Source organism: Enhydra lutris, unplaced genomic scaffold (genome assembly GCF_002288905.1).
Source record: "Enhydra lutris kenyoni isolate GAN:26980312 unplaced genomic scaffold, ASM228890v2 scaffoldscaffold4, whole genome shotgun sequence".
NCBI lineage: Eukaryota > Metazoa > Chordata > Mammalia > Carnivora > Mustelidae > Enhydra > Enhydra lutris.
Genome location: NW_019154088.1, coordinates 20,272,700 through 20,416,878, shown reverse-complemented (window position 1 = coordinate 20,416,878; position 144,179 = coordinate 20,272,700). Strand labels below are relative to the sequence as shown.

General features: G+C 38.2%; 3 protein-coding genes across 4 annotated transcripts in view; 2 read left to right on the top strand and 1 right to left on the bottom strand.

The window, feature by feature from the left end:
- Positions 1 to 33,498: 33,498 nt before the first annotated feature.
- Positions 33,499 to 34,876, bottom strand: LOC111159860 (basic proline-rich protein-like). The gene is made up of 3 exons (XM_022522513.1): positions 34,845 to 34,876; positions 33,591 to 34,301; positions 33,499 to 33,544 (listed from the first exon to the last, which is right to left on the bottom strand). The coding sequence occupies exons 1-3, from the start codon at positions 34,874 to 34,876 to the stop codon at positions 33,499 to 33,501; spliced, it is 789 nt and encodes a 262-aa protein (XP_022378221.1).
- Positions 34,355 to 126,819, top strand: LOC111158858 (family with sequence similarity 214 member A). The gene is made up of 13 exons (XM_022521159.1): positions 34,355 to 34,546; positions 34,874 to 34,987; positions 96,799 to 96,983; positions 98,720 to 98,922; positions 99,192 to 99,317; positions 100,496 to 102,341; positions 103,971 to 104,090; positions 107,012 to 107,091; positions 108,070 to 108,178; positions 114,747 to 114,905; positions 120,047 to 120,115; positions 122,387 to 122,586; positions 125,849 to 126,819. Exons 2-13 carry the CDS (start codon positions 34,972 to 34,974, stop codon positions 126,000 to 126,002), a joined length of 3,267 nt encoding a protein of 1,088 aa, XP_022376867.1. The 5' UTR covers positions 34,355 to 34,546; positions 34,874 to 34,971; the 3' UTR covers positions 126,003 to 126,819.
- A 7,032-nt stretch (positions 126,820 to 133,851) lies between these two features.
- The window catches only part of LOC111160981 (cAMP regulated phosphoprotein 19), a 22,233-nt gene continuing 11,905 nt past the window's right edge, over positions 133,852 to 144,179 (top strand). Inside the window, exons 1-2 of one of the 2 annotated variants that reach the window (XM_022524401.1) lie at positions 133,852 to 134,006; positions 134,216 to 134,270. In XM_022524401.1, coding sequence (XP_022380109.1) covers positions 134,226 to 134,270 — 45 coding nt within the window. In that variant the 5' untranslated portion in view covers positions 133,852 to 134,006; positions 134,216 to 134,225. Of the gene's footprint in view, positions 134,007 to 134,137; positions 134,271 to 144,179 lie in introns of those variants that run through there. The other variant, XM_022524410.1, reaches the window with a different exon arrangement.

The window sequence follows — 144,179 nt, the reverse complement described above, 5'->3', positions numbered from 1 at the left end:
ACTCATGCTACGTTTTCACAGAAGGCTGTATTGTCCACTTGGTGCTGGGAACAATTCTGTCCCTGATTCCCAGGCAAATAGCTTCAGAATTCTGCCTGAAATTTAAACCACTGAGATATTTATACCTGTAAACCAGTCTTTCCTTTCAAAACACAAATACATCCAAGATGGCTAAGGAGGGCTGAGACTCACACTTCACTGTTAATGATTTTAATAAATTAATTTTCTTCCCACCATCTATCTTCGAGCTGTGCTGAAGGAATGAAGGAATGGTTACTTGATGAGTTCAGGTGGAAGGAAAGGTCATCTGGAAGATGAGGAAATCATGCAGGAGGGCTTTGGTCAAGTGAAAAGCAGAATGAAGATATCCGAGATCAGCCTAATTTTCAGACTTCTGCCAAAACTCGACCTTACCCATGTACACATACCTAGGGTCCCCTTCCCGCCCCTCACACCCACCCCAGACTTTTCTTTCCCTGACAGCCCCAGAATGCAGAAGGGAGACACCTTTCTTTCCTCAGAGCAGCTCCAAATAAGAATAAGTATACATTATTTTCTTCCCTCCGAACAAGACCACAGGGTTCTCAGAAGGCAATCCTTGGCTCCTTTTCAGGACTGATCTCAGAGTTTTAGTTGCAAATGCTTAACTGCAACTTACATCTGCCTCCCCTGACTCCCCAGCCAGGAGCCACAGGGAGTGAATGTTACCTAGCTATGCCCTGATTAAAACTTGGGTTCATGTAAAAATCTAACTTCCCGGACCCAGCTGTACTGGAATGTTCTTCTGCTGGGATAAGACTGAATCACATGAGAGCTGGGAGAACACTTCTCTCCTTCTTCTCATGTTCCATCATTGACCCATAGAATAGTAACTTCTGCCCAGACTTTGTCCTCTCTAGGAAAGTGAGAAAGCACTCCCAGCTCTGCCTTTTGGGGAGGAGTGACTGATATGACCGGGGAGAAGAGTAAAGGTCACATTGCTTGCTCACTCTCTCTGGCTCAGACCTGCTGCGCTTTCTCCTCTCTGATTTTGTTCCTATGAAGCAAGTGGATCTGGATGGGGGTGAAGGCCTACTTTCTGGAGGCTGATGTCTCTCTAGGTCTCCTCCCTGAGTCTGATAGGTAATAAGGGTGGAAACTTCCTTCCCTGCAGAGGCAGGTCAAGTATGCTCTGCAGAACAGCTTTTCCTATCCACAGGTAGAGCTGAAGTCCTACATCGGCCTGGGTAGTAGTGGAGTTGTCTAGTTCAGCTTTACCATTAATTTAAAAACGTGGTTTTGTTCCCACTAGTTTGGCATGTGTATTTCTCAATTGATTCCAAATGAAAGGGGAGGAAGCATGTGATTGATTGGGTCCCTAAGATTTCAGTGGTGTTTTAGGGAGACTTGCTTAGCAAAGCCTTCTACCCCCTTGCTTCTCAGTGCTCTCTGAAGAGCAAGAACCTATTCTGATATTCCTTCTTTTTTTTTAAGATTTTATTTATTTGACAGAGAGAGAGAGAAAGAGAGCAATAAGTAGGCAGAGCAGCAGAGGGAGAGGGAGAAGCAGGCTCCCCACTGAGTAAGGAGGCAGACATGGGGCTCAATCCCAGGATGCTGGGATCACGACCTGAGCCAAAGGCAGACACCAAACCTACTGAGGCCCCCAGGTGCCCTTGAGATATCTTCTTAGAGATCTAGCCCCCACCTTCACCTCTATCCTAGTTGTCACCTCCCTCCATCCCCATTTGAGACCTGGGGTTTGTCAAATGTGCTTGGTGGGCTGGTGCTGGTGATGAGGACCCAGTCACCTTCCAGTTACATCGTCTCCTGCTCCCTGTTCCTCAGGCTCTGATTTGGGGCACACTGGATTACCAAGGTATTTGCAAATGCTCTAAGGGCCTGCAACCCAAGATACACTTAAGTCTACCTGGTTTCCCTGCATAGTTATCAATATTAAGAAATAGTGAGCCATTTTAAAAATTTACCATTTACTATTCACTCTTTTTTAGGAAAAAAAACACTGTGGGAATTCTATAATTTATTATTTATCAATAGGACCTTTCATAAGAGTAAATATTTTTATCTTTCAATCAAACCTCTGATGGATTACCTTTGAAGAAAGACACATTCTTATATTACAAATGTTTCTTATATTACAAGTTTAGAACAGTAACTCTAGAATTCAATTACATTGTCAGAGTTATTTGGCACAAACCATTATTGCAATGTCTCATAAAAAGCAATGAGACGAAAAAATAACCATAGTTTTTATCACTGGAATATTGGCTGGCTGGTGTCATGGCCATATTCCAATTAGAATAATTATATTCCATCTATATATTTCTATCTATGAATCAGCTGGAGTGATTTGTAATCGGAAAATTCATGTCTCGGACTTTTGAGGTCTCAGGCTTAGTAAAATCCCACCCCATTCCACTCCAGAAGGGTATTTTAAAAATTAATGATAAAACATTTTTAATAGCCCTATTTTGCAGCTGACCAAATTCTCTATCTTAAAGGCTACAGAATGACATTTATTTGCATGACTTGAGATAATATAATATTCGAAAAGGTATTACACATTTTTCTAAGCTATGTTGCTAGAAGATATTACTATTAACATTTCTAAGCAAATATGTTCTTATATGTGATGCTTAGAGCAAATGCTTCAGTACCTGTACTATCCTGAACACATATGAATAGGTGACAATACTGTCTGAAAATATCTGAGAGTGTTGCTCCGTCATGAAAAGTCATACATGCTAACAGAAATCCGAGATTAACTATGTCAGAAGTTTCCCTCCTGGCCCCACCAATAACCCAGGAGTGAAAATTTTCTTATCTTCTGTTGCCTCCTTTCTTTTTTGTTCTCCCCTATCTCAGTAGTTTCTAAGTACCACAGAAACTTCTCTATGTGACCTTCCCAGTTGCTGTCTCCTTTTCATTCCTTTGGTCACAACCTTGTCACCCTTCACTGAATTTTTGTGAGAGACTTCTAATAACCTCAGTGCCCGTTAGACCCAGGCATGAGGGGCACATGTCCTTGTCCTCTTCTGGCTATGCCTTTCTCCACAAAGTGAGCATACTGTAGGGCTGAGGGACAGAGAGTGTATGGGCCTCTGTTTTCCCTCTTGCCTGAGCCCTATTAGCATTAGCAAAAGGCCTGTCTAACTGGCCTCCCTACGCCCAGAATTTTTCAAGATGAACATTAGAGCCTCTGGCTCCTCAAGCAGAGAGGAGAGACATCAGTTGTATCTTACTTGGGCTTTATTTCTCAGGCTCTTTGGAAATGTGCTTCCAGGTTTTGCCCTCAATTTTGTGGGCAATGTTGTGTCATTCTCAAAGAGGTAAAAAAAAGAGAGCAGCTAGTTTAAATGACTAACTACATGGGTGAGTATATCAACATTCCAAACCAATCAGATTACTGAGGAGTCCAGAGTCACACTTCTAGGAATGCAGAGAACTGCATCCCAGCAGAGAGCAAGCAAACCAAACACCACAGACATTTGCGTAAGCCTCCCGTAGTACCTGACCTCTCTTGACCCTCACAACTCCCCTGGTAAGGCAGTCAGGAACAGTATCATTCACATTGACAGAGGAGATAACATGCTTGGAGAAGGGGAGTTAGTAAGTTGCCTAAAATTAGACAGCTAATAAATGGCAGGGTATCCCAAGGCCTGACTCCAAATTTTTGCATCTAGGAGGTGCAGGATCCAGACTTACTCTGAGATCATCTAGATGTGCTTTTTATACTTGCAAAAACACCTCTAGGAAAGTACATTTGGCTTCCAGCTCTGGTCTGGCACTGACGAGTGTTTCTTGGGGAAGTTGTTCCAGTAGAAGTAGGCCTAACTTTCCATCTTTAAGATAAAGGAGTTAAAGTAGATGATCTCTAGGACTTCTTCCAGCTCTGTGGTTCTTTTAGTCTGTACCACAGATTGCATTGCACGTTTGTGAAAGTGGCCCTGGAGCCTGCACCGTAACACTATGTTCTATGAATGAGTCTTTATCAAGTGGCCTCTGGTGTCCTCCATCCTTCTTGGTTCATCAGATCCTGGGGCACCAATTCAATCAGAAGTTAGACATGAACACTGGGGATGCAATGGCAAATCAACAGTCCCTTTTTTGTTGCTATTCCCAAACATTAAAAAAAAAAAAGATTTTATTTATTTATTTGACAGAGACTCAGAGAGAGAGGGGAACACAAGCAGGGGGATCGGGAAAGGAGAAGCAGGCTTCCCACTGAGGAGGGAGCCTGTTGTGGGGCTCAATTCCAGGACCCTGGTATCATGACCTGAGCCAAAGGCAGACACTTAATGACTGAGCCACCCAGTCGCCCTATTCCCAAATATTTTTAGCGGCAAGACCACAGACAGTACTTCCCATAGGATGCTTGTTCCAAGGGATATTAATAGGATCTCCTTGAAAAGGGAATCTTTTTGTCACTTGGCTAAAGAATATAAAACAGGTTTCCTTTGTAGATACCCTCTAATACTTACAGGGATTATTAATTATTAATCTTCAGGAGGAAGATTTCTCACCTCCAAAAGCTAATGCTTAGAACCTAGCTTTAGAAGACATTTGGGGGAGCACATTTGGGATCTGCTGATTGTTGCTAGCCCCTCAGAATTTATACAGACCCAAAGCAAAATGTAGCTTTTGGTGATGGCTAAATGAGATGTAAGATGATGAGGTTATCTGTTTGTTCCCTAATAAACCCAAAGGCATGAATTTACCTGTCTACATGTCAGTTCTTTAAATACACCCCTAGGAGATGATATACTTAATGCAATGCCTAATCAGATCCGTCATGGTAATTGGGGGGAATGATGCCGGTTGTTGTAAGAGCTCCACGAGAGGTCTGTTGAAATCGAATTCTGGACTGGATGAGATCCACAGAAGGAAGTGTTCTTACTATTTAATGTTCTTATTATTTACTCCTCATCTTTTGAATCTAAAACAGCTTCACTCATTTACATTTTTTTTTTTTTTTTTTAATTTTATTTGACAGAGAGAGACAGAGAACAAGCAGGGGAACTGCAGGCAGAAAGAGAGAGAGAGAAGCAAGCTCCTGCTGAGCTAGGAGCTCAATGCAGGGCTGGATCCCAAGGCAGAGGCTTAAGCAATTGGGCCACCCAGGCACCCCTTATTTAGTTTTTTATTTTTTAAAGTAGGCTCCAGGCCCAACATGGGGCTTGACCTCACAGTCCTGAAATCAAGAGTCTTATGGTCTACTGACTGAGCCAGCCGGGGGGCCCTCATTTACATTTTTCAACAAACGTGACACCTAAGCACTTCAGCTATTTTTGAAAGTCAACTCTATCCCTGTGGCAGATTGCATTTTCTGAAGATGCCTGCAATAATTCCATCCCACATACTCTTCTTACAATGACCCCTTGAGCCAGATTATAAAGATGTTGTGCACCCTTGCTCTCTTGTTTTGTGTTGCTCTCTTGTGACCCTCACTTGTGGAATCCGGCTACCTTGCTGGAAGGACGTCTAGATGTCTCTCTCTGCAGAGAGACCACACTGAGAGATCACGTGCATGTGTGCCTAGTCAGTTACCCACATCGTCCGCCAGACCTGTGAGTGAAGATGTCTCCATGGAATTCCAGCCTTCAACCATTGACCCACTCCCCCTTCTTCCCAGTGGCAAACCTGGAATCACAGAGCGGAGACAAGCTGCCCCCTCTCTGCGCAGTCAGAATTCCCGATGCACAGAATCCATGAGCATTAAAAAATGGTTATTTTTAAAACATTTCAGGGTGGTTTGTTAGGCAGTCATAGTAACTAAACAACCACCAAAGGATAAAATGTGTTCCTGCTGAGGAAATTTGAAAGAACGTGTCGAAAAAGTTTTATTTCATGAATCTTTAGAATTTGAGATTTATCATCCTTGTGTCTTGGACCTCTTTGTATTAGAGATGTTTGGATTCGGTACCAAATCACCAGCATTTTAGCATTTGAGTTTCTCCAAACCAGAATTTGTTTGTCCAAAAATGCCCAGGAATCCTAAAATTGTTAGTATATGCAACCCGATGTCTGGAAGCAGGGCTCATGAAATCAAATGCCTTCAGGGGCCTAACAAGTGAAAGAAATAAACCAAGTAGAGACTTGGCCAAATGGAAACAGGAGGGTTCCAACCAAATTACTATGGTGTAATTTGTGATTTCCACCAGCAAGTAACCTCGTCCCAACTTCCCTTCTGAAACTTTTGAGGAAGCCCTATTGGCCTATTGCAATCCCTGACTTACGCCAGATCTCTTTTACAAGCTCCAAAGGACACTGAGAGTCCTGGGACACCCCCAAAATCTGAATTCTTTTGATGTTGAAACATGGATTCAAAGGTCATTCTCGAATTAAACTCATTGAGCGTGATAAATATGCTAGTGCCACAGGGTAGTCTTGATTAAACTTCTCAGCAAAAAAATTAGTCTGAAGGGACGCCTGGGTGGCTCAGTGGGTTAAGCCACTGCCTTCAGCTCAGGTCATGATCCCGGGGTCCTGGGATCGAGTCCTGCATCGGGCTCCTTGCTCGGCGGGGAGCCTGCCTCTCTATCCACCTCTGCCTGCCTCTCTGCCCACTTGTGTGCTTTCTCTCTCTCTCTTTCTGACAAATAAATAAAAAATCTTTAAAAAAAAAAAAAATTGGTCTGAGAACTAGAAATGGGTCATTTGCTCCAAGGGATCCCATCAAGTTTCTAGGAATAAATCATTTTATCAATTTATAAATGTGGCTTGGATTCTTGAGAACTCTGGGCTCTGTGACTGACAGTTTATCTCCCCCACCAACATTTCTGAAATGCACATTTATAGCCAAACTGTGAAAAACAACAATTTTTTATGTGTTTATTCTTTTAAGATGTATTTTCAATCAAGTGAATGTGACTTTAATGACTGTCTTCCCTTCTAGACAGGAAGCCTCCTTGGGGGAGGCTTTGCCTGTCTTGTTTGTCATATCGCCCTCATTCAGCACAGTGCCTGGCACATGTCAGCTACACAATAATACATAGTCAATGATTGAACTGTATCCCATTTATTTAGTCCATGCACATACAGTAAGCACCCACTGTGTGTAAGGTATTAATCTTGGAGGTGGGGGAATATTATGAGCAATACAGGCCCAACTCTGCCTTGGGACACAGAATTTAGTGAGGGGAGGGGACTGGAGAAATACCCAAGTAAACAAATAAACTCAATAATTTCAGGTACTGCTAATAGTTATGAAGAAGACAAAACAGTGTCTGGTGATTGAGGGGGAAGTCAGGGCTATCCCTTAGGAAGACTCTTTTTTTTTTTTTTTTTAAAGATTTTATTTATTTATTTATTTGAGAGAGAGAAAGAGAATGAGCAATGGGGAGGGCAAGGAATGAGAGAAGCAGACTCCCCGCTGAGCAGGAAGCCGAATGAATGCCGGGGCTTGATTCCAGGACCTGGAAACTGAGCTGAAGGCAGACAGACACCCAGTGGACTAAGCCATCCAGGCACCCCCACCCCCACCCCCGCCACTAACACCCTTAGAAAGGCTCTTATCAGTGAGCTGACTCATGGATAATGGGGAGTCAGATATTTATATAAGGGAAGAGCAGTAACAGTGGGATGAGTGTTCCAGTAGCAGATATAACCAGTGCAAATGTCCTGGGGTGGAATTTGTTTGGCTTTTTTAAAGGATATGTTACATTGAAAACACAGTATAGCTGGACCATAGTGGACAAGGGTCACATGGTAGAGGATAAGGTGAAGATGCTGGCAGGGGCCGAGCAGGGAGGGCCTTAGAAACAACAATAGAGAGGGATTCCAGAGGGTGCAAAGCAGCAGGCTGTAACAAGAGCCAAAGGAGCCTGTCTGTAGTGGACCTAAAGGAACATGTAAATACACCTACCTCAGGAACAGAAACCTCACTAGCTACAGCTGCAATCTTACAGGTGCTCTTCTCAGCCCAGGACTCTGAACTTGAGGACACGGGACCTCACTGCTGCCCTTCTTTGGGATCAGCTGCCAGCTAGCACACCGGAGCCTGGTGGGCCACTCACTAGCTCTAGAAATTTGGAGTTCTGAGTCCTTGTGCGCCAAATATCACCCTGATTCAACATCATTATCATGATCACAATAATAAACAGCCCCAAATGCTTTACTCCAGATTGAATGAATCAGACCACAGTATCAGGAACCAGCCTTAACAACAAAACTATTTGGGGTCGGCCAGGTTGGGACAGTCCAAGGGACCCCTCCTTCAGCACACCAGTCCTCAGGCATCCCCCCTTTAAGGACTCCCCTCTTGGCTACTCCTCCCACAGACTCCTCCCTCTGCTTATTTATGCCAGAAGCAGCAACCCCTGCGGGTCCTCACTGCTGTCTCCAGACCCAGACCCTCATTTGGTCTTCATGGCAGAGAATGCTTCTGGCCCCGTGGGACGGACTTAGGAGGTATGTGTCTGGAGGAAACGGGGCGTGGAAGGGGGATGAATGAGTATGGGGGCACGCAGTGGGGTGAAGAGGTTGAAGAGATTAAGCAGGACAGAGGGCTCAGATAGTTTTGTAATCGGATGAGGTAAGAGAGCTCTGGAATATTCAAGGGAGAGAAAGCAGAAATCGGGTACAACCTTGGGAGAGGTGAACCGGGCCTGTCTACATTGTGATGTGAAAAGGTCACATAAAAAATAATCCATACCTTGTCATTTTGTAATCAGTAGTTTGGTCCTTTAAGAGAGACAAGAGAATTTGAGCCTTGGGGCAAAGTTCAGCAAATATGTGAAAATGTTATGTGAACTTTTCAATTCAAGTAGTAACTGCTTGGCTACGTAAAGTCTGATGATTTTGCAACGATAGGAGACCAGCAAGAGGCGTGCAGGTTAATAAATACTGGAAAAGGAGCTTCAAGCGAGTTCCCATGCCAGGTGTGAAATTTCAAAATAATCAATCACAGGGTTTGGGAGCTCAAAGGGGAATTTAGACATCCTCTAATCTAGAGGAGGCAAAACTGACCCACTTGCCTAGACAGGTTTTGTGTCATGAAGGCCAACAGGTAGGACGTGCTGTCTCTGCTGACCCAGTCCTCTCTACTCCTGAACGCTCACGTCCTGTCAACCAGCTCCGTGGGATTGTGTGACATGGTTGGGCCTTGGAGAACTTGAGGTTGTAACATCTGTGAACTAACAAACCTCATTTTGCCAGGGAGAAAAGGAGAAGACTCCTCTATGATATATTTTTTTAAAGATTTAATTTTTTATTTAATGGAGTGAGCGAGGCGGGGAGAGTATAGAGGAAGAGAGAGAAAGAAGCAGACTCCTCACTTAGCAGAGAGCCCCACATGGGGCTTGATCCCAGGACCCTGAGATCATGACCTGAGCCAAAGCTAGAGGCTTAACCAACTGAGCCACCCAGACGCCCCCCTCTATGATACGTTAACACAACTGGATAATACTAGGGTGAGGGGCCTAAGGTTTTAAAGTGACAGGCTCAAGCAGAATTTGCTCAGATGACTGGAATAGGGGGGAAAAACCTATCATTTTAAATTGGTGCTACATTATTTCTTTCCAAAACAGTTCAACAGAAACTGTCTCTTCAATCCCGACAATGCTGTGGGGTGGATTTTATAAATATAACTATTCCCACTTTACAGATTGAGAAACGGAGTCCATTTTAACACCCACACCTTGATTCAGAAAAATCCTCCAAGCCCTGAGCTGTGTTATGAAGTTAGTGTGATAAGCTAACATCACAAATCCTGAACTGCAAGCACGGGTGTCCCTCTGATTAAAAACAAGATCTCCTAAGATCTCCTAGTGGCGCCTGGGTGGCTCAGTTGTCAAGCATCTGCTTTTGGTCCCACTTTGGGCTCCCTGCTCGGCGGGAAGCCTGCTTCTCCCTTTCCCACTCCTCCTGCTTGTGTTCCCTCTCAGCTGTGTCTCTCTCTGTCAAATAAATAGATAAAATCTTAAAAACAACAACAACAACAAACCCCCCCCCCCAAAAAAAAACAAGATCTCCTCAAGTTCACCAGGAATCCGAGGTTTAACTTTCTGGCAAATGAGAAAAGTTCTAAGGACCTCTCTTCTCTCTCTTCCCTGTCTTTACATCCCAGGAATGTCTTCCTTTTTCTCAATTCCTCTTTTTTTTCAAAACAAGAAAATCAATTCTTTTTCTGTTTTTGATTTTGTTTGTCCTTTATAATTATAGATTGTACTGATTAGTTAACTGATTATACTTTAGCATAAATACATTTGCATGTTTCTGTGACGCCTGGCCAACTATTTGCATTTGAAGACTTTATCACAAATGAAATGCTTGGCTGTTTAAAGAATTAAAACTCTCGGCAAGGAATTTATTTTGGGTGGGAAGTGGGACTCTGCCGGCTTTGACTTCCAAGGCTAGATGGAAAGTATACTTGGTTTAGCTTTTGGAACCTAAAAGTCCTTCTCCCTTCTCCCCACCCATTTTCTGTTGAGGAAGAGGGGATTGGAATTCCCTCTCCTGTCAGTGAAAGGTGAAGGTTTTGGAAGGAGTCACAGTCCCCCAAGCTGCTGCGGAAAGCAGGATTGATCCCAGCTTCGCTCAGAGAGGTTGGAGTACCTTCATTTGTTCTTTTTTTTTTTTTTTTTTCTTTTTCTTTTACAATTATTTGTGAGAGAGCTTGAGCCTAGGCTCTGGGCTCCCAGCTGAGCAAGGAGCCCAACAGGAGACTCAATCCCAATACCCTGAGATAATGACCTGAGCCGAAGGCAGGCCCTTAACCCACTGAGCCACCCAGGTGCCCCCATCATTTGTTCTTTTTTCATTTGTCCTATTTACTACTCTTCTAATTTGATAGTCACTGCAATTTTCCCAGGGTAACTGCACTCCTTTCTTGAAGTCCCAGAAAACCTCTTTAAGCCTCCTGTGTTTCCACCTTCTGGTGGCAAGGTTTCTCTGGCACAGAAATAGTGTGGATTTGGGACTAAGATTTTCCTGGCTATCCTAAACCAAACTGCTCTCAGAGGCTCAAAGATGAAAGGCAAATGAACGTAACAATGCCATTTTTTGTCTTTAATGAGCACTTCTTACAAATATTCTATTACTAAACTTTTATTTACTGAAACATTGTGAGAAGAGTACAGAGAACTTCTGTATACCCTGTACTCAGATTCACCAGTTTTTCAATATTTGCCACATTTGCTTTATCATTTTCACTCCCTCACACCCCTCCTCACTATTTTATTTTTTTTCTGGATCATTTGAGAGTAGGTAGCAAGTATCATGCTCTTTAAGTATATATTTCCTAAGAACAAGGGCATTTTTTTACATAACCACACTATAATTAACAAATTCCAGAAATTCAATCTTGTTAAAATAGTTTAATCTACAGTCTGATTCTGATTTTTTGTCAGTCACCCAAATAATATTCTACTCTCCCTAAAAAAAGGTACCCTGTCTCTTTAGTCTTCTTTAATCTAGAATAGTTCCTCACTCTTTGTCTCTCACGACTTTGATGTTTATGAAGAATGTAGATGATTTATTTTTATGTTCTTCAAATGGTTCATCTGGTGTTTCCTCATAATTAAACTCAGATTATGCAGCTCTGGCTGGATTATTACATTGTGATTTTGTGTTCTTTCCAGACTCTCACATCTGGAGTCATGATATTTGTCTGTATCTACAAGGGGATAATCTTAACCACCCAGTCACTGTTTATTTTTTTCTCTGTGTATTTATTACTTGGACACTTGAAATCAGCAAAAAGCCTTTGGAAAGACAATGAGTTCATACAGATAACCTCCTCATCAGATTTAACATGCATTCTTGTTCATCTGCGGTTGCTCAAACCGGCTGCAAGATGTTCATTTTTCCAATTATACCACCACTGCTTCCACATTTATTAAATGACCTCTGTTGTGAGGAAGGGTCTTCCTTTTTTGGCCATTTTATGGGTGTTTACAGGTTTACTTCTAAAATTCACATACCATATAATTCACCCTTTCAAAATGTACAATTTGATGTGTTTCTTCCTCTTTTTATTATGGTAAAATACACGTAATATGAAATTAACCATCTGAACCATTTTTAAAAAATTTTTATTTATTTGACAGAGATCACAAGTAGGCAGAGAGGCAGGCAGAGAGAGAGGAGGAAGCAGGCTCCCTGCTGAGCAGAGAGCCCAATGTGGGGCTTGATCCCAGGATCCCGAGATCAAGACCTGACCCAAAGGCAGAGGCTTTAACCCACTGAGCCACCCAGGTGCCCCACATCAGAACCATTTTTAAGGATACAGTGAAGTGTAGTATTAGATGTCTTCACACTGTGCAACCATCACCATCATCCATTTTTCTAATTCTTTCATCTTGTAAATCTGAGACTCTAAACCCATTAAATAATAACCCTCTATCCCTCTACCCTTGGGCAACCAGCCCCTGGCAACCACCGCCATACTCTCCATCTAGTCCTGTTGGTCCTCCCCTCTAGTCCTATTCCTTCCATCTCTCTTCCATCTCAGACTCTTTTTTTTTTTTTAAGATTTTTTTTTTATTTATTTGACAGAGAGAGAGAAATCACAAGTAGGCAGAGAGGCGGGCAGAGAGAGAGGGGGAGGAAGCATGCTCCCTGCAGGGCAGAGAGCCCGACTCGGGGCTCCATCCCAGGACCCTGCTGGGATCATGACCTGAGCCTAAAGCAGAGGCTTTAACCCACTGAGCCACCCAGGCGCCCCCCATCTCAGACTCTTCATCCATTACTTCCCCTCTCCTCCTCAGGGAAATAGAGGAATCAATGAACCAACTACATGTAACAGACACACACAGAACGCTCTACTCCAAAACAATGAAGAACACATTCTTCACAAGTGCTCACAGGACGTTTTCCAGGACAGACTACATAATAGACCACAATTTAAATCTCTATAGGATTAAAAAATTTAGATAACCTCCATCTTCAGAGAAGATATCCTATCTCAAAAGTTAGAAATAAATAACAAAAGGAAAACTGTTTATATTCACATGATAATGGACACTTGGGTTTTTACAGTTTGAAACTAGTGCACTTAAAGTTGCACCCCGTAGTTTAGTTCTGAGCAAGTTTTAATTTGGCATGATGCCCGCTCCAAGATCATAGTGGTGTACCTATGAAAGTTGGAGAAAAGAGAATAGGTAAATACATTTCTCCCCTGGTCATTAATCTGATTTCATGCTAAAGATCTAACCTTCAGATTCTAAAGGATTTCTACTTTGAGAATAAAGTACTTAATGCCACACCCATACATATCCTCAACATTACTGTGTTGGGGGAAGCCCCATGTCTTGTGTTTAATGTCCTTCAGGTTTGGAAACCTAGAAACTGCAGAGCTGACAATTTAAGGAGACAAAAGTCAAGAAGGAAAATGACAGAATTGCTGTGGATGTCAGTAAGACACCCCTAGATTTCTGGTCCGGTGCGGGTGATCCTATGAAGGCTAACCTGGGGGGTTTCCTCTCCCTAACACATTCTGAGAACTTGTCCAGGATGCCTGCTGGGGAGATAAGGCTGCTTACCGCCAGTTTGGATTTTATACAGAAACAAAGGGAAGCACTTCAGTGGAAGGACCCTGATGGGAGCTGCTTTTTGGGTAGATCATTCTAGTTGCTGGAGAGTGGAATCAGCATGGAGAGATCTAAAGCAAGATGAATTAGGAAACTATATCGGAGCAACACTGAGGGCCTTACAAGGCAGTGGCAGGTGGTGATTGGGATTTAGGGATTCCTCTGGGAGGACCCACCTGGGATGACGAGGTACACTCTCAGGGATGTGGGAATGGCAGGGGTTGGAGACGGCACCCTGGGAGTCCCTTTCTCCTTGCCAAATGATCTTCCTCAAAGATACTTTTCCATCTCCTGCAGAAAGGAGTAAAATGTTCATCTCAAGTGCTACCAGTGTGAAGACACATGCAAAAAAAGAGGAGAGAACATAAGAAATAGACATGACAGAGGTGTCAGCGAGTGCTAAGGTGGTAATCACATTGCAATATATAAATATATCAAATCAACATGTTGTGCACCTTAAACTTACACAGTGTTATAATATCTGAGTAAAAATAGACTTAGGGTCACCTGGGTGGCTCAGTTGGTTAAGCATCTGCCTTCAGCTCAGGTCATGATCTCAGGGTCCTGGGATCGAGTCCCGCATCTGACTCCCTGCTCAGCCTACTTCTCCCTTTGCCTGCTGTTCCCCCTGTTTGTGCCCGCTCACTCCTTCTCTCTCACTCTGACAAATAACCTTTAAAAAAAAAAAAAAAGTAGACTTAAAAAGATGTACTGATGGTTAGGCCAATGTTATGCCTGTGTTCAGTGATTCTTGAGCCATTGGCTTAACTCAGGTTCTCATTGTTCCAAGACTGGACATGCTTGTTCTAACATGGTACATTTGTGCAGTGTGATTTTACTTTCAAAATATTTCAGTTTTCATTCTCCCTTTTACTCCTCCAGAATAACTTTATTCTTTCCACTGGGTCAACTGTTTTGGACCATATTAAAACCATTTTCTAAATGGTTGTGCCATGGTTTGAGTTTCCCAAAATACCACCCCTTCTGTAGATCTGATCAAGTTTCTTTATTATACTTAATAATACTACGTAAAGTGCATAAAATGCACTAATCTTAAGTATGTAGTTTGAATATTTACGTGTGTATATGTATGGATAACCACCATTGAGCTAAAACTATAGGATTAATTTCCTATACCCCATGAGATTCTCTTAGCTGCTTCTTAGTCTATGCCCTGAAGCATTAATTGCTATTTCAATTTTTATAAACATCTTTTACTTTTGCTTGTTCTTAACCTTTATATAAATGGAATTACATACTACAACTTTTTTGTGTTGGGCTTTCCTGCAACATAGTATCTGACCTTTCTCCATCTTGTTGTTGGAGACAATTATTTTTTTTTAATTGATGGGTAGTATTCCATTATATAAATGTGTGTCACAGTTTATTTGTTCATAAACATTTGGGTTGTTTCATCTTACGGATATTATGAATAAAGTTGTTCTGGATGTAGGGTACAAATGCTACAATATTTGCATTCATTTCTGTTAGACATAAAAAAATAGAATTGCTGTATCATAAACAAATGCGTATTTAATCCTAGTGGAAACTAACAAATGATTTTCCAAAGAGATTGTCACTTTGCGCGCCCCCCCCACCCCATTTGCAATATAGGGCATCTACATCCTTAAAAACATTTGATATTGGGGCACCTGGGTGGCTCAGTCAGTCAAGGGTCTGCCTTTCACTCAGGTCATGATCCCAGAGGCCCCACATGGGGGGGTTCCCCTGCTCAGTGGGGAGTCTGCTTCTCCCTCAGACCCTCCCCCCTCTTGTGCTCTTGCTCTCCCTCTCTCTCAAATAAATAAATAAATAAAATCTTAAAAAAAAAACAAAAACACTTGATATTTTCAGTCTTCTAAGTCTTAGTCTTTCTGGGGTGAGAATAATAGTCTCCTGTTGTGGTCTTAATTTGCATTTCCCTGATGAGTCATCTAAAGCCCTGTTGAAGTTTGCCTTGATATTTATCGCATATCTGGATATCCTCCTTTTCGAAGTTGCTGTTCAAGTCTTTTGCCCAATTTTTTACTGGACTGTTTGTTTTTTTTTTCCTTCAGATTTTATTTATTTATTTGACAGACAGCATAAGTAGGGGAGTGGCAGAGGGAGAAGCGGGTTCCCGGCTGAGCAGGGAGCCTGACTCAGGACTCTATCCCAGGACCCGAGGATCATGTCCTGAGATGAAGGCAGACGCTTAACCGACCAAGCCACCCAGGTGCCCTAGTTGTCTTTTTCTTACTGATTTATAGGAGTCTTTTAAAACAGTGGTTCTGAATCCTTTGCCAGATAAATGTATTGCAGGTATCTTCTACACTGTGACTTGCAAGCAAATTTATCTATAAGCAAATGGAATTCTATATTCTTAACCTAGGGTTAGAAGACTGAAGGAAAAATTCTTGAGGCGTATTTCATCATGTTCTTATGAATTAAAGAAGTAGCTCATAATCTCAGATCAATTTTCTTAAAAAGTATTTAGTTCAATTCACCTAGCCATTTATGAGGCATCTGTTAAAGCCTTCTAGAGATTCCAAGGTAATTAAGATGATTTCCTTCCATGAGGTGTTACTGTTGAGCAAGAGAAGCAAGCAAGTCAACTAAGAGTGCCATAGGATGTGAAGAGACATGTATGCTGTGCAGTGGAAGTGTGAATGAAGGGAAAACTAATCTGGCCTGAGAGGAGGCAATACTGGAAAAGGGTGAGTTTTGAAGATGGGGCAGCAGTTTTCCATGGTTGGGTAGGCCTTGAGACTTTTGGGTAGAGAATGTGACTCTTGATCTCAGGGTTGTGAGTTCAAGGCCCACACTGGGCATGGAGCCTACTTTAAAAAAAAAAAAAAAAAAAAGGATAGGGGGTATGTAAGGAGCAAATGCCCAGAGGAGTGAAAGGGCCAAGTACCAGAAGCAGCATGGGTCCGGATGGTTAGAATGCAGACTGCGGGAGAGGAGGCATGAATTGTCCTACAGCAGGAAATTTAGCTAAGTGAGGATGTGGAGAAGTTTGTAGCACTGTTATAGTTTGAGACTTCACCCTGTGTGCTGGCAAACCGCATGAGGATTTGGAAAGTATGGAAGTAGTAAGATCAGATCTAGATAGATTAGGTATAATTAGAATAGCAATTTTAATCTTTTCTGGCCTTGAACCCCTTTGGAAGTCTATAAATTTAAAAAACTATAAATTCCTAAAACTAATCATATTCAATGTATAAATTAAAACACATGGTAATTAAAAGGAAACCAGTCATGTCGAAATACAAATATTTCTTAATTATGACATTTGTTCTATTAGCATATTTTTAAAAAAGATCTAGTGATAGATCTAATAATTATCATAATTTCAAAGTAATGATTATAGATGATGAGATACTTGTTCCAACTGTAATGTGATAGGAAAATATCTGATTTCTACTGATGACCGTCGTGGGTTCTCCTAATACTATGGTTGGTTTCTTACATTCATAATCACAGGAAATGCTGAATTTCAGTTAGATGTTAGTGAAAATAGAAATGTGCTTTCTCGGTGTCAGATCCAATGAAGTCTGTGTATGCATCCCAGACTAAGGTTCCCTGTGATTAGGATACCTTGGCTGATACACTTAAAAGAAGGAGTAAGCCAGAGGCAGACCAGCTAGGACACCATTTCAGTGATCCAGATAAGCCTGTGGAGACTGTGGTAACGGGTGGTATTTAGTGGAGACTGTGGTAACGGGTGGTATTTAGAAATAGAATCCAGGTGCATGTGTTAAGAGCAGGTAGGGAGATGGTTTGGGAAGTGGGAGAGGGGAATGCCTAGGAGGAACTCCCTCAGGTTCCCAGCTTGGGTAAGAGAGTTGATGGCATTCCGAGCTATACTAGCTCTTAGCTGAATTGTTGTCATAGCCTGCTAACTAGCTAGGAGGGTCTGTTCTTGCCTCACTAAGGTCTAATTTCAACAGAGCAGTCAGTGAACTTTTTAAAGATAAGTGAGATTACATAACATTTCTGCTCAAAGCCACGCAATGGTTGAAGTCCTTCCAATAGTCCTTAAGGCCTCATGTGATCTGGACCTCCCATCCTCTCTCTCCCCTCATTGCCTACTCCCTTCACCCCTCCTAATCCCCTGCCTCCACTGTTTACTACCTTCCAGCCAGTTGCTCTTCTCAAATATAACGAGGGAATGTTCTTGCCTTGGGCCTCTATGCTGATTCCTCACTTAGTCTGAAACACCTTCTCTCTCTTTTCTTTCTTTCCTTCCTTCCTTCCTTCCTTCCAAGATTTTGAGAGAGAGTGAGTGAGAGAGAGAGAACGAGTGGGCAGGAAGGGGAGAGGGAGAAGCAGACTGTCCACTAAGCAGGGAGCCCAGTGCAGGACTCGATCCCAGGACCTGGGATCATGACCTGAGCCAAAGGCAGCTGCTTAACCACTTGAGCCACCCAGGTGCCCCTGAAACAGTCTTTCTTTAGACAGCCACATATGAATGTCCTTGACTCCTTCAGGTTACACCAGTGAGGTGTGAGTGACGACCCTACTTAAAATAGCCCCTCCTCAAGACTCACTCTGTTCTATTTTTTCCTGCCTTCTAATATACCATACCACTTGCTCTGTTTATTCTCTTTCTGCTCTCACTAGCACAGAAGCCTCTTGTAGACAGGGATCTTTGTTTTGGTCCCTGTGGGTCTCTCTCTCTGGAGAGAGCAGTGATTGGGCATAGCAGGTGCTCAGCAGATGTTGTGTGAATGACTAGGGGATGATGGTGTGTCTCCGAGAAAGGAAAGGCAGGAAAGTAGCAGAAGCTTTTAGGGAATGAAGTGGAATGTTGTTGATTTAATCAAGCTGTGGGTTATGCTGGTAGATGTAAACACCTGAGTTGGTCTGGAGTTCGGGTGATAGAGTGATTAGTAGAGAATTGTAGATTTGGAAGCTGTTTAGCTTGTGGGAAATACTGGAAACTTGGGCCTGTCCAGAGAGTACCTGTAGACTGATTGAAGAAGAAAACTGTCAAATCTGGGGGGAAAACTAACATTTAAAAGGAACCCCAAAAAAGAAGTGATAGCTTTTTCTACTATTCTTTCTTTGGCTATTGAGAGTACACACAGAAATTACTCAATTTAAAAGTGGAAAAGTATATGTGTTCGGGGAAATTGGTAAGATAAAAAATATTTTCAAATTAGATTTTAAAAATGTGCAGTGGGTTTTTCTAATTTTGGCGACTGTGCTCTGGAAAAACTGGGGTTTTGTGGTGTTATAAATGCTTTGTTTCATTATTTTGTATTTTGTATTATTTGTTTTGTATTTTCTACCTGATCTAACACAAAGGCACCAGGTCAGCTATGAATTCTTGAATGTCAAAGAAGACAGGGTAATTATCTGCTTTAATTCGAAGCAGTCATATATTAAAATGCACTTTGTTGGAAGCCCAAGTGTGAAGTGCAGAGACTGATGGGAAAAGTTGCAAAATTCTAGGGTCTATTTGAAGGAAATGTATCAAAGTACAAAATAGTCACATCATATAGTGCATTTAGAGAACTCCTTTATAGTTACTAGACAAAGGAAAGAGTGCTAGGTATCAGAGAGAAGGATTTAAATAGTATAGGCACTCTTCCATTCCCCTCACTACTATCTTTTTTCTTTTTCAGAAGACCTTTATTATTCACAGATTTTATCGGTAGATGAAATTTAGAATTTTTTGGTAAATTGCATTAATTATTTCTATTGAGTTACATTTGTGGATTAGGTTTCAGGCCCTTTTTAAAATTTTTTTTTATTTAAATCTAGTTAACATACAGTACAATATTGGTTTCAGAACTATCTTTTTTAAGATTTTATTTATTTATTGGACAGAGAGAGACACAACAAGAGAGAGAACACAGACAGCGGGAGTGGGAGAGGAAGAGGCAGGCTTCCCACAGAGCAGGGAGCCCAGTGTGGGGCTCAATCCCAGGAGGATCATGACCTGAGCCAAAGGCAGATAGATGCTCAACGACTGAGCCACCTCAGCGCCCTAGAGTTATATTTTTCTATGTGAGCATGGAAAGCAAGGCTTAAAGATGCGATTCATTAGTTGGTATTTTCATGTGCTACACTAAGAAGTGTAAGCATCTCACTGTGTTAAGTATAGTTCTAGTGTTTCATGTAAACCTTTGTAATCAGCTTGTCAAATTCCACTTAAAACATTTTTGTAAATTTCGATTGAGGATACATTGAATTTGTAGATTGAAAAAAATTTTCTTCAAAACATTGGGTTTTCCTATCCAGGAACACGGTTTATCTCTAGCTATTTGTCTTCTTTTATGTCCTTTTTTTTTTTTTTAAATAAGTCTTTAACATTTTTCATTGGATTCATTTGTAAGCAATATAATGGTTTTATTGCTATTGTGAATGGATTGTTCTCCCCTAACATATTCTAACTGGTTGTTGGAGTATTAGAAGCTGTTAATTTTCAAATATTAATCGTATATTGAATTTCCTCATTAAGTCTAGTTTAACCATCACCTCTGAAATAATTGTGTTTAAATAGAGATTTTATTTATTTATTTATTTGAGAGAGAGCACCCATATGAGCAGGAGGAGGGAAAGGGAAAGGGAAGGGGGTAGAGAATCTCAAGCAGACTCCACCCTGAGCATGGATTTGAGGCTTGATGATCTCCTGACCCTGAGATCATGACCTGAGCTGAAACCAAGAGTTAGATGCTCAACCAGCTAAGCCACCCAGGTGCCCCATCCTCTAAAATAGTTTTGTCTCAATCCTTCTTTTTTTTTTTTTTTTTTTAAGATTTTATTTATTTATTTGATAGAGGGCGAGAAAGGGAGAAGTAGGCTTCCCGCAGAGGAGGAAGCCCAATGCGGGGCTGGATCCCAAGACCCTGAGATCATGACCTGAGCCAAAGGCAGACGCTTAACAACTGAGCCACCCAGGTGCCCCGTCTCAATCTTTCTATTTACTTATATCTTCTGTTTCTTTTCCTTTTGAGTGTGTTGACTAAAACTTCAAATAGCAAATAGTACTGGTGGAAATTAGGTGGGGTTTTTTTGTTGTTGTTTTTAATGTTCAAGGGAATGCTTGCTTTGAATGTTTCACTATTAGGTATGATGCCTTCTGTAAGGTTGTGTTAAATCCTCTATAAGGAAGATTTCCTCTCTTCTTAGCTTTTAAAGGCATTTTAATAGGAATGTTATCAGATTTTGTCAAGTGTACTTTTCAGCCTAAGATAATAATTTGGTTTCTATTTCCTTTAAATGGAGGTTCTGCTGATTTGTATTCATAGACTTCATAATGTTGGAGCAGTTCTGTATTCCCACAATAAACTCTCTTAGTCATGATGGAATACTCCTTTACTTTATTACCATATTCATGCTAATACTGTATGTATTGGGGATTTTTGCGTCTAAGTTCATAAATGTTATTCTGGGTTTTTTTGGTGGGAGCAGTATTTCCCATTTGGGTTTGTTATCAGGATTATGTTGGTCTCAGAATGAAATGGGAAGGTTTTTATTCTTATCTTTTCAGTTTTTGTTTTGTTTTGTTTTGCTCTGGGTAGTTTGTATAACAAAGAAGTCCTCTGATGGTGTGGTAGAATTCTCATGTAAACCTGTGAAGTCTTCTGGGCCTGGTATCTCTTTGGGAGTCGCCATTCTGTTTCTTAGAAGATGATTAGTTTTTTAAAAAAAGATGATTAGTCTGGCTCTCTACCTGTTCTTGACTCCACTTTATGGTTTATATTTTCCAAAAGATTATCCATTTCATATTTTCAAATTTGTGTAAAATCACATAAATAAAATTTTGTGGTAATTAAATTATCTCTTCTAGCTATAGTTCGGTGCTCTTTCTAATGTCTAATGTTGCTTAAAGAGCTGCAAACATTTAAACTGCAACATAGTGAACTGAAGACAGCAAAAGATAATTTCCATGGCAGTACTGTAGCAATCAAACTCTCTCATACAGCAATTAGGAGTTCGGGTGCTTGGGTATTTGGGAATCTTGGAAAGAAAGCCTGAAAAGCATTTGAATGGTAGACTATATTAAACAAGACCATTAGTCCCTTGATGCTCCAAGTAAAACAATAGCTAGAGAGTCTGAGAAATTTTGAAGAGTTTAACAGTGTTCCCGAAAGAACTCTATTCTCACTGGACCATTTTATCTTCACTGGAAATACATTCACTCTTAATTTTAGTCAATTTAAGAAATACAGCATTAAAATTTTTTGCTTTGACTACTGAGTTAACAGCAGGATGCGTCAATGTCAATTCCTTGACATTTCAATTTCACCAAGCACTAGATTCCATCTTCTCCATTTTTCTTCAATCTGGCTTAATGAATTACCTATATCTTTATTTTCAGTCTTGTTATCTTGGGCAATCCAGGCCATTAATTTTCAGTTTATCTTTTACTGAGGACGAAGAAAAATGGCCTTTTTACGTCAGGACTCAGTTTCATTTGTAGGTGACACATTACCACTGGTGCAAAATGCTCGCATATAAATGTCATCACTTTATTCATTTCTGTTGACTTCTGCAAGCCTCATCTTGTTACTACACTTCTGGCTCTACTCAGCGGCCATGTTCTACTTAATAGTTTATAGTTCCGTTAACTCTGTTTTCTCTCATTTGCTTTTTTCCCAGATATAGTAAATCTTAGAAAGCTCTGAACTGAACTTATTCTAATATAAATGTAGGTGTCCCTAGATTAGAGGGTGAACACATGCCATACCCTTATTAATGCAGTATATTTGGAAAACCTTGAATATGTAAAACTGTAGATCACAAGCTTCTGAGACCTACTGAGTGTAGGTTTGTCCCTATAGTACATATTAAGACCCAAGCGGTCTAAGTATTTCAGGTTAGACCGTAACACCTTGCAGGCAGCAGGTATGTCACACTTACTCACTCCTGAATTCCTAATGTTAATACATGTCTGGCACATAGCAGGTAATCAGTCCATATTGTTAATTGAATAATGAATTGACATCTGTAGGGAGTCTAATTCATTAGTGCATCTCGACATTTTCACTCAGGATTTGAGAGTAATAGAAAATTGTGTTAGATGCTTCCAAGTTTCAACTCTCAGAGATATTCAGGTTGCCTTTGTTACAGAGGTTTATTGGAAGAATTCATGGTGCCATGAAAAGTAACAACAAAGAATCTCAGAAAAGCCTCAAAAGAGTCTTCACAGAAAAATGGACCATCATTCCCGTGACTGGGGACTGGCAATCCCTCCAGCAGCCTACTTGAAGTTCTTGACTTAAGAGCACATAACACTTGTTCAGAATTGGGTGTCTGTTACTCATTTTCCCATTGCTCACGGATAGGGAGGCTTCTGTGTCTTTTCTAGCTGTGACTCTGTGGGTGTAAAACACATCGCTCACTACCCTTCTACAATCATCATCATAAAGAGTGTGATTAGCTAATCACTAACCAATATGGTGTGTTCCTTCTGGGCTGAGTTCTAGAGGATTGCCTTCAGGTCATGTATTGATCCTTGATTCAATCAGCTGTGGCCCGAGGAGTAAGGTTACATGGAAAAAAAACAAAAGAGGGTGACAAAAGAGACAGGTACCCTGAGTCATCTTGCATGGCCCAGTGCTGCCTTACTATTAAAAGCAATAACCAGGATCTGTCTTATATCAATATCTAACCATCCAAACAGCCATACTGGTTTTATTTTATATTCATGTTGCCACATGTTTGCTGTATGGATTTCATGTGCTAGACAAACCATCAATCCCAGTCATTGTTCCTAGAATCAAACCATGTGCCCTGATGAAGAAACCATAATTCATTGAGAAGAAAATGTCATGTATTGAGCACACTGAAGAGAAATTCAATACATGGGCACTTATAGATAAGAACTCGGGAGGGTTTTTGTTTTGTTTTATTTATTTATTTATTTATTTATTTTGTTTGTTTGTTTGTTTTTCACATGTGACATTCCTGTAAATCAAAACATTCCGGAAGTACATTACTCTCAGAAAAACAATTTTGGTCAGATCTCTGCATGTTGGATTTTGCTGGTACACTTCATGAGATCGTTGATAATGGCCTTTCTGGGATTTGGTACAAATAGTGTTGAATTCCCAAAATAGGTCTTCAACTATTCTCAGAATTATGCTACACTGACCTGGTACAAAGTAGTGATCAGATTCCAAGCAATCGCACTGTGAATTTCCCGATTATGGGATATTTTCTGAATACACAGTTAGTTCAGCTGGGCCCAGGCTACCTCTGTCCATTTGTGAAGAGTTTTGAAATTGTTTCTTCTCTTATGGGTGACATGATTGCCAAATCAGAAGAATATTTCTCAGTCCTTACGTTTTCGACTTTTCTGCAACAGGCAACGTTGCTGAGTGCCATTGCTGAGTATGGTTCCTTCTTGTATCCCCTGACATCTTCCTCTACTCCCATGCAATAGCCCCCATTTGTATGCTGACGTTTTCAGAGTAATCTAGATCTAAATAAGGTTTCATCCCCAAGCTCCAGAGCAGAATCTTCCTGTAACGTTCTGAGTGTTTGTCTAGATATTTACAGGTTTTTCAAACTTACTGTCTAAAACCAAATACTCCCATTCTCTACCCTTACTCCCACCCTCGGGGCCAATCTGATCTTTCTTTTGAGTTTTCTGCTAGTACATCGTGTTCTACCAACTATTCCAAGCCAGGTTAAGGTGGAGTGGTGGAGGCAAAAATGTTGTCTTCTCATTTTGTCTATGGCGAATCACCACCCAAATTCTAACAATTCTGCCTCCTAAACCTCTCTCCAGTCTATCTTCTCTGCTCCATCCCCACTGTCATTGCCTTAGTTCAGGTCTGTATACTCTTGGGGTTGGCCTGTTGAAATAGGTTTTTTTTTTCCACCAACTCTCCCACCATCCTGTTTCCATCTCCATACGCTGCTTTGTTGCTAAAGGCAATTGTTTCTGAAAAAATTTATTTATTAAAATTATTTCTAGTTTTCTGTCATCCTCCTGATGAAATCCAAATTCACTGCTATGGCAGTATTTGTTTGCTATTGGTACAATAATGTGACGTAACAAAGGATTCCAAAACTTGCTGACTTAAAATAACAATTTATAAGCAGGACGTATGGGTTTGGCTGTGGTGGTTCTGCTAATCAAGACTGGGTTGATCCTTGGGTCAGGAAAGGTGGTTAGAGTTCATTCCATTTGTCTTTCATCTTCTGGAGACCAGCATGTCAGCCCCAGCAAGTGGTTTTTCATGTTAACACAGGAGGCCAAACCTCTTAAGGTCTAGCTCAACACTGTCAATTTAGCCTTATTCTGTTCCTCAAAGCAAGGCACGTGACTGAACCAGATGCTGAACCAGGCAAAATTTTACTCAGACCTATTACTGAGAAAGACTGCAGTTATATGGGAAAGGCAGGGATATGGGGTTGCAGTGGGGGACAAAGAACTGAGGCGGAGGAGGGTGGCCTTTTTCTAATGCTCTACATCATTTGCATTTAACTTCCTTAAATGTGACTTTCTAATATAGCGTCTTGAACAGAGTATATTCTGTCACGCTTCAGTGACAAGCTGTTTCACGTGATAGGAACAACTTCTCCATCTCCATTGCACCCCATTTTGCCTGTTCAGTGAGCTCCTCTTCATCCTCCAAAACATAGCTGATATGTTCACCTTTCCTTCTTGAGCAACCCCTTCTCCTAGAAAGAAGTGATTTTTTTTTTCCCCTTTCTGGGCTGTTTTCCTTCTGAATGAACTTTTTTTTCCTGTTATAAAATGAAGTTGTTACTTATTCATATGGCTATCTCCTTTTAAAATTAATAAAGTTTTGGGGCGCCTGGGTGGCTCAGTGGGCTAAAGCCTCTGCCTTTGGCTCGGGTCATGATCCCAGAGTCCTGGGATCGAGCCCCACATCGGGCTCTCTGCTCGACGGGGAGCCTGCTTCCTCCTCTCTCTCTGCCTGCCTCTCTGCCTACTTATGATCTCTGTCTGTCAAATAAATAAATAAAAATCTTTAAAAAAAAATCTTTAAAATTAATAAAGTTTTTTGGGGGTAAGTACTAGTTTTTCTGGCCTTGGTCTCTCTCGGGCTCAGCAAAGTATTTGGCATACAAAGCTGAATGAATGCTGGCTTGAGTTAAACTTATGTTAGACAGAAATGACATTTTGGAAATAAAGACCAAATACAGCGAGTTGCAAGTATAGAGTTTTGCCTGGGCAATTTAGAGTAAAGAGGCTGCTAGTCTTCCTTTCTCTCTGAAGCATGGCAGTATGAAATTATTGAGATACACACAACAGGCCAATAAAAGAACTACTAGTAGAATTCTCTTTATGCATGTAAAAGGAAAAGAAAACTAGTAGAATTCTCTTTATGCTGAACTGAGCTTTTGGGTTCTGCTAGAAGCAGCAGAAGCTTGGTTTATTAAAAATATCTAACAGATGGGGTGCCTGGGTGGCTCAGCGGGTTAAACCTCTGCCTTCAGCTCAGGTCATGATCTCAGGGTCCTGGGATCAAGCACCGCATTGGGCTCTCTGCTCAGCGGGGAGCCTGCTTCCCCCTCTCTCTCTGCCTGCCTCTCTGCCTACTGTGATCTCTCTCTCTCTGTCAAATAGGTAAATAAAATCTTTTTAAAAAAATACATATATATATATATATATAAAACAGATTACTCTATCATGCTCTATCTAGTTTATGTGAAGAATTTAGTTTCAATTTTGTATTTTCCCATTTATAAAAAGGAGCTGGGATTTTCTGCATTATTCTTGTGTAGTCTTACAAAACTTTTGTGCTTTAAAACCTAAGGTGATGATACAAACTAAGAAAAGATTTTTCTTACAAACTTTTTTAGAGGATAAAACTCCACTTCCAAATTTTTTCCCTGAAGTATCTGATCATTTGGTTTACTATGTACGTTTTAAAATGGAGATTACTGTTGTTTACATCTACTTTCCTTTCTTTTTAAAATTTATTTTGTTTTTTCAGTGTTCCAAGGTACATCTACTTTTCAAGTTAAATAGTATGGGTCCATTCTTTCTTTCTTTCTTTCTTTCTTTTTTCTTTTTTTTTTTTTAGATTTTGAGACCAAGATCGTGAGCAGTGGGGAGGGGGAAGGGGAGAAGCAGGCTGCCCGCTGAGCAGGGATCCCAATGCCGGACTCCATACCAGAACCCTGGGATCATGACCCAAGCTGAAGGCAGACTCTTTATTGGACTGAGCCACCCAGGTGCGCTGCACACCCGCCCCCCCCCCCCCCCCCCCCCCCCCCCCGTTTTTTAACCATGAAAAGCAATATGGTAGAATTCTCCTTAGACTGCAACAAACTGTGGGGGCACCTGAGTGGCTTAGTCAGTTGGGCAGCTGACTCTTGGTTTTGGCTGGGGGGCATGATATCAGGGTGGTGGGATGGAGCCCCCTGTCTGGCTCTGCACTCAGCAGGGAGTCTTGAAGAGTTTCTCCCTCTGTCCACCCACACACTCTGTCTCTCTCAAATCTAAAAATAATGCAATGAACTAATATAGTTTGACGAGATGTAAAGGATCGGTAATTTGATTTATAAGAGACTTAATGGCTCTGCCCCCTCATGGAGAATTTAACTGTTTAGTGAAGTTCACCCATCACTACTTCTCAGAATAGCTTACATTGTTTGGGATAAGGCAGTTAGTTCTCTCTGTGATCCTCTAACAGGCATAAGAAAAGTAACTGCTGTGAAAACTCCAAATCAAACATGTGTTTTGAAGAGTCCTACACTGCTATGCTCACCAAATTTAAGGTGCTCTCACCATGTTGTGGTAGACTCTAGTCCCATTAGGATGTGTGGAACTTTTGATAGGACAAGAGCAAGTGGCAAGTTCCCTTATCTCAAAATTTGCACTGTTCAAAGGCTTCACTTGGTTGAGGAGAACAACTGATTTTCAAATGTCTTTTGTGTTGTTGCCAACCCGTGAAATCTGAAAGCAGTCCTAATAGAAATATTATGTGAGCTACATATGTAACTTTACATTGCCCAGTGTATTTTTAAAAATTTTAAATATCTAAATATGATCATATCTAAAATATCATTTCAATATGTAATCAATATATAAAGTATGTAAGTACTTTAAAAGTATTAATAGAGATGGTTATATTTTTTATTACTGTCTTTGAAATTTGGCGTATGTGTTATACTTTATAGCACATTTCAATTTGGGTGCTATATTTTCATTAGAAATAATTAGTCTATATTTAGATTTCCTGAAATTTGCAGTTGGAAAAAGTAGATTCACATACCAACAACATACCCAAGTTGTTCCGAACATACTTCTTTTTTTTTTTTTTTTTAAGATTTTATTTGTTTATTTAATAGACAGAGACTGCAACTAGTCAGAGAGGCAGGCAGGGAGAGAGAGGAGGAAGCAGGCTCCCTGCCGAGCAGAGAGAGCCCGATGTGGGGCTCTATCCCAGGACCCCAGGATCACGACCCAAGCAGAAGGCAGAGGCTTTAACCCACTGAGCCAACCAGGCGCCCCCATACTTCATTTTCTAATAATGAAACCAGAGCCCATCATTAAGTTTAAATTAATTAAAATTAAAAATTCAGTTTCTGACTTTCACTAGGCACATTTCAAGTGCTCAGTGGTCACATGTGACTAGTGACTACTGATTGGCTGGAGCCATTCTGGAGAACAGTGGTAGTTTCAGGTCTTCTTCAATAATTAAGTCTTTGTGCCAAGTCTGGTGCCCCTTATGAACTACAAAGGAACTTGAGGTCACAGTTCATCTCTGCCCTGTAAAAAGATAAAATGCATATGTGGTTTGAAGGCCATATATATGTGTTCAGGGAAAAGATTGGTGAGTGTGGCTCTAGAACACACGGTGAGGTAAGACCTTGGGCCCTGAAAGTCAAGAAAGGTGTAGGATTGGGGAGGTATCCATGCTGGGCGACAGACATGACTAAAAGCCCAGAGGCAGGAAAATACAGGATTTGGGTGGAAAACCAAACTAAATGGGACCAATAAGAGGTAGTGATTAAGAACTTATACTCCAAAGTCATGCTTCTTTTTTTTTTTTTTTTAAGATTTTATTTATTTATTTGACAGACAGAAATCACAAGTAGGCAGAGAGGCAGGCAGAGAGAGAGGAGGAAGCAGGCTCCCTGCTGAGCAGAGAGCTGGATGCGGGGCTCGATCCCAGGACCCTGAGATCATGACCTGAGCCGAAGGCAGAGGCTTTAACCCACTGAGCCACCCAGGTGCCCCCAAAGTCGTGCTTCTTGAGTGTGGATCCTGGTTGGACATTTTTTGACCTTGACCTAATTACTTGACCTTGGGCATGTTATTTGATTATAAAATAGGTATAATGTTTCACAGATGTTATGAGGATTAAACAAACTAATCCCAATAAAGCATTCAGAATAGTACTTACCATCCAAGTGTTCAAGAAATGTTAGCTACTGTTATTGTGTGGCTATTTGCTCTTTGGAGTTTATTTATTTTAAAAAACTTTTTTTTAAGATTTGTCAGAGCACACATGCAAGCACACACAAGCAGGGGAGCGGCAGGCAGAGGGAGAAGCAGGCTCCCCGCTGAGGAAGGAGCCCAATGTTGGGCCTCAACGCTAGGACCCCAGGACTCTGGGATCATGACCTGAGTGAAGGGCAGACCCTTAACCAATTGAGCCACCCACGCATCCCTGGAGTTTATATATAATAAAACAGCCAGAACCACTCTATTTGGAACTTGTATCTCAAAGCATTGAGCACAAGTCTATCTAAACCAATTTACATTCTAAAATGTACAACCATTTTCAATGTTTCTGAGCCTTGTTTTCCCCTCTTGAAAATTTTGGAATAGTTTATCCTATTTCATGATATTACAGACATTAAATGAGACCATCAAGGAAGACTCCTTCCAGTTATTAACTCTAGCCTTGGGAAAGTTATCCTTCTAAGCCTCAATTTCCTAATCCACAAGATAAGAAGGTGGTATCAGGATCAAGTGTATAATATATGTGAAGTGCTGAGCACAGTTACTATCACAAAAATGAGCAATTAACTTTTGAAAAGATCTTAAATCTTGATGACTCAGAGACTTCTAGCAACTCAGCAAATCTGATTGTTTCCATGGCTTGTAGTTTAGAGGCTTTTGTATTTCTAAGTACTGTAGTCACTTCTGCAGACAGGAACCAGAAGAATCACTTTTCATTTCCTTATACTTGTGGTTATAGAAGGTAGACAAAGAGGAGCCTCAAAAAAAAAAAAAAAAAAAAAAAGAAAAGAAAAGAAAAGAAAGAAAGAAAAAACAGCCAACCAATTTAAGGGAAGGTGGAGGACTGTTTCTGGTAAACAGTACCTTAGCAACAACTCCACAATCTTTCTCCCTTAGAAACAAGTGAACTGCAATGAATTTAATGAACCACTGGAAACAGGTTAGCTTGGGAAAAGATAGCTTGCCTTTCCTCTTGTTTCAAGAACTAAAAGTACACAAATTTTTTTTTTGTTTTTTTTTTTTACTCTCTATGCAAGACTAGCATTATCGACACATTTTAATTCTACTATTCTTTATTTCCCCAAAACTTTATGATGAAACAGATTTACCAATCGCCGTATTTAAAATAGCATATTTTCATGCGATGATTCTCAGCCACTTACTCATGATCATCCTTTAGCTGTAGGTCACAAAGTTGTTCTTTCGTGATACTTGAGTGATTTCCTTCACATTTACCATTGATTTACCGTAGTTTTTACAGAATTAAGATCTCCATGTTTAGGTGATCATTCAGAGCCTGGAACTTTAGAACACTTGCAGTATCAGCAATACAACTTAGAGGCCAAGAAAAAATTATGTCAATGTTCTTTGCTAGAGTTCTAGATTAGTTTCCAAAGGCTACAGTAATAAAATACAACAAACTCGAGTGGCTTAAAACAAATGAAATGTATTCTCTCACGGTTCTGAAAGTGAAAAGGGGGGAATCAAGGTACTGGCAGGGCCATGCTCCCCATGACGTTTCTGGGGGCAGGGGGGAATCCTTCCTTGCCTCTTACTAGATTCGGGTGGCTCCTGGCAATTTTTTGCATTCTTTTGGCTTGCAGCTGCATCATTCCAGTCTCTGTCACATGGCCATCTTCCCTGTGTCTCTTCTGTCTTCAAGTAGCTCTCTCTTTGTAAGGAAACTAGTAGTCGGATTTAGGGCCCACCTCCATCCAGTATGACTTCATTTTTATTATATCTGCAGAGACCCTATTTCCAAATAAGGTCACATTCACAAGTACAGGAATTAGGACTTCAACATAATATTTTGGGGGGCACACTTCAGCCCACAACACATTCCTACTATTATGAGAGAATACCACAAGGACAGTGAAAACGTATCCTTTACATATGAAGTTTGTGCCACCCACTGATTTCCCAGCTCTCTAACTTTAACTCACTAGGGAGAAAATGCCAGTCAGTATTAGAGGTACAGTTTAGGACATGTACAAGAAAACTTTATTGGTCAATATAAAGTTTGAGATGTATTGAACTCCTGCTCTGTGCCAGGTCCTTTGGTGCTAGAGATAGAAGAAAAGGGCACTCATCTCTACTTGGGTGCAGCTAACTCTGGTAGGCTGGCCTGGTTCCATGACCTTGGTAACAGTAGTTAATAAAGTGTGCAAGCCAGTTATCCTCAACACCTCAGCCAGTAAAAGAACTTAGAGAGACCTCCATTAAATACAGTTTTGTTATATACTGCCTATTTCAACAAAAGTTGAAAAAGAAAGTTAAAGATGAGGGGATTATGTCCTTGCTGAAGATGAATCTTTTTTGAAGTGAATTATAAGTCTTTGGAACACTAGGGGAAAGCAAAATGGAGAGCAAATCAGATGGAAAAAGGGTAAGGTTCCTGTCAGCTATTTTGACTTCCTTGCTTCACTGACCCTTAACCCTTCACCAAGTAGCAACCAGTGATGTTTGTTTTGCTTGGGTGCCCCAAAGTGCAAACACATTTATCACCAACACTTACGAGTTGCCATTGTGGGAAGGTCTTTATTTTCAACCCACTCTAGATATGTTTTATGCAATTATAGAATTGTTTTAGAATTAAAAAGGTAAGAAATTATGTTTAGTGAGATTCAAAATACTTTATTTTTATAGGTGAAAGAAAGCTATAGAATGTGACTTGACCAAAGCTATGCAACTTTACTAGTCAGGACTTCAAGCTTTATAAGAGAACTGACCCTGTTTCTCCTCACTTTGTATTATGAAATTAGTGTGTGCTTAGCAAATAGTGAGTGCTCAGTAAGTGTGTGCTAAGTGAATGAAACAATTAGAATAATGAATGGGTAAAAAATACCTCTTTTAAGTACTTTATTTTGCCATAATGATCTCCAATTATTAAACAGATTTAAGATTCTAATAAGAAGCTTCACGTTAGTCTAACAAATGTTCAGACATCATCATTTATCCATGTGCTGTTAAATCTTAATTATTTAAAAATTATTATTCTTTAATTTGTGTTCTATATTATCCAATATTCTCAGCTTCTGCTCTTAGCATTTTTCTGGTCTTTATACTTTCTGTGAGTTAGGCAGAGGAAAAGGAACTAAATCACAGAGATCTAGCTCCCAGATCTGTTCACCCACTAAGCCTTTTACAATAGCTGTTATCTGGTCCCAGCTGTTGTGCTAAATTTAGGATTTTGGATTATCTGGAAGTGTTCTTTCTGTCTCCCATTACCAGGGTTAATTGAGAAGTGATTGTAGAACAAATAAAATTTCATAAAGGAAACTACATAATCTAGTATTCAATAATATCAAAGTCAGATCCATGGGGAGTTGACATTTGTAGCAATTACATAGATTATGGAACTGTTGCCATTTGTCAGAAGTCTCATCTTCATGATACCAGAACATTTTCCTGAAAATGAATTGTTACCTTCCTGCATGTTTTGCCCTATTTGGGTTAGATATAGTCCTAATCACGGCAGTTGTCAATGTAATTTTACTGTACATATCAAAACCTCTGGAAAATTAGTATTTTTCAGAATTGAAATTTCATGTATTTGATAGAGACAACAAAAATGCAATTTCCAATCTTGTACTTCACAAAAATTTTTTCTGATGTAAAAGTAATACTGTAAGGCTTTGGAAACTACAGAAGAGTACAAAGACAAACATAAGTCACCTTCAGACCTACTCTAATATTTTCCTGTTTTGATTCTTGTATGCAAAATTATTTCTAAAAAAAACCACTTTTTCAGATGAAACCAAAGAGCACTGAAAATTTTGGACTTCTATTTGTCTCTGTTTGAAGCTCACAACCTATGTACTGTGTCTATAAACTGAGTAGCTAATAGCTTCAGCCCTTGTTAAGACTGCTTTTTTTAATTACAGCAGATCCTTGTCATCTGTTTGTGCTTAAGTGATGACACGAATCACAACATGAAATGTCATCATGTCACATTGTTATAGGACAACAAAATTACAGCTCCTCAACAATAACACGGTGTCAAAAGTGTCCTCCTGCCATGAGTCAGTGTTTTAGATGTTATAAAAGTTATTTTTAGCACAGCGAGTATCTCAGGAGCTTGGGTTCTGAATCCTACTAAAATTTGGGGGAAATCTAGGGTGAGAGGGGCTTCTTGTTCTTAAACTCCTGGCTCCTTGACGCGCATGGCTGCCCACTCTGCTGTCCCTGCCACATTAGACCCGGCTTCCACCATGTGCTGCAATCCACTCGGGCTCGGTCACAGCCCAAAGCCAACATCCCAAGTGGTGGAGGAGGAAACTATAATTATCCTTCTCGTCTGGGGCAGGCCCTGGATGCCATCTCCCCAGTTACCCTGCGCTCTAATAGCGCAGCTCCGATTCCTGGTACCAGACGCGCCAGGGCCGGCTCTCAGCGCGGGCAGGGCCCGAGGCACCGTCGCAGCGCCCGGAGCCTCTCCAGCCTGCGGGCCTCTGCCCAGCCCTCACAGCAGCCATCCCCACCCCCTCGCGCCCGTGCAGCCGCTGGGCACCTGCACCGAAACCCAGGCCCCGGGCTGCTGCCCCGGGGCGTGCGGCGTGTTACCATAACAACCGGGCGCTAGCCGCGGAGGCCGCCGGGGAGGAAGTGACGAGCGGTGGGTTGGCTGTTGTTGGGACACGTGACCCGGGCAGTGTTTTGACAGGGCAAACAGCAGAGAAAGAACTGGGCGAGCGAGGGGGCTCGGGAGCTGGGGCGCCAGAGCTAGAGACAGCGGGCGGGCGAGGAGCTGGCAGAGGCGCGGGGCGAGCGGGGCCGGCCGGGGCGACGGGCGGGCGAAGCCCGGGGGCCGCGGGGCTCGGGTGCGCGTCCGGCAGGGGGACGGGCTGAGCGCTGGGAGCGGAGCGAGGCGGCGGCTGAGGCGGGGGTGGATGGCCACAGGGGCGCCGGGGAGCCGCGTCGGGCTTGTGCTCTCGGGCCCCGATGGTCCTCTGACGCATCCCGGGGGGCCGCTGCGCGCCACACTCGGCTTTCGCCGGCCCTGCGCCTCTCGGAGCCTGGGGTCTGAGGTGGGAGTGTGATGTGAGCCGCTGGGTGAGCGGCGGAAAGAAGTGCCAGCAGGAGGAGGGTTTGGGACGGGAGAGGAGAGCGAGTTAGTCAGCAGAGGTCCGCGGAGGGAGCCATGAAAACAACTCTCCGGCGGGGAGAGGAGCCGGCGCTGCGCTCGGTGCGGCGGGACTGAAGGAAATCCGGGGCCGTGGGGGACGGAAGGGGCCCGCACGGGGCAGGCTGCGCCGAGCAGGGGCGAGCGCCCAGCTGTAAACACCCCTCCTGGGGCCGACCTCAGGCCGGGCCTCTTAGGGCCGGGGGCTTGGCCGGGGGCGACCCGGGACAGCCCAGTAGAGTTCGTTTGGGGCTGGGGGCTGGGCGCGAGGAGATGACTCGCGTTTCTTTCTGACCCTTTTATTGTGTAAACTTGGCCGCGGTGGCCACAGGAAGGCTAGCCGGAGGGTAATTACACAGGTGAGGCCCTGCGGGGCGGGCGGAGCTCCGGGGGAGGCGCTAGGGGGGTCCTGAAGACTTTGCTGCGCCCAGGCACCAGGACCGAGGATTTCTTCCCAGCCACTGCGGAGGTGCCACTGTTCCCAGCGGCGTTTTTTTCAAAGGGGTTAGTTAGCTTGTGTTGCTTGAACCTTTTTTTTTTTTTTTTTCCCTCCCCTTGCCTGTACCTCCAGGTTATAAATAGATCTTTCTTTGGTTCAGAGACGCTGTGTCAAGGAAGGACACTTTGGCCTGGAGAGCACACGGGCGGGGGAGAGGGGTGCTGGGGCCCGAGGAGATGGGGGAGGCGGTGCACAGAGTTTGGCTTTTTTCAGAGCAGCCGATGGTGCTGTCACCGCAGTTAGTGCCAGGAAGAGGCCTGTTAAGAGTAGGTTTCTTGCAAGGTCCGGGTGTCGGAGCAGGACTAGATTAATTTTATTTTGGTCCCTTTTAGCATTTTGAAAACGGGGCAATAGCCACAGAATCAGCAAGCCTGTTGAAGGAACCCACAAGTGTATTTCACAGCACCTTGAGTGGAAATTGGATGTGAAAATGAAGCCAGACCGAGGTAAATGACTTACTTAAGTGGATTTTTTTTTTCTGCGCCCCATTTTATAAGTCAACCTATTTTGTGGCCGGATCAATTCTTTGTGTATTACATATGACTACTTGTTTCTGTTACAGGTTCCAGCTGGTGAGATAGAAAAGGGATGTGGAGGGAAAGTTAGGGTCTAGATGGGAAGTTATATTCTTCAAAAGTGTAAAGTAGTAGTTTCAAGAGATACTCTAGTGTAAATCAAAATGAGATTATCAGGAACAGCATGTCTATCTGTTGCCACAGTAGTTGGCATCATTTTACATTTACATTATTCATTTTTAGGTAAAGTCAATCTAACTTGAACTTTAATGTTTACAAACTTTTTCACCTTGAGAATTTGAATTTGGAAAATTGAGGAAATTTAAGGTTGACAGATTTTATTATGATTATTGTTTTTATTAGCTGATTTTTGTGCTTTCGGCAAACTCTAAAAGTTTGCAAAGTACTCCATGGCCTTATTTAAATATCTCTGTAAGTAAATGGGTCATTTCCTTACTAAATCTGTATTTTCTGGATTTATGAGAATAATGTATACTCTGTTTTTCAAGGACTTCAAAGGAATTAAAAACAAATTTATCAATCTTCTTTTGATTAAGGACAGGGACCAAGTTGAGAAGATTATATAGTAGTAGTTAGGAGTGAAGGCTTTTCAGTTGTATGGGTGTTTGAGTCCAAGTAACATTGTTGGAAGAGGATTATTGTATTTGGTAGGGAGCTGGACTAAATGACAAAGAGTTGAGGCTTTACGATTAGAGATGTTAATTTATCTTCCTATGAATTAAATGATCATTTTAAAAAAGATACGTAATAAACTGGTAATTATTTCCATATGTTTTTCAAAGTGCATTAAAAGACAAATTTTCTATTCTAGTTAAAAATATGTCTTTGGTAACAGTGTCTTTTAAAACACTAGAAAGAAGTGGAGAAAGCCATACTTAAGTTAGTGGTTTAAATTAGTTTTAAGTGCTTGGCTCTTTCTTAAAATTGGCTATGTATGCATGAAATACTATCAAGTGTGTTGTTACTAAGGAAGTTGCTTGTGTAGAATGCCAGGGTGAGACTTTTAGATTACACTGGTGACTTTTGGAAAAAAGATCAGTAATTGCATGTCAGAATAAACAAGCAAATAAAACCAAAGTTACTATTTGTTTTGGATTTTTGGTTGTTGTTAAAGTTTGCTTTAAGATTGTAAACAGCTTAAAAAATAATATTTGCACATATCTCTATTTTAGCCCAAACTAGTACCAAACACAATATTATACACATACACACACAATGGTATATAATATGTATATATGCATATACATATATATATGTATACTACATAGTATATAGGATATGTATATATATACATGCATACATGTACATACTGATTACTAGGAAAAATAAATACATTTATTAAGACTCAAATAAGTGACTTTTTTTCTCTTTAAAATTATAGCTTTCTTTAGCATTATGATGTAAAGAATTGCAATTTTAATATTGAGACTGTATTTCATAATAATGCTATGGATCTTTAGGCCCATAAAGTAATATCTTTTAAAGTAATATCTTTTATTTTGCAAAATAGTGTAGATAAACAGAAAGAAGCTTTTCACAAAGCATAGTTACCTTCACTATGTGAGTGTGGTCTTGTATTTTTTGTTCTACTTTCTATTTTTAAAATTTGGTATAACAAACCACTGAGTTGATTTCTTGGCCTGCAGTTGGAAAGGCACAATGATGGCAATACTTAGCTAGATGACAGTAATATTTCTTTTTTTTTCTACATTGGTGTCTAAGAAGCTATGTGAATTTTTCTGTATAATTAAAACTTTACTTTTTAAATGCCAAAAAATGGATTTTCAATTGTAATCATGATATGTTGGCAGACATCTAAAATAGGGCTAGAAATGCCTATTAGATTTAAATTTATGAGGTGTTGTTTTGTTTTGTTTTACCTCTAGCTAAAATTACTTCAGTCTGGTTTTGTTTGTTTGTTTTGTTTTTTTGTTTTTTGGGTTTTGTTTTTTTTTTTTGTAAGATCTGGTTTTTAAATTTTTAGTTTTTGTTGTTAAAATGTTTATTCTTCCCTCCTTTTAATTTCACTGCTTTTAGTCTCTGGGCTAGAGAACTCAGTAACCATACTTAACACTGAGTTCTCTATAAAATAAGAGTAAATAGGAGAACCCTTCAGATTTCTTTCAGAATCTGAGTAAAGTACATGAATTCTGGTGTAGAGAGAGACAGATATTTGCTTAGCGGGATACAGCTGCGCTTCAGAGAGTTTCTAAATAAGTAGTTGGTTGGCTAGTTAAAAAAAGTCGGTTTAAGTTAGGAACCATAAAAATAACAGCTTTAATTATTTCACCCATCTATTTATCTATGCTCAAGCTTCTTTTGGAGGGTAAAAGGGGATCTGTTTCTCAAAGTTAATCTGATCTTTTTTGTAAAAATCACACCAGTAATATACGCCTAAAACTTCTAGTTCCCCCCCAACCTTCCCCTGAGATTTCTAGTTTTGATTTCTTAAAAATATAGTAAGACTTCACAGAGCAATATGAGGACAGTATCTTTTACATTTAAAAACATTTTAAAATTATTTGTTAATGTTTCATAGAATCTTATATGTGTCTTGTGTACACAGAAGTCAACAGGAAATTGTTTTGGAGGAAGAAGGAATATATGTTCATCAGATATGTTCTTTCCAAAGCGTTCAGCAGTTTTCACAGAAATAACTTTTTTGCACTCATTTCATGGGTTTATATAATATTTAAGTAAATTAACTATTATAAATAGGGTGGCATAAACAACTTTTGAGGACAAACACCGGGTTCTAGTTAAGCATACAACTCAACTAGTAGAAATAGAAATGTGCAGACAACTGGAAAGTACCCTATTCCCTTTTGTCTTCCAGTTTGTTTTATGGAGGCTATGGAAAGCATTGGTGGATCTTGCTAATTGATTAAGCAAAAATCACTTAGGAGAGCTCCTACTGTACTTTCAGATAACTAAGATGTTACTGTAGGATAATAGCTACATTTTACAGTAGTTAATGGTATTTTACCATAGTCTGAGGTTAAAAAAAAAAATTCTGGGGGGGAGGGGCAGAGAGAGAGAGGGAGAGAGAATATTAAACAGGTTCCATGTACAGCACCAAGCCACACTTGGGGCTGGATCTCACAACCCTGAGATCATGATGAGAGCTAAAATCAAGAGTCGGATATTTAACCGACTGAGCCACCCAGGCTTCCCTAAAAAAATTTTTTTTAAATTTCTAAGTAGTTACATAACATTACTTGGGCAATGCAGCCAAAGATGAGTCTTTGATGTTATCATTAGCACATCAGACCTATGTTTGTATCCTTGTTCCATTACCTGTTAGCGAGGTAATCTTCATCTAATTACTTAATCCTTGAGAGTCTTGGGTTCTGTGTATAATGGGAATAAGTCTAACTTATGCTTTATGCTTTGGTTAGAAACAGTTTTTCACCAGACAGTTCTAAGAATGTTGTGTGAGCTTATCAGCAATTACAAAAGACTAAGGCCTGTAAAATCTAGTAAATCATCAATAAATTAATAATTTAAACGTACTGTTTCAATTCAAATGTGAATGCATATTATAGGCCATTTATCATTCTTCAATAAACACTATTAGTGTAAAACCTGTTCCACAAACAAAATACCAAACAATTAGATGGTTTTTGAAGTTAAAACTAAGAGGAGTACTGTGTCTCTTCCCCCTTCCCTACCAAATTCATGTGTTGAAATCCTAACTCCACAAAGTGATGATGGTAGGAGGTGGAGCCTTTGAGAAGCGATTGGGTCATGAGGATGGAGACCTCATGAGTGGCATTAGTGCCCTTATAAAAGTGGTTCAAGAAAGCCCTTTCATCATCTGAAGTTATGGTGAAAAGACGTCATCTTTGAGCTCTCATCAGTATCTGAATCGGCTGGTGCTTGATTGTGGATTTCCCAGCCTCTGGAACTGTGAGAAAGACGTTTCTGTTGTTTATAAGCCACTTAGTTTATGGTATTTTGTTAAAGCAGCCTAATGAACTAGGACTTCCCCCTCTTCCTGTCTATTATAATACAAGTTTAGTTAGGCTTTAGCCTTAGTAATACAGCAGCTTCAGAAGTTACCTAGGGTGTACTGCAACCCTGTTAGCCTCAAGCAATTCCTTCCTAGGCAACTGAAATAGGAGGAAAGAACTGGTAAGACCTAAGAACAAAATAGCAAGGGAATTTGTTGCCTTGCTTATTTACTTAAAATAGATCATTGTTATCCAGTGTAAATCAAACAATAGAAATGACAGATGTCTGAGGAAAAGAAATGTTGACACAATTAAGTAGAACAGCTTTACATTAAATTCCCAGGTGGAGGTGGTGGTGGTAATAATAACAGCTAACTCTTGTGCATATTATGTGCCCCGCACTGTTCGAAGTTTACCTGTGCAATTCATGTAGTCTTCGCAGTTGCTCAAGGAAGTAGATGCTTTTGTCATCTCCATTTTATAGATGAATGAAACTGAGTCACAGAGATTTGGCAAGTTACCCAAGGTCACATAGCTAACAAGAGGGTTCACCCATATTTGAAGCAGGCTCAGTATATATACTTAACACTCTGATGGGTAGTAATGAGTTGTGTAAAAATATAAGATACTGAGACCAAACTGGCTTGCGGAAAACACAAAATAGATCTGCAACCTTGAAAACTTCTCTGCCTCACCTATTTTATCTTTATAGTGGGGGAAGTAATAGTATCTTGTTTTGGGTTATTTTCAGGATTAAATAAATATATTTAAGGTGCTGAGAACTATGGCTGGCACGTAGTAAACATTCAGATATGAACTGCTTTTGTTATTATGAGACATACTCTAAGAAGTCAGTTATTTAGAGAAAGATGGGGAGGACAAAAAGGGGCTAATTCAACTCTACATATTTTGTATACACACTGTGATCTCAAGTCGGAAGTTACTGTTATTGACACTGATTGATTCTGACACATCAGTAGCTGTGAAATAATTGCTAATTTGATATAACTTCTGAAATTAGACACTAACGGGTTTGACATAGACATTCCCTGTCTGTTTTTGCTAGTAAGAAGGAAATGATTCAGTGGATGGAACACTGTCATTTCTCTAAAGCATGAGAAAAAAAATAATTGGAAGGCAGACTTAAGAGGCTAACGTGTATATAGGGAGCATGATTTAAAAGGTGATTTCCTTTTCAAAAAGTGAAGAACCTGTGGAACCTGAGCATTCTACATTGTGAGCAAGTATAGAAAAAAATGAAAATTTTATTTACTTTTTTGTCTTCTCCACTTTGTATCTTGTTATGGGAATGTTTTCCCCCCATTTGAGACTGAGGATATTAAAAAACCACTATCAAACTTAGTAATATCAAACTTAGAATTCTAACTTAATATTGATTTTTTTTTTTTTTTTTTTTTTTTTTTTTTTGTAGTGAAAAAGCAGAATTGCAGACCCTGGGAACAGTACTTCTTTTTCAGTATGTAAACCAAAGTCAGTTGGTCAATAGTTAATTCTGTCTTTGCTCAAATGGATGAAAAATCAGAATAGTTCCTTCATTATATCAGACTTTGTATTAAACTGAAACAGGATAGACAGGGTAACAATGCCAGTACCAAATCAAAATATTAGACAATAATCAATGTGTAATACTAATGAAATTTAACAATAATCTGAGTTTAGTTTTTTCATAGTTTCCTTTTTATATGAAAGATAGTCATCCAGTAATAAGGACTTTTGCTTTTTTTTCTCCTTGTTCACCATGCCCAGCCCCATTGGCTACCTTGTAGGTTTTTGATTATCATTCAGGGCCTCGTATGGACTATATTCCCTTCTACCTAAAAAGCCTTTCTCTCCAGGCATCAGATGGATGGCTCCTTTTGATCTTGTCTTAAATGTCATTTTTCATAGAGGCTTTCTCTGACTACCCTGTCTAAAGTGTGCGATTAATGTTAGCTACTGTTATATTTATTAAATTAGATGTCCTTTGTTGTTGTGTCTCAGCAGTCTTTTTTTTTTTTTTTTTAAGATTTTATTCATTTATTCGATAGAGACACAGCAAGAGAGGAACACAAGCAGGGGAAGGGGAGAGGGAGAAGCAGGCTTCCAACCGAGCAGGGAGCCCGATGTGGGGCTCAGTCCCAGAACCCTGGGATCATGAAATGAACCAAAGGCAGATGCTTAACAAATGAGCCACCCAGGTGCCCCTGTCTCAGCAGTCTTATTTCCTTCATAGAATTGAACACATTTTGTAATGTTTATTGTCTCCGCAACTAGATTTTAAGTTCCCTGAGGCCAAGAACCTTGCCTTTTGTTCAGCTATATTCCCATCACCTAGCAGATACCCTTATATATGGTAGATTCAGTGTAGGCGCATGGGAGGTGCTTAACATAAATTTGTTGAATGAATGAATGATTAGTGTTTCTCAATGTTTGTGGAGCAAATAGGAGTAGAAGCAGAGGTCAGCAATCACTGATTGTTGTACTCACACCTGCTTAAATTCTGCCAGTTTAGGGATTTGTTTGAATTATTGACTATTAGGCTAGTATCACAAGTTTATGCACAATTAAAAAAATAGATTTTAAATACATTTGCTCATAAACTTAAAGGAAGGCTATATTTTAAAATTGATTAAATCTCATTGAACTAAAATACCATGTTGTAAAATAACAACGGAGTAGGTGAAAGCTATTTGGTATAGGTGGTCCCTGTTTATATACATCTGATTAACAAATGATCCACCCACAAACATTTGCTGCAAGCTCTTTGCCATCCACCTAGCATGCAGAATTTGTTCCTGTTGGCTATTTCTCTAGGGAGAGAGGTTAAATTGGTTGAAGAACTTCAGGTTTATGAGTACAAGAGGTAGGGTAGGTTAATAAGAAAAAGACTCAAAGGATTCAGGACCCATTCTATCACTTGGTTCCATGACTTGGGTCAAATCCCAGACCTGTTTTCTGTAAAATGTACTGGGCCCAAAGTGTTGCTTCTGAGCTTCAGGTGAGGTGTGTCAAAGAACTTTATAAGCCATGAAGTGCTGTGTATGTTGACTAGTTTACCCAGTGGGATAATCATTTGTGTAGATGAGCAAAGGGCCAGGTGCTTCTAAGTGCAGCTAACTGCATCTTACTTGGGGACACTCAGCCTAAACATCCATTCACATTGTGCCTGATTTTTTTTTTTAAAGATTTTATTTATTTATTTGACAGACAGAGATCACAAGTAGGCAGAGAGGCAGGCAGAGAGAGAGGAGGAAGCAGGCTCCCTGCTGAGCAGAGAGCCCGATGCGGGGCTCTATCCCAGGACACTGGGACCATGACCTGAGCCGAAGGCAGAGGCTTTAACCCACTGAGCCACCCAGGTGCTCCACATTGTGCCTGATTTTTACTATTTTTAAACGTACCGTACCGTCTCCTTACTGAAATGTAATTGGAATACACCAACTATTTCTAGGTGGTAATACACCGTAGTGAACATTTAGAGCAAGCATTAGGTAAAGAGATTGAAGCAGAGGTGGACACTGGAGGGATGTTGAAAATATTAAAATGGTGAGATGGCGCCCCAAATTGCTGTTTTCTTCATTTTAGATCATTACCCAGGATTGATTTAGTGCTTAGAGTATGGCCCTTCTACTTTGAATTCAGACTTCATGTTGCTGCAAGTAGTGGTCATTGTATGTTAAAAAACTTCGGTAGCCTAGCCTGGGAATCTAGTCATAATTCACACTATTAATAAGTAACATTTACTCCAAGTATGACCACTATTTGGACTTAAACTTAAAACCCTTTGAGGGGCACTTGGGTGACTCAGTCAGTCATCCAAGTCTTGATTTTGGCCCAGGTCATGATCTCAGGGTCCTGGGGTTGAGCCCCACTTTGGGCTCCGTGCTTAGTCGGAGTCTGCTTATCTTCCTCTCCTTCTACCCCTTGTCCCACTTGTGTGCTCTGTCTCTCTCTAAAATAAATATAAATCTTAAAAAAAAAAACCACAAAACTTATCCCTTTGGGAGCACAACTAATTTATCATTGGGGATTCACATTCTAAATTAATATGAAGTTCCCATTTTTTTATTTTCCTACTTAGCAAACTTATATATTCTTGAATTAAAATTTGTTATCAGTATCTGAAATCAGGCCATTTATAAAACTAATCCTCTCATCTACAAAATTAGAAATTTTCTTTTGTAAAGTGGTATCATATTTCTCTTTCTTTCTTTCCTTTCTTCTTTTTTTTTTTTTGAAACAGAGTGAAAAAGCATGAGAGGGGGGGGGGGGGCGGGGGCACAGGGAGAGAGATTATGACCTGAGCCGGAATTAAGAGTCAGACACTTATCAACTGAGCCACCCAGGTGCCCCTCTAGTGTGTTATTTCTATCTAAATTTATAATAGTAAAAATATGTAATTTTATCACATAATATTGGCAAATTGCTTTTCCCCCCCAAATTTTTATTTAAATTCCAGTTAGTTAACATATAGTATAATAATTGGTTTCAGGAATAGAATTTAGTGATTTATCACTTATAGTATAACACCCAGTGCCCATCATGACAAGTGCCCTCTGTAAGAGATGGTGTTCTTAAAAATAACTTTAGGTTAAAACTCCATATCATATTTGGTGTACTTGATGAAAGGATATTGATGCATAAAGTTCTGATTTGATCATTTTACAAAAGAATTAGCTATAGGAGAACTTCCTTAAACTTCTTACATTGCTTGCTCTATAATTTAGTTTATATCTAATTTTTAAAAAATTTAACCCACAGAAAAGTTGAATCACACAATTAAATACCTTTTCATTGGTTAATTGTGAACATCTTACCACTTTTGTTTTATCTCACAATAGATAGGTGGGTAAATTAGGTAGACAAAGGAGGGGGGTTTCATTTTTATTTTTCGTTTTTACAACTTGAGAGTAAGTTGTAGACATGACACTTCAACCCTGAGTACTTCAACATGGAACTGACTGGTATCAGGATGAGAAAGCTGATTGTGTACATTTCTTCCCATTTCTGTATCAAATTAGTTGCTTGTAATACCCAATAGTGGTGATTTACAACATGGAAATTGGTAATGCTGTAAACCAGGTTTTTTTTCCCGTCTCCAGACCAGCTGTTAGACATTTACCATCACACCACTGCATGTACCTCCTAAAAGTAAGAACATTCTCCTACATACCTGCAATGCATTTGTCATACTCAAGGAATCAAACAGTGGCACAATGCTAATATCTGATATACAGTTTGTATTCATATTTCCCAAGTTGGCCCAATATTGTCTTTAGGCATGTTGCCTTTTAAGGAAGTAAATTGCTTTCTGTGACAGAAAAGGAGTTAGACCCTGATATTGAACAACATTTAGGAAGGTTTTGGACTATACTTTAAGAATATGTAAAAGTAGGGGCGCCTGGATGGCTCAGTGCCTTCAGCTCGGGTCGTGGTCCCAGGGTTCTGGGATCGAGCCCCGCATTGGGCTCTCTGCTCAGCAGGGAGCCTGCTTCCTCCTCTCTCTCTCTCTCTGCCTGCCTCTCTGCCTACTTGTGATCTCTGTCAAATAGATAAATAAAATCTTAAAAAAAAAAAGAATATGTAAAGGTAGAAGTGAGTAAAAGTATTGGTGTTTGGGGGGAAAATTAGGTCACATATATAGGACAATTAAGATATTTGCAGGTTTTTCCTTATTTTATTTACCTTTAAAAGAAACATTCTTTGTACTAAATAGATTTAAGAGAATAATGAGTATTTATGAAATTCCAGGATTTTTTTTTATTGAAAAGAATTTTATTTGAATTGAGAAAAATTATGTTTTTCATTCTAAAGCCTCAGGTTACCTCTCTGACCTCATTTTTTTAGTATTCTAAGATCCCTGCACTCTTGGCACATTGATCATCTTCTTCAGTCACCACAAGCACATCGACATCATGGGGCCTTAACATTTGCTGTCTGCTTCTGGAGTACATGTCTCATGACCCTGTCCTTCAGTTGACTTTGTGCTTAGTTGTCACCTCCTCAAAGAAGCCTTCTTAGCCATCCTATGAAAAGTACAGCTCTTTTATTTTCTCTTTACATTGCATTACTTTTCTTTGTAGTCCTTATCACTGCTTGACCTGATGTTCTATATTTATTTATTTACTTTTTTTGTTTTTCTCCCCAATAGGAATGTAAGCTTCATAAGGGCAGGGACTTAGTGATATTTGTTCACTGCTGTGTTTCCCGATGTGTGGACTGATGCCTGACATTTAGTAGCTGCTCAATAAATATTTATTATTAAATGAATGTTTGCATGAATTTTAATCTTTGTAATGTACCATAGAATTCATTATTACTTGAAAATTTTATGCATTTTTTCCTGTGATTTGTTAGTTTTATAACCCTAAGAATTAACTCTCCTTTATCAGTTTTTGCTCCAAAATTTTTTTAAAAGGCTTTATTTATTTATTTGAGAGAGACAGAGAGTGACAGAGATAACAAGAGAGAGCACAAGTGGGGAGGAGAGGGAGAAGCAGGTTCCTGCTGAGAAGGGAGCCCAGCACGGGGCCCAATCTCAGGACCCTAGGATCATGACCCAAGCTAAAGGCAGATACCCAACCAACTGAGCCACCCAGGTGTTCCTCAGTTTTTGTTTCCAAATGGAAATTTATGCCCACTTCTCAAAGTTATTAGAGGATCAAATGAAATAACTACACAAATAAAATATAAGAATTTGATAACTGAATAAATGGTGAAAATGTCTACCATGAGAGTTTGTAGGAAATAATTTCAGCTGGGGTGATTAATTTCATTGCACAGACTCTTTGTCTGAGACACAGTATTGAGACTTAAATGATGGGTATGTTTGGGATAGGTAGAAGTTTACAGAGGTTGAGACAGGGAGGACTGGAAGAGATAACAATCTGAGCAATTAAGATGTTCAAGGGGTATCAGGTAGACTAACATGAATTGTAAAAGTTACTTAGGAATGAGGAAAATTAGGGTTTTGAATGTCACAATAAGAGATTTGACTGATAGTGAGGCACCGTTAAGTAGTTTGGTCTGATTAAAGAGAACTTTTTAGAAGAACAATTTGGCATTTTATATATATATATATATATATATATATATATATATATATATATATACACTTTTTTTTTTAAAGTTTTATTTATTTAATCTCTACACCCCATGTGGGGCTTGAACTCACAACCCTGACATCAAGAGTCATATGCTTCTCTGAGCCAGCCAGGTGTCCTTGACAGTAGATTTCTATTATTTAATTTCTTTGTAAACCAGCAAAGAATTATTATTGAATATATGGCAGTTTTAAAATCAGTTTTTAGCTCTCAAAATTACATTATGACCTGGTGTTATAAAAATTACCAAACACTCATCTCTAATGTTGGCTAATCTTTTTCTTGTCCATTTTTCCCCCTTTGCCACCATTCATTGTAATATATGAGGGATTATTGTTCCCTTCTATGAAAATTCTTGGCAATGTTAACATGTATACAATACTGACAATGCCATAGCTATTGTTTTATGATACTCTTTTGTCAGAATAGTTAAACTGCACTATTAAAGCAGCTGTGTATTATAAGAACTAGGAGAAAAAAAACAGGATAAAATTGGAAACTTTTCTCAGACATATTCTGGCAGAAATGTCATAAACTCTGGGAGTAGAGGCCTTTGTATCTTCTAACCACATGTGATCTATGGGAGTAAGGAGATCCCCCCCAACCAAGTACTAAATAAGCTTTCCTACCTGTGTTAGGAGGGAATGGACATGTCTCCTCCCTGCCATCCAACCAAATAAACATTTTCACACCAAAGCTTCAAGAAAAAAATTTTTTTGGCTATGGGAGGGATTTATTCAGTGTATTATGGTAGAAAGAACACAAAGCAGGAAATCTTAGATCCTCTTATCATAGCTCCTTAAAAATTGTCTGAAATGTGTGTTCTTAAGTTGGAATACTCATTCAGAAGTTGGGATAAGGAATATCCCTATGCCTTTGAAGAAGTGTATTCAAATCTTAGTAATTGTGGCAATTAACTGCTGGTCCTTAAGGTCTATTTCTACAGTCTAGCACATAACAACCCTGACTTGTGTTTTTTCTTGTAGCTTGTGTTGCAGAAAACTTGCAGGGAACTCTGAATAGCTAACAATGGGGAAAAAACACTCTCTGGTTACATAGTGGTACAGATTAAATTCCATTACCAAGAGCTCAGGACACTAAAATCCTTTTGTTACTCTGAAATTACTTTGGAAATCATGCTATTGCTTGAAATCAGAGTTGGAAAGGTCATTAGAAAGTGTGAGTCTCTTTCATTTTATAGTTAGGAAAACAAGACCCAGAGAAAAAGAAGTAACCTAATGATGAAAGTAAAACTCAAATTTCTTGCTAGCCCATTTAGTGTGTCTATACTTCTAGCAAGAGCTCAGCTGCCTCTAGGTTCTGCACCAGAAATGACATAATGATTAATCAGCCTTCCTCAAGGAACTTGGAAGAAACACAGACTAGGTGATTTTATCTTAACATTATTCTCCAAATAAAATATACCTACTTTCAGAAGAAAGTCAAATAGTCATAGACTTGAAGTGAAAGGCATATTTCATCCTTGAAGCAGGATGTTAAAAAGAAAAACCATATAATGAAATTTGAAACTAGATAATGTGAAATTTAAAAATCAAAAATTAGCAGTATAAGCTTATTATTTAGAAATATAGAGAAAACTCTTTAATTTTGTCATAAGAAAAACAGGGCTAGTTATAGTACTAAAAGGTCTATCGTAATGATTAAATGAGGTAATCCATATAAAGTGCTTAGAATAGTATTTGATTCTGAAGAAGTAAAGTGTTACCTAGAAATATAGCAACATTTCTTCAACAAGTAAGGTAAGTACATATTCATTTTTAAAAAAAAAAGATATTTATTTGGTAGGGGGAGAGAGAATCAACCAGACTCACACGCAGTGCAAAGCTCAACACTTTGCACTCATGACCCTGAGATCAATGACCTGAGCCAAAACCAAGTTGGATGCTTAACCCACTGAGTGCTCCAAGTGCCCCAATAGGTACATCTTGTAAGTGTTCTGAAAAGAACCTACAAAGGCTAAGAGAGTGACTGACCAAGGCCAGGAAAAGCACCTTTGGTTAGGATGATTAGGTAAGGCCTCTCTGAGAAAGTAAAGCAAGGATGTGAAGGAGCCAACTATATAAGTCCTGAGGGGAAGAACATTCCAGGCCGAGGGAGTGGTATGTGCAAGGGTCTTGAATTTAGAAAGAGTGGGCATGCTTTAGGATCTGAAAGAACAGAACATACACCATAATTTGTATTTCCTTCCTTTGCTCACATTAAATTATCTCCTTCCTAGAAGATTTGTTCTCCAGGAATTTGGGACACATCTAATTCCCTCACATCTGTGGTAGTGGTTAGTATGGAGTTGCCATTTATTAGACACTTGAAGAAACGTTTAACTGCCTATGCATACTTAATCACCATCAGTGCCTTGTGGGTGAGGACTTGATCTTTCTTTGTCCTTTCAGATAGAAGTATGCTAGGATGTAATGAATTGTGCATGGTTAGCTTTTTTTTAAAAGAGCATTTGAAAAGCTGATACACAGTTATAAATTATTTCAAATGTAAAATACAATTTTTTTTACTTACATCAGTGAGCTGCATGGAGTAAGAAAATTCTCATTAAAAAAATTTAAAATAATTTGAGTTAACCATTTTATATCTCTATTTAACTATACCACGAAGTTCAGATTTTCTTGGGGGATGGGATGGAAATACTACCTGGGATGGTCCTGGTTTACATCTGTTACCTCTGTCCAATCCTATTTCAAGATTGTCTTCCTTCACTCTAAATGTGTCATTGTTTAGACAAAGAATTTTATGGTCACCCTAATTATTAGCCATTTTGCTATCCTACTAGCACATTCTATAACTCATTTCATTCTGTATTAAAATAGCTTAAGTATAGCTTCAGGTAGACAATTTGCCCCAGCTGTGTTATGTAGGATATTGCATATAATATTTTATAATTTCTGTGGACTCTTATATAAGTCGGGATTGACAACATGGAATGCTTGTCTTGATTTTGACAAAACACTTGGACTTTGTTTCAGAAATGGTTGATTTCTAAGGTGTTTTTACCAAAATGCACCTATTTTGACAAAATGTTGTTTTTATTCAAAGTCCTCTGAAATCTTATGAACGGGGCGCCTGAGTGGCTCAGTGGGTTAAGTCTCTGCCTTCGGCTCAGGTCATTATCTCAGGGTCCTGGGATCAAGGCCCGCAATGGGCTCTGCTCCGTGGGGAGCCTGCTCTCCCCTCTCTCCTTCTCTCTGCCTGCCTCTCTGCCTATTTGTGATCTCTGTCTGTCAAATAAATAAATAAAATCTTTAAAAAAAATCTTATGAACAGTGCCTTCTGTGATATTAGCGATTACTTAATGTATCTGTAGAGTAACTTCCCATTTTTAGAATTTACTGTTAAATATTGTAAAACTTTAGATATTTGGATCCCTTTCCCTTTGTTCTCTTAAACAAATCTTCATTATGTGTTGTGCTGGAAATGTAATGATGAGCAAGAACTAACATGGCCTCTGGAACCTGTGGTCCTTTCTGACTTTTTTTCCTGAGTCAACAGACAAATCGAGACTGGAAGGTTACCCTGTGTTGTGTTGACAAAGGCTCAGGTGGGGAGTAGGGAAAGTGGTCCAGAGGAAGAGTGTATCAGATGGCCTGCACAGATCTGTAGAACTCCTACATTCCACTACCCTCTTCTATTTGTAGTAATCTAAAATATGTTTGGTTTGAATATAGGGGTGTGTGTGTGTGTGTGTGTGTGTGTGTGTGTGTGCGCGCGCGCGCATGTAGTGGAGAATGAGGAATGGAAATTTATTTCTCAGTAATTGGAAGTTTCAGTTGAGGTGCTCAGTTCATGAGGCCTTATTGATTTTGCCCTCTAGGCAATGTCGCTAAAATCTTCCTGGTCTGAAAGGTTAGAAACTTTTGAGGGTAGTCAGTGATAAGTACCCTCCACAAGCTTTCTGGGTGACATCATTGTATAAACTAAAATAATGTTGCAAATGAACAGCTTTGACCAATTGACTATAGCATTTAAATGAGGAAAAAGGAAACAACTGCCTCCCTCTCCAGAAAAAGGTATATGCAGTAAGTTACAGAATTTGTACATTCTGTATCTTTAAAGATCAACCTTTGTGTCTCTAGTAATGTAGTGTCACCCCTGGTAAAGATGGGTTTATGGTTGTGGCAGCATGTGAGGTATTTGAATTTTGGTTGTAAATCTCCAGCAACTTCTGCTTTTTTAAACTCTATTTAGTAAAATAAAACTTAACATCAGCCTTTAATATGTGCTTTCAAAGTCCATGTTGGTGAATGTGATAAGGTTGAACCAAATACCTGTTTGGGAACATGGCAGCGAATGGTGGTAATTGAGAGACAGTATCACATAGAGCATTGGCTTTAAAATTTGTCAGCCCACAGTTACAAAAACAATTGCTCCATCCCAACACTGTCCCCTCAAACACAAGTCATTACTAATCTTGCTCTGCAGTGGTAATTTATCTTTTCTTTTTTCTTATTTTACTTAAAGTAATATTTCCAACCCCTTAAATTAATTTGATAGCACATTTAAATCTACAGATTGTTTTAGCACTTGGAAGTAACTAGAAACACCTGGATTAAAGTTCTGGTTTTGTCACCTGCTATGTGTAACCTTGATCAAATTACCTAACTTCTCTGAGCTTTAGTTTCCTCATTGGTTGAAACTGAGGTAATAAAAATATTCATTTTGTAGGTTTGTTATAATGGCATAACCTGATTTTGTTATAATGGAATAACAACCTGAATAAAATGGTTGTGTCAGGCACTTAAAAGCACATAATTAATGGCTATTTTGATTGTCTCCAAAGTTTGTAAGCTTAGGGAATTGGGAGCAATAATAATGGTGAATCCTATTCAGAGGAAAATTAGTTCAGTTTCCGGTATGTTAGCATTTGAGGTGTTATAGGTAGCCAGAGTGTTTAGTCATATTTGGAAACTAGACTATATGAAATACGAAAATAAGACTATATGAATTTTTAAAAATGCAAGCAAATAGAGTATTAGTGTTTTGGGGACTTAACAATTCAGGCTCTCTTATAGCTACATGAGGTTTATTTAATTCTGTTATAGCTGTTTCACTTAACCAGCTTTCTGCTAACATTCTCCAAAATTTAAAATGCAGAATCTCATTTGTATGACTCTGGCATAATTAGTAGATGTTCTCTACTCAGTGATAGGTACTGGTGATAGGTAGTTGTGGGGAAAAAAACAACAACATAGGACTTGGAATTAAACCTGGGCTAGGTGATTCAGCTAGGTAATCTACCAGCTGCCTTAATCTTTATGGTTCAGTTTCTTCATCTACAAAATATTCTTATTTCACAAAGTTAGATTGTCAAAGGGACAAATGAGTGTAAGAAAGATATACTAATTTCCATGGAAATACTTTCAGTAAAATATCGTTACTAACAAGAATAAAAAAAATCGTGATAGCTCTAGATTTTAAGACTGAATCAAACATACCATTCTTTATAATATGATAGCAGATGATTAACAACATCCTAGAACTTGTCTTTAAAGAAGTAAGGGTATAGGTAAAAAGCAACCCATGTGCATCTTGGCACATGCTTTAGGTAATAATGATGATATTAATTTATAAAAAGTACTATAGGATATTAAAATGAATTCTTAAACCTGATCTTGATACTTAGTAAGTCTGACTAGTGTGTGTACAAGATATTATTAGATGAAGTGTTTGTCCAGTAGCTTAGATTATAAATAACTCGTGTTCTAGCTCATTTTAAACAATGTAGTATGAATGATGCCAAAAAACAGGCTAGAACATTTTCTTCTCTCCAAGATCTGAGATTTTGTAAACAAGGCTCTGCTCCTGGAGCTAATCTAGGTCATCATAACCCCAAATCTTTTGAAGGATGAGAAACCCAACTAAGTCTCTTAGGTACTTTTTAATATTTTAATTTTAAATGTTTTAGCTCTTAAAAACACAGTATTTTTGGATTGCTGTTTGGCCACTTAGCTTATTTGTACCATTTCATAATGAATACAGATCACTGGGTAATCATTTCAGCAATAGTGATGGCTGGGAATCTCCGTGTGAGTAACTTATCATGGCTTAATGTAACTAATTACGGCTTAATTTATCCCAGTACTGACCTAACAGTATAACATTTTGTTTTTGAATAAAAAGTGATCTAATGAGAAAAACCATAGATTTCTTAATTTCCAAAGCTATTAACAATGTTAAATTCTAGCTATTATTTAGTCTTTTTTTTTTTTTTTTTTAAGATTTTTATTTATTTATTTATTTATTGAGAAAGAAACAGTGAGAGAGAGCATGAGATGGGAGAAGGTCAGGGAGAAGCAGACTCCCCGTGGAGCTGGGAGCCCAATGTGGGACTTGATCCCGGGACTCCACGATCATGACCTGAGCCGAAGGTAGCTGCCCAACCACCTGAGCCACCCAGGCACCCTATTATTTGTCTTTATTGCAAATTTGTTATTGAACTGTGAAATGTGTTGTTAAATGTGACATTATTTAAGAACTTTTAAAATATCAATGTCATAAAGATTTAGTAGTGAAAATTTAAATTTTATCTTTGTTATTATTATGATACTATTCATTAATAGTAATTGCCCCTTATTGGTGTGTGTGTGTGTGTGTGTGTGTGTGTGTGTGGATGAACATTTGCCCTTTACTAACTAATATCCTATAGAAGTGATGTTTGCAAAGGAAAAGAGACAACTTGAGTTGCTTAAGACCCTAGTCCTGGGCTAGTTGATTTATAACTCTTAGAGAAATTATTATTCCCACTTTACATGTAAAGAAATAGACTCAGGTTAAATAATTTGATAGCACAGTTTGTTAAGTAAAGAGATCTTGAACTCCTAGACTACGGCTCTCCTCCGTTTTGTCTTGCTGCTTTATTTTTATTTATTTATTTATTTATTTTTTAAGATTTTATTTATTTATTTGACAGAGATCACAAGTAGGCATGAGGCAGGGAGAGAGAGAGGAAGGGAAGCAGGCTCCCTGCTGAGCAGAGAGCCCCATGTGGGGCTCGATCCCAGGACCCTGGGATCATGACCCGAGCTGAAGGCAGAGGCTTTAACCCGCTGAGCCACCCAGGCGCCCTGTCTTGCTGCTTTAAAGGATCATTCCAGTAATGAGGGTGACTTTTTTTTTTTTAAAATACTGACTTATTTATTTATTTATTTTTATTTATTTGACAGAGAGAGATCACAAGTAGACGAAGAGGCAGGCAGAGAGAGAGAGGGAAGCAGGCTCCCTGCTGAGCAGAGAGCCCGATGCGGGACTCGATCCCAGGACCCTGAGATCATGACCTGAGCTGAAGGCAGCGGCTTAACCCACTGAGCCACCCAGGCGCCCGAGGGTGACTTTTTTATGCAAACATGTTTACATTGCTATACCCTAGGAGACCACAGAAGAAGATGATATTCTGTTTGTGTGGAACATCGCTGTTTTCAAAATAATTTTATCCTATCCTATTTGGTCCTAACAACAAACCAATGTTACAGGCAAAAAAGAAAAGAAAAAGGGATTCCTGACTTAGAAATGAGCAATTTTTGGAGAAGTGCTTGAGATTATAAAGTTGATTAAAGGTGGAGTTTACACTAGAACCCAGATCTGTGGCTCCTGGTCCGTGTTCTTTTCCACTTCTTTTACTTTCTCCGGATTATGTATGTGATCTATGAATATGAAGTAGTTAAGTTTTACAGATTGAATCTTCTGTGTCTTCATGTAATGATCACTCTATTACTATGGCCTGGCTCCCTGTTTAGCAGTCAAATCCTGTTTTCCCATCCTGTGATCACAGTATCAGTGACAGATTTGAGGTATAATGGAGCTGTAATAGTGCTTATTGAATGAGTAATAAATGGAAAATGTTGAGATTTCTATAATTAAACTTTATTCTTATATGATGCCATATTTGCCTTATGGAAATGTATATAAGAAAGGAGTTGTTAAGGGAAGGATAGCATTGGTTAAGCGCATGCATGTTAGATTCAGGAAGACCAAAACTTGAATCCTGGCTTTTCCCATTTGGTTCTACTCTACTTGGTCAAGTAACAAGCCAGTTTCCTCATCTTTAAGAATGGTAACTGCTACAGCGGCAGAGGACATAGGTATATAAAGAGACTGACACTGGGCCTGGGCCATGGGCCTACCTACATAGAAGCTAGTATATCATTACCTGTTAAGGGTTCTTTTTTTTTTTTTTTTTCCTTCCCTTTTCTAGTAGCAGTGTATCTTTTTGTTTAGAAAGTACCCAGATTAGCATGGTTATCTCTAAAGTATCTTAAAAGTAGATAGTTTCCAATTATTTCTGCTAATGGAGGGCACAGCTGATCTGAAACAGTAGATATTTGAGACTTTTCCATTTTATATTTAGAATATGTGGTTTTAAAAAACTCATGGAAGAGCTCCTTTTTAAATTATTTCCTTATATGAGGATAATAGAAGTAATTTATATTTCTTGAGCTGTCCATTTGGAGAGCACAATTTTGACCATGCTATGTGAGTTGTAGGGGGAAAAGGGGCTTTTCATGGTTGGAGATTGAGAATTGAGAACCTGGGACTAACATTTAGTATAGAATTTCATATTATTCAGATTTTTAACTTGTAGGCTGTTGAGACCTACAGAGTAGATAACATGCCATTCTTTTATAGCATACCCATTTATAGCTTTGTGTACCAAGATAAAAGCAGGGAAAAGCAAGCATTCTTCAGAATTAAGTAAAGTGCCATTATGAAATTTTTTGGAAAACTGGCAGCACAGAAGAAACATTTCACTTAATCTCTTTGTTGGATTTTACTTTTTAAGGTGGCATGTCTCGTGTGCATTTTATTCATTTATAGTTACATGTTCCTGACTAAATTTAATTTTTTTAAGGGGGGGGCACAGAGGGAGAGGGAAAGAATCTTAACTGAGTTCCACACTCATCACAGAGCCCGATGCAAAGCTCAGTCTCATGACCCTGAGATCATGACCTGAGCTGAAATCAATATTTGGTCACTTACTGGCTGATCCACCCAGGCACTCCTGGCTAAATTTAATTTTTATAAGTTCTCTTTGTATGTTAATCATATTATAGATAGAGGCTATCATTAACCTTTAATTTAAAAGTTTGAGGATTATGGGGCACCTGGGTGGCTCAGTGGGTTAAAGCCTCTGCCTTCAGCTCAGGTCATGATCCCAGGGTCCTGGGATCGAGCCCCGCATCGGGATCTCTGCTCAGCAGGGAGCCTGCTTCCTTCTCTCTCTCTGCCTGCCTCTCTGACTACTTGTGATCTCTGTCTGTCAAATAAATAAATAAAATCTTTGAAAAAAATAAAATAAAAGTTTGAGGATTATAACTGAAAGGAAATATTCCAAAATAATTTAGGGATTGTATATTGTTTTTCTTTTTTGACAGTAGAAGAGATTAATTTTGAATTATAAACTTATTCATCAAAAAATTTTAAAAAATTTATTTCCTTTCAATTCTAGGTGTATGACTTGAGTAAATAAGTTTTTAGAGCTGATTTTCTTATTTGAACAGTACAGATAATGATACTTGTTCTGTTTACCTCCCATAATTGTGAAATTAAATTAACTATTATTTGGGACATAAATCAGGCGTGGTGCTAGGTTAGCAATAATGTAAACAAACATAGTACTTCTCTTTAAAGCACTTACAGGTGGTGGAGGAGAATGTCATTCAACCAAATTGTTTGCATTGATGTCATTCAATGCAAATAGTTATTTAAAGATTTTTTTTTTTTTTTATTTATTTGTTAGAGAGAGAGAGCACGTGGGAGCACAGGCAGACAGAGTGTCAGGCAGAGGCAGAGGGAGAAGCAGGCTCCCTGCTGAGCAAGGAGCCCGATGTGGGACTCGATCCCAGAACCCTGGGATCATGACCTGAGCCGAAGGCAGCTGCCCAACCAACTGAGCCACCCAGGCGTCCCAATGCAAATAGTTATTTAAACCTCTATGAAATAAGTCCTGAGCAGGAGGTATAGGGGGACTAAGATGAGTCTTGGATCAGGGAAGGCTGCCCTGGGGAAGAGGAATTTAAGCTGAGGCATTGTGGGAGGCATTGTGGGAGACCACTCCAGTAGAAGAGGAATAAATATTATTTGCAAAAACTCCGAAGTTTTGAAGAAGCTTAGGATCCTTAGTAACTAAAAGTCCAGTCTGGCTGACAGAGAGCACCTTTTAGCCTTCACAGGAGCCATGTGAGTTGATGCCATTTTACAGATAAGAAAACAAAGGCTCAGAGGAGTTTAGTAATTTGTATAGGGTCTTTTTGTTTGTAAATGGCAGTTTCAGGTTTTGAACCAAGGTTGGTTGGCCTGACTCCAAACTAAATGTTCTAGTATGCCCTTCTTTCTCTGAGCCACTTACCTCCCGGGCTTCTTGTGCTCCCAAACACATCTTCCCTCTTGTTATTTCTCAGAGGGCTTAGCAGCTCTCCCTCTGGTTAATTTTGGGGCCAGTGATCAGGTTCTTTCTTTACACTAAGGTGATAATGATGTTTAACTCTTACAGGTTCTGTACTTTGTACTCTTACTTTTGTATACTGTAAACTCCAGGGATCCTAGAAGCTTTTTCAGCGGCAGGAATCTTGCGGACTCGGGGGCTGATTTGAAACTGCAGTGTTGTTTGTGGCCTCTCATTTAAAAATAGCCTCATGTTGCTCATGGGGTGCCTAAATAGAGCCAACATTTTCATCAGCCTCTGCTCCCTACCCCCAAGACACTCCAGATAAACAAAGATCTGAGTAATAAACAGTGTGCTGCTCCTGTAGCCTCTGCCTACTCCCACAAACCTCGGTTGTATAGAAATCCTAAAGCCGCCACTAATAATGCATTTTATTGGAAAAAGGTAAATAAAAAGAGCTTAATTGCCTTAAAAGTTTAAAAAACACTATCCTAGTTTATGTGATATTCAGGGGAAATATTTCCTAAAAGGGAATTTTTCTGATTCTTCACATCTATTTATTTCACCACCAGCATTAACTCCCCCAAAACATCTTTGTAAGTTTGGGAGGGATTTTTGTTCTTCTTTAAGCTTCAGAGATAGTGTGGACTGGTACATTGAAGTCCAGTACTTGAAACCTGAAGAAAATCTCCTGTGCCTTCAACAGCTGCAGATAATTTTATGGTAAAGAGAGTAGATGAATTCAGGCTAAACATTGTTGTTTAATGTAAAAAGAGACATTTTAGAGCAAATACCTAGCTAAATCTTTATTGTTTTAAGAGTTTGCTAAGAAACTATTTTCCCTTTTTAGGTCTTTTTCTAGTCTGTTAACATCAATTTTTCTTATCCTTTAAAAGGCATTGCATAAATTTGAGGGGGGCTATTTTATGCCCTATCCCATTTTAACGAACAGGTTGTGCTTTTCTAGGAATTGTGAAGTTTGTTATAAAGTAATTCTTTGTTCTAGGTAGATGGGGGTTGATATTCAATTCTAATTGCTTTAAATTTTTAGATTTTTATGTTTCCAGAGGGTTTATCTTGGTAGAACCTGATTTACTGGAAATGTGAAATAATAAGCTGATTCCCTCCACCACCCCCTTTGTCCTGTTTCCTGTGAAATACTGAAATAAATGTTTGCCTTATGAATTTCTCTCGTTTAAAAAACATCCAGAGGCACACTTTTTTGGGGCTCAATGCTAGAATACTTTTGTCATGATCATTCTGCCGTTCTTTCAAGTTGCCTAAACACAGCTGAGTTGGTAAGAAGAGTGAAGACAACATGATAATGCTGCCAAGTAGACAGGAAGCCGTGGTGGACCTAGCAAGCAGGGGCGGCTGAGCACACCCTCGTCCAATCAGCTGTGAGTGCTGTTGCTATGTGCGCTCTTACTCTGCTGCCTTTGTGGAAAACCTTACACAGAGGGAAGCGGAATCAGCACCCACCGCTGAACATTTGTTTTAACCACTGCAGACATCTGGATCCCTCAGTTACTGACTGTGTAGCTATTGACAGCCAGAAGGCAACTTCTTTTATACAAGGATTCCAGTATGGTTTTCAGTGGAAACAAAGGGCTTCACAGAGAAGGTGTGTAATGAAGTGTTTTTAACGGCTTTATTTTTAAACTTCCAATTTTCTGTAGCTATTTAGCAGTTGCGGTGTTTGCTTTGCGTAGATTTTTTAATAAATAGGTCTAGAAAAATTATCTCACTTTGAAAAACCTGGAACTTAGGGAATTTTCTTTAGCTTCATATTTTCTTTGAATAGCCTTGCTTAAAAGATTATTAAAATGCTGATCTGAACAATGAGTAAGAAGAAAAGAAACCAAAATACAATGTGCTCACTTTAATAGGGGGAAAATGTGATAAAAATGGGACTACAGGGAAGAGAATTGGGGTTAGCCAGAAGCATAAACTGTATTTGGGAGCAGGCGTGTTTTTTTTTTTTTTGTTTTGTTTTTGTTTTTGTTTTTTAAATAAAAGCTGTTAAGAATAAGCTGTATTTAAAAGAAGTTACATATTTTTAACTGAATTCATTGTTTCTGAATTTGACAGATTGTCAGAATTTAGCTTAGTGAGAATTTTGGCATAGTTTAGGAAATTGATGTGCTATCTTTTTATAAAGGATTTCTGAAGATGCTGCCGCAAATTGTACAATCTTAAAATTATTTTGATCTGTTGACTAGTTCTGTGCAGTTCAGATAAAAGATGGTAGTATAATCCAGCCTCAAAGTCAGTGTCATGCTCTCTGCTCTGTTAAAAGTCCAAATGGAAAGTGGAAAAATAAAGGATGTTAAAGACAACATACCACAAATGGTTAATATAGTATTGTAAAATTAGAGGAAGTCTCTAAAATGTAGTAATTCTGTATCTGTCTTACTTAATACTGCAAGTATAGTAAAATCTTATTAAATTAAACCTTACTAATTAAATATTTGTAATAATTGAACAGAATATGGGTTACGATTTTGTTTTATGAGACCTGGAAAAACCAGCTTATCCAACTGATTGAAAGTGCGAAAGTTTTAAAATATCTTAAAAGTTTTCTACATATTCTCATAGAGAGTTGACATAGTCGGTTTAGCTAATGATTCTTTTAATTAATTAAAGCAGAACAGAAGACTAATAGCATATTGCCCATTTATGAACAGTTTTCTGTGGCTTATTCATTTTCACCTGGCTGTGTAACTGGCTCCTTTTTAATTCACTCAGTGATTTATGTTTAATGAACAAAATGAATATAATATAAATTTAAAATTGATATTAGAGCTTTATTTCTTATCTCTTTCAAGAAGTACCCGTCATTGGGGCACCTGGGTGGCTCAGTTGGTAAAGCAACTGCCTTCAGCTCAGGTCATGATCCTGGAGTCCCGGGATTGAGTCCCACATTGGGCTCCCAGCTTCATGGGGAGTCTGCTTCTCCCTCTGACCTTCTCCCCTCTCATGCTCTCTCTCACTGTCTCTCTCTCAAATAAATAAATAAAATCTTAAGAAAAAAATAAGAAGTTCCTGTCATTAAGTAGGCTTAGCAGTCAGTGGTTAAGTAGGCTTAGCAGTCAGTGGTAGCATAATTTGATAAGTGAGAAGAGATATTTCTTTTCATTGGAAAGAACTCAAAATATATCTCATGCTTTGGTGCCCATCACTGATTATTTTTAATGATACATATGTTTGTGTTAAGTTAAAGCCTTCAAAAAATAGAGTCAAGTTTATAAAGTAAATTGCCCCTAAACATTAAAGTGTTTCACATGAACCTGCATGTTGGATTTCTTAGTTTTTTCAGTTTGTGGGTATACCCCAAAACTTGAACTTGACAGGAGTTATCATAAAAATTGTAGCATAATAGGGGCACCTGGCTGCCTCAGTTGGAAGAGCAAGCAACTGTTGATCTCAGGATTGTGAGTTCAAGCCCCACATTGGCTGTAGAGATTACTTAAATAAAAACTTCAGAAAAATTATAGCAATATAAAGAAATCTTATATTCTTTGGACTTGATATCCTCCAGTGTAAAGCACTTGTGTACAAAAGAAGATCTGTGAGGGGCCATGGGTTTGGAGGCAGAAGATGATAGGAGGATCCAAGTTCATTAAATATAACTATCCACAGAGAAGTTATTTTAGTCATTTCCATTTTCTTGAGCTATCATTCTCATCAATCACTATTCTTATTTTTTACAATAGACCCACAAAAACCAAGTTGTACTTGATTTGATTTGCTACTTTTCTGTCTTGTTTCATTTCTTGAGAATTAATAGACTTCCCACGAGCAGGCTGGTTTCATTCGTATGCTGGAAAAGATAAAGGAACATAATAGTGGCAAGAAAGTGGAGTCTACTGCTGTGTTACACAAAAGCTTTGCCGTTGCGAGGCAGGAGGAATAGTCTTGGCAGAATCTCAGATTTTATTCTGGGCTCAGTAACTAAAAGATGTATTTTATACTGGAACATCTGAAAGTTCCTGTCCAGTATCAAAACCTCAGGATAATAACTGATGTTTATAGTCTGGTCAAATATAATAATATTGATAGCATAGTTCAACTTTAGAATTCATCTATTAGTAGACAGTACAATTTTTATTGTCTTATTCTATGTCAGATCTTTAAATTGGCTGTACTTTTATGAAGTAGAAAAATAGTTCGGTTCTCGAAAATAGTGGTTTCTGTTTTGTCTTGGCCACTTACTAATATTTATCAGATGCAATGATTGATATAACTGATTTTAAGTAATGTTGTTTCTCTTTATTTTGAAATCACTAGGCAATAATATGTAACATCTTATATGCAATTCTAAAGATTCTGTAACTTAAAACTTTAATAAGGGGTGACAACTTGAATTTTTCTTTTCTCTCCAGGTCTCCTGTAATCATTCCTACTTCAAATATTATCCCAAATGTTTGATTCCTGTATATGTGCTTAAGTGCTATATGATACAATGTTGTTATTGTTTTTTTCCTGTTTCTTTGTTTTGTTTATTGGGGGGGGCTCTCCCTCTTCCTTGAAGAAATTGCATTACTTATTTATATTCTGAATCCCAAAATGATTTGGCTGTCATAGCTGAGCAGGGAAGTTTAGTTTTGACAACTTTCTGTCAGGCATTTTCATTTAGCTACATGCTGTTGCATACACTGTATTGCTTGGAAGACTAGTAAATCTTACTATTTTTTTTTTAAATCTTCAGTTATTGCTATATCTAAAATCAAAAACCCAGGTTTTAAAAATGTAGTCAATGCAGTATTGCTTGAATCTGATTATATAATCCTTAGTGATAAGGCTAAGTTAAAAGTGGTAGCATGATGGCCATTATTTCTCTAGTTGAGAAACTAGAAATATCTTCTTGTCTTTTTGCTGTTCTTCTCAATTTTAATCATTCAAAGACTTCTGACCATCAAAGGATTTGAATTAGAAGCTTTATGGTAAACACATAGACATTATAAATTATGGAAGTAGTTGAGATGGAGTAGGACATATAAGGCTCATAGATAGTTGGGCTTCAGATTGTGCCCTAAGCTTCTTGTCACCCTGAATAGGAGAGGGAAAGCCAATCAGCTGTATATATCTCTGTTATTTAACATAACATTGCTAAATATTGGCCATTAAAATCTAAATTGATTTCTGTTTTCTTAATATTTTGAGATTTTGGTGGGGCGTTCAGATTTGGGGTATCTATTCTGTATGGTTTTTTTTAAAGGATTTTATTTATTATTTGAGGGAGAGAAAGAGAACAGGGGAAGTAGCAGAGGGAGAAGGACAACTAGACTCCACACTGAGCACAGAGCCAACGCAGGGCTCTCTCCCACAGCCCCAAGATCATGACCTGAGCCAAATCAAGAGTTACATCCTTAACCAACTGAGCCACCCAGGCACCCCTGATTTTTTTTATTATTTAGCAATATTAGGCACAATTTCACCTCTTTGAACAGTAGTTTTCCAGTCAATATAAGAAGACCTTAGGGTAATTGTGGAATTTAAATGAAATAGTTTAAGAAAAACTACTTAGGTTAGTGGCACTGAGTTAACACTCAATAAAATGAAATTTTTATAATAAACCCATTAAAATTTTTTTACATTTTGGAATTATGAGGATTTTAAGTGTAGTTTTTTAGACTTTTCCCCTGAGCTTCACATATGTTGATATAATTTTAGTTTTCTCAGTTTTCTAATACTTCGTGATCTGGAGAGTCATGGAAATAATGGGATTTGGGCAGAAGAAAGGGCACAGGGTTCATGGAGAAGTACATTTCTGAGTTTCTGGAGAAAGAGAATATCAAGAATAGTAAGGAAAAAATGGGTAATATAGAAAGGTAAATAAGGGAAGGCAGAAAAAAATATTGTTCAATGTAATATTATCTTAGGGGTGTATGTGTTTGTGTATGTGTGTGCATGTGCATGCACGTACACACAAGTAGCACAGACGCTGAGCTGACTGACTAGAGTTGCTGAATCCACTAGGGAGTGGTTTCCTAGGAAGTAACTTTTTTCTGATTTTTCTTTTGAGTCCCTCAGGATTAGGGTAAGGGTGACTTGGTATTTGACACCCTATTAATGACAAGGGACAAGCCAGCTGCCTGAGAGCCAAAAATTAAATATCATCACATACATTGGGGCGCCTGGGTGGTTCAGTGGGTTAAGCCTCTGCCTTCAGCTCAGGTCATGATCTCAGAGTCCTGGGATCGAGTCCTGCATTGGGCTCTCTGCTTGGCAGGGAACCTGCTTCTTCCTCTCTCTCTGCCTGCCTCTCTGCCTACTTGTGTTATTTCTCTGTCAAATAAATAAATAAAATCTTTAAAAAAAATAAATATCATCCATACATGATGAATGCAACTGTGTTGAAATATAAAAACTTCCAGAGAAAAAGTTGTTGATGCAGGACTAAATTTGAAAACTCAAACTTCCAAGCCAAAATGTTCAGAAAATGTTCTTCAGTCATTTTAATAAGTGCACAAAATTTCAACTGACTGCAGACTTTTCATTGCTTTGAGTGGTCATAATTTAACATTCTTTTAGGAGAGAGGTATAATTTGAGTTCCCATCCTGTTTTCCATATTTTCATCAAGTGCTAAGATTTTGTGATTCCTACATAAACTTCTGTTATTTAGCTCTCCAACTTGCTGATGATACAGTTTAGCTTGTTGAGAATTAGAGAATAAACAGATGTAAAGAAAAGGCCATTTTTTCCAAGTGTATTCCATTTTATCACTGTTAATATGTTCCTTAGTACTACCCAACTAGCTAGCTTCTGCTTTGGGTCCAGAGACTTTTTTGCAACTGACAAAAAGGATAGGAGGAGAACCATTTCAGAAATAAGTATCCTGGTTTTATCTGATTGCATTGCATTGATGTACTTGTGGGAGAAGGTGGTGGAATGGGGGAAACATACTTTTCCTTAAAAAAAAAAAAAATCCACACAGACAACAAAAAAGAGATTGCTCTATGCCAGTATTTTTCAGTTTGCAGTATTCTAGGAAAAAACCCCACATCTATGCTTATACACACCTGATTTGTGGAAAATATCCAGAGGTTCATAAATTCTCTTAGGTTATAAAATTTATTGAACATGTCTTGGTTTTAGACATTGGATAAAAGCAAATTTTTAAAAATTATTATTATTTTTTTTTAGCACAAGGTCACATATGGTTTTGAGAGACAGTACTTTGTTTCCTCTCTGACACTGTTTTCTCAGTTTTCCCCCCTCATGATTCTTTCTGAGGTGTGGAGTGATAATACTATATAATCAGGAATATTCCCACAAAGGACAACGAAGAGGAAAATATTTGCTACTTGAGCATTTTTCAGGCTCTAAAACAGTGATGAATTAGATCTAATGGTTTATGCAGAACACAGAAAATTTATATAGGGTTAGTGCAGGTAAGAACAAATGAATAAAATCTGTGTAGCTCTGTGCCATGATGTGGTATGGCTTAAAGCACGGTTCTGGCAGCCTGGACTTGAAGGAAGCAAGACAAATGGAAATTTCCGCAATAATGCTGACTAGTTTTAATTCTTAAATTTTAAATCTTAAGTCCTCTGGGAGCTTCCTCTGATTTCCAAGATTGAGTTTCTTCCTGAACATATGCTCATCTACCCCTGTTATCATTTATCATATCACCGTGAATTAGATGTACCTGTAGCATCCTCATCAGACTGTCTTCTACTTGAAGGCAGCACAGTAGCTTGAGCTCCACATTGCCTTTGGGAGAAGAAGTAGATTTCACTGATGTTTTATATTGGTAGATACTTCTTTTTTTCAACTCTTATCTTCTAAACTGTTTTCAAAATTACTTAAAATATAGCTTTCTTTTCTAGAGTTTAAGCTGTCCCCAACTTATCATGTAAGCAGCCAGTAGATTGTTATGATGAATTCGCTCTATAAATCCCTGAAAAAAAGGCAAAATTCCGGTAATCACTAGAGAAATTAGAAGTCAAAAGGCTCTCTGTCTCTTATTTTTGACAGTTTAAATGTTTTTGCTCTAGGCTAGAGATTTAGTGATTACCTAACCCAATTTCATTGTTTTATTTTTTTTTAATTTTTATTTTTTTAAAAGATTTTATTTATTTATTTGTCAGAGAGAGTGAGCACAGGCAGACAGAGTGGCAGGCAGAGGCAGAGGGAGAAGCAGGCTTCCCGCTGAGCAAGGAACCCGATGTGGGACTCGATCCCAGGATGCTGGGATCATGACCTGAGCCAAAGGCAGCCGCCCAACCAACTGAGCCACCCAGGCGTCCCTTTTTTTTTTTTTTTTTAAGATTTTATTTATTTATTCCAATTTCATTGTTTTAAAAACAAATATTTCCTTGTTCATTTAAGAGAATTATATTGAGGCACCTGCCTAACTCAGTAGGTAGAGTAACCCTTGACCTCAGGGTCATGAGTTTGAGCCCCATGTTGGGTGTAGAGTTTACTTAAAAATTTTTACTTTAAAAATTTTAAAAAGATTTATATTCATAAAGGTCATTAAAAACAAAAACAACAAAACTTTTTCAGTACAAAAGAGGGCAGAGACTAGGTCCCTGTTGACTAAATTAAGACCTGCTTTAGGAAGTAAAGAAAGTTGAGATTCTAAATAGGTTTAGGACAGTGTGTCAGCTGATACATTTGTAGAATTTTATTTCCAATTTCGACTTTTCAAATTTGAAAAACAAAACAAAACAAAACCAGAAAACTAGTTGGCAGTTAAAATATTAAACCCAGGCAAAGAACAAAATAATTATCTGAAAAGGGTAATAGCAAACTTTTACCACTTTATTTATTTTTTTTTTAAGATTTTATTCATTTGACAGAGAGAGAGAGAGAGAGATTACAAGTAGGCAGAGAGGCAGGCAGAGAGAGGAGGAAGCAGGCTCACTGCTGAGCAGAGAGCCCTATGTGGGCCTCGATCCCAGGACCCTGAGATCATGACCTGAGCCGAAGGCAGAGGCTTAACCCACTGAGCCACCCAGGCGCCCCAACTTTTACCACTTTAATCAGAAATAAGCTGAAATAAGAAGAAAACAAGATCTAATGGAACATTGATCATTCATTATTTCCACAAGTGTTGTAGTGCTTGTTCCTGCCAAGCAGCTAAGCTGGGCAACAGGACCAACTTGTTCTTGTGGAGCTTGATGGGTTAGAGGAGAGATGCAAATAATGATTTAATTTTGTTTGTGTTAAGTTTTAGGAAGGGAAAGCATAAGGTGCAATGAACTCTTGAAAAAAGAATAAAAAGCCCTGGGAGGGTGTAATGGGATCAAATGAGATGGATAAGCCCCAATGATGAATTATGTGTTTAAACTGAAATAGAGATAATCTCATTATTTTATGCCTCATTTATTTATTTAAAGGTTTATTTATTTATTTTGTCGGGGAGAACAGGAAGGGTAAAGGGAGGAGGAGAGAACCTTGAAGAGGACTCCCTGCTCAACACTCATCCTGACCTGGGGATTGATCCCAGGACCCTAAGATTATGACCTGAGCTGAAATCAAGAATGGCACACTTAACCAACTGAGCCACTCAGCCACCCCTCTTTTCTTTTTTTATTCCAATAAAATTAACGTACAGTGTTATATTAGTTTCAAGTGTACAATAGGGTGATTCAACACTCTACATTACTCAGTGCTCATCATAATAAGCCCTCCATCTCTTTCACCCATCCCCCCATCCTGTGTTCTAAATTTTTATCTGTAGAACTTTCTTTTTAAGTGGGGCTTGAATTTATGACCCTGAGTTGCATGCTGTGCCACCTCAGCCAGCAAGGTACCTCTAATCTGTAGAACTTTGATCAAGTGGTAAGGTTAAATTTTTAACTCCATATGAGTAGAAATTATGTTAGAAAATGCAATGGGGGGGGGGAGAATGTACAGAGAAAAATCCCATGCACAAGAGCAACAAACAAATCTAATCTTGGATGAACACAATAGAAATATTTAAGACCTTTATGAAGAAAATTTTAGAAGTCTGCCAAAGGATGTTTTAAAAGCAATACATAAGTGGTGAGATTTTAATCTTTAATAGGCAATTTTCAAAAAGTTGAAGTGATTTTTTGAGTCACTGGTTATAATTTGGGAGAATTATTGATAATTACCAAGATATCTGAAGACCAGAAAAGCAGTAGGAATGTTAGGAGAGTTGTAGTGCTCTCCTGATGCACAAACAGATGAACAGATGCATTACCTCTTTACTGCAAGATTTTTCTATGGCATGGCTTTAAGAATATTGGCATTGCTGGAGACAAGGATTAAAATGACTGAGTAGGGCTATGAGGCCTGCCAGGAGGGGACCGCTGGAAACAGGAGGAATTCTAAGTGATGCATTGGAATACAGAGGGTGGGATATCTTGAGGTGGCTCTAGGAGAGAATGAGTAGGTCAGTTTGGTTAGAGCATTGGATACATAAAGGCAGTAATGAGAGAAGTGAACAAAAGTAGATAGTGTTCTTTTTCAGCTCATCTCTCATTACTCTGTTTTATGTATCTGATGTACCAGCTAAACTAGGAATGGTGAGGGATCAGGTATAGGAGGTTGTTAATAGAAGTCAAACCTTATCACTGATGCTTTATTGGGAACAAAGGAAAAAGGGGGAGGCATATATGATTCTAAGTTTGAAAGTCAAAAAATGCAAAAATAGCTGGGCTTGGGACAAGTTTTGTACTCTCACCAGCAACCCCATGACTGTTTTTAATTTGTGGTTGCCTAGATGTACCAGGGTTAGTGCTTATGGCCAAAATGGGACTAGTAGTAAATGGGATAGTATTTTTTTTTTTAAGATTTTATTTATTTATTTGACAGACAGAGATCACAGGTAGGCAGAGAGGCAGGCAGAGAGAGAGGAGGAAGCAGGCTCCCTGCTGAGCAGAGAGCCCGATGCGGGGCTCGATCCCAGGACCCTGGGATTATGACGCGAGCCGAAGGCAGAGGCTTTAACCCACTGAGCCACCCAGGCGCCCTGGGATATTATTTTTTAACTCCAAAAATTGGCACAAGTAGAGTCAGGTACTGTTTAAATTGGGAGGGGACAACTAGTTTCAGACACCTTCATTTTACAAGTCAGTTTGTTGAGGGTCACAGAGTTTAATTGACCTTTCCCAAGGTCTTGGGGCTAGTTTATTACAAGCCAAAATTAGAATCAGGTCTTCTGGCTTCTAGTACATGGATTTTTCTTTCTTTTTTTTTTTTTTCCAAGTTGCTGTGACATTTTTTTCATTAGATTTTTGTTTTATTGAGAGATCTGTGAATTTCAAGATCTTTTATAAGTATAAATGTTATTAAGGTCTGTTATTTAGATATCAAAATTTAGGGAAAAGATCTAAGTGAAATGTGGAGTGAAAGCAGAGTAGTAAATTTATTTTCTAACCAGATGATTTTGGAAAAATACAACAACAAATAATTACTTGATCATAATAGTTATGTTCAGTTGGCTATAGTTCTAATTGTGTGCGAATTGGCTGAACTAAAACCAGTTTAATCTGGTTCTAGGAAGTATTCTATACTTGTCTGACTGAAGTTGACGATAATGACCACAGAGTCATCCAATAAAACATTAATTAAAAGCATTACATTAGCATTAAATCCTACTGCTTGATTATTATCTTTATCAAAGAATAGTGCCTTTGGCAGAGTTAACCATTTTAAAGGGGGAAATAAGGCAATATGAAACTGCTTTGAGGAAAAAATTATTGTTTCAGTTCTCACCACTTTTATAGTGAGGTGATATCCTTGCAATAGCCATTTACAATTAAACTGTAATTTTCCATTCTAAATAATTGATCTCCCCACATTTTTACAGAGGTTAATGAATGAATTCCACTTGCACAAATAAATGGTTACAAGGGTGGCATTGTCTGCCTGCTTCAACTGGTTGAATCACTAGAACTAGTGGGTATTCTTTCTTGGTGTTATTACATCATCTCATTTTTTTTTCTCTGGCAAACTATCATTCTCATAGACTTCTGGTCCTTTGCCCCCTTTTTAAGAATTGGACTTTTTCCACTTTTGTGAAACATGATCTCTACCCTTCCCTCCATTGCTCCCTCAAATGATAGATAAGCTTCTCAGACTGATTGAAGTAGATGCAGTAGAAAGGAAGGGGAAGGAACCCATCAGTTAGGCTCTTGGTTACTACTCACACAGACATTGAAGTCAGATAGCTTTTAGCTTACTACCTTGGTTCCCAAAGACTTTCCTCAGTCTAACATTAGCTTTTCATTTGTCCATGGCAAAGATGTCAGCCTTTCTCAAGAGGGACTGTCCTTTTCTGTGATCATGCTTTCCAATTTTTAGTTATTGAATGACTTTTTTCTTTTCTGAAATGATGCTGAAAGTAAAAGATAAGTAATACTTTCTCTAACTTGCTCTTATTTAAGAAGTGAAATATTAAAAATTAGCAAGGTTTTAAAAAAACTATTTATATTGTCATTGATACAGGTCATCTTTATACAAGTTTATATATTATTGAAAAAAATTATTAATATAAAATTGTGTATGTTGCTATTTAACTTGGACTTTATCATACATTTTCTCTATCAGTTATTTTAATGGCTGTAGGATATTTTACCATGTTGACATCACTCAAACCATTTTCCATTGGTAAAGTAAAAAAATTTTTTTAAAGTTTGCTCTTTTTTTAAAAAAGATTTTATTTACTTGAAAGAGAGCACAGTATCAGGGGGAGGGGCAGAAGGACAAGCAGACTGCCTGCTGCAAGGGGAGCCCCACACCAGGCTCCATCCTAGGACCTCAAGATCACAACTTGAGCCGAAGTAAGACACTCAGCCGACTGAGCCACTCAGGTACCCTTAAACTTCCTACTATAGTAACTATAACATGGATTTTCTTTTCTTTCTTTCTTTTTTTTTTTTTTTTAAAAGATTTTATTTACTCATTTGAGAGGGAGAGAGAGGCAGAGGGAGAGAAAGAAGCAGACTCCCCGCTGAGCTGGAAGCCCCATGTGGGGCTTGATCCCAGGACCTGGAGATCACGACCTGAGCCCAAGGCAGATGCTTAACGAACTGAGCCATCCAGGCACCCCTATAACATGGATTTTCAATATGATTTTAATTTTTATTCCTTTATTTAAACCTACTCTCTAGGAGAGTAAGCATTCTTCTCTTTATTCTTCTTATTTCACATTATGTGCCTTCTTTTTCTCTTTTCATTTAACTTTTGAAATAAGAATAGTTTAATTAAAATAGCATATAGAATAATGCAATAGAAATAAAAAAGACTTTGTCAACCATATATTATAGAAACATTTCCACTTCTATTTTTTTTTTCATTTTTTCAGGAATATTTAGGTTTTATGCAATTTAATCTGGCATTCTTTTCCTTTGTGTGTATTTTTCTATTTCCAAGCTGAGAAAATTCTCATTATTCCATAGGTCAAACAAATACATACTGAATATTCTGCTAGTTTCCATCTTAAAATTATAGGCAACCTTATGTTATTGTGCTTTACTTAATGAGCTTTGCAGATACTGTGTTTTTTACAGATTGAAAGTTTGTGGCAACCTTGCAGTGAGCAGTTCTCTTGGCACCATTTTTCCAACAGCATTTACTCACTTCATCTCTACATCACATTTTTGTGATTCTTGAAGTATTTCAAACTTTTTCATTATTATCATTTGAATTGCCGCAGTCTCGTGATAAAACTTTCATGTGGAGTTGCTTCTTATGGATGAGCAAAGAAAGTAGTTTCTTGAGATGGAATCTGTTCTTGTTGAAGATTGTTGAAATGACAAAAGAGGATTTGTAATACAACATAAACTTGGTCAATAAAGCAGCAGCAAGGTTAGAAAGGATTGACTCCCATTTAGAAGGAAGTACTACTGTGGGTAAAATGTTATCAGAACCATGTGCTACAGAGAACTCTCCCATGAAGGAAAGAGTCAATTGATGTGGCAAAGTTCACTGTCTTATTTTTTAAACAAATTGCCACAGCACCCCAACTTCAACCACCACCCCAATCAGTTGGTAGTCACCAACATCGAGGCAAGACCCTCCAACATCAAAAAGATGAATTCCCTAAAAGCTCAGGGGATGGTTTAGCATATTTTAGCAATAAAGTATTTTTTAAATTAAGGTATATACATTGCTTTTTTAGACATAAAATTGTTGCATGTTTAACAGACTACAGTATGGCATAAACATAACTTCTGAGAAGCCCAAAAGTTTAATTGACTTTATTGCAATATTTGCTTTATTGTGGCAGTCTGGAGGTGCAATATCTCTGAGGTATGCCTGCGTATTGTACATGTGGCTCTTTTTCAAGGTATTCATTTTAATGTATGTTCTAATGTGCCGTTTCTCACTGTATTTCAGAGATCACCTGTGTCAGAGGCATATAGAGCTTTCTTGTTAAATATGTAAGGCACGTGAGTCAGAATCTCTGGAAATATACGCAGGAGATGATACTTGTGTTAGGATCAGATTGCTGCTCTAAGAAATTACCACACCTTTATGGCTTAAAACAACACAAATTTCTCCTCTCACAGTTCTGTAGTTCAGAAGTTTAAAATGGGTCCAAAGTGCTGTGCTTCCTAGAGGACACACACCAAGCTCTGTCTCCTTGACTTTTCAAGTTTCTAGAGGCCTCCCATATTCCTTGGCTCATGGTCCCTTCCTCCATCTTCAGAGCTGGCAGTGTAGACCTTCTCTCCTTTCTGATCTGCAGCATTATAAACATCTAAATTCAGATGGTAGACATCTATTACATAGGTTTATTCAGCCGTGTTTCTAGCAAAATACAGAATGCCCAGTTACATTTGAATTTCAGATAAATGACTTAATTTTTAATGTAATTATGTTTTATACTGAAATTCAAATTTAACCAGCATCCTTTATTTTTATTTGCTAAATTGGAGAACCATAATCATAAGAAGTAAATGACTCCCCATAATTCTGTCTCACAGCCCCTGAGTTAACTATAAGGAGCAGTTTGGTATATGTCTGAGGTATTTTTCTGTAGATAATTAAGATTGGTGTATAACTGTCCCAGTATTATGCATTTTTATATAGCAGTGTTCTACAGCTTCTTTTTTCTTGATACATCTTAATAGCTTCTTATGTTCATTTCAGCAATATTTAAAAGTTTAACTACCACACTTAGTAGTATAATCTCTTAAAATTTTTTTATTTGAAAATAGTAAAATTGTGGAAAAGTAGACTTTTTAAAATATTACAATATTTTCAATGGTTTCAAATTATGATCAGATATAATAATGACATTTAGGATTAACCCATTTCTAGTTCTTTAAGACATCACAAAGGACTTACCCAGGAAATCTTTGTTTCAATTGTTAACCAAAAAAAGTTGAAGAAAAATTGGTAATAAGATCTGCAGTTGACTCAGCAGAGGCAGTGATTGAGCACTAGGGAAGTAAATACTGAAGTAGGACTAAGATACGTTGTTTCTGGAGATTTTCTGTATATTTTTGCTGCTGTCACATAATCTGTCTAGACTTTTTCTGATACTTCTTTAATGTTGCATCAGATAAGTTGTGAAAATAATTGAGGTGAGCTACATGAAAGTATTTATGACTCAGAAATTATAGTATAAACAAAATGCTGTATTGACTTCAATTAAAATGATTGATTCTAAAAATAGTAGACTTAAAATATTAAAATCTGCATAAACTTGACATTGAGATTGACTTTAAGGTGCAGGTGAAGAAAAAAATCGATGAACTGTCTCATCAGTGTCTCATCACATGTTCCATCATGATGGAACTTGTCTCAATTTTAGGATCTCTGTCGTATGTTTAGAAAGTACAAGACTTCGCTAACTTAAAGACAGTATCAGGGAGAGAGGGAGATTGAAGATTTATTATAAAAAGTTTAAAGCCTCTTCATTACATAATAGAGTTGATATTTGAATACATGTAGTTTCTCTTCTAAGACTCCCCACGAATGTTTAAGGAAAGAAAATTATGTTTGAATCAGCCAACATGTTTTTTATTACAATGTAGAAAAATGAACCTGGTGCAATTTCCTTATTCCTCTAGCTCCAATACAACCATAAAACCGAAACAGTTTAAAAAACTAAATGCAAATAAAACTGTAGAACCAGTAACTTTTTCTTTTTTTATTTATTTATTTGACAGAGAGAGAGAGAGAGATCACAAGTAGGCAGAGAGGCAGGCAGAGAGAGAGGGGGAAGCAGGCTTCCCGCTGAGCAGAGAGCCCAGTGCTGGGCTCAGTCCCAGGACCCTGAGATCAGACCTGGGATCAAACCCTGCATCCGGCTCCCTGCTCAGCAGGAAGCCTGTTTCTCCTTCTCTCACTGTGTCTATCAAATAAATAAAATCTTTAAAAAAAAAAAAAAAGGAAATGTGAATATAGTACTTGGTATTATAGGACAAATCTTTCTGAGTTGAGCATGCCTCTTGGTATTTGCTTGTTGTATAAACCTCTGTCAACTTCCATTGATACCGTAGGCCACAGAGACATTGTGCATGCAACATAAAAGTGTCATCTGTTTTTACTATTATAAATGAGCCCAGAGCTATTAAAGTCAGGATATTTAAAGACTAGCAAAACTATAAATGTAAGTTATAATTGCAAATATGAATAAGAAACTGAAATTATAAGGCAATCCTTGATTATCATTCACCACTCAGATAGATGATTCAGAGCAGGTTCGTGCTTATTCTTGGAAATCTTCACAGAGTCCCCAGAATGTCCATAGACCCCATATGACAACCACCTCTAACTCAGTTAGATATTACAAATGGGTATATGCAAATTCATGGTTATAACTGAAAACACAACTCCAGTCAGTGTACATATGTTGCAGTGTGTCTCTGCTTTGCTAGTATTACCAAACCTTTCTTTATATGGGCCCCCTTGCCTAATAATCCTCATTTTCTCCCTTTGTGTGGTATTAAGCTTCCAACTAGAATGGTAGTTCTCAATCCTGGTTACACATTAGAATTGCCTAGGGAGCTTTTAAAAGAATGTAACACCTAGCATTGGATGGGTACATGAATTTTGTTTCTGTTTTATTATTGTTGCTGCTGCTGTTTGTTTTTAAAGCTCTCCAGTTTGTTCAATGTGCAGCTAGGATTCAAAACCACAAGACTCCAGGCTGCTGAGAATTTCAAAGTCACTTTGGCTTATTAAGGATCAGTAGAATTATGTACTACATAATGATGTTTATTGTATGCCAGACACTGTATTCAATATAACATACTGTTATCTCAGGAAATTGGTGATACTATGAGATAGATATTACCTCCATTTTTCAGGAAACTGAAGTTTAGAGAGACTAAATAGGTTTCCTGGCCACATAGTTATTGGCAGCAGAACCAGGACTCAAATTGTCTGTTAACCATAAAACTATAAATATCCAGTCTTTTCACCCCATTCTTACACTATAGATTTGCCTTAACAAATCAGTACTAAACACATACTTTGATGGAAGTATTTTTACTTTGATTAAAAGTACATAAGCATTAGGGTGCCTGGGTGGCTCAGTGGGTGAAGCCTCTGCCTTCGGCTCAGGTCATGATCTCAGAGTCCTGGGATCGAGCCCCGCATCAGGCTCTCTGCTCTTGGGGAGCCTACTTCCCCCTCTCTCTGCCTGTCTCTCTGCCTACTTGTCATCTCTGTCTGTCAAATTTTAAAAAAAAATCTAAAAAATAAAAATATATAAGCATTGTGATGCTTGGATGGCTCAGTAGGTTAAGCATCTGCCTCTTGATTTTGGCTCAGGTCATGATCTCAGAGTCATGGGATCAAGCCCCGTGTCAGGCTCCTCACTGAGTGCCGAGCTTAAAAAGTATCAGCTGTAATTATAACTATTAGTGTTAAAACTGCGCGATGATCTACAACCACAGACTAGAGAGTGGTGTCCAGCAGTCTTTTTCCTTCAGTATAAATGAAATAATCTGCTCTGGGTATTGTCTATAGATAAGTCCTTTTATAAATAGAAATTCAACTGGCATTAAATTCATATTGCCCAAACTGCTGTATTTACAGAGTGCTGAAAGTCATCAGTGTACAACATATTTTACTGCTCCTTAGGGACTCTTATTTCAGCATATTCTCTAAAATTAGAATTTAATATAGGTACTAAACAGCCTAATCTAGGGGAATTTTGTCCAAGAAACATAGCACAGAAGTTATATGAGAAATAAGGTTATTGTCAATAAACTTTGAGAATGTCAGTTATTATAAAAACTGTGCTTCCTTCAGTCACATAACAATTTTTTACTTGTGATGCAAATCCAATAACAAATAATCTTACAGAGGCAACATTTCTCCCTTCTTTTAGTAACCTGTTTTTTCCAGGCCCTGAAGACTTCTAAGTAGTCTCATACTTGTCAGGCACTTAAATGCTTAATGTAAACATAAATTCTGTTAATTTAAGTTTGTGTAGAAGACAGTTTTGCTGTTGTTGTTGTTGTTGTCCTAGGATACTGAAGACTTATCTGAGCTTTGATACTTTTCCTTTTTTGCTTGTACAGTTGCCCTCTATAATTTTTTTTTCTTCATAATTCATGCTTCCTGAGGGAAACATCTTAAGTACAATTTTAGGATAAGTGAATACATTATTTTCATTATTGATTTTTTTTTTAAAGATTTATTTATTTGACAGAGAGCGAGAGAGATCACAAGTAGGCAGAGAGGCAGGCAGAGAGAGAGGGGGAGGCAGGCTCCTCGCTGAGCAGAGAGCCCAGTGCAGGCCTCCATCCCAAGACACTGAGATCATGACCCAAGCCAAAGGCAGAGGCTTAACCCACTGAGCCACCCAGGCACCCAATTTTTATTTTATTTTATTTATTTTTTAAAATTATTTTATTTATTTATTTATTTATTTACTTGACAGACTGATTGCAAGTAGGCAGAGAGGCAGGTGGGGGGCGAGGTGGGGGGGGAAGCAGACTCCCTGTCGAGCAGAGAGCCGGATGTAGGGCTCAATTCCAGGACCCTGGGATCACGACCCAAGCTGAAGGCAGAGGCTTTAACCTACTGAACCACCCAATCACCCCCAATGTTTATTTTTTAATGCAAAAAGTAAAAAATATTTTTCTGGCATTTTATAATAGGTAAATTTTTTTAAAAGAAATTTATTTATTTATTTGAGAGAGAGAGAGAGAGCATGAGAGAGGAGAGGTGAGAGGGAGAAGCAGAATCCCTGCTGTGCAGGAAGCCCGATGTGGGACTTGATCCAGGATCATGTCCTGAGCTGAAGGTAGTTGGTTTTTTTGTTTTTTTTTTTTAAGATTTTATTTATTTGACACAGAGAGAGAGATCACAAGTAGGCAGAGAGGCAGGCAGAGAGAGAGAGAGAGAAGCAGGCTCCCTGCTGAGCAGAGAGCCCGATGCGGGGCTCGATCCCAGGACCCTGAGATCATGACCTGAGCCGAAGGCAGAGGCTTTGAGCCACCCAGGCACCCCTGAAGGTAGTTTCTTAACCAATGGAGCCACCCCCTATGATAGGTAAAATTTTTAAAATAGATTTTATTTCTTTAGAACAGCTTCAGTTTCACAGCAAAACTGAGTACAAAGTATAAAATTCCCATATATATCCTGTCTGCACAGATACACAAACTATCCATATATCCCACTATCCATATCCAATGCCATAGTGGTACATTTATTATAATTGATAAACCTATGTTGACATATCATCACCCAAAGTCCACAGCTTACATTAGAGTTCACTCTTGGTGAATAAGAATATATATATTTTTTCTGGCATTTTATAGGAGGTAAATATTTTTTAACATATTTTTTTTTAACTAAAAATAAGTAATATACATTGAAAAATGGTATTTTGCGGGGGCAGTTCTTGTCCAGACAGTTTTTTGCTTTTTAAAAATTTTCCTTTGCACTCATTGGGCATTCTAAATTAAGTAAAAGATGGCATTTTTTCAAGGGATTTATTTTGCATGTTTATTTATCAAGTCAAAATGTCTTTATTATAAGCCTTCTAAACCTGATAAAGGATATCTATGAAAAATCTACACCTAATATCACTGAGGAAGTAGGGAGGTTTCCCCTATGCCTCAGTTATGTGATGTTTAAACTTGTTCTTTCATAAATAAGAGTTTGGGCTTTAAATTGTAAATAATGGGGACGCCTGGGTGGCTCAGTTGGTTAAGCAGCTGCCTTCGGCTCAGGTCATGATCCCAGCATCCTGGGATCGAGTCCCGCATCGGGCTCCTTGCTCGTCGGGGAGCCTGCTTCTCCCTCTGCCTCTGCCTGCCATTCTGTCTGCCTGTGCTTGCTCTCTCTCCCTCTCTCTCTGACAAATAAATAAATAAAATCTTTTAAAAAATAAATAAATTGTAAATAATGGAACCATTATGGAGTTTCAGGCCAAACTAATCACATTTATATTTTAGATAGAATTCTAACAAGGGAGATGGGGCTGGATGGGAAAGGTAAGAGACTAGATGCAGGGAGGTCAATCACAGAGCTGTTGTAATTATGCATGCAAGAGATCATGGCTTTAGTAGTTTTGACAGGGGTCACAGAGGGAGGAAGAAAGTAGCTTAGAGCCATTTATAGGACTCATAGTTACCAAGTTTTTTGCTTGGGCAATTGAGCATGGATAATATATTATATGGAGAACTCAAGAGGGAAGAGCAAATTTGGCATTGGAGGAGCATGGCTAGTAGGGAAAAGTAGTATGTAATATTGGACTTGGTGAATTCTAAATGTATTTATCATTATTTTTATTTTCACTTCCCCTTTATTCCTCACTTTTTTCTCTCAGTTTTCTCCACTTGCCCCCACCTTGACTTCATTAAGTAGTTATGCCACAGAACAGAAGGGTTTTCTTTTTCTTTTTCTTTTTGAGTGAGAGTAATTTAATGATTCAGTATTTGACATGCCACACTTCTGATCATCACAATTGTGTAAGGTGGTAAAATAGTTTCTATAATTGCTGAGGATTAGGGTAGTACCCACCTTTTCTCCTTCTGAGTTCCAACTAGGAGTATGTGCACATGATTGATAGTAGAACAAGAAAGTATCACTATTAAACTGGGCATGCACCCTATAATCCCCCAAGTGCAAGGCTTCTGGAAACCCACTTATGCCTGATAATTTCTCTCCCTCTTTTATTAATAGGGAACATGTGGCTCTAAGGAACGGGCTTTAAGCATGCCTTATCCAGAAATCTAGAGCTAAGTGCAAAAATATCTCCTTTGACTTTGAGGAAGGGACAACAAATATGGATCCAAATTCCTGGCTTTTAGTCTTTGTGTATAAGCTTGGGCTGCTATAACAATATGCCATAGACTCGGTGGCTTAATCAACAGGAAGTCCATTTTCTCACTGTTATGGAGGTTGAGGAGTCCAGGATCAAGGTGTGGGCTGATTTGGTTTTTGGTAAGGGTTTCCTGACTTTCAGACTAATGTCTTCTCATTGTGTGCCTGCATGGTCTTTCCTGGTCGCATGTGCCTGGAGAACGAGAGATATCACTTATTCTTTCTATTAAGGCCCCCATTCATGTTGGATTAGGATCTTACCCTAATGACTTTATTTGACCTTAATCACGTCCTCAAAGTGCTATCTAAATACAATCACATTGTGAATTAGGGCTTTAACATAGGAGTTTTAAGGGGACACAATTTCAGTCCATGGTGCTTGGTAACCACACTTTAGGGGTGGTCCAATAGTATGACTATTAAAATCGTACCAGTCATTTGGTTTTCAAATATTTGGAGATTTTCCAGATAACTTTCTATTACTGTTTTCTAATTTAATTTTGTTGTGGTTGGAGAATATACTCTGGTTGATTAAATCCTTTTAAATTTATAGAGACTTGTTTTATGACCTAGAATGTGGTCAGTTTATTTTGGTAAATGTTTTGGGTATCTAGTAAAAATGTTATTCTGCTTTTGTTTAGTGGAGTGTTCTGTAAATGCCAATTAGGGCAAGTTGTTCAAGTTTTTTATATTCTTACCAATTTTCTGTTACTTATTTTGTTGATTATTGTAAAGGGGGGTGTGTTGAAATTTCCATAATTGAGTACCTATTTCTCTTTATATGTAGTTCTATTGGTTTTTACTTTACACATTTTGAAGATATTTTATTAGGTACATAAATGTTTAGGGCTGTTATGCTCCTTTGATTGATTAGCCTCATAATCATTATGAAATAGCCATCATTGTCACCTGCAATGTCATTTGTTCTGGAATCTATTTTATCTGATATTAATATATCTACGCCAACTTTCTTTTGATTAATGTTAGCATGGTATATCTTTTTGTAATCTTTAACTTTTAGCTTATTTGTATCTTTATATTCAAAAGATATATATACAAGCTATCCATTTATCCCACTATCCATATCCAATGCCATAGTGGTACATTTAGGTAATATGTAGTTGTGTATTGCTTTTTTATCCAATTTGACAATCTCTGCTTCTTTAAACTATTTGCATTTAAGATTATTGTTGATATGGATCGGATTAAATCTACCATTTTACTATCTGTCCCATGTAGTCTTTTTTCCTATTTTCACTTTTCTTTTTGGTCTTTTTTTGGGATTTTTTTTAAAAGTCCACTTTATCTCTTTTGTTAACTTACTAATTATAGGGTGCCTGGGTGGCTCATTTGGTTGAGTGACTGCCTTTGGCTCGGGTCGTGATCCCTGAGTCCTGGGATTGAGTCCCACATCAGGCTCCCAGCTCCATGGGGAGTTCGCTTCTCCCTCTGGCCTCCCCTCTCATGCTCTCTCACTCTGTCTCTCTCTCTCTCTCAAATAAATAAATAAAATCTTTAAAAAAAAAAAAAAAGCTTACTAGTTATAATTAGGTTTGTGGTATTCTTTGGTTTTCAATTTGATTCCTTTTTCTTTGTTTTTGTTGTTTTACTGGTTACTTTAATGTATGTGATAATCATCTTTAATTTGTCACAGTTTACCTTCAAGGATATTATACCACTTTGTGTATAGTATAAGAACCTTATAATGATATAATTCCATTTCACCCTCTTCTGACTTTATACTATTATTATGATGTGTTTTACATTGTTATGAATCATAGAATGTCACTACTAATTTTCTTCTATATAGTCCATTCTATTTCTTTAAAGGTTTTATTTATTTATTAGAGAGACAAAGTGAGACAGAGCATGAGAAGGGAGGTCAGAGGGAGAAGCAGACTCCGCATGCAGCTGGGTGCCCAATGCGGGACTTGATCCCAGGACTCCGGGATCATTATCTGAGCCGAAGGCAGTCGCTTAACCACCTGAGCCACCCAGGCGCCCTAGTCCATTCTATTTTAAAATGGTTTAAGGGACGCCTGGGTGGCTCAGTTGGTTAAGCCGCTGCCTTCGGCTCAGGTCATGATCCCAGTGTCCTGGGATCGGGTCCCACATTGGGCTCCTTGCTCAGCGGGACCCTGCTTCTCTGTCTGCCCCTGCCTGCCACTCTGTCTGCCTCTGCTCACTCTGACAAATAAATAAATAAAATCTTAAATAAAATAAAATAAAATAAAATGGTTTGAAAACCATTTTATATTTTATTTACTTATTTGTTTATTTTTTAAAGATTTTATTTATTTGACAGAGAGAGGCCCAGCAAGAGAGGGAACACAAGCAGGGGGAGTGGGAGAGGAGAAGCAGGCTTCCCGCTGAACGGGGAGCCCGATGGTGAGCTCCATCAAGAACCCTGGGATCATGACCTGAGCTTAAGGCAGACACAACCACTGAGCCACCCAGGTGCCCCCATTTTATATTTGCCTACACTGATGATTTCCAGTGCTATCTGTGTAGACCCACATTTCCAAATGGTATCATTTTCCCTTTGATAGAGGAAGATATTTTTGGTAGTGCAGGTCTGTTGTTGATTAATTTTTTTCATCTTTTTTGTGTTTAAAGAAATATTCTGCTTGGTTTTTTTAAAGAATTCTAGTTTGACAGGTTTTTTTTTTCCCTTTCCTTTTAAAAAATTATTTATTTATTTATTAGAAAGAGAAAGACCCCAAGTAGGGGTAGTGGAAGGGAGAGGGAGAGGCTCCTCGCTGACCAGATGTCAGTTTTCCATTTGTGTGATGAAATTTTTAAAAGTTTATTTTTGTCACATAAATAAGAGAATATAGTAATTTTTTTTTAACTTATGAAGCACATGTACAGGCAAAAAGTATGTGCATTATAACTCCTCACAAAGTGATTACCCAAGAACATTATCAGTCTCTTGTGTAATGATTCCTGTGTGCCTTGCCTCAGTTAGAGGTCTACCAGTCATACTTGAAATATCCACCATTTTGAATTTTATATCAATTATTCCCTTGTATTTTTTTTTTAAAGATTTTATTTATTTATTTGTCAGAGAGAGAGAGGGAGAGAGAGCAAGCACACGCAGACAGAACGGCAGGCAGAGGCAGAAGGAGAAGCAGGCTCCCCGATGAGCAAGGAGCCCGATGCGGGACTTGATCCCAGGACGCTGGGATCATGACCTGAGCCGAAGGCAGCTGCTTAACCAACTGAGCCACCCAGGCGTCCCTCCCTTGTATTTTTTTTTTTAGATTTTATTTATTTATTTGACAGATCACAAGTAGGCAGAGAGGCAGGCAGAGAGGCGGGGGGGAAGCAGCTTCCTGCCGAGCAGAGAGCCCAATGTGGGGCTTGATCCCAGGGCGCTGAGATCATGACCTGAGCTGAAGGCAGAGGCTCAACCCAGTGAGCCACCCAGGCACCCCCCCTTGTATTTCTTTATAGTTTTACCACATATGTATGTAATCATCAAGTATCTCATTTAATTTTGCTTGTGTTTTAAGCTTTTATGTAAATGGAATCATCTTACAGTCTTATATAACCTGTGGGTAGCTATCACTTATTCTTGTATTTAAGTCCACTGTCATATTGTGTCCTCTTTTACGAATATGCCACAATTTATCCATTTCATAGATGATAGGATTTGTTCTGGTTTCCAGGATTTTTGTTACTACAGATACTGCTTCTTTGAATATTCCTATACTGGTCTCCTAGCGAACGGGCACAAAATTTTTTCCGTTTTTTTTTTTTTTTTTTACTGAGCAGAGTAATTTTTGAGCTGTAGGGCATGCACTTCTTTGCTAGATAATGCCAGGTTATTTTTCAAAGTGGTTGTACCTGAGTTTACTTTTACTAGCAGCATTTGAGTATTTCAGTTGCCCTACACATTTACTGACACTTATGGGGTCAGACTAATTTTTCCTCTTAAATCTGGTGATTTTGAAATGGTATGTCATTATAGATTTAATTTGTGTTTTATGATGATTAGGGATGGTTAGCATCATGTGTTAGTTTCTCAGGATTCTTAGGTAAACTATTCTGGATGTTCATCTTTTGTTGGTTACTTAGGTTACAGATTTTCGCTTTCTGTATTGGGCTTCTTTTCAGTCTCTGTGGTGCCTTTGGTGTAGCACTTTGCTCTGTTTCAACAAGAAGTTCTTATAGCCTACAATTAATAAAGACACTGTTCTGCTCAACAACCCATTTGGAAAATATAGATAATTCTTTTAGAAGCTGGGGCTCCTTTTATAGAGTTGTTAGTAGAACATGTATGAGGAAACAGGAAGGCCCCTTTTGGAATGTTTGAAAGATGGGACTTGGGGAAAAAAGTCTGAGGAACAATTAGGAAACAAAGTATTAGCTCTCCTTAGAGGTTTTTACTCCCTTTATTTGTTCAGTTTCCTCTAGCTTTACTGTTACTCTGTTTTCCTTATTTTTATATTTTTTCCCTTCTTATTCTGCTATTTGTTGTTTCCTCTTCATTCATTTTGTTTCTCTTCCTTTCCTCCTGTTTCTCTCTGTATTTTGATTCCTAATCTTAATTATTTTATTCTTTTCTTGTTGTTTTCTTTTAAAAATACCCTTATCTCCACACAAATGACTACAGTTGAGTTGGTAAGAAGCCAGGAGTGGAATATGGATGGCACTCACAGGCTAGAGACTTTGTGTAATTGGAAATTTGAATTGAAGAGGAAAAGGAAATGTCTGTTAGAACTGCCACGTATAGTCCTCTGGGAAGAGAATTGCTTTCAGAGTTGTGTGGTGTACAAGTTTTACCTTCCTTATCCTTGTGTAAACTCTATTTACTCTTGTGTGGGCTAGAAAATACCGTCTTCATTAACAATTAGGGGAAAAAATCCAACAATAAATAAGTTGCACAAATTACATTGAAATTTTTTTATGAACTCACTGATTGTTTTACTACTATAAAAAGAGTTGTTTATTTTGTGTTGGGCCTTTGTAGCATTTTTAGTTAAAATTATTCTAATGGAAATGCTTTTATGGTAAATTCAAATTCATAAGTAATTGCTTCTTTATATTATGCAATATTTGCAAAGTTGGAAAAGGAGTTGCTACTTATTTTATTACTTGGCTCTAAGTAACTTAGAGAACATAGAAACTTAGTGTGGCCTGAGTACTGAATACATAGGCCTGTCATATCTCACATCATACCTTTTATGCTTTCAGAAAAGGTAAATTTTAGTCTTAAAACTAGAAATATTCAGCTTTTAACATTATTTAGGTCCCGTTTGAAGAAGTTCAAAGTGCTTTATAAAAACTGTTAAACAGGGCACCTGGGTGGCTCAGTGGGTTAAAGCCTCTGCCTTTGGCTCAGGTCATGATCCCATGGTCCTGGGATTGAGCACTGCATCGGGCTCTCTGTTCAATGGGGAGCCTGCTTCCTCCTCTCTCTCTCTGCCTGCCTCTCTGCCTACTTGTGTTCTCTGTCTGTCAAATAAATAAATAAAATCTTTAAAAAAAAAAAACAACTATCACACATAAAATATCTAAGAATGATCTTATGTTGATTTTGTTCACTATTATCTTGAGCTTTTTTATGTACATAGAATTTGCAAAATAATAGTTCCTGTAAGTCAGAATTCTACAAGCATGAGCAGCAGCATTAGACAAATTTGAGAAACACTTTAAGGCACTGAAAATAATTAAAATACCTGATTTCCACATGTCAAATCACTAGGCCGGCCTTCTCTTCATTTCCATTGGTTATACTGGTTGTGCTAATTATTAAGTATAGAGTAGAGAATTAGTAATTAGAGAATTAGCCAAGGACTTTCCTTTGGTTTCTGTGAGATTTAGTGTGATGAAATCTATGAGACCTGCCTCTCAAAATTACCTACTCTTAGTATTTTAGAGAAGACACTATCAGATGGTAGAAGCGGCTATTAAGTTGGAATTGAGGAAATAAATTCTCTTGAAAAACTGATTACTAAGGCCCAGGAACATACCTGAGTATAGTAATTTTAGTGGTGGGAGGGGTGATTAACAACTCTTTATTACATTTATTACAAATGTGAATGAGTTACATTTTTGAGAAACATAAATAGTATGTAAAATAGAAGTTAAATAACTTCTTGTACATTGCTTGCTATCCCAACCACTTTCAAGCTGCCATTTGTTGTAAGGCTCATCATTTGAGTTTACCTGCCCTTTAAAATTCTTCAGAGCTGGTCATACTTCAGCATAGATCTTAAGATCATCTACAAATGCTAAAGCCTTTTAATTAGCTAAATAACTACTTAAATACTTTTTTACTTTGCTTATGCATTCATTGACCACCTTCTATATGCCAGGCATTGTCCTAAGCACTGATAATGGAATGATGACCCTACCTGGCTCCTACACGCATAAAGCCTATGGTCTAATTAGAGACATACAACCATTATAGTAGTGTGAGAATTGCAGTGGGAACACCTGAAGCTTATGAGAGGGTTTTTTTCTGTATATGCTTCCCACCTAAGTTGAAATTAACTGAAATCAGGGACTAAAAAAAAGTTGGCATGTTTTCAACTTCTCCATTGGAAAGTATGCTGTTTCGAACAGTGTACTCTTTTGTTAAGCCTTTAAATTCCTGCTTCTCTTCCCTCTTTGCTGTTTTCGCACTCATTCACAACTCTTCTTTTGCAACTTTTAAAGTGTCGGGTTTGGTTTGGGTAGCCATGGCTTATAGCAATTCATATCATATGATAGATACTGCAGAGACACACCTGGGTTGAAACATCTTATGTCTCACTGGCAAAAAATAGGATTCAGAGTGTTTGCATGGGCAGAGAAACAGACTATTCTGGGAAGAATGCAGAATAGTAGCCGTGTAAACTGGAAAGTCCAGTTAGAATTCACAGGAAAACACGGATTGGGCATTAGGTGTTTTTTTTTTGTTTGTTTGTTTGTTTGTTTAAGATTTTATTTATTTATTTGACAGAGAGAAATCACAAGCAGGCAGAGAGGCAGGCAGAGAGAGAGGAGGAAGCAGGCTCCCTGCTGAGCAGAAAGCCCGATGCGGGGCTTGAACCCAGGACCTGGGATCATGACCTGAGCCAAAGGCAGCGGCTTAACCCACTGAGCCACCCAGGCGCCCCCGAAGGTGTTTTATAGTAAAAGATCAGAATCTATATTCAGAGGTTGGATAACTGATACAGTATGGACAACAAAAATGACCTGAGTATGAAGCCAACTACCTAAGGCTGAGTTTCCATCCATGATTCTTCCCTGAACCAGAACTGGAATTGGACTAATAGGCCATTATATTGCCATGTGTGTCGGAGCAGTTCCTTTACATTTCTGAAGCCCAATTTCCTAAGGTACAAATGAATGAAAATATATGCTCTTGATGGGTTTTTTTGAGTTCTTTAATTTGTGACTCTTTTTTTTTTTTAAAGATATTATTTATTAGAGACAGAGAGAGAGCCCTAGCAGGGGCAGAGGGTAAAGGAGAAGCCTAATGCCAGCCAGCCTCAATCCTAGGACCTTGTGATTGTGGCCTGAGCCAAATGTAGACGCTTAACCAACTGAGCCACTCAGGCAACCCTAATTTGTGACTTCTATACAAAAGCCAAGAGTTGGCTTTTTAAAATTTACTTTATAAAAAAAACAACAAAAAACTTTTCCCTTGTCATTTAGCCCACAGAAGCTGCTTATTTTTCCTTGACAATAAAAGGACCACTCTTGGTTTTAATTAACTCTTACTGTTTTTAAATGCAGAAAATAGAACACTGAAACACTTTATTTATAAGCAGATGTAATTGTACAGTTTTGCTAAGCATTATAAGAATAATGTTTCGAGGTGGAATATCCCCTTGCTTTTTCTGGAAGTGCATAATCTAGACATTTCCATAATATCTAAAGTGAAAGAACTTTAAAAGGAAAGACATAAGGCAAGAAAGGAGTAGTTGTCCAAATTCATATAGTACCAGGAATCCTTGAAGATAGTCTCTCTGAGTTGAAAGGTTAGGTCTAAGTCACTTTTGTGTGAAATGAAAAATAAGTATGAGCTTCTGTGATTGAGAATTAAGAACTATTGGTGTTAGTAAGCAGGTTTATAGAGCTAATTCTCTACTTATAATATGTGTGTGACTTTGGGCAAATGATTTTACAGACTTAGTGTTCACATCTTCAAAATGAGAGGGAGACCTGTGTCATTGTATTTATATATATCTTAAATTTAACAAACACTTCCATAGTGATCACTATGTGTCATAATAGTCTAAAAATTTTTTATAAATAATCATTTAATTCTCTAACTACTCCCTGAAGGTTGATACTATTATTATCCCCATTTAATAGATACAAAAACTGAGGTAAAGAGAAGTTGTGTAACTTGTACAAAGTCAAACAACTAGCAAGTAGTAGAACTGGTTGCCTGACCTCAGAGTTCATGCTCTAAGCTATTAGTCAGTGTTACATCATGAGAATTAAAAGGAAGATGCACTTGACAAAATACTTCACAACTCATGGTGATTTGTTTAATTGGATGTTTGGATTATGTGACAATTGAAATTTATGGCCAACATTTGAAAAGATAGATTATAAAAACGTACATATGACTTGATATTGCAGATGACACCTCAGAATACTGCAATGCTTTAATTATAATTTTGCACTTCGGTGGTTATTGTATTATGTAGAGGTACAGCAAAAATATTTGATTGAATTCAAACTACATGCAATTCCAGAAAGTTGCTTTTAAAAGTAAGTCTTTGGGGCATCTAGGTGGCTCAGTCAGTTAAGCGTCTGCCTTCAGCTCAAGTCATGATCTCAGGACTCTGAGATCGAGCCCCACATTGGACTTTCCGCTCAGTGAGGAGCCTGCTTCTCCGTCTCTCCCCAGCTCTTTCTTGACTCAAATAAATAAAATCTTAAAAAAAAAAAAGTCCATGATAAGTTTGTTTATAGATCACTTGCCTCTTCCATAATAGAATACTGAGGACTTTTTTAAATTTCAGTTTATGTTTTGTTGTTGTTTAATAACAAAAAAAGAATATTTTTGTATATGAAGAAACTATAATTGAAAATATTAATGTGTAACTAATATTAATAAAACAATAGTGCACACGTGAAATGGCTCTTGTTCACAGCTGCAGCTGCTATTTTTTGCACTTACCATTTAAGTCAACTTTGCCTTTTATTCTGTGCTTAAAGACTTCTCATAGTATGAAAATCAAGTTGTACTTAATTGAAGAAAACTGGATTCTAATTCCAACAGTATACAACTCTGAACAAGAAAGCTGGAGTTTTTGTGCCTTATTTTCTTCATCTGGAAGTGAGATAGATTAGACTACATGATTTCTAGGAACCTTTACAATTCTCACTTAAAACAGAACCATACAACACATGCCTTTGAGATTGGAACATATAGATGAGAAACCAAAAGTTGTTGAACTTATGTAGAATTTAATCCATTAGGATATATACATCCATGAAATATTAGGAATATTATAAAGAAATAGATGGTTTGGGTTACCCGTGGAACTATAATAAAATGCTGAGTTTTTCCTGAAGTGATGGTTGATTTGCACTGCTCTATCCTTTCCTTTTTCATGGCCTCATTTGTGTTAAGTGCCTCATGTCTGGGCAAAGGTTGGCTGAAGTTAGCAGTACAGTCTGTTCATGGAGCACAGTGAAACTTACCCATGTGGAGATTAAATTCATGAACTCAGGACTGTGGCCAGCGCTCTGAAGTAACCATTCATAGCCTAGATGGATTATGTAAGTTCTAGGGAAGAGTATAAAGTCAGTGAAAGATCAGTGTGGAAGTGAGTTAGGAAAGAGCTCTTTTGTGAAAAAAAAACAGGGACTTGAGAAACTCTTCAGAAATCTCAGAAGTGTTAGAAAGAAGCAGCAGCCATGTTTAGTAGGTAGAAAAGAACAAGCAGTGGTACAAGGAAGGAAATGAGTAGAGCATAGGGAGCAGTTTGACTGGCACAGAGAAACTATGTGGGGAGAAGTGAAAGAGATGAAGAAGCAGCAGTGGAGACAGCTAAGACTCTGGGTCTTAGAGTCTTAAGAACTCCTGGGTGGAGTTTGAAGCAGGGTCACATCAGAGTGTATCTCCAAGAGGCAGCATTCCCATCAGAATCTGGCAGGGCGCAGCCAGGTGTGGTGGTCCTGGACCTAATATCAGGCTTAAGAGTGTTCATTGGGATCAACAGCAGTTAGAGAGCTATTAAAACAAACAAACACAGAAAACTTTGAGCCGAGAGGCATGTACTAGAATGGCTTCTCAGAAAGATTATTTGCACTAGGGTGCAAAATGAGTAAGAAGGGGCTTAGAGTCCTACACCACAGTTAATAGACTGTTGAAGTAATTCAGGTATAAAATAAGAGCCTAACTTACCTAGCTGTTTTGAGGTTAAAAAGGAACATTTAAATCCAAGAAGAATTTATTATTTAGTATTTATTCATCTGGGAGAGAGAGCGTGAGTGGGGTGAGGGGAAGAGGGAGAGGGAGAAGCAATGACAAGGAGGGAGCTCTACGATGCAGGGCTCAATCTCAGGACCCTGAGATTATGACCTAAGCTGAAGTCAGACACTTAACCCACTGAGCACCCAGGTGCCCCAAATCCACAAAAAATTTAAAAGAACAAGTTAGTAAGATTTAGTGGCTATATTTTACGATTATAAAGAGGGATAATTTCTACCTTTGTCTCATAGACTTAGAAGGGAAATTCTTTTATTCTTATTTTGAGATTTGGGAACAATTTTGAATGATGATATTGCCTATTTAATACTTGTTTTTATAGAAAGGGCTGTTGTGATGCATGAATGGCTATTGTGCCCAAGGAGGACTAGGAAAATAGGTTTTTGTATTTATCATCTATACTCTTCAGAATAACTGACAATGTATGTCACATCTGCCTAATCTTTCATCATCACTGTCTACTGAGATCACTGTTGTTAAATAAGGACACCAGTGACTTGCTTATTGTCAAATCCAGTGGTTACTTCTTTGTTTACATTTTGTTAAACCTCACCAGTGTTTGAAACCATTGGCTATTCCCTCCTTGATTTTTTTTTCCTTAGGCTTCCATGATACCATACTTGACAGCTCCTTCTGTTGGTTCATCATCCTCTCTTACATCACTGCTTGGTGGAGGGCCCCAGAGCTCTGTCATGAGTTCCCAACATATTCTTCTAGGTATCTCTTGATTCTAAATATTCTCCAAATGCCAGTGATTCCTTCAACTATATCCCCAAGCCTGGACAGCTATAGTAACCTCCTAAATAGTATATCCACTTGGTTCTTTTTCCTATTAACAGCATAGTAGCCAGGGTGATCATTTTATTTTTTTATTTTTTTTAAGATTTTATTTATTTATTTGTCAGAGAGAGAGAGAGAGCGAGAGTGAGCACAGGCAGATAGAGTGGCAGGCAGAGGCAGAGGGAGAAGCAGGTTCCCTGCTGAGCAAGGAGCCCGATGTGGGACTCGATCCCAGGACCCTGAGATCATGACCTGAGCCGAAAGCAGCCGCTTAACCAACTGAGCCACCCAGGTGTCCCCAGGGTGATCATTTTAAAATGTAAATCAGATCACATCATTTCCTTAAAGCCCTCCAATGACTTCACATTGATTTTATGACAGAATTGAAACTCCTTGCTCTAGCTTGAGAACTCTGTATAATCTCTGGTCCTTGACCATCGTTCTAAACTTCATCTTGTAGCAACACTTTCTCTCCCTGCTGCTGCCATTCCAGCCTCACTCCTCCAGCACATACCCACTCATTCTCACCTTGGACCCTCTGGTTAGAATGCTCTTTCCCGGGGCGCCTGGGTGGCTCAGTGGGTTAAAGCCTCTGCCTTCGGCTCAGGTCATGATCTCAGGGTCCTGGGATCAAGCCCCACATTGGGCTCTCTGCTCAGCAGGAAGCCTGCTTCCCCCTCTCTCTCTGCCTGTCTCTCTGCCTCCTTGTGATCTCTGTCAAATAAATAAATAAAATCTTAAAAAAAAAAAAAAAAAGGAATGCTCTTTCCCCAGGGCGCCTGGGTGGCACAGTTGGTTGAGAGGCCGACTCTTGGTTCTGGCTCAGGTCTTGCCTTCAGGATTGTGAGATTGAGCCCAGCACTGGGCTCCGCACTTAGTGCCAAGTCTGCTTGGGATTCTCTTTCCCTCTGATGCTTGTTCTTTCTTTCTCTCTCTCATAAATAAATCCTTTAAAAATGCTCTTTCCCCTCATTTTTTAATAACTAGCTCCTTGTTCAGGTCCAGCTTAAATATTGCCTGCTCAGAAAAGCCTTCCCTGAACACATGACATGAAAACATTCACATAATCATTCGCACATCACTCTTACACTTACAGCATAGCACTTAGCCCCATCTGATATTTTTCTAACCTTTTTTAAAAAAGATTTTATTTATTTATTTGACAGACAGAGATCACAAGTAGGCAGAGAGAAAGAGGAGGAAGCAGGCTCCCCGCAGAGCAAAGAGCCCAATGTAGGGCTCCATCCCAGGACCCTGGGATCATGACCTGAGCTGAAGGCAGAGGCTTTAAACAACACTGAGCCACCCAGGTGCCCCCTGATAATTTTCTTATTACTCTGTTCTTGTTTTTCTCTGCCACCACATGCTCCAATTCCCAGTGTTTAGGAAACTGCCTGGCACAAAGCAGGTATATAATACATAATTGTTGAATAAATCAAGTCTTAATACCTATGTACTGGTTTTGTCAACAGAGTCCAGTTCTTTGAGCATAACCTCTTCCACTAATTCTTTATTTTTTTTAAGATTTTTTTTTAAGATTTTATTTATTTATTTATTTGAGAGAGAGAGAGAGAGAGAGAGAAAACAAGCAGGGTGGAGGAACAGGGTGAGAGGAAGAAGCACATCCCCTGCTAAGCAGGGAGCCCCATGCAAGGCTCAATTCCAGGATCATGACCTGAGCTGGAGGCTCAGACTCAGCCACCCAGGTGCCCCTCTTCCACTAATTCTTAACACCCATTCTCAGTTCCCTACATATATGTTTCTCATATTATCAGTATGAAACTCTAGATCTCCATTTTTTTAAATTTATTTTTAAAAAAGCAGAAAGAAGAAAAAGGCATTTTAAACTGCCCAGTTCCAATATTTCAACCATAAGTATGCTGTTACCTATGTTTGTCTTTACAAATTCCTGTATTAAATAACTAAACTGGGGCGCCTGGGTGGCTTAGTGGGTTAAGCCTCTGCCTTTGGCTCAGGTCATGATCTCAGGATTGAGCCCCGCATCGGGCTCTCTGCACAGTGGGGAGCCTGCTTCCCCCTCTCTCTCTGCCTACTTGTGATCTCTCTCTTTCTCTGTTGAATAGGTAAATTAAAAAAAAAACTAAATACCTAAACTATGACCTACTAAGTAGGAATTTTATAGCACAACAACTAAATAAAATATGTGACATTAGGTAATGCTTTTATTTCATGTTATTTTTCAGTTAATAAGCCTTGTCATTTAATATCAACCAGAGAACATAGTTTATTTAAAATTTAGCTTATATGTTTTTATGTTCACTTTATGGGGCTGATAATATGTTGTTGTATGTGTCTTTCTATGCATGTGGCACATGTGATTCTACAAACATATGATCATAACATTCTTTCTTTTGAAATACTATGTTTTCACTTTGGAGATGTTTTGTAAATAACTTATCAAAAGTAGATCTATATCATTATTTTAGATATAACTGTACCACAGTATATTAATCAGTCCTATATTGTTGGATATTTAGATTTATTCCATTTTTTAAAAAAAGATATTTATTTATTTATTTATTTATTTGAGAGAGAGAAGGTGGAGGAGCAGAGGAAGAGGGAGAAACAAACTCCCGCTGAGCAGGGAACCATCCCAGGACCCTGAGATCATGACCTGAGACCTGGCACCCTGGTTTATTCCATTTGTTTTTTAAACTGTATAAACATTTTAATAAGTATCCTTTTTATTCAGCTTAGTATACATGTTATTTCCTTGATAAATTTGTAGAAGGAGAATTTTGATTGATATAACCAGATTAATTTCCATGAAGTAAAAATAAGGACATTGATTTTAGAGAAACTTTTTTTTTTATTAGCAACCCCCAGGTGGTTCTGCTTCTCTTGTCATTATATTCCACGTCATGAAAAGCGTGGGATCTTTCTACTACTTTCCCAGACTTTACAAGTAACCAGAATACTGTGTACAGCAGCCCCATGATGGGTAAGACATTATTCTTCCATTCCATCTAGACAGAGCTTTGAAGTAGCTCTGAGCTGCCCTGGCCTGGGTTTGTGTTCTAAATGACATGATGAGCACTGCTTCAGATGGGCTTCTACTTGGGGTCTCTGGAGAAGGAAGTAGTGGTTCTGGCCTCTCCCCTGGGTGTTTTTCTGAGCTACCTCTGAAGAACAGAGATTCTCAGGGTTGAAAGAACTCTTGCAAATCTAACTGAGCTACCATTTCATATCTAAATCCCTCCAACCACACCCCTGGCATGTGTCTCTCAGTCTGTCCTTGAATACCCTTCGTGATAAAGAATATACTTCCAGGAGAGTTAGTCCAGTTTATCTATGGATCACTCTCATCAGAGTTTTCCCAAGGGCCAAATTGTTCACCTCTTTTGTTAAGCTGAACGGATGGAGTGCCAGCCGGCGTACAAAAGCAGCCAGTTTGGTCAAGGCTCCCAGTCAGACTGCGGTGTAAACACAATCCTCATGACAGTCTTGGTGGTAGAGGGACTCTACAACTATGTTTTGATTCATTAGTCCCCAGTCTCCGAAGATCTGTCCTTCATAACCTGTGAAAATTTGTAACATCCTGTTTTCTTAATGTTATACTTTACATCAAAGAAATAATTTCTTCTAAAATATGTAACTACTAGGTAAGCCTAACAGTCCATTTTGTCTAGATACGAAACACCTTTTGTTTTTTGGAAGAACAAATTGCTTTCATAAGTCCTGAAATCATAATTTATTTCTGGAATAAGCTGTGTCCTCAAAATACCAAGTTATATCTATTGAATTTTCTTTTTTTTTTTTTAAGATTGTATTTTATTTTATTTGAGAGAGAGAGAGAGAATGAACAGGAGGATGGGGCAGAGAAGAGATAGAGAAGCAGACTGCCTGCTGAGCAGGAAGCCTGAATTTTCTTTAGCGTGGCATATTTCTCATTTACTATCCATATTCCTTATGTTAAACTCTGCTGTCTGGTATTTTAGAGGTCGACGTTATCAAAATTTTAACTATGCAACTTTTCTAATGGCTACTGTGATTTAGTATCCTCATTTCTTAAAATTCAAACACCCATAAATTTTTCCTAACAACTTAAAGGTTGTCATCACATAGTCACATGTACTTAAGTAGCATTTTAGTTTTCATGATACCACTGTATAACCCATGCTATTCCTTGTAATTCTTATGTAATGTTTACATAGATAACTAATAGATAACTACTGTCATCTCTAATTTTTGTTTCAAATTTTTCATTTAAATATTTAATACTCTGAGTATTCAATAAATCATCCAAAGGATTATAGACTCTAGCCATTGTTTGGGAGGGTTTTGGTGGGGGGTGTTTTGTTTTTTAAGTAAGCTCTACACCCATTGTAGGGCTTGAACTCATGACCTGAGATCAAGAGTTGCGTGCTCTACCAGCTGAGGCAGCCAGAATCCCCTGGAGTTTTTTAGCTTACAGTTGAGGAGATAATGACTAAATCAACTAAATTTTAGTAAATGCTCTATTCAAAAGTGCTTTTCATAATAGCTTAATTTTTATCACTTTAAACTTGATGATTCCTAGTGTGTAAGCAATGCTGTGCTAGGGCTTTAGAAATAAATTATAGTTTTTCAGACATAAGGATAACACTCTTAAACTCCCTACTCTGTGTGCACTTCCCCCTTTCTTAATCTGACCTGGTAGGTTTTTTAATTTTTCAAGTAGTAGCACATAAATATGAGACTTACTACTTAGGTTGTAGACCATCCTTGCAATTCACATGGAGTAATTGACGTCTTGGCATCACTCACCATTCTATAGATTAGGAGCCACTGCTCTGCCACAATTCTTAGCTTTCCAGGATTACCTGACAAGCTCAGGGCAAGGAACAGCATGAGCCCAGAGAAATCTCCCAGGAGCTGAAATCATGCCAGGTAGCCCATGGGAAGCCTGAAGTAACCTTGAAAACCCACAGAACCACCAGAAAAAGGGCTTGAGTGGAATCTTTTACATCTTTTGCTTCCCTCTGACGGACACCAGGATTTAATTCAGTGTGTCCCAGGAGACTAAAGGAGACCCTTATTTTTTTTTTTAATTTATTTTTTATATATTTGACAGAGCACAAGTAGGCAGAGAGGCAGGCAGAGAGAGAGAGGAGGAAGCAGGCTCCCCACTGAGCAGAGAGCCCGATTCGGGTCTCCATCCCAGGACCCTGGGATCATGACCTGAGCCGAAGGCAGAGGCTTTAACCCACTGAGCCACCCAGGTGCCCTGACCCTTAATTTTTTAATCTGATTGATTCCTGGAGGAAAGTTGAAAGCTGAGACTACTATCTTGTTGGCTTATTATTATAAATTAGGGTCTTATTCATGGAAACTACAGATCTTCCTTGACTTACAATGGGGTTATGTCCTGATAAACCCATTGTAAGTTGTAAATATCTTAAGTGAAAAAAGCATCTACCCCTCCTAACCTAGCAAACATCATAGCTTAGCTTAGCCTGCCTTGAACATGCCCAGAACACTAACATTACCTTCAGCTGGTCAAAATCATCTAACACAAAGCCTATTTTAATATAAAGTGTTGACTATGTTCTGTAATTTATTGGATACCATACTGAAAGTGAGCAATGGAATGGTTGTATGGGTATAGAATGGTCATAGTGTATTGGTCGTTTACCCTCTCCATCATGTGGCTGACCGGGAGCTGTAGCTCAATGCAGCTGCCCAGCATTGTGAGAGAGTCTCCTACCATATTGTTAGCCTGGGCAAAGATCAAAATTCAAAGTAAGGCTTCAGCTGAATACTAACCACTTTCACACCATTGTCAAGTCAAAAAATCATAAGTTGATCAGGGATTGTCTATAATTCTATATAATAAATGTTCCACAAAAAATGAAGTAAGTGTTCCAAAATGTATTATTAAAATATGCATTGCATATATGTTATTTTTACAATCATATACAAAAATATGTCATAGCGATATTTCTAGCTGCAATGAAAGAAAGCAGGTATGGAGCTGTTAAGGACCTAGATTCTGGAGACACACTGTAGATTCAAATTCCAACTTTGCCCTTGCTAGCTGGGTGATCTTGGGCAAGTTACTTTTCTATGCTTCAGTTATCTGTAAAATAGTGGTAACAGTTCTCACCTCTTAAAGGTGTTCTAAGGATTAAATGAGTTAATGTGTAGAAAGTACTTAGAACTAGCAGTGCCTGACAATGTTACTAAGTGTTGGCTGTTATTTTGTGTTGCACATGGTCATTTAAGGAAATTTTTCTGAATGATCTTAACATACCAGCTCAATAAAGTTGGCTTTTAAGGCTGTTTCTTTTCCTGATAAGCCTTCCTAAAGCTAGAAATAGGCATTCTTCATCATACCCTTCAAGGCTATTCATGATCTGACTTTCTTTTCCATGCTTTCTCTGTACAAATTCTTTACCTAAGTTGTGTTTTCTTGGGTTCTGTTCATTGCCTACCTCTTTTTTTTTTTAAGTTTTTTTATTTCAGTATAGGTGATGCACAGTGTTATATTATTTTCACATGTACAACGTAGTGATTCAGTTCTCTGTGCTATGCTTACCACAGGTGCAACTACCATTATTCACCATACAACGCTATTACAGTATCATTGACTATATTCCCTATGTTGAGCCTTTCCTATGACTTATTTCATAACTGGAAACTTGTATCTCCCAATCCCCTTTACCCATTTTGCCCATCTCCTACCCCCTTCCCTCTGACAACCATCAGTTTGTTCTCTGTATTTATAGGTCTGATTCTGCTTTTTATTTATTTCAATGCCTACCTCTTTTGCAAAATTTTACCACTGTTATCTGAATAACTTTGGAATTTATTGAATGCTATAGTGTTCTCTTTGCTTTTAAAGTCATTTCTGAATCATCAACCCTTTACGGACAGGAGCTATGTGCAATACAATTCTTTATTCCCTGTCACCTAGTACAGTGTATTAAGTACTTAAGTATGTGTTAACTGGATTGCACAACCAATTGAATATTGTGTATGTATATTTATTTGCACACATGTTCAACGTGTGTAGCAGGTTAACACTTTTGAAATTTAACTGTGTTTCACAAACTTGGAGCACTTAAGAGAAATTTAAAAATTACTACAAATAAGTGAAAACACCTGCAGATTAGATTTTTTTTGAACTGCATAGTAACCAAAAAACAGCACACTTTTTATGTTGTAATTTGGGCCTACATCAACTACTGGATAATTATAGCATTTCTCCTTTGAAACTAATACTGCACTGTAGCATAGGCAGAGAAAGACTTCATAGCTCTCAGTGTCCACAGCGCAGAATTAAGGTTGTGAGAATAAGGAACTAGATAAGAAAGGGACAAGGGAAAGAGGGGAGAAACATACAATTGAATTTGTATCTTCCACTAATATTTAATAATAATAATAAAGCATTTAGCTAAAAATGTATGACACAAGACTTTCAACCTTTTGGTTATTGGTGTAATTTTGTGTGTGAAAACTGTTGCACTTGACATCCAAAAATCTAAATATTTATAGAATTATCAGTGTATACCTGAATCTTGGACATTTTAGTTGAAGTTTAAATAAAAATAATTTTGTGCTATAATTTTAACCATCTTTGTCTTGACTGAAATTTGGAATTACCATCCTCTCCTTACCCTGTATAACTTGTGAATTAAGAGTTTACTATATTTTAATTGCCTAATTTTTATTCCTCTTTTACTCTTTGTTAGTGAATATACTTTAACATGAATTGTGACATTAGGTATTTTAGGTATAAAAAGTGAGCTCTTATCAAGAATACATTAAACTGAAGACTCTTCTTTCTTTTTTTTTTTTTTAATACCAGATACTCTAGATGAATATTTTGAATATGATGCAGAGGAGTTCTTGGTCTCTTTGGCCTTGTTAATAACAGAAGGTCGAACACCTGAATGTTCTGTAAAAGGTCGCACGGAAAGTTTCCATTGCCCTCCAGCACAGTCATGTTACCCAGTAACTAGCAAACATGAGTGCAGTGACAAGCTGGCTCAGGTGAGAATTGTGTGTTGAGTACTTTTTATTTATATTTATACAAACTAGTTTAAATTTTGTCATCATCTGTGTTACATCGTAATTCCAGTGTTCACATTTAAATATAAAATTAGTTAAAAAACCATAGTGAATGCAAGTTGGTGCAGCCAGTTTGGAGAACGGTGTGAAGATTCCTTAAGAAATTAAAAATAGAGCTTCCCTATGACCCTGCCATTGCACTACTGGGTATTTACCCCAAAGATATAGATGTAGTGAAAAGAAGAGCCATCTGTATCCCAATGTTCATAGCAGCAATGGCCATGGTCGCCAAACTGTGGAAAGAACCAAGATGCCCTTCAGTGTACGAATGGATAAGGAAGATGCGGTCCATATACACTATGGAGTATTATGCCTCCATCAGAAAGGACGAATACCCAACTTTTGTATCAACATGAACGGAACTGGAAGAGATTATGCTGAGTGAACTAAATCAAGCAGAGAGAGTCAATTATCGTATGGTTTCACTTATTTGTGGAGAATAACAAATAACACGGAGGACATGGGAAGATGGAGAGGAGAAGGGAGTTGAGGGAAATTGGAGGGGGAGACTATGGACTCTGAAAAACAATCTGAGGGTTTTGAAGGGGCAGGGGGCTGGGAGGTTGGGGGAGCCTGGTGGTGGGTATTATGGAGGGCACGTATTGCTTGGAGCACTGGGTGTGGTGCATAAACAATGAATCTGTTACACTGAAAAGAAATTAAATTTTTAAAAAATTAAAAAAAAGAAAAAGAGAGAGAGAGAGAGGCCAAGGGGCATCTGGGTGGCTCAATCGGGTAAGCATCTGCCTTCAGCTCAGGTTATGATCCCAGGGTCCTGGGATTGAGTCACAAGTCAGGCTCCCTGCTCAGCAGGGAATCTGCTCCATATCCTTCCCACTTGTGCTCTCTCTCACTATCTCTGTCTCTCTCAAATAAATAAATAAAATATTTAAAAAAATAAAAAAATAAACTATAGTGAAAAAAATCCTAATCCTGGACCATAGCTAATTACCTTGACTCTTGAAAGCACTGTAGGTAGCTTTGCAAATCAGCATACATGTTGACAGCCAATTTCATACCTGCTTTCTCACACACCAGAATTAAGATTATTACTACTGACTTTATGTTTATTTAGTGGAATTATCTTCATGATTATTTTCCTTGCATTAGTCAGTGTCCCTCTGATAATTTTTCCCCCCAAATTTTTGCTATCATATTAATGTTTAAAAATATTTAGTCTGGTAGGTAGTGTATAATTTGTTAAAAGGACTTTTCTCAACAGTTCCTTTCTTACTCTAAATTTATACTTTTAAAATCTTGTCTTTTTGAGCATTTAGTGAAAATGAATTTTTAATATTTAGCTTTTCACTTGGAATGAATCTTTCTTCTGTAACAATGATACAATTAATAAACTATGCTAGGCCACCTGAAGGCCTGTCAGATACTGTGTTATGGCAGTTATTTTTCCACAAAATAAAACAAAAATAACCCCCAAGAAAATTTGCATCATACCTGTTTAGTACTAATCCGCACTGTGGAACTCAGTAGCATCAATCCATTACTTAATGATGAACTCTAAATAGACGAGCCTAAGCAAAGCTCTGCCATTGGTGACTCATTTCTCATATAGATGTCTTTTTACAATTACAGTTTTAAAATTTAAATATAAAATTCCTTGAGCAATTGAGACCTTTTGCTTATATTCATTTCCCCTTAAGTGTCGTCAAGCCAGAAGAACTAGATCTGAGGTCTCGTTGTTGTGGAAGAATAACCTTCCAATCATGGTGGAAGTCATGCTACTCCCAGACTGCTGCTACAGTGATGATGGGCCCACCACAGAAGGAATTGATCTCAATGATCCTGCAATTAAGCAAGATGCATTATTATTAGAAAGATGGATTTTGGAGCCAGTTCCTCGACAGTAAGTTGTTGTACTGTTGAAGTTGTTGTTGGTAAATCAGGCTTTCCATTGCTTTCTATAAATTATTTTAGTAATATGTCATGTCTTTGAATTCTTCTATTTATGTGGTAAAATTTAGACATTTAGTACTTATATGACTTGCAGTGACACTAGTTAATGCATGTCTAGACTCTTGAAAACATACATCTGAATGTTTGTTTTAGCTCCTTTCTGCAATTCAGTCATTTCATACTTGCTGGCATTTAAATGATACTTTTTCCTTCCCTTAGGAGTGGAGATCGATTTATTGAAGAGAAGTCTCTTCTGTTGGCTGTCCGCTCATTTGTGTTTTTTTCCCAATTAAGTGCTTGGCTGAGTGTTTCTCATGGTGCTATTCCACGAAATATTCTTTACAGGTATGTCTTGGGCAAAATAAGAATAGTGTGTATTCAATTATGTTAACTACTGAATGATAGTTTACCTTTTAAACAGTTAATTTCCTTCATTTCTAAATGTAAGTAGATAAAATTTACTGAAGTTGTTCTCAAAACAAGTTAGGGAAATTTAAATGGGAATCACTATGAACTTTGCTTTTTGGGTTAAATTTGGTATAGAATAGTTTTCAGAGCATTTTTTAGCTTTCAAGAACCAACAATGGACTTAATGCTGCCATTATAAATACAGTAGAAAAACTTTCTGGGCTGCTGAATTTCCATAATGGTAGACTTAATTTTTGTATTGTGAAAACTGTAAATTTATAGGATGCTGAACAGCTCTCTAATTGACTCTGTAGGCAGGTGGCCATGAGATCACTAGTATCTCTTCATCACCTTGTACAACAGAATTAGCTGAATCCATTTATTTAGTAGTAAACACAAAATCCATTTTTCCTGTTTTGACAAATAATTTTAACTTATAATATTCTCGAGCCTTAATGCTTAAGTAGTCTAGTGTTCTTTTTTTTTTAGATTTTATTTATTTGTCAGAGAGGGAGAGAGAGCGAGCGAGCACAGGCAGACAGAATGGCAGGCAGAGGCAGAGGGAGAAGCAGGCTCCCCGCCGAGCAAGGAGCCCGATGCGGGACTCGATCCCAGGACGCTAGGATCATGACCTGAGCCGAAGGCAGCTGCTTAACCAACTGAGCCACCCAGGCGTCCCTAGTCTAGTGTTCTTAAAAAGATCATCCCTGTTCTAAGCATAAACTACTGTCCTTTTTGGGTGCCTGGGTGGCTCAGTTGGTTGAGCAACTGACTTGGGCTCGGGTCATGATCCCAGACTACCGGGATTGAGTCATGCGTTGGGCTCCCAGCTCCATGGGGAGTCTGCTTTTCCCTCTGACCTTCTCTCTTATGCTCTCTCTGTCTCTCTCCCAAATAAATAAATAAAATCTTAAAAAAACTATTATACTTTTATTGGTTTTATCAGAATGACATTCATGGTAAAGTAGTTGAAAGTAAAGCCTTTTTACTTCCCTTTAACAGTAATTAATGTAAACAAAGGTAAGTATATGATGATCTGAAATGTTTTTATAAAATACAATAATGTTACAAATTTTATAATCCATTGATTCCCTATTTTTCCTGTACAATTCTAGAATCAGTGCTGCTGATGTAGACCTGCAGTGGAATTTTTCACAGACTCCAATTGAACATGTGTTTCCTGTTCCCAATGTTTCTCACAATGTGGCCTTGAAAGTCAGCGTTCAGTCCTTGCCCAGACAATCTAATTACCCAATGTTGACCTGTAGTATTCATGCTAATGTTGGCCTTTATGAGAAAAGAATTCAAGAACATGAACTTAAAGCCCATCAGCACCGCAATTCTAAAGAAGCAGAACAAAGTAATACAAATAGTTCACAGCGTCTGTGTAGCAAACAATCTTGGACCATGGCACCCGAAAGCATATTACATGCAAAAAATGGCACAACTCCAGAATGTATTGCAGCCGTCAAAAATGTCAAACTGTATCCAGGCACTGGCAGTAAATCTGACCATGGAACATGTCAAGCCAATATTCTGGGCTTCAGTGGTAGAGGAGATAAAAAGTCACATGAAACACCAGTGAGAACTTTAAAATCATTTTCAATGATTAATTCTAGTGTCTCTAGCCGCCAGAGTTCCTGGCAATCCGTTGGTGAGACTAATCCTTTAATAGACTCTTTAATTCAGGAGCGACAAGAAGTTATTGCAAGAATTGCTCAGCATTTGATTCATTGTGATCCAAGCACTTCACATGTTTCTGGACATCCATTTAATATGCAGCAGTCTAGTTCACTTAATTCAAAACTTTCCCGCGTTTCACAGGAAAATGAAAATGTGAGAAAATGTAAAGAAACATTCTCTCTTTCTTTTGGTAGTCCAGAGCTTACCTCCTCAGAAGACACCAGTGAGGGAAAAATTCAAGTAAAACCAGAAACTCCTCAAAGTGCCTCTGGCATTTCTGATGGTCTTTATTCTCGTCAGTCTGTTGGTGAGACTAATCCTTTGATAGGCTCTTTACTCCAGGAGCGCCAAGATGTTATCGCAAGGATTGCTCAACACTTGGAGCATATTGATCCAACAGTGTCACATATATCCCGGCAGTCATTCAACGTGCATGACTCCAATTCGGTTCCTTCTAAAGTATTCAGGAGTTTGTATGAAGACAAAAGTTTGTTGAAGAAAAACAGGGATGACACCTCCATTTCCATTTCTAATACAAAATTTTCTTTATTAGAAGACAGCAGTGAAGGGGAAAACTTAATACCCAATAAATCATTGAGTTCTTTTCAATGCAATAGTAAAGTCAAGTCCTCTTTGAAACCTCAAATAAGAAGAACTCTGTATCAGGACAATCCTAACGAAATCATTCAAAATACATTTCTAGAGACACAGAACAAAGCTACTGGTGTTTTGACTCCCTCAAATATGTCTCACTGCAAAAAAAATAACTTAGATTTGATAGTTAGATTGGAAACTGCACTTTCTGACTGTCAATTTAAGGAGCAAGAAATTATCCGTGAAGTTGATAAAAAGTATTCAAATTGCAACAGTATTGACAAACAGACTTGCACAAATAAGTATAAGGAAAAAGTAATAAAAAATGAAAATTGTAATCCAGAATCTTTTAACAATCACCAATTTGAGAATCCCAAGAAAAATAACTCAAAAATAAAAACTACTATGTTGGAAATGTCTGGATATTTGAACAAACATGAAAATAAGTGCTCAAATAAAGACTCAAAAAGGCCCAAGACATGTGAGCAAAATACTCAACTTAATAGTGTAGAAAATTATCTCAACGATATTGAAGTTTTCAAATGCAAAAAGCCAGACTCATTGAAAAATGAACAGGATAAGAAAGAAGAAACAGTTGATGAGAAGTCGCAGAACTGTTCTCAGAGAAAGACTATAAAAAACTGTTTGTCTACATGTGAACGACTGAAAAGTACAGAGGTATTGGTAGGTAACGTCTAATATTTCAAATATATTTCTTGAACATTTATTATGGTTTGAATTTTGTTTACAGGAACTCTAGTTATAAAGGCCCAAGGTGCCCATTAATTATAGTATACAGTCTGTCAGAATAAACCTGCAATGAAATAACATCCTTTCAAAATAACCCAGTTAAAAGCAAATGTTAGGTAAATTCTTCCTGTTGCCCTTTGTTGGTTATTTCAGTATTATGGGCAAGTGCTGGCGAGTAAATAGTCAGAAATGTAAGCTCATTAGCTTAACATATTGTTTGTTAGCAGCTCTGACCTAATACAGTGTGCCCATTGTGTTATGTCACCACTCATCTAAGGATTTTCAGAATATCGATAGTGAAATCACTCGGCTGTTGGTCAGAATACCTGGGTTCCAGTCCTGACTTCACAATTTGGTCCTTGAGTCACATTGAATATGTCATGTAACTTTTCAAAACCTCAGTCTCCTCAGTTTTAAAATAAGAATGATCAATCTCTTGGGTCTCTCTCAATTGTGACAATCAAATAACAGATTTTAAAATATTTTGTAAACCTTCCATGCATTATGTAAATAAGATACTTCAATTATTTCCATTTTATTTAACTTTCTAACCAAACCATTTTTTAACTTTAGAAAACCATAATGCTTAAATTTCCTTTATTTCTGTAAGTATTATCACATTTAAATCTCAATTATATTGAAAACAACTTCTTTACTGCGTTGATCCAAATCTGAATGACCTTAGTTCATTTTCATCACTAAAATTAGTTCTCTAACATGGATTTAATCAAATGATAGTTTCCAATTTACTAAATTTGTAATTGTCACACAAATAGTTAGCTTTTCTTGATCCCTCCTGGTACCTAATAGGGTGGCTTAATTTGGCCATAATATTTTTCAAGGTACTAAGAGTTACTTTTTCATATTCTTGTTTTAAATATAATCATAAAGTGTTTACTAAGTGCCCAGGCTTTTTTTCTGAATATTTTACACATGTTGGTGTACCTAATCCTTTCACTAAACTATGAGGTCAGGTGTTATTACTAATTCCAATTTACAAATGAGGATTTTCAGCTTGGAGAGATTAAGTATCTTGCCCAAGGTCACAAAGCTAGCAAATGGCAGAGCCAGGGCCCAAATTAGTCTTTTCTGATTTTCATGTGTTTTTAGGAATTTCTGGTGTTTGGGTTTAAACTTGCTTAATTTTGAAGAATTAGCCTGTTTCCTGTATCACTTCAAAAATGTGGTATATTTTAGAACATTCTGTTTTTTTCTACCTGTGAGTACTTTTTTTCACAAATTAAAAACATCAGATGTTGGCTTAGCCATTGTTAGACTCTGAGTATTTATAAATATGACCATATGTTGATAAGGCAATTATATTGGGACATAGTTTCTTTAGAATATTTGAGTTTATTCAGTATCCTAGAAAAAACTTGGACATTTTTTTCTGATTAAAATAAATGTGTGTGTGTGTGTGTGTGTGTGTGTGTGTGTGTGTGAATACAGATCTATAGATCATTAGCTTCACCACCAAGGATGTAATACTTCAGTATGTATTAGGAATAAGACTAAACAAAAAATTACTTAAATATTGCCATTACAATCTAATTATTTTCCTAGCAGAAGACTATACCAGTGAAACATTCAAGTGTCTGGCGGAAACATAATTTTCATTCCTTAGATGGAACTTCAACCAGAGCCTTTCATCCTCGAACTGGATTGCCTCTTCTTTCAAGTCCTGTAAGGTTTTTTCCCTCTTATTTCATATTTAAAGTTGGAAGCATCTAAAATGTTTACAAATCATTTTATCCAAATTGTAATTGAAAAAAAATTTAAATACCTTTAACAGAAATTTCCAGTTAGAAAACATATTATTTTTTGATATACTTAGTAACTCTATGTTAATACAGGGAAAGGCTAAAAGCAAGAATAAAAATATTAGGATTATAAGATTTCTCTGAAATTCTTTTGTCTAATATTTTAATTGTTACTAAATATCAAGAAAGTATTTAGTGTCAAGTGAGTTTGTATAAATAAATTTGTATCTTAGCACCAAAGCTAGTTGACACCATCAGGTGGGTCATTTGGGAATCAAATTTGTGGTTGTCTTTGACCTGGAAGCCATGCCACATCTTATTTTGAGACACAGAAATCGCCCTACTCTATGTTTACAAATAGATCTGTAGATCTGAGTGCAGTGGTCAGGAGTGTTCCTTTGGAGTGACACTGATGTCACCCTATCTGTGTGACATTTGTGACATTAGTTCAATAATATAATCTGAGCCTCAGTTTCTTCATCATTAAAAAGGGGGTGATATGGTCTCTTTTAGTGTTGTGAGGATGGTTAGTAAGCAATCAGTAGTTAGTTGCTATACCTGCCATTTCAGTTAAACCTGAGGCAAGTAATCAATATCACAGCAGAAGTGAAAACATGTATGTTTTGCTACTGACATGATAATTTCTGTTGCTTTATCTGTGTTATGTAAACTGAAAGGATACAGTACCTGGCCTATGTTCAAAAAATAATTATTGAATAAGAAATCTAGAATTTAAACTTGTAACGTGGACCATAGATGTTTATTTTAGAGAAATTAAATTCCAAACAATTTAAAATAACCCCAAATATTTGACCTACCTATGGGATGCTTTCAAAAAGCCTGAGTGATGAGGAAAAAAAACTAGTTAGCATCATACTGATATAAAAGGCACTGTAGACTTCTGTTTAGTATGGTAGACTGAACTGATAAAGGCAGACCCTTCCTCCTCAAACGCAGATGTCCTGATAGAATATAACTTTTAATACAAAATAATATATAATATAACCCTTAAATACGTAAGATAATGTAAGAGAAAGAAAGATAAATCTCCAAATTTGGGGCAAATTTTGGCCCTCTAGGATATCCGAACCTAATACAATGCTAAGGTTTAATGCCTCTGGTGGGACAGGGGTTGAGATGTAAGAACATGTGTACATGTACAATCGAAATTGTAAATATGAAAAATATTTTAATTGCTGTGTATGCACACACATGTATGCATAAAACTGCAGATGGATTAACAGATGGATTCAGCTAATTGGACTACAATCAGTGAGTGGAGAGACAGATATTAAGAAAGCATCTCAAATGAAGTACAGAAAGGAAGAGACATGGTAAAATGTGAAAGAGCCACCGAGGATAAAATGAGATGTTCAGTGTAAGTCTAGTACAAACTCCAAAAAGTAGGACTAGACGGAACAAGGAAAATTCGGTATCAGAAGAAGTGAAAGAACTTTCCAAATTCAAGACATGAGAGTTTAGATAGAAAACTTCACATTAACTTCACATTTTATAGTCAGAACTTTATACTTCTGACTATAAAAAATAGCATGGTATACTTGTACAAATCAAAAATATTGAGACTGTTTAGACTTCCAGTATCATATTTAATAGGTTTATGTATTTAATATTCTCTAGAATATTAAACAAGTCTTTCTAATTTGTATGTTATATGTGATTTTACCTTTATTTTACATCTGGATCTTTCATCTTTAGGGTATTTTTAGCTAGCTGGTTTGATTGGTGTCTTTTTTTTTTTTTTTTTTTTTTTTTATTTATCCACTTGACAGAGATCACAAGCAGGCAGAGAGGCAGGCAGAGAGAGAGGAAGGGAAGCAGGCTCCCTGCTGAGCAGAGAGCCCGATGCGGGACTCGATCCCAGGACCCTGAGATCATGACCTGAGCCGAAGGCAGCGGCTTAACCCACTGAGCCACCCAGGCGCCCTGATTGGTGTCTTAAATGTAATGGGGTATACAATGGTTTTTGAACATGCAGAGTAGTATTTTTTAATCCTGTTCTCTGTGCAGCTCTAGGGTTCTTGGAAACATACAGTGGAGTGGGGATGGACTAAGGAGCAGTAGAGCTGGCATCATTATTTAATTTTTTTGTTTGTTTCTTTTAATTTTAAAGCTACCAATCTTTTATTACCCCGCAAAAGACAGTAGTACAGTTGACCCTTGAACAACATGGGTTTGGTCTGCCCGGGTCCACTTATATGTGGGGTTTTTGTTTTTGTTTTTGTTTTTGTTTTACTGTAAATGTATTTTCTCTTCTTTATGATTTTCTTAGTAACATGTTCTTTAGCTTTGTTTTAAGAATGTAATACAGTACATAACCCATATAATGTACAAAATATGTGTTAATCAGCTATTTATGTTAATGGTAAGGATTCCAGTCAACAACAGGCTATTAGTAGTTAAGTTTTGGGGAAGCCAAAACTTACATGAGAATTTTCAACTGCAGAGGGTTGGGGGGGGGTGGTCAGTGCCCCATAATCCCTGTGTTGTTCAAGGATCAACTATATATAATAAAATAAATAAGCAAAAGTCTTTTTCTATATTAGGATTCTATGTAAGATTTGGTTTTACAAAAAAAACAAATTATGCTTCTTAAAAACTCAAAACCTAGTAAAAGTGCTTTTATTAATTTTCTGTTTTTTCCTATCAGTAAATAAAATGAAAACATAAGAACAATATGTAATAAAGAGCATGATTGTAAGTAGGCAGTTTTGGGAGAAGTTTTATTATTTGCCAGATATGGTCAGCTTTTGTTTGAAAAGTGGTCTATTAATTCAAGAAAAAAATAGTGTTTTTAAATATCACAAATGATTATTTTGACCTTAGGTTCCTCAAAGAAAGACACAATCAGGTTGCTTTGATTTGGATTCTTCATTACTGCATCTGAAAAGCTTATCATCTCAAAGGTATTTAAAATTCATTTGTACTTGTCACTTAGATATGTCAGAAATTATGTTCTGTGCTTTCCACAGAGAAAAATCCCATATATTTTTAGATTCCCTCTGGAAATCTTCTTGTAACTCATAAAATATTAAACTGTGATTCCTGAAGTTACAGGGCAAACCACACCAAAAAGACATGTATTAGAGGTGGTGGAGGATGTCATAGTTAATCAATAACCCACTATTGGAAATGAGCAGTAATTTTAACAGTTAACGTAATAAACACAGCCTACATAAAAAAAGTAAATAAAGTTCGTTTGTATTTGTGAAATAATATTACACTAATTTCTAGTCTTGTACAATAAATACTTACTCTAAAATCACAATTTTAACAGGAGTATTATTTTCTAGTTGGTTATTTTAAATATTATTTCACACACAATGATTAATGATGAAGAAGGGAGAAAATAAGAAAATGAGTAGCTTGAGTAGCTACTATATATCCGTCATCATAATAAACACATTGGTTTTAACTCTTAAGTAAGTTTGATTATTTCTGGTCATTTGCCTCCTCCTTCGCCTTACACTTCTTTGCGAAAAAGCCTTGGAAGTGTGTTCCATGTTGACAAGTAATACTCTCATTATTTTCTTTAGTCACATAATTTTGCCTTTGTATTCTCATTTTTAACTGAAAATGAACACTGATAAAAAACTGTGTTATGTATTTCTAGTAGATGCCACTATGTGATATGTTATAAATTATTTCTTAAAACTTTCTAGGATATTACTTATATTTTTTTGTCAAATATTATAACAAAGATCATAAAATCAAACCAGAATTTTAAACAAAATATCTCATATCTTAAAATTTGGTAGGATTAATTTTTTATCTTATAGCTTAAGTAAAATTAAAATTGATCAAATTCTCCTACTTTAATTTTGTACAAAAAGTCAGAAAATATTGTGCTTAATATGTTCATTTGCTGATTTTCTTTTTAATAGTCCTCGGCCATGTTTAAACATTGAAGATGATCCAGATATTCACGAAAAACCATTTCTGAGTTCTAGTGCTCCACCTCTAACAAGCCTTAGTCTCTTAGGAAATTTTGAGGTAATGTTTTTCAAAATTATTTTAAGAGTTGGCATTTTTTTTACCTTAGATCTAGGGTGTTATTTATGTCATTTGTTTGTGAAAGGGAAATAAATAAATGAATTGTATTTTTCAAATCCTTGAAATCACCTTCTTTCCTTTGCTTTTTCCTTTTCCCCTTCCTTTTTGTAAGAAGCAAAGTTAGAATTGTTGATAGTGACATCCTAGAACTGGTACTTTGTAGGAACGATTGAGAACTTGGTAAAGTGGAGAGAAGTGTCCATTAATCTAGCTAGAAAAGGGACTTAACCACACCTCACATGGTGGTACTGGCTCTAAAACTCAGGTAGGAGGTGGTGGGCTGATAACAGCCCCTTCACGATGAAGAGGTTGACTTACAAAATCAAACGGTTCTTTGAACTATATTTGCAACTTTGTTATAAAATAACAAAATATATAAAATAACTTTGTTATAAAATAAGATTATTTTTAAAAAATTGAATGGGTAAAGGTTTCCAATAATGTGCTATTTTATTTAATAAGAATATTTCTACTTAGGATCAACTGTATTACGGGATTAGTTATCCTTAATTAGAAAACAATCTTAAATATTGAAACTAATGTAATATTATGTGCCAAATGCACATCAATTAAAAAAAAGAGAAAGAAGAACAGCCTTAAACGTGAACCTGTAAATGGGGTTTTAAGGATGATTTTAATTGGTGAGCTTTTATGGGAAAATAATTTAAAATTTGTAGTTTTAATAGCTTCATTGGAATTTTGGTGGTTTAATATGTTAAGAGTATGCTGTCTTTAAAACTAAATTTTAATTTTTAGGCTATCTTCCAAAGTTTTAAAATGAAAAGACTTATGGTGAATTGATTTCTTTTCCATGTCACTTTCAAGGTATCACTTCAGAGATGTTGAACTCTGTATTCTCTGTCATTATTTTAAAATTGCATAAGGCTACTGTGAGTGTCAGATGTTCTGCAACCTTTGTTTTACAAGAAAATTTGTGAGGGGGGATAAAGAGCATCTGATATGTGAAAACCTTAGGGAAGATGGTTAAAAGATCAGTACACTGGAATGTACTTGTGCAGATATGCATACATTTTCACTTGACTTCAGTAGAAAAATACAGAGAGGTTCTGAGACTGTCCAGCTCACAGGTCCTTTTTAATTTATACAAGTCCTGTGTTTCAAGAGTTCATTCCTTTTTATTGCCACAATATGGATATAGCACAATTTGTTTATTCATGTACATCACTCTAGACCTTTGGGTTCTTTGTTTCCAGTTTTGGCCTATTACACATGAAACTGCTGTGAGGGTACCTGGGTGGCTCCAGTTGCTTAAGCATCTGACTCTTGATTTCAGCTCAGATCATGGTCTCAGGGTCGTGCGATTGAGCCCTGCATGGATCCTGCTTAAGATTCTCTCTCTCCCTTTCCCACTGCTCTCCACTTCACCCCACTCCACACATTGGTGCATTCTCTCTAAAAAAAAAAAATAAAAATAAAAATAAAGCTGCTGTGAATATCGTGACCTGAGCCAAAGGCAGATGCTTAACTGAATGAGCCACCCAGGCACCTTGATTTTGTCCAATTTATTATTTTCTTTTATGGATCTTGATTTTGATGTTGTATCTGAAAAATTTTTTCCTAGGGGTCCCTGGGTGGCTCAGTGGGTTAAAGCCTCTGCTCTCAGCTCAGGTCATGATCCCAGGACTCTCTGCCTGCCTCTCTGCCTACTTGTGATCTCTGTCTGTCAAATAAATAAATAAAATCTTTAAAAAAAAAAAAAAACAAAACTTTTCCTAACCCAGGTTTTCTCAACCTTGGCACAATTGATATGTGAGCCATATAATTCTTTGTTATGTGATCTGTTTTAAGCATCGTAGGATATTTAGCAGAATCCTTGGCCTCTAACCATTACAGTCCAGTACCACTGTCTGCCCCTCCCTCCAGTTGTAGCAGGTAAAAAAAAAAGTCTCTGACAGTGACTGACATACGTCCCTGGTTGAGAACTACTTACCTAATCCAAAGTCAGGAAACTTTTTTTCTAGACATCTTATTGTTTCAGCTTTTGCATCTAGTTCTCTGATCCATTTTGAGTTAATATTTATATATGACACAAAGTTTATAATCAACTGTTTGATTTTTATGAACAATGTCATAAATGTTCATAATGAATGTCATATTATTCTAGTCTTGACATGAATTAATTTGAGTTGTCTAACATGTTATCCTTTCTCAAAATCGCTGTCACCATTCTAGTTTCTTTCACCTTCTTCATGTAAATTTTAGAGTTAGCTTATCTATTTCTACAAAACAGTATGCTGAGATTTTGTTTGGATTGCATTGATATAGATCAGTACATGGAAAATTGACATCTTAAGAATATTAAATCTTTTTTAAAAAGATTTTATTTTTTTTAGCTTTTAAAATTTTTTATCTTTTTGAAGATTTTATTTATTTATTTGACAGAGAGACACAGCGAGAGAGGGAACATAAGCAGGAGGAGTGGGGAGAGGGAGAAGCAGGCTTCCGGCAGAGCAGGGAGCCCAATGCAGGGCTCAATCCCAGGACCCTGGGATCATGACCTGAGCCGAAGGCAAAAGCTTAATGACTGAACCACCCACGCGCCCCTGAGATTCTATTTTTAGGTAACCTCTACACCTAGTGTGGGGCTCAGACTTATAACCCTGAGGTCAAGAGTTGCATGTTCTACCAACTGAGCCAGCCAGGTACCCCAGAATATTAAATCTTTTCATATCTGAATATAGTGTATCTCTGCATTCATTTAGCTGTTCTTTTTCATTGATTTTTTAAAATTTAAAAATTTTATTTTTTTCATTGATTTTTTTTTTTGTAATTTTCAGCATGCATATATCTTAAACATACTTTTGTAGATTTATATCTAACTAATCCATGTTTTCAGGTGATATTATAAATTTTACTTAAAAGGTTTTTAATTTTCAGGTTCCTGCATGGTGCAGTTGATTGTCCAACTCTTGATTTTGGCTCAGGCTGAGGTCTCAGGGGTCGTGGGATTGAGACCCAAGACCCTCGTTGGGCTTTACACTCAGCACATAGCCTGCTTAAGATTCTCTTCTCTCTCTGCCATCTTCCTCCCCCTGGTGCATGCTCTCTTTCCCCTCTCTAAAAAAAAATTTTTTTTAAAGAAAGTTTTCTAACTTTCAGTCCTTCATTGCTGTATATTAAAATACAAGTGATTGAGTGTGTGTGTGTGTGTGTGTGTGTGTGTGTGTGTGTGTGTGTGTGTAATTGCCTATGACCTTGCTCAGTTTATTGATTTTATTGATTTTGTTGTTGTTCTTTGGGGTTTTTTTACATAGATACTCATATCTTCTACAAATTGGGTCAGTTTTATTTCTTACTTTGTAATCCATACCTGTATTTCCTTTTCTTGTTTTGCACTGAGAAGGGTCTAGCATGCGTTGCTAATATATTAAAGTCATTAAAAGCTGAATAAAGTCAGAAACTAATATAGGCCATTGGCCTTATCTATAATAATTTTTTATGTGTTCTTCCTATGAAAATGTTACCCATCTTTAGATTTATTTTATTTAGGAGGTATTTTTTTAAGATTTTTTTTTAAGATTTTATTTATTTGACAGAGATCACAGGTAGGCAGAGCAGCAGGCAGAGAGAGAGGGGGAAGCAGGCCCCCAGCCGAGCAGAGAGCCCGATGCGGGCTCAATCCCAGGACCCTGGGATCATGACCTGAGCCGAAGGCAGAGGCTTTAACCCACTGAGCCACCCAGGTGCCCCTAGGAAATATTTTTGAGTAACTACCATGTGTTGTGCTGTATGCTAGGAGTACAAAGCTAGATAACATTCCTGCCTTATAGATATTACAGTCAACTGAATATGTAAGTGATTTATAAACTCAAGTAATTATCATTGTAAAAGAAATTAACTCAGTCCTCCCATATCCACTCTGTGCTAAAGGAACTGAGGAAAGCTTTACTGAGGAACTGTCACTTGAGCTTAGTTACAAAAGATAAGTAGGAATTTGTCAAGTAAATTTGCATGAGGAGTGGGAAGGGATTTTAGACAGGGAAACTACATTTGCGAAAGTAGCAACAGAATATGATGATGTTGGAAATCAACAGCTTGACTTGGAGCATGATACTCTGTGCAAGTGGGGAGAGAGGAGTCAAGAAACCTAGGGTAGGACTTACATGCCATGCTAGGAAGATTTGACTTGATCTAATAGCAGGAAGCATGAAGTTTTGTCTAGTAGGTGATAATACCTTTTGTTTGTTTGTTTGTTTGTAGAAAAACAATTCTGCCCATAATACAAAGGATACACTAGAGTAGGAAGGACTTAATTAGAAGATGTACTTGTTCAGAGGAGAGGTTGTGAGGGTCTGAGCTATGTTAATGGTGGTAGGGAAGAGAGTTGCAGCCATGAGACTGAGTGGTCAAATCACAGAATATGCATTGGATTGATTGCAGGGCAGAAGGGAGGTTAGAAGCTTGGTTATAACATAGGTCTTTTGTTGTTAGCTTTTTAATTGGGAATTTCAGAATTGCTAATGTCACAGTTTGAACTTTACAGTACACAAACTATCAGGCTCGTGATGGCTTCCAGTGTTCCTTTTTTCCCAGACAACTACTGAATCAAAGATATGGTACTCACATTTCATGATAAATGTGTATACGTATGATATATGTATATAAATGAGAGCTTGTGAAAAGTTTAAAATGTTTTTCATACCTAGCAAGATAGCACTAAATTGTTAAAAGTGATTTTCAGCAAGTGAGCTTGAAAGAAATGAAAAAAAAGAAACTTCTCTATTTGTATTTCTGGGTTTCTGGGGGGGTGAGATTTATTTATTTACTTATTTACTTATTTATTTGAGAGAGAGAGCATGAGCAGAGGGATAGAAAATCTCAAGCTGACTTGACATGGGGCTTGATCTCACAAACATGAGATCATAACCTGGGCTGGAACTAAGAGTTGGAAGTTTAACCTACTGCACCACCAAGACACCGCTTTATTTCTGTGCTTTTAAGTTTTTCTCCAATGTTAAAGACAAGTTAAACTATAAAACATATGTCACATATAATGTTATTTTTTAAAGAAGGAATTATTTTTCAGTTGAAGTTTCAGGTGCTTGGCTCTCTTTGCATATGACTATTAACAAGATTTATTTATTTTTTTAAAAGATTTTATTTATTTATTTGACAGATCACAAGTAGGCAGAGAGGCAGGCAGAGAGAGAGGGGGAAGCAGGCTCCCCGCTGAGCGGAGAGCCCGATGCGGGGCTCGATCCCAGGACTCTGGGATCATGACCTGGGCCGAAGGCAGAGGCTTTAACCCACTGAGCCACCCAGGCGCCCCTATTAACAAGATTTAAAGTGCTTCTCTATGGCCAGTACCTTGTGGATAGGCTCTCTGAAGAGTACAAAAATTTCTGATATTATACCTTCTCTGTTAGAACATATTTTTATTTACAGAGATTAAGAATAACATATTAAACAATTAGGTTTAACTAACGGTGAAGTTTAAGGATAGTTAAGTGTGAGTTGGAATAGTGAGAGGCGGCCAAACTTCATACAATGGTAGAAGATTTATGGGGGACAAGTTGATGACAGGTCTGATAAACGTATGAAGTGAGGACGTGGAAATGTTAGCCACCTTATTTGTTTGTTCTATGTTTGATTTGTCATTCTTTTCTTTTTAAGTAGGCTTCAGGAGCACCTGGGTGGCTGTTGGTTAAGTGGCTGCCTTCAGCTCAGGTAGTGATCTTAGCATCCTGGGATGGAGCCCTGCATTGGGCTCCCTGCTCAGCAGGGAGTCACTTCTGTCTCTGCCCCTTCCCCCTGCTCCTGTGCTCTCTCTCTCTGTCTCTCTTTCAAATAAATAAAAATAAAATCTTAAAAAAAAAAGTAATAACGTAGGTTTCATGCCCAGCATGAAGCCCAGTGTAGGGCTTGAACTCATGACCCTGAGATCAAGAGCTGAGCTGAGCTTATGAGTGGGATATTTAATGGACTGAGCCACCAAGGTGCTCCTATTTAATTTGATTTTAATTTCAGTGTAATAAACAATGTAATGTTATGTTTTCTAATTGCTGTGACTAGGACTTCCAGTACTATGTTGAGTAAAAGTGAAAGTGAACATCCTTTTCTTCTGACCTTGGGGGATTTCCCCTTTAAGTATGGTGTTCACTGTGGGGTTTTCATAGATAGCCTTTATTATGTTGAGGTATGGTCCCTCTAACCCTACTTTGTTGAGGGCCTTTATTATGAATGGATGTTTTTCTGTGTCTATTGAAATGGTCCTATGGTTTTTATCTTTCTCTTATTGAAGTTATGCATCACATTAAAATCATCACATGATTTGCAAGTATTAAAACCACCTTTGCATCCCTGGAATAAATCTACTTGATTGTGGTGAATGATATTTTTTAATGTGTTGTTGGATTCTGTTTGAGTAGCAACCATATTTTCTTAGTGCCAGAAAGCGTGATAATATATTTCTTTAAATGAAAAACAGACAAAAAACAGGATGTGTGTCAACTTCTAAAATTTATTTCTTAAAAATTTTGTCTTCCAGGAATCTGTCTTAAACTATCGGTTAGACCCTCTTGGCATTGTTGATGGTTTCACTGCCGAGGTAGGGGCAAGTGGTGTTTTCTGCCCCACACATTTGACTCTTCCCGTTGAAGTGTCATTCTACAGTGTTTCAGATGATAATGCTCCCTCTCCTTATATGGCAAGTATTTTAAAAATTATCTTTGTCTGCTAAAATCAACCAGTTTAATGACAAATGTCTTTAAAGAGATTTAAGACTGCTTTCTCGTAATGCTTGAAATAAAGCATTTCCTAAGAGAAAACTAAAGGCTGAATGAGACTAAAATACCAGGGTGTTACCTCACAATCATTGAATACTCCATCAAAAACTAATGATGTACTACTATATGTTGGCTAACTGAACATAATTTTTAAATAAAATGTTACCTCACAACTTCTTTTTCAGCTAGCTCTAACAACAAATTTCCTCTTTTGCATTTGAGGCTCTGCTGAAAATTTACTTGTTTTTATGTGATTTGAAAAAATGAAAAACTATTAGTGACACTATAATTTCATATCTTGCTGAGTTCCCACAAATTCTCAAGTGCTTACTGTGCACCCTGGTCCCACAAGTGTTGCCTTCCCACGTGATCCTCATCTCAGGAAGATTTAGTTAACGATTTGGTGAAGTAAGTCTTCTGTGAGACCCTTTTACCCCCTTTCTCCTATTTGTTTTGAGACCATTTTTTTCTAATCCTAGAGTTGATTTCTAATCCTAGCTATTTCTGTTTCCATACGTATGTTCTAACGGGGAGAGTAAGATAACCAAGGGTAATTTAGAGCAGTTTTGAGCCTTATGATCTTATGATTTCATCTTTATTGTTTTTGTTTTTGATTACTTGAGGATAAAACAAGCCTTCAACTGCAAAAATGAGACAGGGCCCAAGTGTATGTTTAGTTTCAGCACTTTACAAAAGACAAAGGTGGAGAGGAGACTAACAGTGCAAGTCTGTAAGAAGTTTACAGTAGTGGTATCAAATGGGGAGTCAGATCTGTGTTTTCATGTTAGGTCTTACTTTGCTGTATACAAATACAAACTGCTGTAGTTACAGAAGTTTACAGCTCCGGCCTTGCTGCTTGAATTTCCTAGCTTATCACATGACCCTATTGATTCCTCTCCTAATATCCCTCTCCCCAACCTTCTAGATTGTCAAGGACTAAAAGCTGTAAAAAGGGAATTCTGTGCAATTAAGAAACAACAGAGGAAATGAAATTATACATTTTGGGGGACCTAAATATAGCCTGTTCATTATTGGTCCAGTTCGCTCAAGGAAAATTATTTTAGCCTTACTGCATTCTAAGGGTGAATTTTTTTTTTTTAAAGATTTTATTTATTTATTTGAGAGCGAGCAAATGAAAGAGAGCATGAGCAGGGGAAGAGCAGAAGGAGAGAGAGAAGCAGACTCTACACTGAATAGGGAGCTTGACACTGGGCTCAATTCTAGGACTCTGGGACCTTGACCTGATCCGAAAACAGGTGCTCAACTGACTGAGCCACCCAGGTGTCCCTGAAAATTTTTATTTAAGAGCATGACCAGTATTTCATACTTTTATTTAAAAACAACATTGTGGTATCTGCTCATTTATTCAGGTTTTCTTTCCCCAATAACATTTACAATTATGGATCATAGTCATAAAGATGCACAACAGTAACTATTATCTAAAACAAAGACCCAGGGGTGCCTGGGTGGCTCACTTGGTTAAGCGTCTGCCTTTGGCTCAGATCATGATCCTAGCATCCTGGGATCGAGCCCCACATTAGGCTCCTGGCTCAGCAGGGAGTCTGCTTCTCCCTCTCCCTCTGCATCTCCCCTTGCTCGTGCTCGCTCGCTCATCACTCTCTCTCTGTATCTTTCTGTCTCAAATAAATAAATAAAATCCTTTAAAAAAATAAAAAATAAAACAAAGACCCATTCCTTCACAGACCTGCCCAGTTATCACAAAGCCACCTGATATTCATTTACCATGGAAAGATGTATCTACTTTTCCAGTATAATTTAGAAAAAATAACAGCTAATTTTGGATAACTAGTAACATGGAAAGTACAACTGATGTAAGTTCAGTATCAGAATAAATGTATCATTCTGGAGTGCTTACAATATTAAAATAGGACTATAAAAGGTACCCATTTTACTTTACCAGGATAAAAGGTACCCGTTTTACTTTACCAGGACATCAATAAATCTCATCAGTTTCACATATTCTATTGACGTTTAGTAATACAGAATGGAAATGTAAGGCCTACAATATTGTAATCTGTCATAATGTACAAAGTCCCCAGTGACTGTTAGGATGACTTAGAAACAAGATAAAAGAGCAAATGGCTAGAAATCAGCTCAAGTAAATATCTTTGAGTGAAATTTACAAGCAAGAGAGAATTTGAACTCTGCTTTTAAAAAGCAGACCAGCATTAATCTTTGATTTTAGCTGACATCTAAAACACATAGAATTAAGAGATACAAGGTTTTGTCACTTTGTCTCCAGAAAGTACACACAAATGATTACAACTTTTGATATGGAAAGGGTATGAATCAGTTTATTGAGTTGGCTTAGTCTGTCCTTTCAGAATCCCTGACTTGCTGTTCTCAGATAATATTCTTCAGTAAACTTCCCATTGTGTAATTAAATTTTTTCTAGGTTATTTTGTTCATTTGGAATGGGTTCCTTTTGTAAATGACCTAGTTCAAATCTTAGACCACAAATCTTTCCTACTAAATAAAATTAATCTTGTTTCTTCTACATTTTGGTAGTTTAGTGTATTTTCAAAGGATTGATCACATTTTGACAAGATAGTATATATCACAGACCAGCAGAACTGAGACACCTTGGGATCTCTCATCACAAATAACACAGATGACTCATAAACATACAATTTGGCACAAGAACTGAAAATTCTGTCTTTGTGGTATAGAAGTGGTACAGGATTTTTTCATTAAATAATCACTTAAAGATTAGCTCAAAGCCACATAATCTCTCTCCAATTTGGGCATCAGTGGTAAAAATGTTATCCAACTGCTACATAACAATATTTCACTGTTTAGAAACTACTGAATGGTGGAACCAGGTAAAATGTTTTAAGGAATGTATGCCAGTGGTAAATTCATGGTATGACTTCAATTATCATCATATTAACAGGACCATATATATTATTTTTTTGTATTTGTAATTCACCAAATTAAGATAAACTTTTCGTTTTACTTATTGCGTAGTCTCTATAGCAGAGTAATTTGAGGAGTTTTTGTGTGTGATTTTGACCCAACTCAGTTTACTTTAACCTTCCTATTCCATTCTATAATGCCAGAAAAAAATGTATTTTTCTTCTTTATGTTAAACACTATAATTTTTTATAGGTAGATATATTAATATGGTGACCAACTAAAATAATGAAATTATTAAAATATAACAAATAATAAATTAGTAATAATACTAATGAAATTCCACGTAGTTTCCCAATTTGTATCTAAAATTCCTAATTTATGAATGCCCCTATTGGTCTTATATTGCTTAGAAATAGTTGTAAAGTGTAGGCATATACTATAAGGTTTTAAAAATATACATACTGTCTTTATAAATTGATATAGTTACTGTTACCATGTTCTGAAAGCTATTAAAGTTAATAAAGGAATAAAGCTATTAAAGGAAATAAATATAGTCCTTTTTTTTTTTTTTTTTTTTTTTTTTTAAGGATTTTATTTATTTATTTGAGAGAGAGAGCATGAGAAGGAGGAGGGTCAGAGGGAGAAGCAGACTCCCCTGCTGAGCAGGGAGCCTGATACGGGACTCCATCCTGGGACTCCAGGATCATGACCTGAGCTGAAGGGAGTTGCTTAACCAACTGACCCACCCAGGCGCCCCTAAATATAGTCTTTATTGTAGTTTTTGCCCCATCAGTTCTCTTAAATGTATTTAGGGGAAGGTAGCAAGGAAAATGGTAATGTGTTGCCTATATCAATGTGATTATAAAGATAGCTATTATTTGGTTATATTCTACTTTTTTTTTCTGGAACTAGGAAGAAGAGGGGCATTATATACCATAGCTTTTTTTCACATAAACCAGATTGTAAGAGAGAAATTGTTTAAAGCTTCATTACTGCTTTGATTAGGAATGCAGTTTGTTGATAGGCTTTTTTTCATGCTTTAAATGACCATGTGGTAAATCAGATTAGACAAGAACAACCTATGTCCTTTCAGTGACCATTTCCACGAATATTTCCTAATATTAATGTGTTAATTTAATAGTCTGAGGTTGGCACTTGACTCACATAGCAGAGTCTGGCCCTCCTTTATATGTTTGCATGCTTTTTTCACCCTCCAACCCTGGTCTGTCTTACAAATAACAGAGATGTTTGATGGGACAGTCCTGTTTTATATTTACTTCTACTGAAGTTCGACATGTTTTGGCATGTACAATATAAAATGTTGGCATATGAAATGTAGAACATGCAATTATTCTATTTAACTACTTGAAACTGTTACCCCAGTTAAATGAATCAGCCTTCCTTTCTGAAAGCTATCTAAGAATTAAATATCACAATTAACCACCTGTAGTCATTTGGTCATCTTGCCTATCTAGAAACTTTCACATGTGCAATTCTAGCTTTCCTTGTTTTAATTTATGCTTGTTTGCTGTCATTTGGGCTTCTGTAGTGACTAGAACATGCTTCTCAGAAAACTACTTAATATAGAATGGTAGTACATATGTACATATGATATCATCTGGGGGATCTTAAAATACAGCTTTGATTTGGTAGGTCTAGGGAGAATCATAAATTGTACATTTCTAAGACATTTACAGATGAGTCTGTTGATGCTGGTCTGTCTGTACAGTCAGAAATCCATATATTAATTTAACTCACCGACTGAAAAATTAACTTCACTGTTGGCTAAGACTTAGACCCCTTTGCATTCCTGACTTCTTACATGTCCAAAGAACAGTAAACTGGTTTCTTCTTCATTTCCATCCTCCCGTGTGATAACAAGGGAATAATCCCATCTTCTCCCTTATTTCCTTTTCAGTCAAGGAGCTTCTTATTTCTGTATTTTATATCTTACTATAAATTTCAAGCAGTGTAGTGTTATATATTATTCATTGCAACATCTCCAGGAAGAACAGTAATCCTTTCTGGACCCTCACTGTTCCATACTCCGAATGTACCTATCGATGGGAATATTTTTGCATACAAGTAAAATTATAAAATGTTAGTAATTACATGGTTTATTATTTTTAGTCTTTTATTTACATGTGCATCAGTTTGTACTCAATTTGTCTTCTTTTATTTCAAGGGTGTGATTACTTTAGAGTCCCTTGGTAAAAGGGGTTATCGAGTACCTCCTTCAGGAACAATACAAGTGGTATGTGTTTTATAGCCTACAATTGCAATAATCATTCTCTCACATACATATAGAACTTAGCCCTTTCTCCTGCTACTGCTGCTGCAACAACTTTGGTAAGTAACAGTGGGGCTGCAGCTTTCTTTGGAGTTTCCCTGCTCTGCCCCAGGAATGGCCATGTGGGGACCTTCATAAAAGGAAAGCATAAATAATCTAATGAAGGTGAATGCTTTAGAAAAATAGTATATGCCAGTTTACATAACTTGAATAGAGCTATTTTCAGTGTAATTAGAACTAACATTACTAGTGCCTTCAATTTAATATAATTAGCCAGACTGAGATTGACCCATCTCAAAGAAGACCTCAACTATTAGTATTGCTTTGTCAGGAAACCTTGGAAAACAAAATTATATGATCCCTAGTGTAATAATTTCGAAGTTAATCTGCTAAGATGGTTACACAAAGTAGAAATGTAGTCTGACAAATATGAGTGCAGAGAAGGCACCCTCTCTTTTGGTCTAGGTGTTGATCTAGTTTTGGCTCAGGAAAATTCCTCTAGCCCAGAGCAATCATTCATCATTGGTCTTGCATTCTCAGAAGACTTATTTGTTATCAAGGTCAGTTTGTGATTGAGTTCATCTCCAAGTCAGACACAGGATAATCCTGCAGGCCCAGAAGTCTATTTTCCAAAGCTGGCGCTTGCAGACTAAAAAGAATCTAATTGATATTTGTTGGTTATAACTCAATAGAGCTGAAATTTAAAAAGGAAAAAAAACCTAGCTAAGTTCCTTACACTCAGGATCTGGTCTAATTCAGTAAGCCTTCTTATTGATGTCTTTTGGCCTCAATGTGATCAGTTTTTCACCAGACCACTTTTACTCATCACCATTGTTCAAATACATTTATTTCCTGTCTCACAGGGATGAAACACAGTACTATGTAATACGTATGTGTGCATATAATGCAGTATATACACATATATAAATTTTACCAAGAAAGCATCACTGCATATTAAAGTAATACTTCTATGTTAAATGCATTTCTTGAACTTAAATGAGTGATAATCTTCTCGTTCTCTCACCTCTGGCTATGTAGTTCGTGTGACAGAGTAGGTCACTGGAAAGCTAGCTATCAGCTGTCATAATAATGACCCAGAGGCAGCATATTCATACCTCTTGTTTGAGAACAGCCAACTTTTAAAATGATTAATTTTAAATCTGAAACTTAGGTATGTCTTTCATTCCTTATATAGTTTAATTATGTATAAACATGGTTTGAACTCCTGGCTTGCTAGTTGTTGTGGTTCTTGAATGTATTAGCCTTAATCTTAAGACTCACTAGATTTCAAAAGTTGGATCATAATATTGATATATTTCTCATTTTGATTCAGTGAGTGATGTCCAGTGCCACGGATGAGCTTCTGAAAGCATGGGCACCAAGTTACCTATTGATGTGTTGGTAATTTGGTTAAAGTCAGATCAGCAGCTTGGGATCTTGTTTAAAAATTAGTACTTTAAAAAAAATAATATTCCTTCAATTATTAATAGCCATGTATCAGTTGAATTTAATTCAGTCTTCACTAAGGATACGTATTTTGGTCTATTATGGTATTGGTGATTTTTTAAAAGTTTAGTGTCACTACAGTTTTTGCAATGAATCCAACTGTAAGAACATGAAGTATTATTCATCCTACTTTGTAACTAATAATAATGAACTTTATTTTCTAAACTCAGAAAAATTTCCAAATAAGGAAATTTCTCTTTTTTGAGAACACATTTTTAATTTTATATAACTATATGTACCTAATATACCAAAAAGTCTAGTTTTACCCAGCTATTTTAAATTTTTCTATTTACTCACTATTAAAAATGTAAGGAAAATTAATATTCTGAGTATTTCACAGTTGACACACTTTAATAAAGCTAATATTTGAAATAAGTGAACTGGAATGTTTTAATCCAGTAAGGGTGTATTGTGCTTACTTTAGTGGAAGCATTTCTTAAAATCTGAACAAAGAGTAAAAGCTATGTATTGTCTAATATGAAATTTGTGACTAAAAATTTTGATTTGTTACAGGATTTTGTATTATTGGGAAATAAAAAATTGAAACTTTTTTTAAAAAATTGAATATTACTTCATAAACTTTTAAGATGTTATTAACTTTAGTTTCCAAAACTGAATTATATCCACTGGAATTAATTTATAAAAAAACTATTTTATTATTGGCACAATCATTTTGCATCAAATCAACAAACCACTTTTTAAAGAATAATTTTTATGTTGTTTCTTCAGACCTTATTTAATCCTAATAAGACTGTGGTGAAGATGTTTGTTGTGATATATGACTTACGAGATATGCCAGCCAATCATCAGACATTCCTTCGACAAAGAACTTTTTCTGTACCTGTTAAACAAGAAATGAAGAGAACTGTTAATAAAGAAAACATCCGACATGCAGAAGAACGGTTATTACGCTACCTCATACATCTGAGGTAATGTTTCAAATATATATGAAAGTACGTTACTAAAGAAGAACTTCAAAATTTTAGTTTAACACCTGTCACTCTGACTAGACCAGTGTCCTTTGGAATTTGCTTAATTTGGAAACTTTTCATATGCCAAGATGCAGAAAACACATAGCGTATCTTCCTGCAGTCATTGTTACTTGTTGAATTAGGAGAGTTTTCATTTATAGCAATGTAATGTAAAATATTTTATATCAAAACAAATGCTCACCTATCTGGGGCAGTGAAACACATTTTTGAAACCAATAGAATTATTATATGAACTGCATATGCAGCTCTATATTTCCTAGTAGCCACATTAAAAAAAGTAGTAAGAGAGAGGAAATATGAATGTATTTTATTTAACTCAACATACCCAAGTGTTATAAACCCACATAGGGGCGCCTGGGTGGCTCAGTGGGTTAAGTCTCTGCCTTCGTTCAGGTCATGATCTCAGGGTCCTGGGATCGAGCCCCAAATCAGGCTCTCTGCTCAGCGGGGAGCCTGCTTGCTTCCTTCTCTCTGCCTGCCTCTCTGCCTGCTTGTGATCTCTCTCTCTCTGTCGGATAAATAAATAAAATCTTTTTAAAAAATTATGAATGAGGTATTTTTACATCCTTTTATTGTAAGTGTTTGAAATCAAATAGAGATTGATAGGAACAGCACAACTCGATGTGAAGTAGCCACATTTCAGGTGCTCAGTAGCCACATGTGGTTAGCGGCTACTGTATTGGGCAGGGAACGTTTTTAACTTTCATTCATTCATTTAACAAGTATTTATGTGTCAGGTATGCTCCTGGGCACTAGGGAAACAACAGTGTGAAAATCTCTGTTCTCAAAAAGAGTTTATATTCTAGTAATTCCATCAGAAGTACCTTTTCCTCTGACTTTTGCTACCCAGGTCACAGCACTAGGTTGTGAGAAGCTGTTTGCCCTTGAGGTCCAAGTTGCCAGTATTCTGGGACTAGGTTTTCTGCCCTTAAATCCTGGAGTGTAGCTGTCAGGCAATGAGCAAATCTATTGGTTAACAGAGAGCTGAATAGCCTTCCCCCCCCCCCGCCAAGATTTTATTTGTTTGACAGCACAAGCAGGGAGAGCAGTACGCAGAGGGAGAGGGAGAAGCTCTCTTAGCAGAGACCCCAACATGGGGCTGGATCCCAGGACCCTGGAATCATGACCTGAGCCAAAGGCCAATGCTTAACTGACTGAGCCACCCAGTTGCCCCTGAATAACCTTTTGTTTATAGCTCTGTTCTTAGTAATTTTCTGATGCTGTTCATAGTAAGTTCTCAGTCACATCAGCGAGAGTAATTCATTTTAGCCTAACTCCTTGCTCCAAAAGTTGCTATTCCTGAGAAGGAGGCACCTCTCATCCAGGGCCCAGGCAGAAGACCTTTAATCTGCTACTGATGGGGACTACCAGCTATCTTTCAATAGATCTACCTTGTGGTGGTCTAGAATGAATAAAGAGTTGTCCACTCAAGTCTCATACTTGAAAAAGTCTAGTACTGCTTAAATGGTACTTTTGCCTTGGGGTCTTCTGCCTGGTGTTCTGAATCCTGGGGACATGTTAAACTGGCTCAGTGTTTGTTTTTGGGGGAGAGGTGTGGTTTTTTTTTTTTTAAGATTTTATTTACTTAATCGACAGAGAGAGATCACAAGTAGGCAGAGATGCAGGCAGAGAGAGAGGAGGAAGCAGGCTCCCCGCTGAGCAGAGAGCCCGATGCGGGGCTCGATCCCAGGACCCTGAGATCATGACCCGAGATGAAGGCAGAGGCTTAACCCACAGAGCCACCCAGGCACCTCTGTGTTGTTTTTTTCTTTTAACATTTTATTTATTTGACAGACAGAGATCACAAGTAGCCAGAGAGGCAGGCAGAGAGAGAGAGAGGGAAGCAGGCTCCCTCCTGAGCAGAGATTCTGATATGGGGTTTGATCCCAGGACCCAAAGATCATGACAGAAGCTCAACCCCCTGAGCCACCCAGGTGCCTATGGCTCAATGTTTTTAAACCCAACTCTACACTACCTGTTATGAGCCTGATGGGAAGTGTTATAGATTGTGGAATAAAAATCTGAAAACAGACTTGGAAGACTTTAAAAAGAGAAATGGTATGAAATAGCAGACTGTAAGAATAGCTCTCCGCCCAATCTAGGATAAGATTCAACTCTCTACACTTCCATTTGATACCATTCCTCTTGAAGTGTCACCACCATAGCACTACCTAAGCAGCATTCACTAAAGTAAACATAAACCACCCCAGCCTTTATAATCCCCACATAGTGATCAGATACTTTAAATGCTGTAAAGAAACCTCTTTGGGAAGTATACCACATATGTATGAGTATGTTCTACTTGCTAAAGGTCTCAGTTTGCTCCTTCAGATTAAGAAGGTAAAAAAAACTTCAGGCAGAATGGAAGAGTAAGCTGACATTTGACTCACATACAACTGACCACCAGATGTTTCAGCTAATTTAGGAGTAAAATTCGGAAATCCATAGAGTATTTCTGCTATGCAAAGGGAAAATGAGAGAGATTAGCACTAAAGAGTGTGTTTGTATGCTTGACTAGCTTCCAGACAAGTTTATAGGACAAAAAAGACTCCAGCCCCTGTATTATGTCATAGACATTAGCAGGGTATCGACACAGTTCCATACACAGTTGTGATACCATTTTCATTTCACTGCAAACTTTTGTCTTTTTAATGATTGTTAGGCTTTATTTAGCTACTAGCCATTACTAATGATAGCAATAATTCCGCAATACTTGATTATTTTCTGTTGTGACTTTTCAAGTTTGGAATCCTTTTTAATGTACTCAAAATTGGGAGAGGGCAAGTTATGTGAAATGGATGTGACTAGAAGATGCTAGAACTGCAGAGCCCAAATGTCGTGTGATCGACTAATGTGAACTGAAACTTGACACTGTAGGTGAGGGAAGGTGCATGTGTTACGGTGTCAGGGATGAAAGTAGGATGGTATGGGAAACAAGCTTTACAGAAAGAAGCGCCTCTGATCTTAGGAGGAAAGGGAGTGTCGATTGTTCAGGTAGTGAATAATAAGGGAGAGACAACTTAACTAGCAGCACAAACTTTGGCAATAGGAGACTAAATAAATATCTTGTTAAAGAGTCATTCTTAATATTGTAGCAAGACTAATTCTTCCTGCTTTCAAAATTTAAATCCTCAAGTTTGTTTGTTTTAAAAACTCAGTGCCTGCAATGTTGCATCTTTCTGTTTGCTTGTCTGTATAGGTTCCAGAGTTCTAAATCTGGAAAGATCTACCTCCATAGAGATGTACGGCTCCTGTTCTCAAGAAAGTCAATGGAAGTTGATAGCGGTGCTGCGTATGAACTCAAATCTTACACTGAATCGCCAACAAACCCTCAGTTTTCACCAAGATGTTGATAAGGAGTGACAATTTAAAGTATTCGCTCAGTACCCAAGTTGGGAAGTAAAAATTAGCGTAGAACGGAGTGTACCAATTAACAACCAGGAGAGTGGATCCTCTCCTGTTATCCTGGACCAGTTTTTATTAAAGGATTCCTGGAATGAGATCCACATATTCCAAGTAGACTGGAAACACTCATGTCCTAATAATCCTTTTTGTACTGTTGAAACCACTTCATTGGACATGTTGCAATAGCAACCCCCCCCCCAGTTAGATTAGTGTTGACACATTTTATTTCTCAGTTATTTAATATTTAATGTTTTCCTTAATACTCAAGTGATGTTTGTCTCTAGTGTTCTAATGTAGCACAAATCCTATGTAAAATCATACTATGTATTTTTGACATTAATGTTGAAATCCAAAATATATGCACAAATCTTTAATTTTGTGTGATGTGTTTTAAGTACTATTCATTTAATTTATTGAAAATGAGAATGAAATGTTGAGCTTCTTTAACGCACTATGCAAGCATGTGTACTTTTTATATCTCTCAGCTCTAGTTTTTACCCCATCCAGGTTGCTGTAGTCCTTTAACATGCTGTTTTGGCAGTGCAATGTGGACTAAGCTGCTTCACATTCCCTTTGCAAGTTCAAATCATTATGCCCATTCATACTCCTTCTAGAACTCCTTATCCCTAAAACAGTTCTATTTTTCCTTAATTACTACTACAGAGGCTTTACATTAAATTGCTGTCCCATGCTAGATAACTTTTGCAAATTGTTAAAAAGAATATGTACTTTGAAAGTCAATTTAGTATTTATATTGTAAATATATGTAAAAAACAAAGAAATGTGTATTTGGCTTTTATTTTTAGATGAGACATTCATGTGATTGAGTGATTTCTGGTAGCCATCAGACAGTTTCCATTCTAGCTTTATAGCAGACAAGAGGAGAGGGAAGTTGTCTTGAGCTTCTTCCCCAAGGAAATTTACCACTTTTTAAAAAGTTTTTATTTATTTTGGAGAGAGAATAAGCAGGGAGGAAGGGGAGAAGGGAGGGCAGACCCCCTGCTGAGCAGGAAGCCCACTATTGCTCCATCCCAGTACACTGAGATCATGGCCTGAGCCAAAGGCAGATGCTTAACCGACTAAACCACCCAGGCGCCCCCAAATTTATCACTTTCTTGCTCAGGGTCACAATGGAAGGAAGGCATTTGGCAACTAGGAAAACTCCTAAGCAAGGGAACTTGGCTGAATGCAGCAAAAGCCCTCCCTCCATCCCCCTTAGAAAAGTGGTTTTAGATGTTTGTGCACTGACAGTGGACAATAGGAGATCAGACAACAAGGCACAGATAAAATACCAACAGGGCACCTGGGTGGCTCAGTTGGTTAAGCATCTGCCTATTGGTTTCAACACTGTTCATGATTTCATGAGGCTTAGGTCAGGATCTCATGGGTTGAGAGATTGAGCCCCTCATTGGGCCCTGTGCTCAGCAGGGAGTCTGAAGATTCTCTCCCTCTGCCTCTCCCCCCCACACATGCGCGCACATGCTCACTCGCTTTCAAATAAATCTTTAAAATAAAATACCAGCTAAGAGAAAAGGCTATTGGTATTCCATAAAGCTTAAAAAAAAAAAAAAATGTTGTCAATGGCACAAATTTGTGAAGATTTATTCTTAGTTTTCAGACCATGGAAGCAACATGGAATTAGGACCCAGAACATTTGGATTGTAGTCCCAGCTCTAATAGTATCTAATAGGACTGACTCCAGGAATTCTCTAAACTTTTTCTGGATCTGTGTGATTGAGAAAATGGGGTAAGAATATTGATAATATGCCTGCTTATATTCTGTCATCTGATTGTTGGAATCAGTATTCTAATATATGCATCTTGATTTCTTATACATTGACCTAAGTAAATATTGGTAATTCTATATAAAACCTGGAAAAAACACCAAGCATTTAAACCATCAAAATACCTTTTTAAAAATTACTATTGTTTCTTTGACCTCTCCAGTAATCCAAAAATTAGTGATGTATGTTGTATGCAGGTGCCTTTTTACGTGGATACCTCACTTTCTAGGATTATTTCTAATAACATGGTTTTCCATGTTTCTGAGCATTTTTTTCCTTTTGTAAGATTTATTTGAGAGAGTGTGTGTGTGTGTGTGTGTGCATGCGTGCACGTGCAGGAGGGGAAGAACAGAGGAAAAAGGGAAAAGCAGGCTCCCCGCTGAGAAGGGAGCCCCATGTGGGGCTCAATCCCAGGACCCTGGGATCATGACTTGAGCCAAAGGCAGATGCTTGATCAGCTGAGTCACTCGGGTTCCCCTTTATGGGCATTTTAAAGAAAATTTTAAGATGACTGAAACATCTGGGTGCATCCTGTGCTCTTGCTGCAAGTTTGTGCAAGGGAAACGTACTGAAATTTTGTCCCTCTTTTTAGGGCCTCTTATGCCTACATTGTTTTTTCCAATTGAGATATGGTCGCCCAGCACCTGTCTGCTCTCACTTGCCCTGGCACTATGTCTAACATAATAGTTGTTTTCCCACCCTTCTGTCACAAGCCAAGACTTAACCACACTTTCCTGCTTCTTCCTCTCCCTCTGAAACTTTCCCACCCCACTCCTAACCCTTATCCCCAACTTCTGCTCTCTCTCAAATAAAAATCTTAAAAAAATAAATAAAAAATAAAAAGATTCCCTCCTGCCATTTTCCCCCACCAGGACTTTGTCATTCCCAGAACAAAAGGAAAACCTTTCTCTTTCAAGGCTTCATTCTAAGGATTCCCACTCTTTGCTAATTAGTTTTGTGAATGAAGCAGTGACTCTTTTTCAAACTTAAAAGATTCATGCAATACATATTCATTATCATATTTTTTCACACTACTTAAATATGTAAAATAACTATGTAAGTCCCTTTCTCTGTTCACCCTTTCAACTATAACTTTATAGAGGTGGTCACTGTGAAATCTTGATATTTGACACTCCTTATGGTCTACTAGACCTAGGAATACAGTGTCAGTCTAGATGGGAAGAAGACTTTTCATCATGGTAGGAATTCATTCTCAATTCCTAAAATTATATATGCATTGGAATTGGCCCATTCTACTCCATCATGGATTATCTACGAGAAAGATATCCTCTCTAAAAATTTTTATTGTAGTAGTTTGTGAGATATGTGTTTTAAACTTGGACCCTGGGAGGAGGAAGAGAACATATGAATGCCTACTATGAATGTACCAGTCAATGTAAACAATTTATATGTTATTTAATACTTAAAGCCATACTGCAGAGAGTATAAATCTATTCTATAATGAAAGAAAAGGAAGCTTGAAGAGCTTGCCCAAGGTCTCACTGTCAGAAGACTCAGGATTCAAATCTGAGTTAAAGCTTAAGTCTTTTCCGTTCTACTACACTGGAATTTTGCCTCTTTCTTCATTCTTTTTCCACTAAAAATTACGGTCTAGCATAAAATATACATTCATCAGGGCACCTGAGTGGCTCAGTGGGTTAGGGCCTCTGCCTTCGGCTTGGGTCATGATCCCAGGGTCCTGGTATCGAGCCCCGCATCGGGCTCTCTGCTCAGCAGGAAGCCTGCTTTCTCCTCTCTCTCTCTCTCTCTCTCTGCCTGCCTCTCTGCCTACTTGTGATCTCTATCTGTCACAAATAAAATCTTTAAAAAAATAAAATATACTTTCATCAATATTCTTGGCAATAAAGTTTATAAGTTGTGCGTGATGAGTGAGATATATAAGGCAATGCCTATTGATCATTAGGGAAAAAAAGACTTAAAAAAAAAAAAGATTTGGGACTCCTGGGTGGCTCAGTCATTAAGCATCTGCCTTTGGCTCAGGTCGTGATATTAGGGTCCTGGGATCGAGCTTTGCAGTGGGCTTCCCGCTCGGCAGGAAGACTGCTTCTCCATCTCCCACTCCCCTTGCTTGTGTTCCTTCTCTTGCTGTCTCTCTCTGTCAAATAAATAAATAAAATCTTTTTAAAAAAAGGACTTTAGGAAGAAATGTCCTAAAGCTACTCAGAGGCCATTCAACTTAGTATACAGTCAGAAAGCATGCAAATAAAGTTGAGGGAAATTTTAGAAACACATTGTGGTAAATATTTTAAGAGATTTTATTTTTGAGAGGGAGAGAGCAGGTTGGGGAGTTGGAGGAGTAGAGGGAAAGGGAGAGAGAATCTCAAGCAGCCTCCATGCTGAGTGAGCAGTGGAGAGCCCGATGTGGGGCTCAATCCCACAACCCCAAAATCAAGAGTCAGATGCCCAAACAACTGAGCCACCCAGGCACCTCATTTTAAGAAATTTTAAAGGTTTAAAGTTTGTAGTGTCTCTTTCAGACCCCACCATTCATCATTCTTTTCAACTCATTCAAAATTTTCCTGTTTGTACTTTTAATTCATATAAAGAACTGTCATCTTAGTCCTTAGAGAAGTGGCATCCACCAATTTCTAGGTTTCATTTCTGACACTGAAGTTTTTGAAACTGCTCTCTCTTTACAGTTAACTGACCTTACTCAGGTAATGTTTGTTCCCTGGGATTAGCTCACAGAAGTCACCATTTATATTCAGGGTTTTGGCTTTCTTTATCTCACTTGGCTTCCTGAGTTGATCTTCCAGACTCTTCCTCTATCTTCCTTTCATAAATGTATTCTGTTCTTGGGGTGCCTGGCTGGCTCAATCGGTGGAGTGTGCAACTCTTGATATTGGGGTTGTGAGTTTGAGCCCCACATTGGGTATAGAGATTACTTTAAAATATTTTTAAAAAGTAAGCTGGTGCCACTGCCACTGCAACTAAGATGGCCAGGAGACTCAGTCTTCCTCAGTGATGCTTGGATCAGGGAGCCAGTGCTGGTTGCGTACTTCACCATGGCAGGGGGGCACACTACAATTCTGCCCACCCTCAGCCCCTTCACCAAAAACAACACCATGATCAACCAGGCCACATCCTACAACTATCCAGTGCCCCTCCAAGATGATGGGACATACCTGACATGCCCAGGTCTCTAGCTTGGAATGGCTGAAGAAATTGTGAGCACCTCTGGTGGCATGGAGAAGGCTCCTTCCCCTGTGGACAATACAAAAGTGAAAAGCTACTCCAGGGGGACAAATGTATTCTGTTCTTGATACTTGCTACAGTATCAGCAATGATGCAGGTGGATTTCCTCTTTCAGCTGCTTGAGGAATGGTTGGGGTGGGATATTATCTCCTTTACTCCTACAAACTCTTGAGCTAGGGCACCTACACCTCTAAAAGACCACTGATCTTTTTTAAGCTTTTATACACCTACCAAGTTTCAAGCCTGAAAAGTCTTGTGCATGTGTGGATCAGAATCACCAGGGGGAGCTTTGGTTAAACAAAAATACTTGAACCTTGCCGCATACCTAACAAAAATCTGTTAATAGTGTTTCTCAGTGATTCTAGTCCCTGTGGCTAATTTAATTAAAATTAAATTCAAAATTCAGTTTCTCAGTTGCACTAGTCACGTCTCAAATGATTGGTAGTCAAATTCGAGTCATTGTTTTTTGTTTTTTGTATTTTTTAGATGGGGGGTAGTGGCAGAGGGAGAGAGAATCTTAAGTAGGCATCATGAGCTGAGCAGAAATCAAGAATTGAACACTTGGGGCACCTGGGTGGCACAGTCAATTAAACATCTGCCTTCAGCTCAGGTCATGATCCCAGAGTCCCAGGACTGAGTCCATCCAGGGCTTAAGCCCTGCCTGGGGCTCCCTGCTCAATGGAGAGTCTGTTTCTCCCTCCGCCCCTCAGCCTGCACAATGCGCTCTCTCTCTCTCTCAAGTAAACAAAAAAAAAAAAAAAAAAAAGGGAGTCAGACAACTTAACCTCCTGAGCCACCGAGGCGCCCCTGTTCCTTGTTTTTTTGTTTTTGTTTTTGTTTTTAATGGATGCTCTATGCCCAGCATGGAGCCCAACACAGGGCTTGAACTCAAGAGCATGAGATCAAGATCTGAGCTGAGATCAAGAGTTGGAGGCTCAACCAACTGAAACACCCAGGTGCTCCTGACTAGTGACAATTGTCACTAGTATTGGGTAGCACAGATACAGAGTTATTTCCATCATCATAGAAAGTTCTATTGGACAGCACTGGCCTGGAATATATAGATAGCACCTGGAATATATAGAAGTAGAAGTGATCTGGAGAGTGTAAAACTTGAAAAAGAAGGGGATCCAAGGACAGAATTGTTAGAATCCTCCAATTAAGAGAAAGGTAAAGACTCAATAAAGGAGATTAAGAAGGAATGGCCAGAGAAGTAGAAGAGAATGAGAGAGTAGTATCCTAGAGGTCGTTGTTGATCAGAGTGTGATTTTAAACATTAAGGTACAGGGGCACCTGGGTGGCTCAGTGGGTTAAAGCCTCTGCCTTCGGCTCAGGTCATGATCCCAGGGTCCTGGGATCGAGCCCCGCATCAGACTCTGCTCAGCGGGGAGACTGCTTCCTCCTCTCTCTCTGCCTGCCTCTCTGCCTACTTCTGATTTCTGTCTGTCAAATTAAAAAAAAAAAAAAAATCTAAACATTAAGGTACATGGTTAAGGATGCCAAAGAGTGATACCTGGGGGAGGATGGCTTCTCAGGTCTCCACAATGTGGCACTGACCTTTGTAAATTTTCCATTGACCAAATTCTGCCTCCCAGAAATTCAAACTTGCCCTCATGTGTGTGTCACTATCTTTCAGAAAGAGAATCTCTTTATCCAAGATCACACATACTGATTTTTTTATATATGTGGTCTCAGATTTTAACTCAAGCTCACAAATACATTGATACAAGATATATTCCAGAATGCTAATTTATTAATGAAAATACAACTGTTGGATGTTTCACTTAGCTTAACTAGTGCATTATCCTTTCTTCCTATAGCTCTGTAGGAAAAAAAGGCAAATTTTCAGTAAGTTACTTTGCAATTATGAAAAAAGAACCAATAGTTGATCTTAAGAAGTTTCTTACCGTTGGCCCAGCTCAAAACACTCTCAAAGGATATCTTCCTCAAAGAGCTGACCTCTTGAACTCTTGTATTCTATGTACTTGCTTGCCTGACAAACATCTTCCTTCTTTTCTCCGAAAAGACTGCAGTATAAGATTTTGTTTCTCCGGTTGCAATCCCAGTGCAATTCTCCCAGAGTGAGATTCTTCCTAGGAAACTCTGGCTGAACGTTTTGATGGTTTCCAAACTCGCGCAGAATTGCATTCATTATCTGTTGCTGTCTACCGGTTTAACTCTTAGACGGCAACCTAATTTCCAGGTTTCTGAGAGACACTTCACAGGAACGACCCTGTATAGTATTGCCGGTAGCTATTCAGATGTCAATTAGAATGAGAATTAAAGTTAAAGTCAACAGATACGGTAATTAAGAAAGTCATGGATGAGTTTGGTGCCAGGGGTTTCAGTAAAATTGTGGGAGTGGACTCCCGGGAGTAGACAAATAAATGGAATTTTAATTCCTTCATTAGATATTTATTGAACATCTAGGACATGCTGGGCTCTGGGAGTAAAATATGAGCAACTATGGACGAGGTCCCTGCCCTGATGCGGCTTCTCTGAGCAGGAAAGGTGACATCAATAGAGTAATCATAACAATTAATGTGTAATGATACAGTGTGTGTTGCTGGGGAGCTATACAGAGATGTGACCCGATCTCGTGTTAGGGGCTCGAAAAAAGCCGGAGGCGATGACGCAGAAGGGGGGATGTGAACGATGAATATGGTTAAGTAGGCAAAGCGGAGCGGGGAGAGACTTGTTAAAGGAAGCAGCACAGAGCTCTGGAGCGCCCAAAAGAAAATACGCATGGCTACAGTGCGGAGAGCAAGTAAGAGAGTCGGAGCGGGCGAGTCTGGGAACAGGCCGAAAAGGGTGGCGAGTGGTGGTTCCACTTATAAACTACAATTCCCAGGAAGCATCGGGCCCGACGGATGTGAGGTGAGGCGCGAGCCGCGACCTTTGAAGGAAGAGAGGAAGTGCTTCGGTGTCGCAGAACCAGAGGAGAAGGGTCAGGTAGGTAGGGGCGCGGCGCGGGAGGGGCGGCCGGCCCGGGCGGGCCGCAGTCGCCGGCTGCCGAGTGCGGCGAGGCTCCGTGTCGTCATAAGGCGGCGGCCATTTTCGCGGGTGCTCGGAGAGCCGGGGCGGGAGGGCCTGAGGCGGTGCGGCGGCCGGGCGGCCTCGGCCACCCGGAAATCGCATCTTCTCCCGGCGTCTCGTTGCAGAGGGAGCAGTATGTCCGCGGAAGTCCCTGAGGCAGCCTCCGCGGAGGAGCAGAAGGTGAGTGAGTGTGCACGGGGAGTGGCGCCTGCGGCTCGGGAGGCCCAGAGGCGAGGTTGCCGGGGGCCGGGCCTGCCGGGCGGCCTGCTCCCGCCGCACGCCGGGGGCAGGTCCGGAGTGGCCTCGGGGCGCCTGGAGCGGAGAGTGGGAGGAGCCGGTGCTCCTCGGCCGACCCGGCTGTGCTCTCACCCACGTCGGCTGCCAGCGGGAGCTGTGGTGCCTGCGCCAGCGTGGTGGGAGTTTGAACACTGGCCACGTCTCCCTGAGGCCGGCCTCTCCTAGCGCCTCGGTGTATCGCGGTTTTTCTTAGGCGCGACTACACAGACGAGCAGTTTCTGGGCGTGGAACCCAAGTTTCTCCGTGAGCTTCACTTTGCGTAGGAAGTTTTATTTCTCCCTGGGAGAACTAACTCTCCAACTGCTGGTATTGTCCGCATGCTTTTAACTCCTAAGGCGGCGTCTCGTGAGGTAGATCCGGGCGGGCATTTCAGTTCCAGTCTTGGTCGGCCGTGTAACCTTGATCGGTGGCTCAGCTCCTTAGTTTTCAGTCTCCTCATCTGTAAAGTAAGAATAATCGTACTTCTGTGGTTGTTGTGAGGCTTAAAGGAGGTAGGTAACAAAGATTTGGCGCCGGCTCAGCGCAGAAATGTGATCCACTGGGATCTGCCTGTGGCATGGGACTGCAGATCAAAAGCTTGAGTTTTAAAAGATTCTTACCAGCTGGGTTGGTCTGGGTTTTCGTAGAAACAGGAATGTTTTGTAAACTCACTTGCAGTATTGGAGGAAAATATGCCACAAATCAGTATAATTCAAATTATGAACATTAAGCCTTTCTCTTATCTATGCTAGTTTTTAACCTCTTCCACCATCATTATTTCTGCTGCCCTACCCTCCTGGGTACTTGAAGCTGGCCTGCAAAGGCCCATGATATCTTGTTTCTTAAATTGTTTATGGAAAGTTACCAGCACTTTTTCTTGAAAAATCAGAGGGCGTTATCATAAATAGATTTGGCCTAATGCTTGGACTTTGTAAGGGCTTCTGCTTAATGTTCTACCCATGATCCTAATCAGGTTGGAAATTTGATTTAGTGTATTAGTGTTCTAAACCCATGCAGTATGTTCTTAATCGTACTAACTTTTCTTCAGTTGGATGGTTTTGTTATATTGTATTTTTAAAAAAGAAAATAATACCATAAGTAATAGGCCAAGTTATGATGTTGTTCAGGAATATTCCAATGAAAATTATGTTGGAAATTTTTTTACACTTAACAAAACTTGGCAAAAAAAGTATATATCTTTCACGCAAAAAAAAATGTATATATATAGAGAGAGAGAGTTGAGAGATTACAGTCTTGACTGTAACATGAAATGTCATTTATTAACTGAAAAATATTTATTGTGCTGTTCATAATTGGTTGGGATTTCAGAACTCAGAAAAAAAATACAAACTGTCTGTGCTGTCTTGTTCTAAACACTGAAATCAACCTCAGTTTTGACTTCTCATGTACAATAGTGTGCGGTGTAATTTTCTTTTACGAGATTTGTTAGTGTGCTGCCAGAGTGTAAAGTGTTGATTTCTACAGTGTAAATGCTTTTACTTGGAACAGCCTAATATTCTGTCCCTGACAGTATTAAACATGTCTTGAATGTTTTCTCTTCATGAATATCTACATTAAAAATTTAATTCAAGTCCTTTGGTTTTAGGGCTGTTGTCATTAATACCAAAATGTGTGGGTAATATAATGTCCCTTCTTGAATTAGGGATTGGCTGTAGATGTTAAGTGCCCGTAGCATGGATACCATCTCTAAACATGAGGAGAATGTGCAGAGTCACTTCTATGTTCATATGGGCCAAATCACCTGTTTCTTCTATTTGGAAGAATAGTTAGATGACCTAAAAAATTGGATTATTCTCTAGGTACCCAGTTGACCTTTCAATTAAAGTCAAAGTATTCAGCTAAAATACTTTGTTAGTTTTATGGTATGTTAGCTTACTGCCTCTGAAAAATTAAGATAAAGAGATGAGCCTGTATGGAGTAAAAGCTAAGTCACTGTTTCTCTGAGTGCTCCTTGTTAAGAGAAGAAAACTGTATAGACCACTGTTTTTTTTATTGGGATATTAAATATGTACAAACATGAAAATAAGTATAAACATCTCTCTTTAACATTCCTTTAAAATTAAAGTTGGCACCTGAAAGACTCAGTTGGTGGAGAATGTAGCCTTTGATCTCGGGATCGTGAGTTGGAGCCCCACACTGGACGTAGAAATTACTTTAAAAACTTTTTAAAATTAAAACAATTAAATACAGACAAAATTTGTGTAAATTATTAATTCATTGTGGCATAGTATTTTGCTGAAAGGAAACTTCCAATGTATTGAGAATGTGGTAGCAATTCTTAAAGTGCAGGAACTCTTTGAGTATGGCAAGTTAATGCTCCCCTGGTCATATGATTACTCGGTTCTCCTTTTTAAAGACTAATCTGTGTGATCATTTAACCCTCAGGTTAGAAAAACATTACATTTTAAATTCAGCTCTGTTCTTTCCTCATCTTGGACAGAGTACTGCTTAGTCTCATCATAAATGAAACCTCAGATGAAACTCATATAGCACTTAGATATGAGATGGCAATTCAGATGTGCTAGTGTATGGTTATATATTTTTTCTTCTAGATTATCACTGAAGTGAAAACAAAATATTAAAAAAAAATTTAGTGGATACCTCTTAGATCTGTCACCTGTGAATTCCACTTTGAATAACACTAAGCACAGTCAACTGGTGTGTGCTCTTGTCTTCTGGTGAGAAGAGACATGTGGAGACTTAAAACATGTAATTCTGTTTTCATTGTGAGCGTCTTAAGCAGGGACCCTCCTTTATTTTTTCTCCCATAGTATCTGTCTTACCTCATTCATTCCATTCATTTCACTTTTCAGAAAATGTTGGTTGAGTGAATTTTCTCAGAAATTTTCAGTTGAAACCATTGTCAAAGTACTTTATCAGTACAGATGACAGTGTTTGTACTGCAATTTAAAAAGGGGAGGGATAGACTATAGTCCTATAAAAGCCTTTGTTTAAACCCACTTAAGAAATCTGAATGAGGGGGGACGCCTGGGTGGCTCAGTTGGTTGGACAACTGCTTTCTGCTCAGGTCATGATCCCGGAGTTCCGGGATCGAGTCCCGCATCGGGCTCCCAGCTTCACGGGGAGTCTGCTTCTCCCTCTGACCTTCTCTTCACTCATGCTCTCTCTCACTGCCTCTCTCTCAAATAAATAAATAAAATATTAAAAAAAAAAAAAGAAAAAAAGAAATCTGAATGAGGGACGCCTGGGTGGCTCAGTTGGTTGGACGACTGCCTTCGGCTCAGGTCGTGATTCCTGAATCCCGGGATCGAGTCCCGCATCGGGCTCCTGGCTCCGCGGGGAGTCTGCTTCTCTCTCTGACCTTCTCCTCGCTCATGATCTCTCTCACTGTCTCTCTCTCAAATAAATAAATAGAATCTTTAAAAAAAAAAAAATCTGAATGAAAGTAGAGGAATGTGTGTGTGTGTACATATATATATTATATACTATGGTCCTTAAGTTTTTTATAAAAGATCTCAACAGCAGGTTTTCTAGAGATTTTATTACAAGAGTCATCAAATTAAGTTAGTAAGATGTCTTGGAGGAAGCTAACTCAAGTAGAGCTCTCAATTAAAATATTTTTGTCAGTTTCTTTCCTTTTTTTTTTTTTAAAGATTTATTTATTTATTTGACAGCGAGAGAGGGAACACAAGCAGGCCTCCTGCTGAGCAAGGAGCCCCTGTGGGACTTGATCCCAGGACCCTGGGATCATGACCTGAGCCTAAGGCAGAAGCTTAACAACTGAGCCACTCAGGCACCCCCTTTTGTTTTGTCAGTTTAAAAGATAATGCTTGGCTGGGACACCTGGGTGGCTCAGTCGGTTAAGCATCTACCTTCAGCTCAGGTCGTGATCCCAGGGTCCTGGAATCAAGCCCTGCATAGGGCTGTCTGCTCAGCAGGGAGTCGGCTTCTTCCCGTCTCTGTCTACCTGTGATCTTTGTCTGTGAAATGAATAAATAAAATCTTTAAAAAAAGCAACAACAACAACAACAACAAAACTCAAGCTAAACTAAAAAACTTTTTTTTTTTTTTTGTTTTTTTTAAACAGAGATCACAAGTAGGCAGTGAGGCAGGCAGAGAAGCAATCTCCCTGCTGAGCAGAGAGCCCGATGTGGGGCTTGATCCCAGGACCCTGAGATCATGATCCAAGCTGAAGGCAGAGGCTTTTTTTTTTTTAAGATTTTATTTATTTATTCGACAGACAAAGATCACAAGTAGGCAGAGAGGCAGGCAGAGAGAGGAGGGAGCAGGCTCCCTGCGGAGCAGAGAGCCTGATGCGGGGCTCGATCCCAGGACCCTGGGATCATGACCTGCGCCGAAAGCAGAGGCTTTAACCCACTGAGCCACCCAGGTGCCCCCAAAACTCTTATTTTTAATTTTAATTTTAATTAATTAATTAATTAATTAATTTTAAAGGAAGCTTCTTTTTTTTTTTTTTTTAAAGATTTTATTTATTTATTTGACAGAGATCACAAGTAGATGGAGAGGCAGGCAGAGAGAGAGAGAGAGGGAAGCAGGATCCCTGCCGAGCAGAGAACCCGATGCGGGACTCGATCCCAGGACCCTGAGATCATAACCCACTGAGCCACCCAGGCGCCCTAATTTTAATTTTTAAATTACAACCTGCTGGTCTGCTTTGTGTGCAACCCTTGATTCTTAGCAATCTAGAGGTAAACCTCAGAAAAGTTTTAAAACATATCTCTTTGCTATCTTAACAAGTGTACCATACAACAGTGTTTTAGGCTTGCCTCTGTTATTAGATTTTTAATCCTGAACCTGTGCTACTATAACATGAAATGTTTCAAAGATAAGCTGATGGTGAAACTGTCAGGTGTCACAAAGTTTCTTAGCTTTATTGAAACAATTGGAGTATACTATGTTCATTCAGAGGTTTTTACTGAACACCTGTTAAATGCCAGGCACTGTGCAAGTAGCAAGGACTTAATTGGACCACAATATTTTTCCCTAGAGGTTGATAACAGTACTGATACTTTCTTGGCAATATCCCAAAGGATTTGTTGGCTTTCATTAATCTTTTCTATTTATTCATCAGTCAGTACATCAGTGAACATATTGCTGAGCAGATAGAGAATTTGCTTAGAGTGATCAGATTTTTATTGCTGATCTTGCTGTGTAACTTCGCTGCTGAAGGCTATAAAGTGGTATCAATCATTCAGATTTATTAGCAGTCCGTGGCAGACTACATAATCCCTAACTCAATGTTCTTTTCTCTGTATGTTTTTATACTTCATGCCCCGCCTACTTACAAAAAGGGTATCTAATGTATTTCAATAGATTAGTTCACAAAAATTCAGGTGCCTAACAATATTAGGCTATGTACTAGATATAGCATATACAGTGAAGATAAATTTATGTACTTGTCGAGGATAACCCTCATTTGAAATAATTGTTTTTAGGTAATTTTTTGGTACATGATAAGCATCTATCTTTGTTATGATAATCCTGGGTTTCTGGTTTCCTGGTTTGTAGCGAGAGTAAATGTTCCAGAAATCTAATCTTCTTACTTCTCCCCACCAAAGGTATTATCAGCATAGAAACCACTTAGGTGAGTGAATCCACTCACATACTAGCACCTATTCTACAAAGTAGTAAAATTGCTATGTGACATGAAAGTTTCTTAGAGGATAAAATTTTGAAAACATTTGAATTTTTAAAAATATTTCTTGATTAAGCCTATCATTCCCCTGTTTTATTGATCCTCTCTATTTTATCTCTTTTTTAATCTCATTAATTTCTGCTTTTTATTTTCTCCTATTCTGTTTGGGTTCCCTTCTTTGTTTTCTAAAGTTGGATACATAGCTCATCGGATTTTCGTTTTCTTCTTTCAATATAAGCCCTTTAGGGACATTTGTTGTATCCGCCACAAGTTTGGTTAGTACAGAATTTTTATTATCAGTGAGTTCCCTGTGGTTTTTTTAGTTCCATTATTTTTTTAACCATCAATTATTTCTTTAATGTGCTTTTTAAAGTTTATACACTTTGCAGTTTTAATGAGTTAAGCTATTTTAGTAATGTATGTTTTTTAAGTATTTTATTTATTTATTTGACAGAAATCACAAGTAGGCAGAGAGGCAGGCAGAGAGGGGGAAGCAGGCTCCCTGCTGAGCTGGGAGCCTGATGTGGGGCTCCATCCCAGAACCCTGGGATCATGACCTGATCCGAAGGCAGAGGTTTAACCCACTGAGCCACCCAGGCGCCCCTTAGTAATGTATTTTAATTTCCAAATAGTAGGGCTATATAAATTTTTTTATTACTGACTTAATTTTATGAACTGTAGTCATAGATGGTGATCTGGATGAAAATGGTTTAGACTTGCTTTATAGCCTAGTACTCTGTCAGTTTTTCCATTTGTGCTTGAGAAGAATACATATTTCCTAGCTATTGGGTACAGAAATAAAATCTGGTATTTTTTTTTTTTTAATATTTTATTTTTATTTATTTGACAGACAGAGATCACAAGTAGGCAGAGAGAGAGAGAGGAGGAAGCAGGCTTCCTGCTGAGCAGAGAGCCCGATGCGGGGCTCGATCCCAGGACCCTGGGATCATGACCTGAGCCGAAGGCAGAGGCTTTAACCCACTGAGCCACCCAGGCGCCCCTAAAATCTGGTATTTTGACTGCTTTTTCTTTTTCACCTGTCAGTTACTGAGGAAGGTGTGTTAAAATCTCTGCTGATAGACTTGTCAGTTGTTACTATAATTGTCAATTTTTGCTCTATATATTTTGAGGCTTTTTAAAAAAGATTTTATTTTTAAGTAATCTCTACACCCGTCATGGGACTTGAACCCTCAACCCTCAGATCAACAGTCACATGCTCTACCAACTGAGCCAGCCAGGCTCCCCTTTTGTTTTGTTTTTAACCTCATATATTAAGACATTAAAATTTGAAAAGATAATGTGTCGATTATATCTCCACAGAGTTGGGGGGAAGTTACTAAAGTGACTTGTCAGTATACATGAATGTACGCCAATTGTTTTGCTATTACTTCCTAAGTCTCTAGCCTTTTTCAAGATTTATTTTCATTCTAGCCAAAATAAATGTTTAAGAAGTACTTTGAAGGATGTCCAGAAACAGGGAATCACCAAATTCTATGTGCCCTTTTGCATTTTTTAACATGACCATAGGGATGAATTGCTTATTTTATGTAATACTATCAAAACCACTTTGGGTATTTAAAACAGAAAGGGATATGATGTAGGGAATTAGGATACAAATTATTAGAGGAAGGGTGAAGGAATAAAGAGGGAAGATAATGTTGTTTCTGGAGGGGAGGAATTGCAGAAAGTTGTTGACTCTGCACAAGTGAGCACTGTTCTGAGCTCAGCATCCTCTGTGTATACTCTCATGTGGCAGCTTCAGTAGCACCTGATTATCAGCTTGATGTCCCTCTGCAGGAGCTCCTGGGCTACCGCTCATCTTCACTTGTTGGTGGCCCATCACCAGGAAGAGTGAATTCTTTCTGAGACCCTGCCTTTTAATCAGGTGTAGGTGTCATTGGGAGAACCTAATAGGAATTCAGTCTGGGTAATGTAGCTTCTAACTGGTGATTTAGGGGATTGTTTTAAAGAAGGGTAAGTGTGGGGGCACCTGGGTGGCTCACTGGGTTTATCCTCTGCCTTCAGCTCAGGTTGTGATCTCAGGGTCCTGGGATCATGCCCTGCATTGGGCTCTGTGCTCAGCGGGGATCCTGCTTCCCTTTCTCTGCTGGCCTCTCTGCCTACTTGCGATATCTCTCTCTCTCTCTCTGTCAAGTAAATAAATAAAATCTTTAAAAAAAAAAAAAAAAAGGTTAAGTGTGAGCTGAATGCCAATAGACATAGTCTGCCACCTGATGTGTTATTTATACTTAATACTACAAGGCCCAAGCATTTCAACTTCCTTATCAGTAAGGTCCCATAACTCTACATTTCCAAAAAGTTAAGAATGTTTCTGTGTGATCCATGAAAAATATCCTAGATGTCTTTATGGTATGAACTATGTTTTAAAAATGCAGCTTTGGTCATATTTTTTCCCCCTTTTGGTGTTAAATGCAGCTGAAATTCTGAGACACTTGTTCTTGTGCTATGTATTTGGCAAGAAAGTTAAAAAATTGTTTATCTAGGACATACTATAAATCCATTCTAAACCTAAATGGTATTTTTTTCTGTAGATGCTTTTGCCCAAAACATTTTTTATAGTAAACTATTTTGATTTAATTGAACATGCTTAATACTGTATAAATATATACGCGAATGTATTCCCTATTTAGAAAATAAGGGAATGCCAGTACAGTGTTATATTATGTACAACTTTCTTGCCCTCTCCTGTGAGGGAAACCTGCAGAAACACTAGAAATTAGAGAAAGTTGCTATCTCTATACCAGAAACTTTACAGAATTTCTCTTACAAATAGAGAACTGATAATTCAACTAAACAAAGGAAGTGGAGAGCCCAAGAAAGCTGGATGGTTTTAGTGGAAATGTAGAGGACTCTGTTAACACGCTTTAATCGGAATGTGTGAGGACTCAAAGGCTGTGATCAAGTTATGTCCTTTTCAACTGACATCCACATTTAATGCTAACCAGTTTTAAAAACGACTGTATAGGGGAACCCAAGAATAGGTTCTTTCTCCCAGTTCCCCTAAGTAGCATCATTGTCAGTACAGCTGCACCTATAGGAGATGCCTACAGTGACGGCTGAGCCACTGAAGAGAAACTCCAGCCCATCTTCCTGCACTAAACTGGTAACCTTAAATTTATATTTTTTCTTTAGCTTTTGTGATGAAAATGGTATAGTCCTACCTTATATAATGGTTAGATTCTAAAGTTAGTAAGGCAGGAATCGCATATAACTAAAATCACCCTTGAAAAACCCCAATGAAGTCATAATCATAGTGGAGACAGTTCCATCAATTCTCAATAGGATGAGTAGTCACTTTTTTAATCTAGTGGTTGAACAGATGTCTGGGCTGATCCTTCAGTTAATTGACAGCTTAGGTGGTAGACTTGTATTGTAGGGGCTGAGTTTTAAAATACTAGAGTGATAAACAAAACATTGATTCTGAAATTCTTAAATTCTGAAAGGAACCCAGGATTGAGATCACCATGGGAATAGCAGGTTTGCATCACACACCTTACACTTGAGCTCTCTCTGGGGCATACTCTTCTTGAATGGAATGACGGGCAGAATAACTGATACTATTTAGAGTCTCTGTCTCTGGCCGAACACACGTAGTTGAATTTTGTGTATATCAAGTGAGTGATGTGACCATTTAAAGAGACTGAAAATCTAAATAGATGCATGAAACTGGCATAAAAGGAAGGTAGAACACTTGGAGCCAAAGGGAGCATACATACAAAGGAAGCCCCATAGAAAAAGTATGTTTGACAGTAGCAGCAGCTTTAATCTCAAAATACTGCAAGACTGAAAATGAGAAGATGTACTAACATGAGGAAGCTAGTCAAGATGAAGGAAATATTTTTTTTTTAAAGATTTTATTTATTTATTTGACAGACAGAGATCACAAGTAGGCAGAGAGGCAAGCAGAGAGAGAAAGAGGGAGAGAGAAGGAAGCAGGCTCCCCGCTGAGCAGAGAGCCCGATGCAGGTCTCGATCCCAGAACCCTGGGATCACGACCTGAGCCAAAGGCAGAGGCTTTAACCCACTGAGCCACCCAGGCATCCAAGATGAAGGAAATATTGATGACGTATAAGCTGAACAGAGCTAATTATAAAGCATGTATGAATATAATTTTAAGGAAAATGCATTCAAAAGTCATAAGTCATTTTGGGCAT

Excerpts from the sequence above, each read along its gene's own strand:
- LOC111158858 (XM_022521159.1), top strand. Across the intron at positions 107,092-108,069 it reads AAAAGCTTATCATCTCAAAG|TCCTCGGCCATGTTTAAACA; the intron begins GTATTTAAAATT and ends TCTTTTTAATAG. Across the intron at positions 108,179-114,746 it reads GTCTCTTAGGAAATTTTGAG|GAATCTGTCTTAAACTATCG; the intron begins GTAATGTTTTTC and ends TTTGTCTTCCAG.
- LOC111159860 (XM_022522513.1), bottom strand. The coding sequence starts at position 34,876 with ATGCTAAAAGGGACCAAAATAAAATTAATCTA. Across the intron at positions 34,302-34,844 it reads ACCAAAATAAAATTAATCTA|CCCCCAGCCCCAAACGAACT; the intron begins GTCCTGCTCCGA and ends CCTCGCGCCCAG. Across the intron at positions 33,545-33,590 it reads CGCCCAGTTCTTTCTCTGCT|CCAACCCACCGCTCGTCACT; the intron begins GTTTGCCCTGTC and ends TCCCAACAACAG.